The sequence below is a fragment of the Numenius arquata genome, chromosome 7, assembly GCF_964106895.1.
Source record: "Numenius arquata chromosome 7, bNumArq3.hap1.1, whole genome shotgun sequence".
In the NCBI taxonomy this organism is placed as follows: Eukaryota; Metazoa; Chordata; class Aves; order Charadriiformes; family Scolopacidae; genus Numenius; species Numenius arquata.
Window position 1 is genome coordinate 5508752 of NC_133582.1, and position 143719 is coordinate 5652470.

A 143719-nucleotide genomic window follows, 5' to 3' on the forward strand; every position below is an offset into this window, starting at 1 on the left:
GACCAGATGGTCCCTGACCCTGCTCAGGGGCTACCAGGTACCACCAGCTCCCAGGACCGTGCGTGCTCTGGGAGGCAGGAGCTGGGATGAGATTGTATAGAAACAAGGATGGCTTGGGAAGGGGTGCAGCAAGGGAAACAGCAGGAGAAAGGAAACACAGTGCCTACAGACAATGTTACGAATTAATGTTATAATGCGTATCCTCGTATCATGGGTAAGGGATGAGAAGGGGCACAAACTTAAGCCGCAGAGGAAACGTTCAGCCCAACATTCACAGACTTTCCAGCATGTAAATATACTTACTTAATAATGTTGGTTTAATACAGTTTTTGTATGTGGTTATTTATATTGTCTGAGTTGCTGAAGGCTCATAAGGAGCCCAGGAATGAAAAGCAAATAACTCCCCAGCAATGAGTTTTGACATGAAGTGATGGGCCTGCCTCATCTGAGGTAACTGCAGGCTTGTGTTCTGCAAGGAAGACTCTTTGTTTATGTTTTTCCCCATCTTCAATTATCACAGTGGTTTTCCAAGGGAAAAAAATGTTGGTCCTGCTGAGCGGTGAGCAGGCTGAAACAACCAAACTCCCCCGTGTGATCAGCGTACCCTTTGCCCTGATGGAAACCTGGTGCTTGGGTCTGATAAAGTGTGATGGGGTTCATTAAGGAAATGAAGAATTTATTTTTCAGACTATCCTTGTGGTGCAGAGAGCAGGTAGAGCTCAGAAAGGATCTCTCTGGGGCTATGTTGGTGTGCAGAGCCATTTGGGCAATCCAATTCCTACTGGATTAAAGATGCATATAGGCAGTGCTCAGCAGAGAATAAGGCAGGGACCATGCAGGATGGGGAGAAATGCTGAGGCCAAGAAACTTCAGGGGTCCCAGAGAAGTGAAGGACAAGTGGAAAAAAATGGCATTTCCACCAAGAAGCAGCAGGAGCTCTCTTGTGCATGAACCACATCAATAGGTGGTTTTGGAGGATGTGCAAATCCCACAGCATCTTCCAGTACCTCTGAGCATGCCTGTGGACTAGGGGGCACTTGCTGAGGAAAGCACGTGGATTGCAATTGCTCAAGGTCCATGTTCCACCAGGAGTGCAGAGAGGTAGAGAAAACCTCTTTGCTTTATCCTCTGGTCAAAGGGTCAGACATAATCAGGGTGCAAACTAATGAAATGGGGCATGCTCTAGTGCCCGGGATTGTTGGTTTGTGGTGGGGTGTTGTGTGTGGGGTTTAGTTGATGGATGCTGCTTGCTTTTTTTATTTTTTTTTTTTTTTTTTTTTTTTTTTTTTGGGGGGGTGTTGTTGTTTGTTTGGTTTTGTGTTGTGTTTTTTTGTTTGTTTGTGTGTTTTTGTGGTTTTTTTTTTTTTTTTTTTTTTTTTAATGTGGTTGGACTCGATGATCTCAAAGGTCCCTTCCAACCACTAAGATTCTGTGATTCTGTGATTCTATTCAGACCAACTTCAAAAGTTAGATGTTGTTATTCAGAGGAAATCAAGATCTGGCTTGACAGAGAAGATTCCGACCAACAATTTGTGAAGAAGGTTGGAGCTGAAGTTTTGGCTTTAGGCCTAAATGACCAAATCGGCATTTCCAACCTGAAGACTGAGGGTTGAACTTCCATCCAGCTCGTCCAGTCTATTCTTAATAAGCAGGCCTGATGTTTTCTCCAAGGCTATTGATCATTTGAAGTAGTTTCTGAAAAAGGGACTGTAGTTTGGGGGGTGGCTTCTGCTGTCTTCTGGTAGAATTTAAAACTCACATTTTGCTAACCCGGAGTCTACAACAATACAGATCTGCTTTCCTAGGGCCTATCTGCAAAGAACAGGGTTTTTTTCTGAAGTTTCTATTTTTGATTGCTCCTCATTCAGCTCGTTCAGAAGACAGCACTCCAATTTCTGAATAAGAGCTTATGTACACAGAGCCAAGCAGCTGACTGGCTTTAAATTCATAATTTCTCATTCAAATTCTTAATTCCTCATTAGCTTGCATGTGAAAACTCTCTCTCAGAGCCTAATCCAAGTCCCACTGGTGGCAGTGAGAATGGGTTTTACCTCTCAAATTTAGCCATCTAAAAATCAGGCATGTATTCTAGATGCGACTGTGGAGGAGCCACTTGTAGTCAGAAGAGAGAAAGATCAGCATTTCCAGGATGTGATTCACACCATCTGCCTTAAAGACTTGACTTGAGAGGGGACAAATGTATTTCTGGCAGCCACTACCTCATCCCCTTGCCTGTCGAGGGAGCCTGTACAACTAGCCTAGAGGACTCTTTACTCTTCAATAAGTGAAGCCAGGGGAAGGAATCTTTCCTTTTGTTTTAATGGAAAAGGATTCAGGCTTTCGATCTTCTACATCCTATATGCCAAGCTAAATTACAAACGAGAAAGCAAGGCCCAAGAGGGTATCCCAAGCTGCATCCCACAGACTGCTAACTCTGGCTTCAGTCAGCATTTGGGATATAGGGAAAAGACATAAGAATTCCTGAAACAAAATTAAACCTTTTTTTTTTTTAAAATTATTGTTTGTACATTGCGTCGTACTGGACTGCCTGACAGAGAGCACAATTTGATAGAAATCTCAAAGCAAAGGCAAAAGCTTTTGTCTGTCTCCTCTAAAGACACACACAGTGGGATATGTGAAATGTCAGGAATAATTAGACAAAACCATATAAGCTCCTAGCAACACTAATGTGCTGTGTAAAACTAAGCGTTTGCCATAAAGCTTTAAACACTGTTTGAAAGCTGCATGTTAAAGGCAACCTGAGTAATTTTAAAGTACTATTTCCAAGATATTAATACAGACATGGATATGTAAAAGCAGAATTGAAAACTATAAAATGCTGGCACGCCCTTGCTGAGATAGGCTGCTCTGTTTCTTTTTTCCAAAGGTGATATATAGAAGTAATTGATCCCTCTCATATAGCAATTAAAATGAAAAGGCAGGTTTCCTCAGCTCTTCGTCTGCTGCAGCCTATTTAACAAGCAGGAAAAGGACTAGCTCTCAGTATCAATAATTCACAGAGATCATAGAAATATTTGTTGGAAGCGACCTCCGGAGGTCCCTTAGTCCAACCTCCCGCTTTCAGTGAGATCTCCAAAACCAAATGAGAAACAACCAGTTCACATCAGCAGGAAATCTGGCCCATAGTGTCCCCCTAGGGAAGAAAGAGAAATGAACCATGAATGCAGAGAAAAAGGGGAAGAAAAGGAAGAAAGAGAGAAGGAAAACCAGACCATAAATTTTATTTGAGTTAGTAATTGAAGCATAGGACTTTTTGCCAAAAGGTGGGATTTTTCTAGGTTCACTAACAGATGTGTTTTTATCTTCTAGGAAAACAATGAACAGGAGGAAACCTGGAAGCTTTTTGCTGCTCTGTTGAATATGGGATTATAAAATAAAATTGCACCTGGAGCATCTCTGTCCCTCTTTCAAATGGGTGACTTCTGAACCCGGATCTATTCGTTACCTGAAGAAGCAACTTCTTCTTTCACTGTGCATCCTGGAGGGGAAAATGAATTTCACAAATTGCACCACTGAAGCCAACGTGGCTGCGAAGCCAAAAACAGTAACTGAAAAGATGCTCATTACCCTGACCTTGGCCACAATCACAACCTTGACTATGCTGCTGAATTCTGCCGTAATTGCGGCAATCTCCACAACCAAGAAGCTCCACCAGCCGGCAAATTATTTAATATGTTCACTGGCTGTGACAGATCTCCTTGTTGCTGTTCTTGTCATGCCCTTGAGCATCACTTACATAATGATAGGTAAATGGACTTTGGGGTACTTCATCTGTGAGATCTGGCTTAGCGTTGACATGACCTGTTGCACGTGTTCAATCCTTCATCTGTGTGTCATTGCCCTGGACAGGTACTGGGCAATCACAGATGCTATTGAATACGCCAGGAAAAGAACGGCAAAAAGGGCTGGGCTGATGATAGTCACCGTGTGGACTATCTCCATTTTCATATCAATGCCCCCTTTGTTTTGGAGAAATCACCACAGTGTCAATATTCCCAGCGAGTGTCGCATTCAGCACGATCATGTCATCTACACTATTTATTCCACATTCGGGGCATTTTACATCCCCTTGACTTTGATCCTGATCCTGTACTACAGAATCTACCACGCTGCAAAGAGCCTTTACCAAAAGCGGGGTTCGAGCCGCCACCTCAGCAACAGGAGCACCGACAGCCAAAACTCCTTTGCCAGCTGCAAGCTCACACAGACGTTCTGCGTCTCGGACTTCTCCACATCTGACCCCACCACGGAGTTCGATAAAATCAACGCCTCCGTGAGGATCCCTCCTTTCGAGAATGACCTGGACCTGGCTGGCGACAGGCAGCAGATCTCCACAACGAGGGAACGGAAGGCTGCTCGCATTCTGGGCCTGATTTTAGGTGCTTTCATTTTGTCCTGGTTGCCCTTTTTCATCAAGGAGCTGCTTGTGGGCCTCCATGTTTGCACTGTCTCTCCAGAAGTAGCAGATTTCTTGACCTGGCTGGGATATGTCAACTCCCTTGTCAACCCTTTGCTGTACACTAGCTTTAACGAAGATTTCAAGCTGGCCTTTAGAAAGCTCATCAGGTGTCGAGAACATACTTAAAAGTACTGGGAGATGATGATGATGATGATGATGACATAACTCCTGGCCTTAAGAACAAGCAAAATAATTTGACTCTTGTCACCATTTCCCTCGATAAAGGGGATTTTTGTGTTTGCCTATTTGCTTGACTTATCTTTAGCCTGTAATTCGTTCTGCCGTTTTTTACCTCTGGTGTTATTCATGGTAAAGAGTTTGAAATAAATTTATTCTACAAAGGAACAGATTTTTTAGCAATGAAACAACAAACAAGAAACTATTCGATACTCGTGTTTAAGACATTTTGTGTAATTAATGATTCAAGAAGCAAACAATGATGCTCACTTTTATACTTTTTTCCTTTAAGAATCAAATGTCTAAATTATCGTGCACTGTAGTAATATAAAGGCTTATAAACTGAACCCCGTAAGCACATATTCAAAAACTAATAAACTCTCCATGGCCATGACAGCTAAACAGCAAATCTTTACTGGGGCATTCTGAGAAAACTGTAACAGTCATTCAGAAGGAAAATAACCACCATTTCCAGCTTGGGCTAAGGCAGAATAAACCATTCCTTTCTTCAGGAATAAACTCCCAAAGCAAAGTTCAGTTTATTCCACCTAAAAATGGATCCTATTTTGTACTCCAAAGTAATGATTTAAATGGCTCTTTTTGTGTAAGATTCCTGACTTACGTTCAAAGTATTGGATAGACACCTGTGTAGTTTCTTTGGCAATCGAGAGGATGCAGCTGACAAGTGTCACACTTGTGGGACCAGCTGCACATCTGACCGGTCACGTTTTTAATACCATTAACCAAATTTCTTCAGGGCCCAGGCCTTGCGCCTTGGTCGATTCTGGGGTGGCGTTATTCATTTTTGCCACACTTCACCTGGACCTAAGGGTGCACGACCCTATGGATCGACTCATCTTACCCCACCGATTTAAACAAGTGGATATCTTCTCAGCAGGCCAGAAATATACAGAAATTCAGACACATGATCTAAACCCAAACTATTTTCTGTTTAAACAGTAGCAAAAAAAAATTAGGGAAGGATTTTTTTTTTTTAAACAGCAGTCCGCATGTCTGCCTTATTGTCATCTTACAATTCACAATGGCATTCTTAATCGTGCAGGATTTCTTGTTGTGGGAGTTCTTCATGGAGCTACTTCCCTTGTCTTGAGAGACAGACAGTGTGCCCTTCATACCCTGTCTTCTGTGCTTACGAATGTTAAAATGTCCTGGTTCAGATATTGTGGAAATCAGGCTGGGAAGGAGCAAAATCAAAGCTGAGAATCTGGTATTGTCCATTAGCAGCTCCTAATCACTGTTTAAATATTGATTTCTTCCCCTGCACCATAATTTTCTTCCCCGTCCATCTTTCTGGACAAATTCTTTTTGAATTATACCGATACACCATATAGAAAATATCACATACATCAACCTGACATGCAATAACCATGAACTACAGCATGGCAGCTCCAAATCCATCAAAACAAATATTAGAGGTAGCAAAAGTGTTGTAACAGCACTGGAAGGCATCTCTGAAAAATGTTTGGAAAATTTACAAGATGACAATAATTTTTCTTATCAAGAGTCAAGGAAGCGTAAGTAACGTGAGTAATAAACTCCAGATGGAGCCGAGAAATGACATCCTTATTTCTGAGAGAAAGCGTTGGGTTGGAAATATGCAGTGCCACAAGCCGAGTGTAAATCAAGTCTGAAGGTGACAAAAGTGTGACCTACCGCTTGCCCACATGCAGTGGGATTCTGCTTTAAGGACTCCCAGGTTTTCCACGCCTGAGTTTTGGAGGTTTATCTCCAGCTGCCCTTCTGAAGCTATTGTCACAACTACCTCCTCCAACTGCCTCTGGGCTCCCTACTAGCCAACATTAATACCTAAAAAGAGGGGGAAAAAAAATAATCTCAGCCGCTGAAAATGTCTTCTAGTGAGGAAGCCCAGAGATCCATTATGGTTTTTCCTTTTTTGCAGCTTGTTGGAGGTGGAAACCTTTGAATGAAGCTGGAGAAGAGTGGCCTGACCCTGCCTATTTATAAAACTTCCAAAGAAGCTCCCGAGGGTACATATGCTACTAGGAAAAAAAAAAAAATAGAAACAAAAAAAAAACCCACCCCAAAATCCAGGAATTAAAATAAAAAGTAGTATTTGTAACAACTGTAAGAACTGCTGCAGAATAATTTTATTTTTTCTTTCAGCAAGCTCAATAGAAATGATGAATAAAGAACAAGGGTTGTGCATAATTTCCCCAAACCAGGTGACTACTGCAGGGAAGACAGGACACACAGGCAGCTGTTGCCAGAAGAGAGTAGGTTTTGGTGTCCCTTGGGTCATTTGCCGCTCTGCTACAAGTGTGTGCAGCCACAGCAATGATCAGAAAGAGAAAAGTAAATGTGCAAGACTGCTGCAGCGGGCAGTTTGAGTCACCCCGAGGCATCCAGACAAGACGAAGTAGAACCTGCTCCCCAGCCAGGCAGGGGCTTGGGTTCAGGAGGGAAGGCCAAGGCCAGCCCAGATCAAGGCCAGGCTGGATGAGGCTTTGAGAAACCTGGTCTAGTGGGAGGCGTCCCTGCCCATGGAAGGGGGGGTTGGAACTCGATGATCTTTAAGGTCCCTTCCAACTCTAACCATTCTATGATTATATGATTGGTGTGGGCTGCACAGGGGTCTTTGCTAGGAGAAGGGAAGGGGTGGGAGTGACAACGCTAGTAAAAGGTTTTTCCAGAAGGAAAAACTCCCAATATGAGATGGGCTGCTGACAGCTCTGACTGCTGCTCCTAAGGGCACATCAGCACACAAAATCATTTAGGTTGGAAGGCATATCTGGAGGCCAACTGGTCCAACGACCACCACCACCAACCCTCAAAGTGGGGACAACCCCACAGCTAGACACTGCTGCCGGCACACGGCGTGCAGTCATGTTTCTTGTGCAAGAGTAATGGCTCAGTTTACTCTTTTGCCTATACCGATGCTTGTTTAGAACCAGAAATATGGCCAAAGGACCAGAAATTATGAACATGACCTCCACACCAGCTGTTGGTAGAGAAGTTTCAGAGACAGGTGTAAAAGCTGTAAAATACAGGAGCTGCATCATCTTCGTTTCTACTAATGTCCTCCTTTTAGAATCTGATCTCTACTATTACCACTCAATTTACCAATCAGGTTGAAGACTGTATTCAATTTTAATATTCAGAGGTAATTAACAGGAAAAAACAGATGGATGGCCAATTTTCATGCTTCCTTGTTAAATAAAGACTCACCATTCACTGCCAGCTGACTACTGCTTTTCTAATTATGTCATTAGCTAAACACAGAGCTATGTTTTCCAACAAATGCCACTAGACTGATGAAGATGTCCTGTACGTTTTCCCCATGCTCAGACTCAAAGTCAGAAACGATTTAAAGGACTGTTTACTTAAAACAGTTTAACTGGATCAGAAATTACCTGTTGTCTCATGGAAATAAAAACTTTTGCTAGTCTGGCACCATTGTTTGGCAACTTCATTTTTTCCCCCCTGTGTTTAGTATTTGATGATTTTACAAAGGGTTTGGAGACATTTTCTAGACTTTGACTTCTTGTCCATGGCAACTCCCCATTCATACTTATCCTGGATCGTGCCCAGCCACACCACTCTCGGCAATGCAAGCTCTTCCCAGCAAGCACTTAATGACCTTAATGACCAACACCTTCAGCCTACATCCATCTTCCTTAGCCTCTCTATAATACCTTTCCTCCTCAAAGTCTTATTTTCCCTAATGCTCCCCTTGCTTAATTGTCTTCCTACCTTTCTTCCTGTATTTCTTGAAAGATTTTTCCTCCCCTCTCCTCCCCTTTCTGCAGCAGGGTTCATACAGACCTGCCTATTCAGCCCCTCTGGTCACTTCTACATATTTTCTCTGCCAACTCACCATGCTGCCTTTGGGTTTCTGATTCTCTCTAATCCCTAAATTTATTGTGGTCCTACTGGAGCTAGTCCCCGCCTCCCTTCCCCCTGTCTCAGCCCCGATCTCAGAACTGTTATCAGGGTTCCCATGACTGTGGGTGTTCAAGCCTGTCAGGAGGAGATTCTTTACTGTGAGGGTGGTGAGGCACTGGAACAGGTTGCCCAGAGAAGCTGTGGCTGCCCCATCCCTGGAAGTGTTTAAGGCCAGGCTGGATGGGGCTTTGAGCAACCTGCTCTAGTGGAGGTGTCCCTGCCCATGGCAGGGGGGTTGGAACTGGATGATCTTTAAGGTCTCTTCCAACTCTAACCATTCTATGATTCTATGATTCTATGACTCTGCTCTCAGAAAATCAGGTTGCAGGCTCTGTTCCATGGCACTGCTCTGCACAGCCTCTGCTACTCTTTTATTGCAGTTTTACTACAAATCAGATTTCTGTGTCAAGATTCTTCCAAATGAAAGATGCCGCGTAATACAGTGCAACGTCTTCCTGTGTGTCACAATTTTTTAACATCTCTTTTTAATAATTCTCTCTCTTCTCCTCTCTCGTGGGGCTTCTATCAGTAGAAACCAAAGCCACAGCTGGTATGGTTCTCAGATGCAAAAAGCAGTGTTGGAAATGCACCCCTGCACTCCAACTCCCCTCCCCTTCCACCCCCATATTTCACCCTCTTCCAGTTGCTTGCACTGCGTTCTTAAAATACATTAGCATATAGATCAGCTCTCTGAAGTTTGCGTGGATTAATTTCCTGCATGACAAATTCTCACCCTCATTTCTATCTGGTGCAAGATCCCATGTCATTGGGGTACTCAAATCTTCTAAACCACTATGTCTCCAACACTCATTTCATACGCCACATGACTGCAAATGGACACATTTCTGTGAGGTGAGGCATAAAGCACTGTCTCCTTTCAACTATGCTTTATAAAAGGCACGTGTATTAAGAAACAAAATGTAACTTCTGGGAAGAGGGAGGACAGAATTCCTATTCCTTTGTAAACTGCTGCTTTGCACGTAGTTTGAAATGACTCACCCTCTGGCTATTAATTTTAAAGGAGCACTGAGAAGCAAAACACGAAATCACACGTGCATGCCTGAACTACCTGCAACGAGCAGAGTGACCTTCCAGTGGATTTTACAATAAAAAATTGTTTCTCTCCAAAGCTTTCTACGACAACCTTTTCAGGGGAATAGGAAGTTCCACACAAATGACTTCCAATTCTCTGATGCCACTAGAAATAATATCTCAGTCCTTTATAGGAGGAAAAGTCTGACAAGCTGCTAGAGTGCTGGGATAAGCCTCAACAAGCTTATTTCTCCAATAAATAAAAAATCAGGCTAACACCTCCAGCTTGAGAGGTTTTAATTTGGAGAAATTGACCGCTAAAATCAAGCCTAGCAGCTAGAGCTTTATTTTTATTAATATACATTCCAGTGCAATTCCTCATTCTTGTATGGCTACGTCTGAATGTGAGAAATAAAAAGAATCACTTTTTACATTTAGAGTAACAAGAAAGTACTCTACCTCTTATTTTTGCAGTTTCAGGAGAACATTTGTGTATTATAACTGGCTGGTCATTCTGAAGCAGGCAGAAAGGAAAAATTAATCCAATTAGGTCACAGAAGTTGATGTAGGATTGGAAAATTAAGCATGGTTGTCTTGGTCCAATGCTCACGTATACACACAAGTCACAGATCATAATCCTTAAATTTTTCACTACAGCAGTTTTGCTCCTTGCTGAAGAGCAGTTATCTGTAGTTTTAATTAAGATGGGTAGGAGGCTGTACCCCTTCCTACCATGCATGCAGGGTGAGCCTGCCCTAGCAGGGGGGTTGGACTAGGCTCACCTGGTTAACTGACATCCTCTCTCCTCCTTCCACATCCCTGTTTGCTCCTTTTCCTCTCTCTCTTTGAAAAATGAATCATGGATCCTGATGGAGCCAGCACAGTCACACCAAACCAAGGGTAATGACCAGCAGCACACAAAGGCTGGAGGTCCTCTGGGCCAATTGCACTTCCTTTGCAGATGAGAGTTATTTCTGTATTAAAAAAACAGTCTGTATCTTCTACAGGAGAATTGTTTTGAGAGGACAAAATTTTGAGAAGTTCTGGAGCATGGTGATCTGCTCATCGTGTTAATTTTTTATATATTGCACACCCATAAAATTTTGGAAACTGGATCCAGAGTCACATAAGTCAGTGGTAGACTTGGTACTGTCTTCAACTGCATTTAAATCAGTCTCTTGATGCACAAAATTTGGAGCTAAGTTTGAAGGTTTCTTGAAACCTTGACTTATAACCTACCTCTCAGAGTTACAATAACCAACAATGTCTGAATGCTGAGTATGTTAGATGAGAGCTCTCATCTTGATTCCATCTCTCTATTTCCTCCTTCTTCCACACATTACTCCCCTTTATCCTGTTGGACTACTATTTTACTGTGCACCATTACCTTAGAGTCAATAGGTCTGTTTGACTTCAGCAGCAGCCCATAGGTCAGCATGTGCATTCCTCAACCAGTTAACTGAAAGCCACAGCAAACATGAGCAGCAGGAGGTGAAACACCAGCAGAGTTAGAACACACCCAGGATGTGGGTTCACATTGGGGTGTTGGTGGACTGTCAGCTGAACATGAGCCAGCAGTATGCCCAGGTGGCCAAGAAGGCTAACAGCATCCTGGCCTGTATCAGGAATAGCGTGGTGAGTAGGACTCGGGAGGTGATCGTCCCCCTGTACTGGGCACTGATGAGGCCCCACCTCGAGTGCTGTGTCCAGTTTTGGGCCCCTTCCCACAAAAAAGACGTTGAGGTGCTGGAGCAGGTCCAGAGAAGGGCAACGGAGCTGGTGAGGGGTCTGGAGAATAAGTTTTATGAGGAGAGACTGAGGGAGCTGGGGGTGTTCAGCCTGGAGAAAAGGAGGCTGAGGGGAGACCTTCTCGCTCTTCACAACTCCCTGAAAGGAGGGTGTAGCCAGGGGAGGTCGGTCTCTTCTCCCAAGTCACAGGCGACAGGACAAGAGGAAATGGCCTCAAGTTGTGCCAGGGGAGGTTCAGATTGGATATTAGGAAAAATTTTTACACAGAAAGGGTTATTAAGCCTTGGAATGGGCTGCCCAGGGAAGTGGTTGAGGCACCATCCCTGGAGGTATTCAAAAGACGGGTTGACATAGTGCTTAGTGACATGGTTTAGTGATGGTTTTTTATCAGAGTTAGGTTGATGGTTGGACTAGATGATCTTAAAGGTCCCTTCCAACCTAGACAATTCTATGATTCTATTATTTACCTTCCTGATTTGCTCCCTACGTTTCTTCCCTGTATTTCTCAGCAATTCTGTATCTCTGCAAGAGCACTCTGCACTTTGTGGTACTCCGAGATCAACGCTTCTGTCATTGGAGTGACAAGGGAGAAGCCAAGCGAGCTGAAGAAGTGACAGGTGAAACGTATTATGCTTTTACATATATTTGTGCACCATTAGGGACAGAACTACCATCAGTAGCGCGAAAACCACAGGCTGCTGTCATCTGAGCTAAAAGGCATACTTTCCTAATAAGACATCTTGCTTCCTTGGCAAGCTGACTTAATTTCATGCCCCCGCACAGACCCCAAGCACAAGGAGACAAGGGGGGAGCTGCCAGCCCCAGCCCCGATATTAGGCTGTCACAGAGCAGACACTGTCACCCCCCACGACACTTGTCAGGGACGCTCCGCTCACCTTGAGCGCTCACACGGCTCAACTCTGCGTTTAATTCACAGTTGTGAACCAGGCTTTGAACATCATTTGCTAGACGTGTAATTTGCCGAAACACGATCAAAAATTAACAAGCACAAGCCTAAAAATCAAGCAAATACTATTTAAAATTTTCACTGAAAGCAGCAGGAAAACATTTTTTTAAGGGTAGAAGAAAACATCCAGGTGTGCTGTGGAGATGAATCTGTTCCTGTAAACCCTCATTTGTGTTAATGAACTGCCTCCGTGCCCTAAGCTTCCCAGTTACTTTACACTGAATATTTTCCAGTGATAGTTTTCTAACTTTTTGCCAACTTAGTACACATGTTGTTTTCACTGTGTATCAGGTGTACTAGGCAGACACTTCTTCACATCACTCTTCATTTTTCCTGGAAACCTGCAATTTCATGATCTTTCTAACGTATCCACCATTTAAGACAAGTGAGCATCTTGAGAAGACACGGTAATTGAAGAGCGAAAATCAAAAGCTTCCATGGCTACAGAATCTCTCATTGGCTCTAAAGCAGCTTTGCCACTTATTTTTCTAATAATTCCTGCTAATGTAATTGCTACATCATGCCTTACATGAAGCTCATTCTCTTGCTAGAACAGGAAATGTAGTACTTGGCTTTGTGGGGGATAGAAATTTCAAAGATTTTTGGTATCCAACTGACGAACACTTTGTTTTCTAGAGACAAAAACGAAAGTTCTGATTATCTCAGGTAATCCTCTGCTTAAAAAGGAGAGAGCGTAGAGCTCGGTTGCCCTTTGTCAGCAGATGCAAAACAAATTGAAATCCCAGTCAAGGCCACATCGTATGAAATCCCAAACAGTCAAGGCCCCCCATGGCAGGGGGGTTGAAACTTGATGTTCTCTATGGTCCCTTCCAACCCAAACCATTCTATGATTCTATGATTCTATATCCCTAGCCTAATATGGCTGAGATTGGGAGTATAAAAGGGACATAAAGAAGTGTCTGGAATGGGGACAGATAGGACAGGATCTGACTGCAGATGAAGACACTGAAATTTAGATGTTTACTGAGAGGTTCCTGCATGTGTGCTGGGTCTGCCTGCTCCCATTACAGCCAGGAGAAATCTGCCCGGTGCAGTCTTTGGAGTCAGGGGTTGCGATTCATTTCATCCTGGAAGAGACAACTGCAACCCAGGCATGACACAGGCCTCACAGATCTGTACCTTTGCAAAGGAACAACAGGACACTGCAGGGCATCTCAGGTGTCACCAGTCGCCTACCTGTGGGCAACTGAATTAAGCCCCAGATTCATGCCCCAGATGTGTTGACCATTACGGAGAAGTCACAAGCACCCTGTCGGGACTGGCCTATACTCCTGATCTGGGAGAGCGCTACGCCACTAATTTGAGGATGTGGATCTTTGTGGGCCTGGGCCCAGAGAAGCCATCAGCTTTGTAGTGGCAGCTCACCAACGTCGAGTCCTAAATGTCTGTACAGATACAGGTGATTGCTCTCTTCTGAAAGCTGATCACATCAGTTTCTTATCCCCTCTACCCCAAATCAGGAGCTCACCATCAGCAAGTTCATGGTGGCCATCTTCATGAAAGCCTACAAGCTGTCATCTGCTGCCTCTCCAGTTCATTCCCCTCTGTCCCAGCCCAGGCCTCACCACCCCCTCCTCTGAGCAGTGTGCCCGACTATTTTGGAGCCATTGACTGGACACCTACATCCCACCCAGTCTCCCTCAAGGCAAAGTAGTGGCTATTGCAGTCATGGGAGGGGCAATTTCTTCCTATACCGAGGCCTCACCAGTCACTGCCACAATTCACACACATCAACATCATTTGCAAATACGGAGTCCTGATTTTTCTCTGAGACACGTACCTATACTGACACCTAGGGCATAATGATGATGACACTTGCTGATTTTATCACCATTTCTACCACCATTCTGCTGTCCCAGCAATCATGGCAGTCACTGGGAGACTGACCATGTTGTCGTCTCCCACCTGATGCTGTCAAGCACAGATTTTGGTGGCCAGTTGGTACTAGCTGCAAAGGCAACCAGAGCCAAAGAGGCTGTCTAGATCACCATGACCAAACCATGCATTTCACATATCCTAGGAAGCAGATACTGAGCTGCTGAAAGCAGACTTGGACACTGCGAAGGGCCCTTGCCCAGCCAGCTGACCACCTCGGATGCAATTTTGGTCCACATGGACCCTATAAGGGACATATATTATGTCACCTGAGGCTCTGTTCAAAAGCCCAGTGGGAAAAGGAGGGCCAGGGAGCACAGGGAGGAGGCAGGGAAGGGGCACCATGCACAGGGCAGTGTCAGGAAGATGCTGTAATTCATACAGGTGTGTCTAACGTCACTCTTCAAGAAAAAAACAAACCAAAACACCCCCCCACACACCATAGTTATTTATAAAGTGCAGTGCTGTATTACCCAATTTGCAATATTAGAAGCAGCAAGTGTAACACTCAGACCTTTTAAAATAGGCTTCCTAAACAGAGTCTCCAATCCCTCACTTCATTTCAGGAAATTAACTCCAATCAAAAATGAAGCGTTAAGCTCACAGCTGTTAGGCTTAGTGTGTGTACTTGCAGGGGTCTAACAGCCTGACAAACACATTGCTGTGGTGTTGATGCCAACAGACTTGTCCGTGGTAGATAATCCATCTCCGACAGCCAGCAGATCATGCGGCTGGAAGGGTCTCATCCATTCCCCAGCCTCAAGGCAGGGTCACCTACAGCCATGTCACTTCTGACAAATGTTGGTTCAATCTGTTCCCAAAGTCCTCCAGTGATGGAGATGCCTCATCTTCCTCTGCCAGCCTATTTCCCCGCTTCATTTCTTTCAGCAACAGAAAGCTTTATTCGCTATCTAACCTGAATCTCCCTTCCTGCAATTGGAGCACGTTGCTTTTCATCCTGTCTACAACAGACAAAGAAGAATAAAAAAAGCACTATACTTTTCAGCAGCCTCCGAATGCTTATCACCCGACAGATCTTCCTTCCTATTCTGCTTGTCTTGCCCATAAACAGATTGAAGCTATTCAGACATTATGGTTGGAAAAGTTTCCCTCAAAACATCGTGTCTTTTTAAGGCTTCCAATCTGAAGATTGCTGCTTCTGCTGCTTTGCTGCCATTTCTCACAGATGCCCTGATGCCTCTTCTGCTCAGCTCAGCCGTGGAAGAAGACACTTACACTCCAGCCTCTGCTGTTGATGTTTGCCGAGAGCAAATTTCAAATTTGCTCAATATTAATATTTGCTGAGTAAACTTTGGCTGCACAAAAAGACATGGGAAGGAAGCCAAAAAGATTGGTTAAAACCAGACATTCGGTGTTTAGTACAAGAAACCACATAATGCAAAAGAAGGTATTTAACACCAGTTACCACCATCACCTCCCACCTGCACTCTCACCCAGGGTCTGCCTCCTGAGTGTTCTGTTCCTCTTGACCCATCAGCCTTCTCCTTGAGACACCACCATCCACCTCTTCTTCCTCGGTGTCCTCCTCTCTGCCTCAGGCCCCAGCAGCGCCACTACAGAGCCCAAACTAGCAAGCTGAGCATGGATGGACAGGGTGGATGCTGCTCTACCACCATGATGTACAATGGTGGCAGCACTTTGAGGTTCATCTCACCAGTTAGCGACTGGTGCTGTAGGAAACACTCAGGTGAGATTCGTTTCACCCATTTCTTGGCCATCCACAAATGCAGCACCTGAACTACTCATGTAGTCTTCTTCACTATGCAACAAGGACACAAATGACCCCTGTACAGGGACGCGTCTCTCTTTCCTGTTTATAGAGGTAGCCCTAGTATCTAGGTGATTTAACAAATTCCACTCCTATTGAAGAGAAATAGTTTCCAACATCAATGCCAAAGCCATTGGGTTTCATATGGTTTCCAACAAAACGGGAACAAAGAGCAGAGTTTGAACAAAATAACGACAATCTCACACCTAATAATGAAGAGTTCAAGGTCAGTCTCAAAGCCTCACTGCACAGACAATTACTTTTTCTTAAGGTGCTTGTTTTTCTGCAGATCTCGGCGCACGAGGAGCCTGAGACCCACAAGTTGTAAATGAAAAAGAAGACAATCAACTTCCCCTCAAGTCAACAGTAGAAGACAAGAAACCAGCCTACATTGAATAAGAGGTTCAGAATGACACACTTTCTTTTTGTTCCTCTCTAGTTGAGTGCCTATTACAAGAAGTACTTACAAGTATGAAATGCCCCATACAGTGTACATTTAAGTACCAGAATACTCTTCAGCAACTCTTATCTCAGGAGAGAAGTGTTCTAGGAAGCACACCGCTTAAACCAGCATGTGTTTACCAGAAAAACAAGAGTCCTTTAGCAGCAAGAGAAATCTCTTATGCATATCTTTGTGCTCCAGGCTTGACAGCCAATCGCTTTTCATATGCCTCACATATGCATGAAAAAGTTGCTTTTCAGAGAAGAACATAAGCCCTGTATGGAAAATAACCATTTATCCTCAGGTGGCATTCTCAAATATCCCTGGCAGGCACTGACTAGGGAAGGAGAGCACAAACGGTTCTCTGCTAAGCTAGCGGAGGGGATGGCAATCCAGGCATCTAGCAGGTCTAGGACCAACATGTACAATAGTAATGTTCCACTTCTCCTTGCTTCTGCATCCACCCCACCTCCTGCTTCAGAGACCAGCAGTAAATCCACTCTCAATCCCCCGTGTATTGAGCTTTCTGAACACAGACATTGACCACGCTCAGTTTGCCCAGCTGCCTTTGTACCTGCAAAGTTTTCTCCCTGATTTTTTTTATCTAAATCTTCCTGGTTGTACATTAAGCTGGTTTTTATTTTGTGTCCCATCCCACCACCCTTTCTATTGATGTCTGTGTAAGAATTTCCTGTCTGCTAGAAGACAGTAGTTCCCTCCAGTCCTCTCTTTCTGGGGCTACATACGCCCATATCCTCCAGCTTTCCTTCACAGCTCATGTGTCCTGCACCCCTGGTGACACGCAGTCTGCCCACAGACACCTTCTCCCCCAGAGCTGAGCAGAGACAAATAAATACCTTTTTCTTTCACAGACTCCTGTCCAGCTAATTCAGTACAAGGTGTCATTTAACCTTTTTTTTTTTTTCTTGAGTTAGCAATGCCAGTTTTACTCCGTGCAGCTTGAGACAAGAGGCTTCTATTCTGTTGCTGCAAGGCTTTTATATAGATAATTATTTTTAAATATGCGCTTTGCATGAGGCTTCCTATGTGTTGCACTTTCACTTGCCTTTTTTTTTTGTTCCATTTCCTTGATTTTGGAACATTTGCCCAATATATCAAAATTGATACGAATTTTTCTTCTCTAAGGGACATAAAAACACTGAACACTTCATGTCACCCACAAAGTTTGCAAGTATCCCATCCAGTTTATCATCCAAGTCATTAATAAAAAAAATTATTAGAGCTGCCCTCAGGTCTTGTCCCACAGGACTGCACTGGAAAAGTCAGTGAATCCTTGAAAATTATTTATGAGCATAGTTTTTCTGCTAGCTGTGCACTCATCTCGGAATGAAAATCTTCTCTAGACCTAGACATGATTTGAAAATAATATATCCAATAGCTGTAGCAGAAGTTTGACTTAAATGCAAGGTAAATTACATTTCTCACTTCCCCTCACAGAGTAGGCTGTTATCTTGTCAAAGAACGAAAATAGTTTTCTTTGACACAATTTATTTTCAACAAATCTATGCTGACTATTTCTTTTTACTTGAGGAGGTGTACACAGATCGATTGCTTAGAGCGTGTCCTACATCTTCTCAGGTGTCAGAGTTAGTCTGGGTGGGCCCTATAGAAGGTTTTTCTTTTTTAGGAATATTATCCAAGCCCTATTTGCACTTTTCTAAATGCAGGCACAATAAGCCTCCCCACCCTCCTTTAATTCCCTGTGATAGTTGTTAATTACACAGAGGTGGCTTTGACTAGTTCCTTCCATACTTGTTTAATTAGATGCGGTCAGCAAACTTACGTGTTCTTTAATCTGTTCTTTGAATTATTTTTAGTCATTTTTTAATCACCCTTTCCCCTTTCTGGCCTTGTTGTGGAGAGCAGAGGTGAAAGCGAAAAAGAAACGGGGCTGTTCCCACCTCCTGGACCTGTAGCTTCTCACATTTGATTAGTTTTGATGGCATCTGCTGGCAGACGCGGGATATGCCGCTGCGAGGTAGAGAGGAGCCAGCAGACGGACACAGACTCTCCACAGGAATATTTGCACCCCCAGTGACAGAAAACAAAGTGAGAAAGAAACGTAAGAAAAGGTCCTGGTGAAAATGGGGATGTTTTATAAGGAAATTATCTCCACCCAGCGTCCAAGCTTGTTCCCGTGCTGCTGGAAATGAGTTTAGCTACACTATGTGTAAATAGAGAGGAACCCGTCAACCAGCGCAACGCTCCCCAGATTCATAAATACTAGGAGATGCTCCAGGCAAAAGCTCTTCTGCAAGGCAGAAAACATGCTTGTGTGGCACTAGGATGGCACAGGTCTCAATGTGGCTGCACAATGTACCCATCAGCTTCTTCAGACGTGACAGCCACGGCCTCAGATTGTGCAGGACTGACAGAAAAGGGGGTGTACCCACACGAACTGAGGCTGGCTCTGCCAGGACAGGAGATCTGTGCTGCCTGCTGGTACCACCGCCATCCTGAGCGCCAACAGAACTCATGGCACTGACTACAGGGTACCAACTACAGGCAGCTACAAACACTCACAACAAAGGTACCTGTGCCTTCTGCTGTCAGGATTAACTCAGTGTAGAAGTCCCATTCCCTCTCTGCTTCCTGAATCAGTTTCCTCTATCCTGCTACCAGGAATCAGTGGCTAACCCCAAAAACGAAGGGAGATGCTGAAACCTCCCGGGCAGCCTGAAGAGGACAGTCAGCGCTGGGGAGCAGAGGCAGATGCTGGAAGGACCAGGCACCCTGGACCGCAAGCATCCTATTTAGGTGCCTTCCTCCAAGATGTGGGGGTACATGGAAGGCAAGGAAGCTTGAAAAGGTGGTACCACTAAAGGCTGTAAAGCCAGCAGGCAAATAAACTTACAATCTATTGCTGCTAATAATTTCATTACTTTTATGCTAGGCTCTCAATTTTCAAGGCTTGATCTGTGCTTGTGCTTATTTTTCAGCTCTTGGAGGACTGCTACGAATCCCAGTTTCTAGAAGCACTTTGTTCCTTGAGAGATGTGGCAGATAAAAGAGAGATGTGATTTGCCTCATCAAGAGAAGCGTATGCAGGATCTTCCTGAAAAAGGCACTGGGAATATGCCTGTCAAAGCAAAGGGTAAAGAAAAGTAACACCAACAGAACTGAGTGATACCTCTTTTCTGGGATTAGTGTTCGGAGACAGGCAGATTTGGAGTCTTAATCCCAAAATGTATGCCACTGCTGTTGCAAGAGCTTCCCTGAAAATTAGACCTGGGGAAGTCATTGGCACTGCTGATCCCACAGTCCCCATCCCATAGCAGTCCTCCCGAACATGCAAATTGTTTAAAACCTGAGATGAAATGGAAACAGAAGTAGGTACCACTTCATGCCTCACCACACCAGCTACGGATTGAGTCGCCATTAATGCCAATGCCAAACATAACCATAAGCACTGCCTGGGAGTCAGGATTTATTTCAGCAAGTACTATATTCTGCCCAGGACTTGTACACAAAAAGCACAGACCCTCAGTCATCGAAGAGTACAAGTCCTCGTTCCCTGCTCCTGAGGCCAGCTGGCGTGGTCTGCCCTTCTCCAAACTGGTCCTCCAAAACTGGGGCTATCCTGGAAAAATCCCCGGTGCTCACTCTCCAACCAGGTCTGGGATTCATGCTAGATGGCATAAACCAACACGGCGTTTGGTTTTTGGTCACCAATATGAATGACGAGGTCTAATAGTTGCCTGGGAGAAGGGAACAATTAGGTGGAATTTTTTTTTTATCAGAGTTAGGTTGATGGTTGGACTAGATGATCTTAAAGGTCCCTTCCAACCTAGACAATTCCATGATTCTATGAAACATCATGAATACCTGTACACCCCTGCACTCCAACCCTTGCAAGGCAATTGGTGAGGAAGGGTCCACACAGGGGCCTGAGGCTTCAGGACAAGGGCTGACCCTCCTTGTCAAATCGGTGGTCTTGCAGTGGGCAGCATAAATGGTCCCAGCTCAGGGTGCAAGCGGGCAATCTTGCTGGAGGGCAAGAAATCATAGTTTGACATGCGTCTCACTGAAAAGCAGAGGTGACTGGGCAGAAAGTATCTTAAATAGGAAAAATTGCCCCAAATGACACAAGCTTTATAAGACTGAAGGTCATAGTTTTGCAGAGATATAAAAAAGAAGATGCTCTTCTTTGTAAGAAGAAATAGTAAAATAAGAAAATGTTCCTATTTTAAAATTTTAAATTTTTTTTCCATTTTTCCATTTTTTTTTTCCATTCCGTTTCCATTTTTTTTTCATAATGTTTTTTTTTTTTCCATTTTCTGGCCACTTACCTCTTTGCTCATTCTATATTTTCGTGAGCGTAATTCGGATTTGACACTAGGAAGAAATTCCTCACTGTGAGGGTGGTGAGACATGGCCCAAGTTGCCCAGAGAAGCTGTGGCTGCCCCATCCCTGGAGGGGTTCAAGGCCAGGCTGGATGGGGCTTTGAGCAACCTGGTCTGGTGGGAGGTGTCCCTGCCCCATGGCAGGGGGGGTTGGAACTCGATGATCTTTAAGGTTTATTCCAACCTAAACCCTTGTATGATCATTAAGTGGCAGGGGCAGGGAAAAGCAGACACTGGGTGAGGAGAGAAAACAGTGAAAACCTGACTTTTCAAATTGTGGTTTAAGAACCAAGCAATGTTAACTCCTTGAAGAGCTGTGCTTATTCTGTATGTTTGTTGTTTGAGGTTTTTTTTTTTATCAAAATCAAACTTTTCCAAAAAAAGTATGTATTTTTAACCTCCAAACAAACCTGCTCTTTATTGGACAGGCTCAACCGACAGAGCTTGTTGTTACCTGTAGCCTACGGTTTTGTAATTGCATAGAATCAAATCTTTACTGAATGCACACCATAGAAAAGTCAGAAACTACTTTTACTTAAGTAACAATGTACTCTCAACAAGGCGTGTTTTGCAGTCTCTCCCTGTCGAGTTTCTGAAATACCCAGTGTTGATATTCCAAAGCCTTGCATGGAAATGGTTAATGCTGATGGAATCAGTCCCCCTCCACATGAGCTCACATTTTATCTCCCTTGATCTAGCAAATCCCAAAAGAAAATTCTGCCTAAAAAAAGAAAAAAAAACGTGATGAAGATTAAAAAGTCAGCCCTTGCAGTTGTTTAAAGCTTGAGCTTTAAAGCTAGACAAATTCAAACTATAAATAGGGTATATTTCTGTCTCACATTTTAAAGAACTGTGAAATACCAGATGGGTTTTCTGTTGCTGTGACCTGCCGTATAAAATACATTTTCATGGTTTCCGATTTCACTACAAATAGGCCACAAGAATGATATGCTGTTAATGTAAAAATAATTTTACGTGTCAATTTGCCGTGGCTGGAGGCAGTTTATCAGCAGGCTGGAAGATGCCCTGCCTTTCCACCACTGGATGGCATTCAAGGGCCATAAATACTCACACCGGGAACCGCAGCAAAAGAAAATGCTTCTCGGAAAATTAAAACACAAAGCGTCCAAAGCCTTTGGATTCTTGGTAATACTTCTGTAATATATTCATGCTTTCAAAGTTACAAGGAAATAAATCCGGAAAAATGAAAAAAGAGAAAGGAGCTCTCCTCCGAGATGCAGCTGAATATGCATGTAGGATGCGGGACAGGAGATCTGGAAGCAGCATTTCAATCAGGAGAATCCAACAGTCATAGCGAGGCGTCTCTGTCTACACCAACATTAATAAGGCTTGGCAGGAGACAATTGGATGGGACTTTTGTTTGTTTTTTCTTCCAGATATGGAACCAGCAGGGATAGGAAAAAGTGAGATGTATTAACGTGACCTTGGGTCTACACAGACACGACGCCCTGGTCGTGCAACACCTGCACACACAAAAAGCTCTTTAAAGCATTTCTGCCTTTGTCTTCCTGCTTTAAAGCTCAGACCCGTCCCAGCATCATTAAAAGCCACCCGATCTCACAGCTGAGCCAGCTGTGAGCAGGAGGTCAGGCTGGAGACCTCCTGGGGCCCATTCCCACCTGAACCGCCCTGCGCTTCCACAGCCTCATTAAGAATAAAGACAGATTGACATTTTTTTTTTATAGATAAGAAGAGCACCCCGCAGCGGTAACAGTATTTGTGGGGGTGTAGCCGTAAGGGTCTGGGAGTACGAGAAGGGTCAGGTTTGCAGAGAGCCAACTGCTTTTACACATCAGCTGATATATCCAGGAAAGAGGGGCGAGATCGGGAACAGGGGAGCATCTCCTCAGGTCTGAAAGAGGACAGCAAGCTTCAGACTAGCTGCAGGCAGGCAGTATTTGCTGTATTTCACCAATTAAAGGAATTTAAAGAAAAGGAGAGCTTGCACCTCTGCAGTACAAAGGAGGATTCAGAAGAGGAGAGGTGACAGGGCCCCAGCCACTGTGGTGTAAAGACAGGGTAGCAGCAGTGAAAGACTCACCAGGAAAAGCTGTGGTATTCTAGGAAATCAGTGTTCCTGCCCAGTCTGCAATTTTTGCTCTGAAGTCTAGCTATGAATTTTAGTTCCCTTTTTAATTTTTCGTAAGCCTGTCTTGGGGAAACCGCTGCTCTTACAACTTGCTGGGGGTGTGACTGGTGGTGGTGATGGTCCGGTCTCACTCACACAAAGGTGTTTGGGGAGCTGTGTTTCTCAGGGTGTACTGCCTGGGGTACTCGTCGCAGTGTTTCTAGTGATCCGCTGAGGACTCTTTGCTCTAATGCAATTTAGTTCCATTTGGGGTATGACGGCTACAGGGTGCGTTTGCTTCTGGAGAGGATTTTGCCATGGCTCAGGGAATAGATGCTTGAGGGTAAAAGAAAGGGATCTGAAAATACCTAAGTTAAAAGGTGATTTTCTTCAATTATTATATAGGCTACTTTGCAACAAAGAGAAATGCACAATAGAATTGGCTTCTTCATCTTCCTATTGTGTATGTGCTGTTCAGGTAGGTCATGTTATGTTTATATTCTTCCTCCTGGAGATGTGCCCTTTGTTCAGAGAAGATGCACAGGGTGCTCTCCTAAACAGGCTGGTGGTATCTTAAAGCCCAGCTACACACAGCTTTTAGGAGGCGTGTTTTGTTCATGGTTTTCTGGAGACGATCATGTTGGTCTTTGGGCCTTTGATATATGATAACTTGTAATTACCTCTCTGGTATAGGTTATGATGTCTAGAAAGAAGATGATGGAGTTAAAACAGTCCTGCACGCACAATCTGGTTCTCCCAGCCTTTGCACTATTCAGGGCTTCAGGGTGGGAAGAGGCCTCAGGGAGCGTCTTCTGGTCTTCTTTCACACCATCTGCTTAGAGGACTCCTTATCAGCTACAGACTGTGTCCAAACCCTCTTCCATGTAAGGCCCATTTTACGTTACTTGCAGAGGTGGAAGTCAGTGCTATGGTTTCTAGTCTTAAACTACTGTCTATCTACCATGCACAGGACTTTCTGCCCAGCCCATTGAAATGAGGTTTTAAAATAACAAAAGCAGAAAAACACACTTTTTTTTTTCCTGGAAGGAAACAGTAACAATTTTACTTGAGACTTTATACTACATTGTAATATAAAACAGAAGAAATAGGAAACATCAAGACCAGAGTTTTAACTCTAAGTATCAAAACAGTGACTGCAAACTGGGTTTTAGAAACTACAAAGCATAATTCAAATATATGATAATTTCTCAACAGACATTATGTATACAACAGGCATTATGTTTAAATACATTCCTCAATTAAGATTCCCAGCATTGTTGCCCCTTAGCCACCCTCTAATCAAACACACAAAAGAAAAAAGACCCGCACTACGTTCATGGCCACATGGACACCCAGAATCCCATCAGCTAATAAGAAATGTTGTTCCACAGTCATCAGCTGCTGCCTGAAGAGCCTGAACATCCAGCTCAACAGCCAGGAACCACAACTCCTTCCTGAGCTGATCCACAACACAACCACCGGACTGATCCATAGCCTAACCACCGGGCTGATCCATGACACCACCCCCCTTTCTCTTCCCAAGAACTTCACAGAAATCTATGGCATCCGTGGCACCAACAAAAAGCCGATGGGCTGATGCTGGCCAAGGAGTGCAGAAAGTCTAGTTGTTGGAATAAATAGCTTTACGCTGTCTCCATAGGCTCCACTGCTGTTTTTCAGTCTCCCCACTGCCTGGCAGCACGTCCAGAGCAAGATCATGGTTTTTTTTCCTCTTCTGCTTAGAACAGAAAATATTCAGTAATACTAAGAAACCAGAAAGAACCCTTATTAGGAACCCTGTCTCAGTAGGAACCTCTGTATCGTCGCCCCCAGCAACGGTTCATGCTTCACGCCCAAGGAGCACTTAGCAAACTCAAAATAAAGAAAATCTATCACAAACAAGTATTTGATCTGACCAAAACATAATGAAGAAAAACACTGTTCCCAATGCCTACAGGGCCAACTTCCTTCTTGAAGCGCTGGATTTGTGTCTGCTTGCCATTATCTTTGCATTCAGAGCTGCAAATGTTACTAATGGACATACAATTACCCACCTCTTTTAAACGTTCAACTAGAGCCCTCTCAGACTCTTAACCTCCAGCCCTGTGCCTGGAGGCCCCATCAGCTGGAGCTCCTTTCCCCAGGGATCCCAGGCAACTGCGCACCCTTACGCCTTTTCAAGAATACACAGCTCAGTGTTTCGCGCTTTAATTTATTTGGTGACTTTTCGGAATTGCTTTGCTGCTGTTCCCTCCTCTGGGAGTATATTTGTGTGAAAGGAACATTATGAACCGCTTAGTATAAAGACATAAAACAAGTGAAATGACAAACACATGTGAAAACATAGCTATTCTAAATCTAGCTAACTCAAAAACTTGCAGGGGAAGAAAAATAATTCTCCCTTCATGCCCTCATCTGGCCTTATCTTACTTGGCAAATTGATGAGTGTACACTCATGTAAAGGAGTAAGAACAAGGAATAACATCCTCTAGCACTCTCTGCTGAGGATGGAAGCTGATGGGCCTCTGAACTCACTCAAGTATTGCTATGGAGAAGATGGACAGAGAATGATGAGGGGGAAGGAAATGGAAAGAAAAAAAGAGAGAAAAGAGCATGTTGGCTCTCTTTAAACTGGTTAGCTTAGCTGTGACTGTGGTGGAAGTTATAGTGTTGATACAGGCTAGCAGTGACTTACTATAATAATTTCTGGAAGGAGAAGAAATAGGGACAGGACCTGTGGTCAAAGTGGTGGTTTTACTTCTGGACCAATACTTCTTGGGACTTTCTCCACGCAGAGGTGTGGAAAGCGGTGATGCAGCCAGGAAACTCAAGCTTTGCTTTCTCTGAGCCTAAGTATAGCTATGCTTGGTCCAAAAGAAAATATCCTTATGAAATTTTCAAGAAAGGAAAACCAACTCAGCTGTAAGGAGATCGATTCCAAACCCAGGGGCAGGGTAAAGACAATTTTAGCAGCCACCGGGCGGTTGTTCAATCTGTCAAGCAGCAGCTTGAGCTGGATACTAAGATTTGGAGTGTTTTACAATTATAACACCACAGAAAATGAGGACATGCCCAAATAATGCTGAAAGAGTGTTTTTAAAGAAACTTCAGTGGCCACAGGGTTGGAGGAAAGGTTTTCCTCATGAAGTAAAAGCTGGCTAAAGGATAGGAAACAAAGGGTAAGGCTTAATTGGGCATTTTACTTTCAAGGAAAAATAGTGGAACCAGTTTTATTCAACATATTCACCAGAGATATAGGGAAGGAAATTCACAGTGAAATTTCCAGATTCACAGATTGTTCCAAGCTTTTTCAGACCACCAAATCTTATGCTGATGGTGAAAAGCCCCAGAAAGGCCACACAAAATAAACGGACAAACAGGAGTCAGGTAAGCTTCAGAGCAGACAAATGTAAGGTAACACAACTAGGGAAAAATAAGCCAAACTGCACCTACATGATGCTGAACACAGAACGGACAGTGAGCATTGCCAGAAAAAAGGTCTTAGGAGTCATCATTGACAATTCTCTGGTCATCAGTAAAAGCCAAAACAGCATCATGAAAAAGGGTACTGAGAACATGACAGAGGACGTAATTTTGCTGCTACATATGACTTTGGTGTAACCACGCTTGAGTACAGTTCAAGGTCTGCTGTCTGCATCTCAGGAAGGATGCAGTAGGGTTAAAGCGGGTACAGAGGAAAACAAAATGATCAAGCAGCTGCCTGACAAGGGAAAACCTAAAAACGTCGGGCTCTTTGTGATGGGGGGGGAAAACACTAAGAAGAGGAACAGTTGAGTAGTACAAAATAATGAAGGAAATATCTAGGAAATTAGTTTAAAACAGATTAAAGTAAGTATTTTTTATACTTCTCTAACTTACTGTGACAGGAGTTTATGGAGGTAGATAATATCAGCGGGTTCAAACCAGGGTAGATAAATTCATAGAAAAGAAATGCATGGGTAGATACAAAAGGAACATGGCAGAGGAGTACCCTCTAACACCTCCCAGTAAACAAATGTGGATACTGGGGTCGGCACAAGGGGAACTGACTGCAAGAAGTGGCCAAACTCATGTGCTGTCCTAAACAGCATCTGATATTGCCAGAGTCAGAAACAGAGTATCTGGGCTAGAAGGATGATTGCTTTGACCAGAAAGGCATTTCTTATGCTTTTAGACCATCCAAACCATGAAGAGAGACAGATGTTTTTCAAAACAAATTATCACATAAATAAAAAACAAATTTTTAAGAAAATTACACTGAGATTAAATCCTCTCACAAAGCAAATTTGCTGGCTTTTTTGTTTCCCTCAACTGAAAGAGCACTGGTTTCTCTCACACCTCAACACCCAGAATGGTTTGGCAGGACAGTAACTGTTAGATTTGCTGCTTACACGTGTGCATATAAAGAGATGGCATCTTATTCCAACCTGACTGCGGGCCAAGTGCTGGGTTAACATATGCCAGGGACACGGGAAACGGCAGAGCAACAGGGAAACCCCTTAGATGGGGAAATCCTCTAGACTCTAATGAAGTGATTAATTGTTAGTTTTGTTCCATCACCAAACGTGTTTACGTGTTTCCTGACGTCATCTTCAAACCTCTCTTTTTTCATGGCAATCCTGCTTGACACGGCCAAACGGCCTTCCCTCTACCGCAAGAGGCTCTTGCTGTATATGAATATATTTACGTGGCTTCCAAGTTAGTAAAGAGCTTTTTAACCCAGCCGTAAAGATGAGACATATAGCCTGTACTTATCCAACACGAGTCCTGGGAATAATCTCTTCCCCCCGCGCTACTATTTAAAATCATTGTTTAGGCAGGGTGACAGGGAGACAAAAGGAAGGCCACTGCTCGCTTGCAGCTTCTGGGGTTTGCTCAGAGTAAGAATTCTTGTCTGAAATTTCAGTTCATTAAAATCCCTACAGCTCGAGAGCTTTATCTTTCTGCCGAGAAGACACCCTTCCTGCACTCGCCAGCTGTGGGCTGGAAATCGCAACACCTCTGAGTCATTGGAATGATTTTTAGCCCGGCATCTCGAAGCAGTGAGGCACTCGGGCTGTCTGTCTGTCCACACAGCTGTCTGACAGCCGCTCCTCAGCAACTGTTTAACCCTTTGGTTGGTTTTGAGCATTTTCAGGTGATGGGTAATGACCTCAGCCCTCGGAAGGTCTTACCAGTTTTGTGAAAATCAACACCTGCCAAGAGCGGGATATAAATATCAGGGTCTGATCGAAAAGAAGTCAGTAGCAGCCCTAAGAAAACTCGCTGGATGGACAAACAGTGGCTGATGGCTCTGCAGCAGCTTGGGAGGGGGCCTGATGGGGCTGCCCAGGGAGGAGGGAGAGGGGGTTGCTGAGGACATGGCAAAACAGGGCTTCGCTGGGGCAGAGCACAGATCGTCAGGAAACCAAGCTCCATTAGTCCCTCTGCTCACAGAATAAATTTGTTATTAGGACTATGGTGCTGTAGGTTTATATAGGTCACTGTGACAGTAAAAAACCACCATTTTTATCTTCAGCTTGCTTGATCTTCAGCATTTTTAATCCGCAGTATCAGCCTGACTGATTTATTACTACTTATAAACCACACTGACAAGGACTTCATTTAAACTCCACGCACAAATACCCTGCTCCTAAAATACAGAAGATGCACACTGGCTATCTCTGTAAACAAGAGATTAGACTCTCTTCTGATTTTGTGACATTGTCTTTCCATGTCCTCTCAAATACATATGACCGATCTAGCCTTTATTTCAGACATTTTCTAAAGGAAGAAAACTATACTGTACCTTTTTTTCTGTTTTCCATTCCTACTGGAAATCTGTTATTTAATCCTACAGATATAATTCTAGATTGTCTTCTAGTACACATTCCCATTCATATCCTATTTATTCTCTATTATGGTAAACAGTATTAGCTTCCTAACAACATGTAGCACTGTTTTTCCTAGCCCTGACTGTGTATGAGCTCACAGACCTACCACCACCACTCTCCTGACCACAGCCTTGGCTTTTACACTCACCTTCAAACATGAACAATTAAATTCAAAGTATTTGTATAACATATGTTAAGGATGTAAAGGTTGGCTGCTGACCCAGGGATCCCTCCTTGCTGCCCACTGCAGCCCAGCCAGGGACACACGGGGACTCAGGAGGTCTCTCCAGCCCAGTCCAAGGGACACTGTCCCTGCATGCAGGTTCAGGCAGCAGCAAAGCCGAGCATCTGTCCCAGAGAGGAGCACACACACACATACACGTACACACAGAGGGCACCAAGGCAGCCGGACACGCAGACCACCCAAGGGACCACTGCCTTTAGGTGCACTTGTATGAAAACCAACAACCCTCACTGAAACGTAAGTAAGCCCAGTCCCGTTCCTCCTCTCTGGCTGATCAGGATTGAAGTCCTCTATGAAAACATACGTACCCTCATTTTCTAGATTCACAAGCATAGCGACATTCACAGATCCTTGAATATCAGCCCAGTCTGTAAACCCCTCTAATACCCATGCCCGGGCTCCCTTGCCCAGCAAGCAGGTCTCCTACTCACCAGCCAGTTCAGCTTGAAGTTTTCTAGTAAGCAGAGGTGTGCCCTACACACTTGTCTCACAAGCACCCCCCCAGTCACAGATCACTTGAATATTAACACAGCTTCTCAGTCCACCCGTGCCCAGGCCCTGGGTCTCCTTACCCAGCACAGGCTCTGACCTTGAGTCCTTCCAGATGCAGGCTTCCTCCTGCTCACCAGCTAGTCCAGCTTGAAGTTTGCTAGCAAATTACACACACCTGCGCACAGGGGATTCAATTCACTGGGGGAAAAATAAACACACTTAGGCATTTACAGGTGCTGCTATTCAGACCCCTCCCACATAAACACACCCCCTGGTCACTCCAGTTGCTGACACCTAGACCTACAAGCCCTATGGCCCACGGTCCCTCCAGTCAGGGCCACCCACACCTGGTCTCTCTAGTTGCTGGCACCAAGACCTATAGGTCCCTTCTCCAGATGTTAGCACTTAGGCCTTGCAGCACTCACACAAAGTGAGATTCCACAGGAAAAAAAGAAAAAACAAACCCAAAAAGAGGTTAAGTAAAGGATATTAAATCCTTTACTATTAAATCCTTTACTTTTAAAAGAAGTTAGGACAGACTGCAGTGACCAAGCTGAGGGCTCAGTCAGACAAACATGTTGACTGGCAGCTTGCACACACGACTGGCCCCTTTAATACCCCTCTCCCCTGTTTTCCCACACTTGCTCCTCCCCAATCCACCTTGATCCCCACCACCGCCTTCCTCCACCTTTGGCCCTTCCTCTACACACCCCATAATACGTTTTGCAGATTCCCACAAGCCCCTTCTGACACTCTCTAAGAAGTTTCATACCGCTCCTCGGTCCCACCAGTTAGAGCTCTGTCTGCCGCCCCCTGCCAGCGCTAACGGCCCAGCCATCAGGGGCTGAAGAGGTTGGTCTGTCTTATTGTCTTGTCCTTGTTGCCTGTTGGTAGGTTTGTGTATCCGTGTGTTTAATTTATCACTTTCCTTGTGATGTGTCACTTCTTCTGAACCGAAGAGCTGGAGCCTGGTAACGAGGCGGATGGTGCCACATTCCACAGCCCCTCGAAATACACAGCTCCGGATGCTCGAGGTAGCCTTAGCAGGGGAGAGGGATCCGTGAGTTGAGAAGTTGATGACTAAGTGGCTTTGCACCAGCAAGAGGGAAAGGTCACTGGGAATGGAAAAGAGACCGGGCATCCTAGAATGACAGAGGGCTACAGCATCCCATGGCTTCTTTAAAGCATGGGTTTCACTCTAGTTGGTTACTGGTTTTCAATATTTCTATGGTTTTACAATGGAAGTTGATTTAGAAGATGCAAACAGAATTTTGTCATGTCACCAACCTGCTATCGTGGCCAGCACAGGCCTAGACAGACAAGCAAGGACTCTATATTGCCAGAGGAGCTCACTTGAGTAAGAGGTCATCCAAGAAGTTTGGCAGGGTGAAAAGGCACATCTGCCCTGCAAGTGAACTTCAGAGAACATGCTTCCCTGCTCTCCCTTTCAGACCTGTCAAAGTTATGAGAAAATGCAATACCATTCCCAAAGGTAATCAGCTTGCAGCTTCATATCACTCCTGTCTTGTTGCCCAGAAATCCCAGGCAGGACCTGGCTCTCCTGCAAAAGTACCCGCATCAATCATGTTTAATAAAATTGTACAACAGCTTGGAACTGTGAGTCAGCTATAGCGGCTGCTCGATGTGTATTCCCATAATGTCTTGAGTGATCATCTGGAATGAGAAATTAGGCTTCTCATTGTGAAAACCTGTGCTGCTGATGCTATTAAACTCATCCTAAAGACCACCCTACTGGACTACCTCCCCTTTCCCAGAATCACAGAATGGCAGGGATTGGAAGGGACCTCTGGAGATCATCTAGTCCAATGCCCCTGGCAAAGCAGGTTCACGCAGAGCAGGTTGCACAGGAACGTGTCCAGGTGGATTTTGAATATCTCCAGAGAAGGAGACTCCACCACCTCTCTGGGCAGCCTGTTCCAGGGCCCTGGCACCTTCAAAGTAAAGTTTTTCCTTATGTTCAAATCAGAATGGAATTTCCTGTGTTCCAGCTTGTGCCCATTGCCCCTTGTGTCCTGAGAAGAGCCCGACCCCATCCTCTTGACACCTGTCGTTTAGATATTGATAAGCATTGATGAGACGCCCCCCCCGCCTCAGTCTTCTCTTCTCCAGACTAAACAGACCCAGGTCTCTCAGCCTTTCCTCATCAGAGAGATGCTCCAGATGCTTTGACCAAAAGTAATGTCAAAGCAAATGAGACATAGATAAAATATTAGGGAAAGACTTGCCAGAAGATTGACATTTTCCACCTTAGTAAGTGAAGCAACAAGACCGGTTTCCTTGGAAGATTCTGGAATAACCACTGGAGTTTTTTTCCAGGAGCAAGTCAGGCAAAACATCTGACAGGAATGGCATGGTGCAGCTGATTCTGCACTAGGACGCAGGACTTGACCAGATCAGTGGTTCCCTAGGGTGAGGGACTGAATCAGGGTGTTGAGGCATGGAGATCAGGCTAATAAGGTTAACTGGACATATCCTGAATAATGCTTCTCTAAGATTCCCCTATCTATGAGAAGTCTTTTCTTCTACACAAAGCCTCGTGGTTGTATTCTTAGAAGACAGCACTGGATTTGCACTCCAATAGATAGAAAGGTGGATAAATAGTGGATTTAAAGCATCATTACACCCTGTCGATCTTGGGCTGCTCAAGTGGAGGCCTGTCCAAACTGCTTCAGTCATTTGGCACTGCAGCAGACATCAGCCATGGCCATGCCCCAGGACAGACCAGCCACCCTCACAGCCTGACCCCAGACAACCTTCCCTGTCCCTATTAAAAGCCCCATCGCTGCCTTCACAGGAACTGCTGCAGGGAAATCCCCCCAGATATACCTGAGGCTTTTTGAGACAGCACATTTAAACCCTTGCAGCCAGCGACCGTACATCTGGGCTGATGTTCTCACCCCAGATATTAGGGTGAAGTCCAGGGGAATTCATTCACTTCAGTTCCCATGGGGCGGGCTCCAGACCTGCAAGCAGTTCCTCCAGAGACCCTGGTCCAACCCACTACAACCGAACAAGGGATATGCCTAAATTCCCGGTTTATGATTTTAAGGTCATGTATTCTGAATACAGATTCTGTGGTCCTCTTTTCACCTATACATATTTCCCCCCTTTCCCATTTGTATATCTGAGCCCAGAACATACTAAAGCCCTATACCACGCTGCTCAGGCATACCTTAAACAGCTAATACTGTCGTACCACTCCTCTGTTACCTGAAACTGTACAATTCTTCATAATGTCTGATTGTGCACCCATTTATCTATCTATATGGGAGGAGATTGAGTTCAAAGAAAAATAAAAGATGACACAGAAAGACAGAGCACCACACATAAGTGATATGCTGTTAAACTGTCTGCTCACAAGGTAAAGAAAAAACAGAAGAGAAACAGGAGAAACAAAATCTTGAGTCTTCGCAAAAATCTAATCACTAAATGAATACAGGGAAATTATTGCTTCTTTTTCTGTCCATTTTTCCGTCCCTCCCTTCCTCCTTCCCTCCTTCTCCCACAAAAAAAAAGAAATCTAGCAATTAACTGCAGCAGAATCTTTTTTTTTTTTTTTTAAGCTATTAAATCATCATTTTTCCTCAAGAAACATTGATGATTTAACTGACAGTTTATTTTAAAAATAGATCAAGCTTTCGGTTGTCATGCAAGTGCTGTATTTTATCCCTAATGGAAATAATTAAACTTACTTAAATGCATGAAGAAGCAAAGAGGAAATAAAACAGCCATCCATCTTATTCAAAGGTTTACCCGATGTCTCGACCAGAAAACATAAGATTTCACACAGTGGTGCAACAAAAGCTGAAAAACAAATATTCCATTCACCGTTGTCCTTGATCAATAACAAAGGGACAGGCTTTAGGATTTATGATAGTAGCAGGTACTGCAGTGACAATCGGTGTGGTTCTCTATCTTCACATTGTCCTTAAGGGTAATCTTAAAAAAAAAACAAAAAACACACACATATCAAATGATTAGGATTAGCTACACAGTAAAACCAGCATTCTCAAGTCAAAGAGGTCTGAAGCCCTTTTCTTAACCACAAGGTGCACAGGCTCTTTGGGGTACGTGTACTAGAAGAGCCTCTGAACACCAGCCTGTGAAGCTGCATCATCAGTGGCTTTTGGAGCCAGAAAGAGAAGGTTTTCAATAGTAACATGCATAGTGACATAGTTTGGTGTCCTTAATTTGGCACTTCCTTAATGTCTAGTTTTCAAAAAGTGTTAAGTAACCAATCCATGAAAAATCAGGAAGTGTCCTTGAAATATTTCTCATGGGGATTACAAAAATGGAGACCACAAACACAATGAGTCATCTTTATTTTAAGTCTCCACCAAATTCTACTTGCTGCCTCGGGGCAAGTATAATGTTGGTGGTCTATAAAAAGGTCTATGCTCTACTTAGATGAAGAGCCAGGATGGGTTCAGCTGTAGGTGTCTATAGGTACATCAGGTATCTGGGCTCTCATCACAACCAGCGGAGACCCAGCGCTCTGTTCTGTGCACACAGAGTGCTTGATTGCCAGCTGAGATGTCAGAGGAGATCCCACCAAGCCTCCAGCTGCCACTCCAGAAGGTTTTTTATGTATCCTGTGTCTGCCAGCCATACGCAGATGCCTGGAGTCCCCCAGGGTATCTCAAATGGCACCAAATCTGTGAGTGGGTGACTAGTGGCCTCTAGTCAACACACTCAACAAGCCTGATTCAGATCACCACAGGACAGACACTTTAGCTTGTTTCAACTAGCTCACCATTTTTTACATCAAATTTAAGGTTTCTTCACCTGGAGCTGAATCACTCCCAAAATAATTAGCTTTAGCAGACTCTCTCCTTAAGAGAACCTTCCAGATGAGAGTACTAAATGCTCCAAGTAGTTGCACACGTTTACAGTTCCCTCTTGGTTATTCTATTAAAAGTAAACACAACCTCAATTAATCTAACGAGCACAGATGGTTTTGGTCCCTCATTCCCATATACATAATTGATAGTATTGACCAGCCACCTTCCCAGAGAACACCTGCCTATGCAAGAAAAATGCTAAGAAAACGAGTAATTAAAATCAAGTACACACTGCACAGCATTAATGGGGTGGGTGCACATCCAGGAGAGTTAGAAACAAGGGGACAAGTCCACCACCAGATCTTTGGTTGCCATGAGTCAAAGTAGTTTCACTGAAGTCAGTGACACTGCACCAATTTCCACATCCCAACTGAGTACCACACTCAGTACTGGTTGACACTTTAATTTCCTCTTTCAAAAAAAAATGAAAGAACCAAAGTGCAAAGGAGATAAATTCCAAGCACGTTTCCCTCAAATATCTTGCCAATATCCTCCAGCAAAAACATATTCTTTTATATTAACTGGTTCAGCTAAACATTGCATCCTAAAAGACAATTAAATGGGTCTCATTCACACCCTCACCTTGGTAAAAGCCTTTGCTACGCAGCATGTTGCTTCTGATGTAATGTTCTTTGGAACGAGCATGGTCTTCTTGGACCTCATCGGGGTGGGATAGGCCCGGGAGAAACAGCACCCAGTGCACTGGTAAATGGGTGCTCCCGGCTTGGAAAAGAATCTGTTCTCCCCTAGCTTGCACTCTGGACAACCTGCCACAAAAGTATAAGGAAGAGACTTTTACTTGGTCTCCAGATGTATTTTCATTTTCAAAAAGAAAGGGAAAGTGCGGGGGGTAAGGGGAAACACTGGTCACATTCTCCTGCTGGACATCTGCAGAACAGACAAGCGCAGACACCAAAGCTCCCCTCTTTAGGGTCCTTCAACTCTGCAACGCTCACCGGCTGTAAAACTAGTGTGTGGCTTTCTAGGTAAGGCACAAGCATTACTTTATCTTTTCTGGTTTTCTAACTTAATTTTGTCGACAGTTGTGGAGGGCTTTTTGGATGTCTACCACACTAGCTGTCCCTAGAAAACTTCCTGCTGGCAACGGATACTTAAATAGGACCAGGAGGATTTGTAGTGCTTCTTTGGGCATTGCCAGTTCTCAGGCAAGGCTCCGTTATCAAAAGTTCTGAGATTTTTGCAGCTCACATTTTTCTATATTCAGTTTGAGACAGAATAAAAAAAAAAAAAAACAACCTCCAAAAGACCCCTAAAATCTTCCTAACATGCCTCTTTCGAAGAATGCTACACCACCAACCTCCCATATTCTGGGATCTACAGAAGAACAAAAACATTCTGGATATAATGAAAAGAAGCTCTGGTTCTGCTGTTCCTGGAGTTATGTTGCCATTTAGATCTCAGGAGAACAAGAAATCAAAACATTTCTATTCGATAATGTTTCAAGGATTAAGATCATCCACGTCAACATGAGGGCACGGTCATCTGAGAGACTTTTGACCTGGAGAAATCTCAAGTTTAGAGAAGAAATAGGAAGTACGCTCATAGCTAAATTACCTTGATTTATTACACCTTCATGTCCCAGTGTCAATAAATGCAACTGAAGGATAAGATATATGTCCACATTTATAAAACGTGAAAGTTTAATACTCTTTATGGACAATTGCCCTATTTCTGAACGCTGAAAGTAGCTTACCCTGCATGAGAAACTCTCCATCTGGGAAAGCATGAAGAAGATGCAGAAATACAGACAAAATGGTCAAAGTGACGGCTGCATACTTCCTGTAGCAATCCATGATGTGTCTGAAAATACAAATACACGCATTTTTAAAGGACATTGGGTACAGTACCAGTGTCTAGGCTACACACTGATACAGCATTCAGTGCAAGCAACAGAGGCAATTTAGAACTGGGATGGGAAACTGAAAATGCAGTGTACTGATGTGCATTTTATAGGCTCAGAAAATTGACTTCATCACAATAACAAAAACGTGCCTTTCTTTCTGGCCTTAACAATTTATTTTTTTTCTGAATATTAACATAAACCACAGCACATAAACTTCAAATGTCGTGACTGCCTAGTATTTATGACGGACTGGATAAAGCCAACAAATACTTATGGAGAAGATGAAAGAATCTGCAGATCTGGGACACGGAAAGACTAATTTCAGGGAAAATAATTTCACATCGGGATATAATTCCCTGAATCGAGAGTCAGATTATTTGTCCACACACCGAAACGACCTCAAGTTGCGCCAGGGGAGGTTTAGGAAGGATATTAGGAAAAATTTCTTCATTGAAAGGATTATCAAACATTGGAATAGGCTGCTGAGGGAGTTATATTTAAAAGACTTGCTTAGGGATGTGATTTAGTGGCAGATTTGGCAGTGTTTGGTTTACGGTCGGACATGATGACCTTAAAGGTCTTTTCTAACATAAGTGATTCTATGATTCTATGACTTCTTTAATGTCAAAGTCCCCATAAACAGATTTCCACAGTCCTGTCCCTCAGTAGGAGAAAGCTCCTCTGATTGATATAATTAGAGAGGCACTACACACTATTCTCCAGACCACCCGAGGAGACACGGTGTCAAGAGAGAGCTCAGGAGAGCTTGAAACAGTCCCAGGGCCACCTGCATTGTGCAGGGAGTATTGGGTTTGCGTGTCAAGGTTTTGGTAGCAGAGGGGCTACAGAGGTAGAGCTTCTATGAGAAGCTTCTAGAAGCATGTCCAAAAGTGCCAATGCTAGCTGGCTCCAAGACAGACCCACTCGCTGGCCAAGGCCAAGACCATCAGCGACGGTGGTAGCGCCTCTGTGATAACATATTTAAGGAGGAGGAGAAAAAAAACCTGCACAATGGAGAAAGGAGCGAAAATATATGAGAAACAACTCTGCAGACATGAAGGTCAATGAAGAAGAAGGGGGAGAAGGTGCTCCAGGTGCCGGAGCAGAAATTCCCCTGCAGCCCATAGTGAAGACCATGGTGAGGCAGGCTGCCCCCTGCAGCCCATGGAGGTCCATGGAGGAGAAGATACCACCTGCAGCCCGTGGAAGACCCCACGCCAGAGCAGGCGGATGCCTGAAGGAGGCTGTGACCCCATGGGAAGCCCACACTGGAGCAGGCTCTGACAGGACCTGCGGACCCATGGAGAGAGAGAAGCCGACGCTGGAGCAGGTTTGTTGACAGGACCTGTGACCCCATGGAGGACCCATGCTACAGCAGTCTGTTCCTGAAGGACTGCACCCTGTGGGAAGGATCCACACTGGAACAGTTCATGAAGAACTGCAGCCTGTGGGAAGGACTCACATTGGAGAAGTTTGTGGCGGACTGTCTCCCATGGGAGGGACCCCACACTGAAGCAGGGCAAGAATGTGAGGAGTCCTCCTCCTGAGGAGGAAGGAACAGCAGAGACAACGTGTGATGAAATAAATTGAACTAATTTCCCCAAGTCAAGTCTGTTTTGCCCGTGTCAGTAATTGCCGAGTGATCTCCCTGTCCTTATCTCCACCCATGGGTCTTTTGTGATACTCCTCTCCCCTGTCCAACTGAGGCGGACAATGATGGAGGGGATTTGGTGGGCACCTGGCATCCAGCCAGGGCCAACAGTGTCAGGGAAACCCCACGGGAGTCCCAGGGAGTTCAGCATCGCTACAACCCTCTGGACCGAGATATCTTTTAGGCTCTGTTTCACTGAAGCAGCAACATGGCTTTTGGGTTGCGAGTAGCACAAAGCTGGTTTGGCAGAAACAAACCCTCGTGGGCTCAAACTTTTAAAAATCTTTTCAACAGACGAATTTTGTGCAAGAAGGCTACATGTGGCACTGCGCATCTGCCCTTCTACAGTGAGCACACAAGACGAAGCGGCCATAAATAGCATATCACATGGCTTCTGGGTTAATTCAACAGAAATGCGGTTGTGTGGTTATATTTGATCCAGATCAAATCTATACCACAGCGTAATGCACATCTCTGATATGAATAGCTGGGGAAACCATAACATTAAAGACGCAGATTATATGTTGCAGCTGTAGGAATATCATCCCAAATTCTCTGCTTGATTTTTAAAAAAAATAATAATTTACTTTTTTTCATTAATATTCACAGTAAGATTCCGGGGAGGAGGGGAGGGATGGATGGACACATGAAACTTAAGTTCTTTCCATATCCAAAGATCAGACGTACTAAGTAAGGGCTACTTGCGGATCAGCAGGATGCTTTTTGGTAAGTGCCAGAGAACCTTTAAAATTATTCTGAAGCATTTTGTACCAGCCTGGTCAGGTACAAAAAACTGGTCATAAACTTGTCATAAGAAACTGGTGTTTCTTTTGAGACAGAGAACTCCCACGTGCCTGTGGCATGGCCTGGGAGGACCTCCCTTGCTGGAAAGTCAGGCAGGATCCGAGTTAGGCTAAAGATGCCACAGACTTTTTCAGATCTTTTTCAGATCATCTGGTCAGCTAATGGTACTCTTAAAAATCTTGGATTCATCTGAGCTATGAACACATAAAACAAAATACTGAACCTCACTTCTGCTCCTGTCAGTATTAAAAAGCAGTATTTTAATCATGAAGTTTGTAACCTTCCTTCTCAAGCACTAAGCCTCCGTATTGAAGTGACAAGACTGTTTTGGCCCCGTCTCTCACTCAGAAAACACAATTTCCCCCTTAAAAATTATTTTCTTCCAGAGCATAGACCTGAGCCGTTCCTTTAGAAATGAACAGCAATTACTTATATCCCATGGTGAAGTAACTGGGTCCACGAAGAAAAGAGCCATATAAAGGATGCTGAAGTATTAAATTCCCAAACCGGGGCAGCCTGCGGAGGTGACAGGGACAGCAGTGCTCCTTCAGACAGCCTTGCCTTGGAGGATGGAGTTTCAGGGTCTTTTTATTTCAGCAGGGGGCTTTCCCTGCCCTTGCAGATGATCCTGTGAGGGATTCTGGGCTGAGCACGGCTCCAGAGAGGGTGTTTGGCAGTGGCTGGCTTCAGCCAAACGCCCTGGGGTGGCATCCCAAACCATCAGCTCCCAATCCCCAAACTATTTACCTGCCTTCTCAGGAAGTTTATCTGATCATGCAGACCTCTCCACCTCTGCAGTCACCCCCCCCAGGCCGTGCCCGGAGCTAACCCACTGCTTGTTTGGGCTGTGCCTGAGCTGCAGCGTTGATGGTGTCTTTGGCGTCTTGCAACTGGATCGTTCGAGCAGTTTCTCCTGTGCCTTCATAGAGGACCTGATCCCTTGACTTTAAAAGACTGAACACACAAGCATGATGTGCTAATGATTGATGTGTGGGATAAGGCCCCAAGCTGACAACACTGACATATACATTTTGAAGGGAGCCTACAGGAGAGCCGGAGAGGGACTCTTTGTCAGAAAGTGTAGTGACAGGACAAGGGGTGATGGTTTTAAATGGAAAGAGGGGAGATTTAGATTAGATATGAGGAAGAAATTCTTTCCTGTGAGGCTGGTGAAGCACTGGAACAGGTTGCCCAGGGAAGTTGTGGATGCCCCATCCCTGGAAGTGTTCAAGGCCAGGCTGGATGGGGCTTTGAGCAACCTGGTCTGGTGGAGGTGTCCCTGCCCATGGCAGGGGGTTGGAACTTGATGATCTTTAAGGACCCTTCTAACTCTAACCATTCTGTGATTCTATGATTTTAGATACTGAGAGCTACTGTGCTTAGCAAGCAAAGAAAAAAAAAAAAGAAAAAATAAAAAAGCATTCAATCTAACTACTTAAGAGCTTCTCCTCTTCCGTATACACCAGCCAATGCTGCTACCCTGTGATAAATATTCTCCAGGGACAGATCAAATTGTGGCCCCAAATATTTCTAAAAATGAGGTGGTGATGAGAAGGACAATAATGCCGGCAATGAAGAAGCTGATCTTGAGATTTGGTGTAGAGTTTATTTAAGCATGCTATACCAACCAGAGAAGGAAATGTCAGCCCTACCCAGGAAAGATGGTAGAAAATCAAGTATAATTAAACAAAGATAGCTTTCACATAATGGAAACTTACTTCTTTGCAGATTTTGCACCTACGCAGCAGAATCGCTGCAAGGACTACCACAATGATGCAAATCTTCAAATGATGCCTTCTCACATCTGGAGGGAGAGGCAAACCCGAGGTGGACCAAGGAGTGAAGCCACTTGCCTGGTATCATTATCTGAGAGGGAACATGGAGCACTGAGATGTATGCAAAGAGAGTATTGATTAGCAGAGGGATACTCCATTGCTGCAAAAATTCCCAGAGAAATATAGGGATACGAGGCTGCTACGCACAGGTCAGCAGCTCTTGGTTCGTTGCTCAAACAGATGTACAGCATGGTCATCAAAGGCAGCCGTTCAGATGGCAGCAGAGCACCAGCCCTACCAGGTAGCTTTGAAACCAGGAAACAAAACCAGAGAGAGCTCCATCCTTGCAGGAACCAGAAAAACCTCGTGCCCAGGCAGATGAAGCTGAGGCCAAAAGCAGGATGACAAGAACATGGCCCTTGCCTGACTGGGGTTAGCAAAGTGGAAAGAAACGAAGTTTATGAGCAAGACAGATGAGCAATGCTCACCAATGCAACGAATGAAGGCACGAGAGTGGAAATAAGCCTCTTTCTAATTAAGACAGCAAAAACTACAGCAGGTAAGAGACTGATCTTAAGCCCTGCTAAACTGAATGACTAACAGGTCAATGAGGTTGCAATTAACGGGTGGCAAGGATTGGGTGCCTGGAGTAACTTCTCCTCCTCCCTCCCACCTGCCCAGCGAGTCAGTCCATGCTGGCAGAAAACAGAGGATAAAAGAGTTAAAAGCAGCCGATAACAAACAGGAAGAAAAAAAATTGTCAGCAATTGTGGAAGCACTGGAAAGAAGCATTTGGAAGAGGTATCAAAAAGCCAGTTCAATGTATGTATGTAAGTATGTATGCATGCATGGCAGCCTGAATGCAACCTGTAGTTACACATCTCTGCTTGGGTTTTTACCAAAAAACCTATCCGAGTCCAAGAAATAGTCCAGAAGACTAGTTAGTCAACAGGTGGAAAAGGAAATGGGATGCTGTAAACACAGTGGCCCCATGGGAGCGTTGAATGTGGCTCTCAGGTTTCTGAGAAGCAGCTGCGCCCTGTTCCCTCCACAAGAGTAGCCTGTGGCTACAGGAGAAAGGTGTTCCTTCACACCATTTAGACCCACAGCTTCCTATGGTCCTGCCAAATGTTTTGAGAACTGAACTGAGCTCAGTCGCATCTATGGAGTTGCGTTGAATCCCTCCCTCCAGTAAATATGTTTTTTTTTTTTTAAGGTTATTTACTGCATAAGCTCTTTCCAGCCCCATAGAGGGGGTGACTGCTGGCAGACTCACCTGCACTGAGAAACAGTCCCACAGTTTAATGTCAAGCCCAGTTCCACCCAAGGGGACATTCCCCAGAGTGCGAGGAGCCAGCTGGAGGGGCTCATGAACCAGCAGGAGAAGCCAGACAGGCTTTTCCAAACGACCTCTTTCTGCATCATCCTGAGCCTTTTGATAGCCTAGATGTTCCAACAGCTCCAATAAGATGCTAGACTCAGGAATAACACCACAACCCTTGACTATTCTGTGATTTCATGCTCGTTGTTGAAGGCACGGTGGCATTTTCCATCCTAATCTAAGAATACATAATGCTACAATTTGGTACGTTATAAGGGTTTGAGGCAATCCCAGAGAGAAGTTGTTTAAATTACATTAACCAAAAGGGGAATTGAAATTGCAGTTTTGCACTTCTGTTGAGCCAGACTGTCAGGCTCATGCCAAAACCACCAAAGATACCTGTCAATAAAACCCAGATGTGATCTCCTCTACTCTTCCAACGCTCATTTCTTTCTGGGATGCTCGGCCATGAGGTACGGCTGGGTCACAGCAACGATGAACTACAACTGCCAGCGCTTCTCTTGCAGCCGGGTGTCACATAAACAGTGTTAGAAAACCACTGAAGACCGAGAAATCTTGACTCACATTTATTATTTTTTTTTCCCTTCCCTTAACATATTTAATCATGGGTGGCAATTTAAAGACTCTAAAACATGCGTTAGTACCACAAATTGTGCAATATTTGACATTTGGCGGCAATACCATTGACCAGGAGAAAAACACAATGTTACTGATAAAGCATTAATGGACTCAATCAGAAATAACAAAATATCACTATTTAGCTGCATTACAATTCTAGAACCTCATTTTCTCTTACTTACAAAGTTAGTTTAACTGATGCTTTAGTCTCAATGCAACCTTTTAAGAAAAAACTTTTGACAGAATGGAAGAAGAATAAGAAAACTTTTGGAAGGAAGGGAAAGAGAATGTCAAGAAAATATGTAATTGTTCCTCTATAACAGCAATAAAAATTTAAAAATATATTACCTCCCTTGTTCAACAAGAATAAATCAGACAGCCGAGAAACTGCAGGATGGCATTTAAGGGTGAGCTGTTCTTGATGCTCCGATGTATGTTCCCGAAACTGATGCATGAAAAAGTTGCATCTTTCTTTTATACCAGTAAAGCTAGATCATATTCCTCGCCCACATCTAAGCCATAGGATCAACTGTACGTTTTATCTAATGACTGAACATTACTTTATGTAATTACCAGCCCACCGTGCTGATCTTATCTTCAACTTGACTTTCATAAAGATTGGTTTTTTCCTTATATAATGAAAGAAAGGTCAGCTCGCGAGCACAAACTCAATGCTGTCTGAGTTTCCTGGGGAACTCAAACACTGAGCATCCAGTCATTTGCTGCAGTTTTCAGTGAACAGAATCTCATTTTTAAGAAAAGGAAGAGTTATTAAGGTTTCCTAATGCTTCTTATCAAACTGGAGAATAATATTTAAAAAAAAAAAACAAAACATAAACCACTTCTTTCAGCAATGGCATTGTTTTAGCAAAGAATAATAAAATAAAGAGCAGCAGAGATCTACATAAACATTTAAAAGAATAATCTCCATTTGAATTTAATGCCCAGAGAATGAATGCATGGATAAATATAGAAGGATTACCTTTTAAAGATAAAATTTCTGGCAAGATCTCATCTTGTTTCCAGAGTAAAGCTAATGCAATGGAGGCACTTCTGAGAACAGCACTAGGGTGCAGATTTTTAAGGCTTAGGGACTTGGAAGTCCTCATTTCCAAGTGACAGAGCCTGTGTCAATGCTGGCTAAATAAGACAGGTCCCACTCTGCCTTCTGGCACGGAGGCCAAGTGGTACAACCAGGCTCACATCCACTCAACCCTTCCCTTCCCAAAGGGGAGGTGCACATCCAAACAGCGACTGGGAACGTCCCCTGGCAAAGCAGACAGTCCCAGCTGGGTACTCAAGACCATTCCTGCAGCCCTGTTGTGTTTTCAAGTCCTGGAGACTTGAGGGAAATTCACTTCAGATGTCAGAAGTTCACTTCAGAAGTTAACTGCCTAAACCTGAGTTACTCACTCTAACTGCCTCGAGAGTCAAAGGAGAGAAATAACCCTAAACACCTATTTCTGTACAAGATTAAGTCACTTTTCCAGTGTGCCCATTTTTCACCATTGAGAGCCCAGTGAGCTTGGACTGCTCACTGTCCTACCCTTGGAGATTGACCAATTTTATAGCTTTAAGAAACTCCTAAATGTCCAAAGGCTTAAAATTACTTTTTACTCACCTACATTTTGTCAGTCACTGTTGGAGATGTGATATTGAAATGGACCCCTATAGCTTCCTTTCTTCCTATGAAAATGAGGCTTTGATTCGCAATTCAATCAATCTCTTCCAAAAGTTTTACTGTACAGTTAGGATTCGGTGAATCACACCTATCTGGATTTCTGCCATTCAGTTTTCTTGTCCCTTGACTTGACTCGACTCTCTTTTTAATAGCAGCAGCACCCCTGGATTCTGTTAGCTATTTCAGACACATTTATCACAACCTTATCACCTCTACCTTCACTAAGGTCTTCATCTGCTTCAAGGTGTCCGACACCTTTTTCTCTTCTATTTGTTCAGCTGATCGCCATAACGAAGTTTAAACAATTGTCCCCAGCCTACCCTTGGCTTGAAATTGGCTTCTGTTTCAAAACTGAAGATGGATTTCTGCACCTGGAAGCTTGTCTGGTTTTTATCCAACAATATGAGCTGGTGTAATAAAAGATAAATAAATAAAATAAAAAAAAAGTCTCTCTCCCTACAATCTTGCTTCATTTAATAACAAAAGTATAAAGTTGAAATTTGAAAGCTACTGGTAAACACAGTTTACTGAGAAATGTTCCTTTGGAAGACAGAAGCTTAATATTTCTTGTCATTCAAAGCAAAATTGATGAAACTTGCTGAAGTTTATAGAGTGCCTCTGTCTTGTCTCTGTCCCGCCCATTTCATGCTCACCCCAGCTTGCAGTCCTATGGGAAACCCAGGATGACTTGTGATGCTTCACAAAACCCAGAAAACTATCTTCATCATCAGGAAAGTAAGTAATGATTGTATTGTATATTCATATTTGGTACTTATTGGCCTAAATATTGTAGCATGTCATCATCTAGTAAAAAGGAAAGGCTATACAAAGTAGTTTTTCATTAGAAGGACTCGAGCACAGTGACAATGTTACCCCCCCAGCGTAAAACCAAAATAAAAATGCCCACAACCTGGAAGTCTTTTCCTATCAAAATGTATTAGGAATAAATCTTGTGAAGTCAATGGAATTACACTGGTATAAAAGATAGTTTAAAAAAAGCTCCTATTTTTATTAAGAGGATTTCTTACTTTAGCCGCTCCAAATCTCCAACTAAAAATACTTGGTCAAATCTGTCTTAATGTGTGACTGAATGAGAAATGAGAGAATGTGGCTCGCTGTTTTAGATGGGGGAAAAAAACCCCTCTAGTTTATTAAACAAGGTATAAGGTATTCTTAAATCACTTAGCAATACTCTCACAGTTTTTTGCTACACTCTATACAAGCATATGGATGAAAAGATAGGGAAATATATACACCAAACTGGACCATCGAATATGCTTCACCGAGATTAATATGTTTCTTATTTGTAGGAGCAGAAAAAGCTATTCTGAGGTGGGAAAAGGCAAGAAACTGCTAAAATTTTCAAATTTCTTTGAGGTCACTGTGTTCCTAAATTGGACTGGGACTCTATGAAAGGAGCATAAGCGAACCTAAATATAGCACTTGTTAAGACTGAAAAATCAGTGTGAGCTCAGCACCTAAATATTACGGAGTTTCAGAACTTTTGGCTCTTTTCTAGGAGCTGAGTTCCTACAGCTCCTTCTCTGGCTTTCTCTGGAAAGGAGAGTTCACGTCTCTTCCCTTGCTTTGCCAGACACTGTCTCAGGGTATCTGTCCTACTTCCCTACTTAAGCGATATCTGCTTATATACGGGCTGCTTCCTGATGCTGCCTCTTCCTCGCCAGAGGAAAGCTTTTCTACTTTGCCACTCAGCACCGACAGCGCTGGGCATCCCCCAGTGCTCTCAGTAAATAGTAGGAAAGGGCTCCCTTGTTTCGGAAAATAAACTTTTCTATTCAAAAATAACTCCACTCAATCAATAAACAGACACATACCCTGCAAGCGTGGTCACAGATTAGCACTATTAAATAGAATCTATCTACTTTTAATAAGGGCAATACAAGGTTTGCTATGCCTTACCCCAGCAGAAAAGACATACAGAGCAGACCTACTTTTTTTTTTTAAACACTGCTGTATTCATCAGAACCGTTCCTGCCTTTTTTGTGGGTTTTCCCATTCTTTGTAGATAAGGAAATGCGAAGAAACAACCTTTACAATGAAGTTCTGATAGCATTTTTGGCTTGGATGGGCAAGCAGGTTGAGTTCTGGAGGATTTATTTTTTTTAATAACAATAATAATTAAATCACATTTCACAACCTCCTCCACATGCAGCCGAAATCCACCCTTCATCATTTGTGCAAACTCAGAAAACAGCAGCCCCCAGCCTGAGAACGGAATTGGCTCACTGAATGCCAGAAACCCCTCTTTCCTTCTCTCTTGCAATCTGTGAGTATCTCCTTGGCCTCTTTGTTCAGCCCTGCCCTACAAGCCGACACAGCACCCACAAGTCCGAGACCCTGCACCAGACCCTGCACCAGAAGGCATCCTGAAGCCCTGGTACTATCTTTTGTGTTTTGGGTGGTTCCTTCCTTCATTTCTCCTGTTATCTTCCAAGCGTCCCAGGAGGAGAGAGGCTCCCGCGTATCAGGAGCTGCTCCGCACTGATGCAGGCAAATTATCAGAGTTGCTGAAGAGAGATAACAGCGAGAGGCCCCACCAGAATGAGTGGGAGCATAACCTGGAAAGAAAAATTTGCTGGGGATTCAAGGAAAAAAGAAGTAAAACTCGAGTGTTAAACAAAAAGATATGCAGGTATTTCGGTATTTCGCTGAGTCTCCCTACTCCTTCCCAGTTTGCTCATAAATTTTCCAGTTGCCATCCATCTGTTCCCAGAGACAGTAACAGCAGCTCTGTAGATAAACACTTAAACCAGGCTCCCCAAGGCAACAGAAAATACAGATATACACCCTTTTGAAGTCAAGAGCTCCCGTCTGCTGAAACACCTCATACCGCGTTATGCGGAGAGTGAAAGTCAAGTTTTCTGCTCTTTTACAGATGTTTTCAACTGATTATCTGAAATAATTATCTCTCAAAGCAATACTTTTTGGCCTCATCCTCCTTCGCTTAAAATCGATAGGAGTTCTGCCATTATTTCAAATGACACTGGATCAGGACTTTTAAGATTAGCTATTAGCGTTCTCAAGCTTCAGCCAAACATTGATTACTCTGAGATAATAAGGCTTTCAGTACTTATTGCACATAAATAATTGACTGCAAAGCCTCTCCTATTCTAAAACCATAGTGTAAAGAGGGTTCACTAATACATAGCCTTTTTTTGTTTTTAAAGGGATTAATATTACAGATGATGGCACTTCAGAAAGATGTGCAATAATCATTATTTCACCAAAGCTAAGTAAAACTTGTGCCTCTGAAGAAAAACACAAAGATTATAAGGAATACATATACTTTTCCCCCCTTTTTTACTGTAACTTGTCAAGGTCAAAATCTTTAATCATGGCATGTTATTAGGCAACTTATGGTACTAACAGGATGATGGCTTCTGTTTAGCTCTGGTTTCATGCTTCTTTTTGGAATAGGTTTATTTGAAATCCAATTCCTTCGAGCAAAATTAGAATAGATAATATTACAACTGTCACAGCACTGTGGAACAGCAAACAAAATGTCATTAACGTGTAGGTTTGACCTCAAGAGCTCTAGAGATTGTATTTCAATATTCTTTTTCTCTACTTTTAATTAATAAAAGTAACTACACCTCATATAATGACTAAACCAGCTCACAAGGTCAGGAAGGGCTATACCTCTTACATATAACATTGCCCAGTTGAAGTAACTGGGCTTGTTAGACTCTTGAAACATTAAGTGCTTATTATCAGACAGAGGTAAAACACTAGACTAGACACTACTGATCTGATGGATTATGTCAGTGAGTTCCTGCACTGTAAGGGTAGTCCATGAGAGATAGATAACGAAGCCTTACTTTAAACATATTTCAGTATTTAGCTTTTTTCATTAAAAAAATAATTAAAAAATTACCATATAGATGCATCATTGCATGTCAGGTTTAGATCTGATAAATAGCCGTGCAAGAGTGAAACGTATACTTCCAGTGCAGCTAAAACAAAGAAGCTTGATCAATAATGCAGGATGTCTCATTTATACAACTAGCAATTTCGGCAAGTCTCATTATCTAATAAAGAAATAATTGTTTAGACAATTAGCTATTATCTTTCTTTAGCTCCAAATCTGAACACTTTCATATGCTCGCCGTACCACCTCTTCTATTAGTACAGATCTCTATTATGGACTGCGTTCACATTTCATAGAAATGTACTTCTTGCTTTTTACAAATGAAAGCAGAAAAAACCGCTTAAGTTCCATCAAATTCCAATCAAATCGCGGCAAGCAAGAAGTAGCCTGCAGTGCTGATAATAATACAGAACGCAGTGACGCAGAAACGTAGCTGCAAAATGGAATCTGTAGAAAACAGCTTATTTCTAGCACATTACCGACAGCCTCGTGACCAGGTCGCTGTTGCCCTCTCTGCTGGCACCGCTCAGAGAAACCTGGCTGCCAGATCATTCAGCTCAATAACTCATTCGCCACACTTAGGATCCGTATTGCAGCAGCACCTAAGGAACCCATACCGAGACCAAGCAGTCGTGGTCCCGACGATCCAGAGTACCTCATTATGTTCCTGTGCACGAGAGCCATGAAGAGACGGTCACCTGTCCCGGAGAACTCACCGTCTTGTATTGGGTTTGGAGGAGGAAAGCAATTCCCCCAAATCCCTCCTGTTCCACCCAACTGGGCATTTTTCTGAAGACCTCAGATCTCAAACTGATGTTCTGGGCTTCACCAACATTTCCAGACGAGGTTCCAGGTCTCCATAGTGCAGCGGGTCAGTTCCCACACGCACAGAGGTCTCTTCTGACCTGCACATCTTAAGCAATCCCTTCACAAAGCCACCTGCCCCTCTGGAGGAACTGTGCATAGCACATGTTTCATATTTGCCAGAGACTTTCAGAGCAACAAATAAAGGGATTATACATGGTATTTGGTTATCCGTGTGACTCAGCACATGGAAAACAGGCTACTGCGTTATAATTAATGCCATATAAGAAAGTAAAGCAGGCCAATATTGCCCGCCTCCATATGGTTACCTTTCAGACATTAAAAGGACTTATATTTACATAATAACACTTCAACACAGATCTTACTGAGCTTTGAAAGCTGGATATTAAGAGTTGATTGCCCACGTCGTTGAAATTTAGCTACTCTCAAGAGGCAGAACAGTAGCCGTTTGCTGCCAGCAGCATTACAGGGTTGCGCTCAGAGGGCCAGCAATGAATCATAGTAACATCTCAAATTTAAGCTAAATGTCTATCTAAGTAGACTGTAAAGGTCTAAGCTGTAAATCTGGGGGGAGGGCGAGGGGAAGGAAGGGGGTCTGAAAACCAGTAAAAATTTAAAAGATGCTATTTTATATTGTTTTGTGGTCCAGACTATTTCTTAAACTGAGCTTAGATTACAAAATGAAAGAGCTGAGAAGGGACTAAATAAAATCTCTTAGTTCAAGCGGTATAGATGGTGCACGTGCCCTCTTTCTAGATAGAAGAAACGCGGTGGGAAATGCTTCAGGGCACTGCTGCCGGCTTCAACAATCAGGAATTATTTTGTTCATGCAAACTTCCATGTGCACTTCAACAAGAAGCTGTCAATACGTGCAGGTTGTTGATATTTTACCCTTGCAGAAGTGCACAGAAGGAGAAAAGACACCACAGCGGGATTCAATCCCCCCAACTTTAGACACCTGCAGAACAGATGCCGAATGTCCAAGCTGGTTGCTCTGGCCACCTCTATAGTACATGGGAAGAAATGGGCATTTTCAGGGCACAGTTCACCTCATTTGTATTAGCACCCTCCTTAGAATGAAATGAGTGATGCCCTACAATTGCTTGTTTCTCTCCACTGGCTACAGACGGAGCCAAGAAAACTTAGACCGTCATATCAAGTTTTCAGATGTCAGCACTTGACCAGGTGAATCCAGCCCAAAGCATCTTTCGTTTTGTGGCTAATAAGCAAGGAATAGGTATCATGCTTTTTTATCATGCCTTTTTTTTTTATCATCATGCTTTTTTTTAATACTATTTTTATCCATGACTAGGGCTCCTAGAGAGTATAACTATTACAGACCAACACTCAGCTTGCTTGAGACTAAGAAGGGAACGCACCACATCATTTTAAAGGACGGTGCTGCAAGTGCAGCTGCTCTGATGACAGTAAGCAGACTTTCAGAAGCATAATCACCTTCTCAGAGCTATTTCTAGGTAGGGATGAGCACGCAGAGACCTACAGCGGGATAGAGAAGCCCACAGCCTAACAGAAACCACATTAAACAGTACGTGTTTTGATTTCACAGAAATATAAATTGAGGTTCCTTCAGCTTTTCACTGGGGACTGGACTAGATGATCTCCAAAGGTCCCTTCCAACCCCTACAATTTTAGAGTCTGTGATTTTAGAGTCTTTAGTACAGGCAGATATCCAGAGACTGGTGAAAAACTATTCTGGTAAGTGCCACACAAGATCCTGCAAGCAAACCCTCAGCTCCAACTTCAGGATGTTGGTGTCTTTTTCAGCACTGCACTACACACTGCTCCAAGAAGGCAGCCTGAGCTTTTGGCTAGCAAGCCAATAAAACCACCTCAGCGCCACCATTAGTTAACTGACTGCATTTTTTTCCTGGGAAAACCCATTAGAGATTTTTTGGTAATTTTTAAACATTTCAAATGCCGTATCTAAATGTTAGGTAGGAAATTCAGAGATAGCACAGCTTTACCACTTCTATTGGCTAGTATCGAACCGTACTAAGTATCACTAGGTAACAAATGTTAATATTTGATATGCCTTATCAAGCTTAAACATGCATTTTTTATTTTCAACAGAGCTTCACTGCAGCACTGAAGCAGGCAGAGTGCACTGGCCAGTGAAACCAGATTTGCTGCCGTTTGATATGCTGCAGAACACGGCAGTACAACCGATTCATTACAGCAAATAAGGTCACGAGTTTGCCATTGATTTATTGGTTTAAAGGGTCGCGTGTGTGAAATCAGCTTGCTCTGACAGGGAAAAGTAAAGCTCAGTGCCAATGTCTTTGTGTTTTAACAGTTTCCTGGCTTGTCTGCTTTAGCTCTTCCACCAACGTTGCTTTAATGTGCAGTGAAACAGAGGAAGCAATGTCCTTGGGAACATTTTCAGGCCCCGATACCCATAGTAGTGCGCTTTAAAAAGCTGTAGTAAGCAAATAATGAATTAGGACTCACAGACATATGTCCTCAGAGCACAACTTACAGAACTGCTCTGTGCCAACGAGCTGGACGGGGAACGTAGTGAGCGATGGCTTCAGTTTCCTGGGGTGCACGAGAGAGTCCTCTGTGCCTGCCTTCAATTTATGTCTGAGAACCGCTGCTGGGTCACGAGACATCAGGATGGTGGCCTAGAAAATGTTTGCAAGAAGTTTAAATCCTATGCACGTGCTTCCCCTCCCACTCCACCAAATCCTACATATAAAGTTGCAATCGGTACCATCTACAAATGAGGCATGAGCAAGCACTAACCACGGAGAAAGTGATTCATCAGTCTAGCAAATTAAAGTCTAACAAAATAAAATTGAATGCAGATGAAAGAGTGGGGAAGAGAAATGAGAAAAAAGAGCAGGCATGGATATGAACCGATACTTTCCTTATTTACCATATGTGGTATTGTATCTTAAAGGGTATGGCTACACATGTTCTGCAAAATTTACTCGAATAAGCCTGAGAATTGTCTGACTGAAGACAGGTAACTGCAATGCCATATAGAGACCTGAGCTGACCGGCTAGATTGCCTCAGAATCAAAAGAAAAAAAGGCATTTTGGGACCTATTTTTTGACAACGATCTCAGGACAAGATAAACTGACCGCTCTCCTTGGTTATAAGGGGAACCTAGACGACATGCTCAGATGTAGGCACCTACAGCTCCACTACAGATTCTTACATTTGGCCAGATAAAGCTCACAGCAAGCCCCAAAAGACCAAAACCTCACTTTTTAGCAGCCTGCCTGAACTTACTCTATCTACTCCCTATTTCAACCACTACAGCTTCTCTCAGAGCATCACTACAGATACCGAGGTTGTGAAGGCAGATTAAAAAAGGCCAAGGAGGTTACCAACGCAGGATCTAGAGGCGTTCTGCAGGCACCGAACGGTGCTAGGACATCCACCAGCGCGGCGTGGCCCTATATGAACACACCAGCTCAGTCCCAACAGAAGCAGAGACACAGCAGCGCGATGCCACATCTGAATTACTCAGCTCAGCTGAAAAGCAAGACTTTGCAACCAGTCGCAGAGATATCCCAGTGCAAGCATATCGCTCCTATACCCAGGACCAGCACAGATTAGGTGCCTGCGGATGTGCTTCCCTGCTCGGCTTGGAGCTCACCCCATCAATCTGCCCGTGGCCAAAGACAAGACACGGTGCTTGAGGTGATGCTGGCACTGACCATGCTCGGCTCCGCTCTCCCTCCCCACCAACACGCTCTCTCCTATCCCGGTACGCAGAGGGAGAGAGAAATTTCAACAAGAAGATGACACTCAAATAACAATTTAGGGCAGAGGATCACACCGGGTCCCCGATCGAGCAGCCGGCGGTTGTTTGCAGAGCAGCCACTGGTGCAATGTCTCATTAACTTTGGTAATTTAGCAAGTCCCAGTGATTTCAGAAGCGTTTAATCATGTATTTACACGTTGGCTGAGCAGGGGTGTACATAAGCACACGTGCTTTGTTGATCACAACCATTTTTTTGACACTAAGCACACAGACCGCAGAACGGGATCGGGATTGTCAAGTACAAGCTCAGAGAGCCCAGCCCTTGATCCCATGCTACTTAAGAGACAAAAAAAAAAAAAAAAAAAAAAAGAAGTTAGTGGGCTGTGACAAAGCTCACCAGGAACGTTCTGAGAACTAGCACTGTTTGAATAGTCGATGATCATTTTCAAGAAATAACAGCAAGCAAGGAAGGCTCAAACCCTAAAAAAACATAAATGCAATTTTTAAAAGAGAGGATAGAGGACTCGAAGCATTTCGTACCCATCAACCTAACTTTTATCCCTTGAAACCGAACAAATTATTAAATAAAGAATTTGTAAATACCTGGAAGATTATGATAATTATTAAAAAACAGTTGAAATGGGTTTGTCATGAAAAGAATTGTATCAATTGACGCTAATCTCCTTCTCTGACAGGGTAATTGCTCCAGCAAATAAGTGCAAATAGCAGATATGATGCATCTTGACAATGACGAGCTTTTGACACTGTCCCACACATTATTTTCCTCAGTGAGCCACGACAGTAATTTGCAAGCCAGTAGGTGCACAACATTTGAAAAATTGTTCTCAAAGTGCAGTAATTGATGGTTTGCTGTCAAATCTGGGAAGGTTTCTCTGGAGGAGAGCCACAGGACTTTGTGCTGGGACCAGTTTAATTCCCCATATGCATTAATAGCCCGGGCGATGGCACATGGGTGCTGACACAGTTTGGTGGTGCCATCAAGTTGGGGAAAGTGGCAAAGTGCTTTGAAGGATGGAAACAGCACTAAAAACGAGCCTCAAAAACTGAAGCAGCAGCCTAAAATCAAGCAAAATACAAACGCTCTGGGAAGAGAAACCTAATGAAGGAAGAAAGTTAAATATAGAATAGGAAGCGTCTGCGTAGGCAGAAAACAATGTGGGAGATCACAAACCGAAGAGTCAACAACGTAAGAGATGACACAAAGAGTGATTATTCCACTTTACTCAGCTCTGGCAAAGCCCCAGCAAGCGTAGTACTGGGTTTGGCACTGGTCACTGTACTCCGAGAAAGATAATGGCAATCCACCGGGAGGGATGTCCGACAGCGAGGAGAGTTTAGGAAATATTAACTGTGAGGAAAGCTGAAGGAACGGAGTTTACGTGGCTTAGAAATGCAGTGGTACATTGAGAAATGAAGAGATCAAGGTGGACCATTAGAAATGCAGCGGTACATTGAGAAATGAAGAGATCAAGGTGGACCATCATAGCAGCACTCCAAAATGTAGAGAGCCGCCATAAAAGATTTGGTGGCCATAGTTCCACCACGACAACTAGAGGAAGGACAAAGATCAGATGAATTTGCAGGAGAGGTTTACGCCGGGTATTATGAATCCATTCAGTTAGGATTGCGATGCATTGATACAGGCTATTTCAGAGGCTGTTGAAATCTTTCCCCCAGAAGTCCCGATCCTAATTCTTTTGAAATAGCACATAGCAACTTTGCGTAATTAATCAGAATGCTAAAGGCGTACGTGGCCATCAGTGAGTGTGAAAGGGCTGTTTGGTCTCTGTAAGCCAAAAGTTACTCAACTCCTAATAATTCCACACCCCTGCAGCTCCGCATCCCAACGATTCAAGATTTCTGTCAGCACGGGCTTGAATGGCAACAGGATCAGACCTACATTTTTCCTGACACAATGCTGTGCCAGGAACGCGCGTCTCAGGTCTTTTAATGTAACATAATTTAATGCAGTTTTTGTATTTGAATAGTATGCATAAATCACGGCAAAAGGAAAAAAAAAAAAAAAAAGAACTGTTATCTCACTGTAAGAAGAGAGCTACTAAACTGTGTGTCCTAGACAAAGGAAATATTTTTCAAGTGGTTTGCCTCAGGGGGGATTTAACAGAGGAAGTTAATGCATTCCAGCAAGAATCTCCATCACTATAATACCAGTGGATTAATTGTAAGTAAAGCTAAAGCTGTGAGTGAGGAAAATTTGCAGCATAGGGAATGTTGATGAGAAGTGTGGGATGGCTGTTGAAGATAAATACATAATGTGAAATGAATTTTATTCTTAAATGGCTATATTTTTTTCTAGCATTTTGATATTCCCATGACAAACTCTCAGCCATAAGAATGGGGTTTTTCATTTTATTCCAAGAAATCATTTTTGAATCAAGAAGTCACTACATTTCCATCTTTTCATTTTCACTGCAGTGGTTTCTTTCTCCGTGCAATGATTTTATCATCTGATTGCAATCAATATTGCTGTAACAGGCAGTACATGTAGTTCATCATCAGGCAGAGAATGGTAAGGGATTACAGAGCATTTATACTACCCGTGCCTAAAATCCATCCCTCTACCTCCTCCTCCTGCCCTTTGCAGGCTGTACCCTTTTTTCCTTCTCTTGACAATGGGATCCATATTACACCAAAGGTTTTCAGTATTAATTAACTGAAAAATTAAATGAAACGCTATTTTATAAAATAAATACGTTGCTGTAAAACATACTCTTGAAAAGTATTTTATGATTTATCGCAGCAAAGGGCTGTGTGCTGCTGCTGAGTAATAAACTGATTATAAAATAGATAAATCACAAAGAGTCAGGAATGCAGATCAACATGAAAAACCAAAATCTTCTTTTAACTGACCTCACATCTACCAGCAAATTCTTCCTTTACCTCTTAGCAGAATATTCACAGTGGTTATTTTAAATAAACTCTCTCCTCACCCTCCCTGAGTAGTTCCCAAGAACTGCCCTATCCTGACACCCAATCACTTTTTTTCTGTGCTCATGAAAAAGATCCAGTTCTTAGACGCAAAATTAATAACCAACAAAAAGTGTTTCCGTGGAATGCTCCTAATTTAAATGCCTATGAATGAAGAAAAGAGTGCAATGATGTGAAAACATATCCATCTCCAGGACACCTTTTCTTTCTTCTAATAACTTTTTTAAGCACAGCTAGAACACTGTCAGATTCTCTCGATGAGAGTAAAACTATTGAGGATTCAGACAACGTGCACTGGGAAGTGAACTAAGAAAAATGATAAACAGAAAAGACAATTGGAGAGGTAGAAAGGTACCATTAATTACAGGTAATAGTATTGTGGTTTGTATTAAATTATGTACAATGAGAACACAACCGCTCCCTTGCTTTTAAGATAGCTCTGAAACTATTTTGTAAGATTCCCTTCTGAGAAAACAGCTCAAGGCTGTATTTTCAAATGTGCTGTCCTCCCTCATCATTCATTTGTCCCCTCTGGAAGAGAAAGATTCTCTGTGCAATCTGAAAATGGATGTTCCAAAAACTTTCTCCTTTCCTCCTCCCAGCTCACGCAGAAGACAACCTACAGACCGCACTCTGCACAGCTGGCTTTTTTTCCTCTTGCTGACAGACATTTAGACCACTTTGATTACTGAGAAATATACAGATCTACATCAGTGATTTTGAACACAGGTGAAAATAGCCCCAGACTTGATGGAAGCCAGCAGTATGGTTAAGAAAGATGTGACTCCATGAGATTAATTTTCTTCCCCCTTTTTGGAGTTCACGTTTCATTTGCAATCAGTTTTCACGATCGGATCCCCTTGCACAAATCTACCATTTTACTGTTTTCACGAAGTTTCCTTTGTAATGTTGTGGAGGAACACCTACGTGCCTTAGAAATAGCCCTATTTATTGTCTAACGCGATCGCTATGTCTGTCTCGACATACGCAGCAATCGGTTATCACCAGTTTTTCTTCACACAGTACCATCCTTTAGCTTGAAAAGCTTTTGCCCTCACTGATGCTTACTTCTAGCGTTTCTAGACTGAAATTATACTTCTTTTCATCTTTTGTTTCACAAAGCCAAATGAACCATTTTTATTCTCCTCTCATAAAACAGAGTCTCCATTTTACTGATCATCCTTTGAGTCCTTCTCTGGACCTCCCGCAGCGCGCTCTCGTCTTTTCCGAATAACGGTGACCGGATTCACACAAATTGTTTCAGATGAGATGAGACCAATGTTTTTATCCACAGTATCTAATGGAAATAGCTGACCTGGCATGTCGTGTGATTTTAGTAATTTTTTTTTGGGGGGGGGGGCTGGATCACATCCATGACTTGGCCATTGTCAACTAATACAATGAGCACTTCCTACCCGCTGTCCCTTCCAACTAATGAGGTTCCCCCCAGCAGAAAGCACTGCCATCGGTCTCCTTGCATGTTGTGTTATTAAAATTAATCCATTCTATCATTTAAGTTCTCAAGGTCATCCAGTCTCGATCCCTCTCATATTGAAAGTGTCTCCCTATTTTGTGTCATCAGCACATTTCATTATTACAGCTCATATTTTTCTACCTACATCATTAATGGAAATTTTTGGCTGAATAAAGATCTTCTGATGTTTCAGATGGGTACGCGATAGGTTTTTTTGCTTTCATCTCAAATGTGGAAACATTCATTTTCATATCTTCTTTCTCATTAGCCCTGCTTTAATTTCCTTTGTAAGGAAACTCAGCTGGGCTTCTGACAATTCTCACTTTATTCTTACCCTTCTTAATATTTTTCAAGCAATCATTTTGTTCCATCCCTTTCAAGCTTCTGATTGTTCCCAATAACCCTTTTGAAGTGGCTATTTATCCAGCTGGGACTGACTGTCCCTCTTGTTTGAGATACAAATTCCAGATACTCTTTTTTTGCAAAGAGACTTGACAGATACCAAGCCTTCTCCATGTGCAAGTCCTCAACCACCTTCCCACAGTTGTCATCACTAACTCACTCCCTTAATTTCTCAAAATTTGACCTTTGAAATTAAGAACCTTAGTTATCAACCTGCTTTTGCTCCAAGGGGTGTTTTTCCGAACAATCTCACAAAAACTATTTCTCTCCAGACTTGAACCCAAACATCTCCTGCACATCTTCATGCTCTCTAAGAGAAGCTCTTTGCCTCAACACTGACTCTAACAAAGCTCTACTTTATCTTCCCTGTCATTGTTCATTTCTTTCATATCTACCACACTGCAAATTCTAATCCTCCATCAATCCCCTTTGCCTCCCAAACACCACAAGCATTTTAATATTTGTGTGTTCCTGTCCTAATTTCTATTCTGTCATACCTTCTGTTATTCCTAAAAGATCTAGTTCTGTTGCCAGGGCTGCGATGACACACAAACATCACAGTTGCTTCTTCTTAATGTGACATTCTCCCTGGAAGAGTTAATAGTCCACCTCCCAACTACCAGTGTAAGCAACACTCTCACCATTATTCCACCTCTTTCTGTTTGCTGTCTGTCATCCAAACCTCTGGCACTCCTCTTGCTATTCGCTTGATTTTCTTCTTCCAGCATCTTAAAGCCAGCAGTGGGACATCACATAACTTGTTTCTTTCTTTAAACCTATTTCAAACAACCGATAGGCAAATAACTCCCCAACAGGTGAGCTTAGATTGTGAAGACTCCTTTATTCTGTTGTGCATTTCTAGCCAGACCCAGCATCCCAAAATATGCAACCAGATTATCTGAAGAGCCATAGGATATGCCTCCTCTTAATGACAGGTTTATTTGAGACCTGAGAATTGAAGTGTGGAGCTAGGAAAACACCACATTGTGGAAATACCAAGTCAGTCAAGGAAGCGACAAGAGGGCAGGGAAGAGTGTATCTGAATCCCAAAGGAATTTTTGATGATGAGGAATCTTTACTGCCACAAGCCTTTATCTTAAATCTTTATTTCTAGCACACCCTAGTAATAAGGCTGTCAATTCCTCTTAACAAGAAATTCCATCTTTGTACTGGTGTAAAACTCAGGTCCTCCCCCTTCCAGTCACCCATCCTTTTTTCTGTTTTTTCTCAGTCTCCCCCCTCTTTTTATTCCTTGGACTGTTTTGGGTGGGTTGGTTTTCCCCCTTCATGGGATCCACTGTCCTTCCTCATACACATATTTTCCTCATCTGCTTCTTTCTTCTCTGTATTTTCCAGTACAGTAAATGCCTTCCTTGATTATATTTCCCCTACAACAGTCAGCCTCCTCTCTCTTATACTCACATTCTTTCACTGTTGGAGAGTCTGCCCCACAAGTCCATGGAGAAAACAGGTATCTGAAAAGCCTGTCTTCTCTGTGCCAATCTCTTTCTCTCCTGTAACTGTCAGGCAGCAGTTCTTCTCTTCCATGAGCTCTATCTACCACGGTGCAGTTTCTGTCAGGATTCAAAGAGAGGATGAGTATCACAGCTTTGTGGTCATGCCCAGCATTTTTTTCCTTGTCCTCAGGCCACCGCTGTGCTTGCCTCAGTAGCTGTCATCATATTCTCACTGTGGTCAAACCAGAAAAAAAATAACCCCTCCCTTATTCACCGCTGTTTGTGGTTGTTCCTTCTACTTACTAACACCTTCCTTAGGTGTAAGCTTGGCAATTAGCTGCCTGTGAATTGTGATTAAAGACAGGAATCCTCCCTTGCACAATGCCCCTGGAGGCTTACGTGCATGTCCTCTTCAGGGTAGGACAGCTGAAGGACAGGCTCCTTTCTGCTTGATCTTGATGAGAACAAAACAAACAACCTTTACTCTACCATCCCCAAGTGCTAACCTTTTGCACAAGCAAGAAACTCACGCTCCACGCTTCTCCTTCCTTCCTGGCCTGGGCTCAATTCAGAAAACCCTCTGGGCAAGGAGGAAACAAGAGAGCAAGCTGAAACGAGCTCAGACTATGAATATGAGTTTGCCTATTGTGGTTTACCCTTAAGTGAAAATAATTACAAACAGCACAATATAGGACTGAAAGAGTTATCCAGAGAAGCTATTTCAGCTCCTGCAGATAAATTAAGTGATTGAGAAAGAGTAAATAGGTCTTTGTGCAGTTGTTTCTGGTATTTGCATCACTCATTAGTATTGGTGTTATAGGCAACTTGGTAGTGAGGAATACATGCAAACCAGTGAGATTTTTCTGGTACTACATTAAGCCTTAATTGGGAAAGCTGAAAAATTTTCTCTTCTTCTGCTTGGAACAGAACGGGTTTTATGTGCAGTAAAAATCAGAAACTTAAAAGGTTTCAGACTTACAGTGGCAAACAAGATATTTACTTGGTTACTTGTATGGGAAATTTGAAACATACCACTTTGAGTTTACTGCTATGACCCGAATGTGGTCATTTCTGGACCAGATCCCCAGGTCTGTCTCCAAAATGCTGCCTATTCAATAATGTCACTGTGAATGTCTACAGCTGCAGACTAACATTTCTGCAATCTCGGAAAAAGCTCTTTTCTTTCCAGCTCCAATTTAGTGTTCATTCCATCATACACCTCAGCTTTCAACAGTCCACAAGAAATAGGTAGTGCCACTTTTCCTTTGTGACAAGGAAATAGAATATAATCATCAAATCAGTCCAATGGTCAAACAAGCTAAGCTAGCGTGCGTTGGATGCCACACTAAACTTGGGTACGAGCAAGGCTGACTGACATACTGAGGAGCCTGCAGCTTCAGTCTCTTCCAGCCAAAAAAACCACGTTACACCTGATTTAACTAAGTGCCAAATACCTCGTTTTCCAAATGATGTGAAATGCTTAACACAGTGCACCTTGTCTTACTGCTGTCTAAGACAAATCATCCAGTCCCGACGGACAGTGCTCTTGCTGCGTTAACATGTTTCCTCCTCACTTCCTCGACGAACATTGGCAACACAAAGAGCGTGAAGCCATCAACCTGTGTCAACTGACACAGCCTGGAAGACTGCAAAAGACCCATCCATGCCAATTCAGTGCCCACCAGGTTCATTTTTTCCTCCTCATCAGATTCAATGCCTCAGGCCAATCTCCAATACTTGTGACAGGTGAAAGAGTCTCCACGGCTTCTTGGGCAGAGGCAGGGGAGCTCAATGCCCATCACTGGAGCTGAGGACACCACCAGTGTGCAAGAGGGAATTCAGCCCAGCACCAAGACTGCGTGGGCAGCGAAGCCCTCCAGATCTCAATTGCTTCACTTGAAGAGCAGAGCCATACTCCTCACTTCCCATTATGAAAAAAAATGGATGATGCAGGCATGAAGACGATGACAACTGAGGGGCATCCTTGAGCTAACTCACCCCGCTGCTTCCTGCGGAGGAGGAAAGAGCAGGGAACAACATCCAACAAAACCCCAGCGGTGCTGACCACTGCTGACCCTGCAGGGGTCGGTGCCACAGGGCACCCTCAGGTGGGAGCAGGGAAGATGCAACCAGTTCAGGCCCCCGGGGAAGGGCCGCAGCCCCGCTCCACACCACGACGGCCAGCGAGGAAGCCACGGCTCCGCCACAACCAGGCCCTACACGAGCTGCTGCTGCTGCTGCTGCCACCTTCAGAGCTCGAAGGACAGCAGCGAGGGCCGCCCCGCCGATACCCTTTGGGGGCAGCCCGGAGAAGGCCGAGCCGCCACCGCCCGCTTAGGCCGCCGCCGCCATTTGCCGCCAAAAACCCGTCGGCGGGAGGGCGGGGAAGGCCCGTCACGTGGCCGCCGGGCGCGTGGCGTGGCGTCACGTGACGCGCGGAGGCAACGCCCACCACCCTCCCACTCCCCCGCCCCTTCCCCCCCCCCCCCGCCGGCCCAGTCCTGCGCCGCGGGGGGACGGAGAGCGCGCGCGCACCCCCTCCTGGCCCCCCCCCGCCCCCCCCCACGCCTTCCCCGGCACGTGACCCCTCCCCGGAACGTGGCATTGTGTAATCACGTGACCTGGAAACGGAGCGGGGGGGGCCGGGACGCGGAGCCCTGGGGGGGGGGCGCGGGGGGGGCTGCGTACGCGACGGAGCGGGGTGCGAAGATGGCGGACGAGGAGGCCGAGCAGGAGAGCGGTAGCCTCGGCGGCGACCTGCTGGAGCTGCGGCGCCTGCGGGAGCGGCTGGTGGAGCTGGAGACGGGGCTGCGGGAGAGCCCCGAGCCGGCGGTGCAGGCGGCCACCGAGTACTGCAAGCAGCTCTGCCAGGTCAGGCCGCCTCTTCCCTTCCCCTGCCCCCGCCCGCGCTCTCCCCTCCCCCGCGGGGTGTGTGTGTGTGTGTGTGTGTGTGTGTGTGTGCCTGCGCCCGGCTGAGGAGACAGAAGAGAGCCGGGGGGCCGGGCGGGAGCAGCGCCGCCCCCGCCGGGGCGCCCCGGGGTGTATGTGTGGGGGGAACCGGAGCCAAGGGGCCCGGTGCGGCGGTTGGCCCGGGGCGGGCGGGCGGGCGGGCGCGGGAAGGCGCGGGGGGGGGGGGAAGCTGGGAGTTTGTGCTGCGGGCCGGGCGGGCGATGGACGCCGCCACCGCCACTCATTGTGGGTTGAGATGAGGCGGCTCGTCCTCCCCCCCCCCCCCTTACTCCGCCGCTCCGGCCGGGCCTGTAATCCCCTTCCCCCGCCTCCCCTTCTTCCCCCCCCTCCTCTCCCCGGCGGCCGCCCCGGTTCTCGCGGTCTCTAGGCCCCTTTGTTGTGCTCTGCGGCTCGGCTTATCGAAGGGCCCTTTGTTCCTGGCGGTGGCGGACCGAGGGCCCCCCCCCCTCCCCTCCTCCTCGCTCCCCGTCCCCTTCCCTCCGGCACCCCCCTTCTTCCCGGGAGGCGGCGGTCCGGGAGGGGGGGGGGGGGGTGTCTCCGCTTCTCCGCTGAGGGGCCGGGGAGGAGCTGAAAGTCTCTTCTGTGAGGGGGGGGTCCTGCTCTGTGCCCGAGTAACCCCCTCTCCCTTCCCTGTCTCGCACCCTGGAGGGATAGCGGAGTTCTCTGCCCCCCCTGGGAAGGAGAAGGAAGCGAAGCGGTGGGGGGGACTATAAGTGGCCGGTGATGGTGGCAGGTCCCTGGGTCTGCGGTGCCCCTCGCCGTCTTCTCTCCCCTGTCAAGAGAGCTCAATCCCACATCGGGAGAGAGGGCTCCGGAGCTGGCACTGCCTTTGGAGCACCATTGTGTGGGGTTATTCCGGCTGTGGCCGCCGTCGGGGAAGGGCCTGCTTCCCTAGGGCTTGGGCTGGTCCTGCAGCAGGGATGTTTGCAGGTGTTTCTTCTGAAACCCAGTGACCCTGCTGAGTATCCCTTTCTGAACAAACTTTGTTGGTGCTGGCTCGACAGTTAAAACAAACTGCTCCATTTTAGTCACCTACGTGTCTATACGTTGCCCTGATTTCTCTTAGATGTCCTTTCCCAGCTGGCATTAGGTGCGACACAACGAGTATAAAACGAGTTCTTAAATATTTTAGGCCACAGAAATGCACAGAAACCGCAAAGTCTGTAGCGTTACTATGGGTTTAATGGTCTGTCTGATAAAAGCACTAATGTTTGTTTACACGTTACTGTCACCCATTCACAGAACATAGGCAAATTTTTAAAAGGTGGAACGGCTAACGAGGAATTCACATGGTGGGTTTGAATTGTGTTTTATTTGTGATTTTGTATCTCTTTTCTTCATGAGTTGATTCCTGGTGGTAGCCATTGTAGCGTGCTCATTTACATGTCTCTCACTTCTGGATTGAACCGGGCTCTACTTTTTGCTAACCAGGGAGATTCACTACTAAATATTTTAAGCATCTTCCTTTCTTGCATTTTATTTCATATATACAGGAGCTGTATTTCAGGTTCTTTTTCTTCAGTCAAAATGTTTCATGTTATATTTTGGTAGAGCATCCCTGTAGATGCACACAGACAAGATTGGTTTATATTGGTTCAGGTCACTGTGTTCTCAAGTCTATTTAATCTTTGTGCCTGCTTTCTTAAATTCCTACAGCGGGAGGTGGAAATCTGGCTTTTCTGGCTCCGGCTCGACTTCTAACTTGTGAATGAGCTGTTCATTGAACCGAAGTAGTTGGGTAGGTGGGAATGAAGACACCATCGTTGACATGTACAGAGTAGATTGCTGGTGTCTAAAGCAGGTTTATCACTGAAATTACGGTTGTGTGTGCTTAGTGAGTGGCTTCAGTAGTTGATTGATTGATTTAAAGTTTAACAAAAAATTATATTCTTATTATTTTAATGGCAGTTGCAAAAGCCCATTGTAAGGCTTAAGTTTACTAATTTTCTTAAACATATACCTTCTAAATGTGAGTCTCACTGGACAAAACAGTTGTGTAGAAACTGACTTAGATAAAAATCCATGCTGTTTTAAAATGAGTTACTGTCCCTTCTATACCAACATTTATAGGAAGGCTGTATCTGTTCCGGCAGGCTGAAGACTGATGTGTAACACAGAGAGCTGAGACACGCCGCATTCAATATTGAAAGAGTCTGCTTTTCAGATTTTAAACCGAGGTCTAAACAGATGCTTAATATATTAAAATAGTGATGGTGTTGGGTGGTTATTTTTTATACTGGTTCAAAAGGGATTTTTTAAAAATCCGTTCACCTGTGCTGGTGGTGCCAAAACACTTATTCAGCCTCTTCTACAGTTTTAATCCTTTATTGGGGCTAACACAAAATAGTATTCATGATTCAGATAGTAGGCTTAACTACTTGGCTTGCGCTGCGTGACAGAGGTTATAGAAAATTCATGTAATAGTAAAAGCCATCTCAGAAATCTCTTTTGAATAACAGTTTAAAGGCATCTGCCATGATTTCTAGAATAAAGTCTTTGAAGGTATATGTATGAAAGAATAGTTTGACCGGTCATATATACAAAACTTAAGAGTCTTATTCATATCTTAAGTCTGGAAGCGCAGCACTGAAGAAATATTTTAGCATTTATCTCAGTAGGGTTATTGAATCGATGGGGCAACGTTAATGGTATGAGCTTCAACAAGGCCGAGTGCCAGGTCCTGCACTTGGGCCACAACAACCCCGTGCATGGCTGCAGGCTTGGGGAGGTGTGGTTGGAAAGCTGCCTGGCAGAAAGGGACCTGGGGGTTCTAATTGACAAGCGGCTGAATATGAGCCAGCAGTGTGCCCAGGTGGCCAAGAAAGCCAATGGCATCCTGGCTTGTATTAGAAATAGCGTGACCGGCAGAAGTAGGGAGGTGATTGTCCCCCTGTACTCAGCACTGGTGAGGCCACACCTCGAGTATCGTGTCCAGTTTTGGGCACCTCAATACAAGAGAGATATCGAGGTGCTGGAGCGAGTGCAGAGGAGGGCAACAAAGCTGGTGAAGGGCCTGGAGAATAAATCTGATGAAGAGTGACTGAGGGAGCTGGGACTGTTTGAGGAAGAGGAGACTGAGCGGAGACCTCTTCACCCTCTACAACTACTTGAAAGGATGTTGTAGAGACCTTGGTGCTGGTCTCTTCTCACAGAGAATTAGCGATAGAACGAGAGGGAATGGCTTCAAGCTGCAACAGGGTAGGTTGAGACTGGACATTAGGAAGCAATTCTTTATGGAAAGAGTGGTCAGACACTGGAATAGGCTGCCCAGGGAGGTGGTTGAGTCACCATCCCTGAATGTGTTTAAGAGACGTTTAGATGCGGTGTTGGGGGATATGGTGTAGGGGAGAACTTTCTAGGGTAGGATTGATGGTTGGACTTGATGATCCCAAGGGTCTTTTCCAACCTCAATGATTCTATGATTTCACCTGCTTTTCCCCCCCCCCCCCCCCTACTTAGTTTCTAGGCATGAAATAACTACACAGAACTTGAAGAGTCTTGTGTCCCTATTTTATTTTGCCAGGTAGTGACTCTGGAGCCCAGCAACCACATAGCTTGTTGCTGTACATCAACTTTTTAATTTATTTTTTTTTAATGAAGTGGGTACCATAATGTTTGGGAAATAAGCATATTTCTATACTGAGGGAAGCTAGAGCAGTAGAGCATTAAGAGATCCTTAGGCTCGATGGCATATAAGGGATTTAAGTATTCTACTCTTATTAAATCAAGTGGGAGTTGTATGGCCAGATGCCTTACCTGTTTTTAAAAAAAGTCTCAATTTGAACTATTTCAATGTTTGTTGAACAACTGTTACAAACACAGAAAAACAAGACGTCTTATACCTTGACAGAAAATAATATAAAACTGTTGCCTTGTAAGAATAAAGTTTACTTTGATGTATTTTATATGCAGCTTTTCATTAGCTATAAATATTTTTGTGTTTTGCTGCTGATTGCACTGTGAAGTGGTGCAATTGTTCTTAAATTTTAAGGGGATTATAGACTGGACCTTAATCCTGTACAGTAGCTGTGGGAATGTAGTTATATTCTCCATTATCAGCATGCAATAGAGAGCATTATTTTTAATTGTTATCAAATAAAATTCACATCCGTACGGATATACATAAAATGACTTTTTAATTGTGATTCATGCTCTTTCTGTTGCAATTAGGTAATTAGCAAACCCGTGACAAACGGTTATGTTGTCACAAACAATATGTGTGCAGACTGGGCCAGACAAAACAAGTCTCTTCAGCTGTAGTGACTAAAAACCCAAAGTGTGAATTTTGCGAGAATTCAGAATGGTCCTAAGAAAGACTGCTGTTCTTGTCACCACGCGGTGGCCGATGAGAGTCTTTTCAAACTTTGCTCTTAAAGGTGGTCTGTTGATTGTGTTCAGTTAGAGAAGACCAGAATGTTAGGGTTTGGGTTTTTTTTCCCCTGAGAGCTGGGTGAGTGTGATGCTGATGGGTATATCAGAGCTTTTCACTATGGGCTATGTTCCCTTTCCATTGGTCATTACCCGATGTAACCTTTGTTTTCTTAAATACTAAATTGCAGGCTGGTAAGAAATTTTGTCACTTGTTAGTTGTGAAATCTTTGTGGTACCTTTACTGACCCTGTTTTCTGTTGTTGACATGTTTCATCTTTGAGCTTATTAATGTCTTCATTGTTATTTTTTGACTTTTCATCTCTTTTCTAAATCTGTTTCTGAGGTTTTGTTTGTTTGGTGGTTGGTTTTTTTTCTTTCCTGCTGTACTTTGTGCTACAAATTCTCCAAAACTGTTAGGTGGTCAGGTTTGTTCTACTAATGTAGATGCTGTCAACATATAGTGACTTATATCAAAAACACAAGAAAATATTTGGACTGTTGTGCAGTCCTTCCTCAAGAACTTTTTTTTTTCTTACCTGTAGGTTGTCTTGTCATTTCTGCCTGTTAGGAGAGAAATCCTGTGTTAGAATGTTAACAAGTGTGCTTAGCCGTTAGACACATTAGTATCTACATTCTAGTGTAGACACTTAATAGTGACCTAGGACATTACTTAACATGCCAGCAAAGGTGTGATACTGATAGATAAGTGGGGGAGAGGATGCGAAGCCTTTTAGCTACTTCAAAAAAAAACCTCCAAAACTTCTTTTTAAAAAAAGCTTGCTTTTAACTGATGTGACTGTATAGACTTTGTTCCTGCTGTTTTTAACTGATTTTTATTGTGTGTCGAGGTACTAGTGAAGCATTAGGACCTTAAGGTCCTACTCTGTATTTTTTTTCCTGTGTGCTGACACACTAGAGTAGGTCTTGGTAGTGTCGGGGAATATATACTGTACTAATCTGAATGTAAGATGTCCCTCCTAAAAGCAAATGTACGTAGCTCTACGTAAAAAGCTTTTTTTATTACATACCCGTAGTCAATATACAATAAAGTTACAAAGTTTTGACTAATGATTTGTTTCTATTGGAGTTTAGTCTTAATTTCTTCTCTTACACCTCACTACAATTGGCTTTCAGTTTTTACACCTCACACACTTCACAACTTTCTGGTGCTGTCACCCTCTTCACTGTTGTCACCTTCCTCCCTTTTAGTCTTTATTCTCAGCTTCCTCTTCAGACTCAAGATGACAGAAATAATCTTCAGTTCTGTCCATAGAATTTGAAATAAAGCCTTTCTTAAACCTTTTAGCTTCAACTTCTGGATTTATCCAAGCCGAGTCTGTCTTAATCCAATGACAAAGGAGTGTTTCAGTAGGCTTCTTTATTTTTTCCTGTAGGAGTTAGAGTATGATCCCTTGCCAAGAGTCATTCTCTATATAAAGACCTCAACAGTCTTTGAAGGGCTTATTTGCCATTTCATCAAGCACCTGCAGTTGTGATGTCCTTCCTTCTGATGTGACCGTAAGATTGGTATTCACTGACAGTGAAAAATGCCATCAGCAAAACGTCAGGTGCCCTTTTAATACAAAGGGAAGACATTTCCTCTTTTTCTTAATGTCACGCCTGGTCTCTTACTCCAGACAATATTCATCGAACCCTTCGTTGAGTGTGTAGGTAGACATCCACCCTTGATTTTGTTTGGCTCATCAGCTAATAGTGATCTTTAAGTAATCAAGTCACAACGTGAATGTTGGTAAGACTGCTATTTTTTGAGCTTGCAGTTTAATGATTTTCTGGGTAACCGGGTCTCTGTCTCTTGAGTACACACAAATTCTACAACGTCTTTAAGTAAAAAGTGTTCTCTTTTGAGTCCAGTGAGTGGTTTCTACACTGAGCTAACCCTTAAAAGCTTCTGTTTTGATGTTTCTGTCTGCATGTTTGTCTCTACCACATGGTGTTTCTTTCCAGTCTCACAGTTGCTAGTGTTTTCTACATACATTACCACGAGTGTAAGATTTCCATCATAATTTCTAATACTTTTCCATTTTGCTTTCATACCGGTGACCTCCAGATGATCTGCTATTCAGGGAGAAATGTACAGCTGCCAGAAATCACAAGAAATCTGCTCAACTCTAGTACACCACACAGGTTCCCAAGCAAATTCCAAAAAGCTTCCCATGAAGCAAAACAACTGTCATCACTGTGTCATCTCAAGTAAACTTTGAGCTGCTGCGGGCATTTTTGGGCTACTTCATCACTTTAAGACCTGCCACACCAAACAGTCGTATTATCTTATCAACCTGGGGGGAGGTGGAAATGGCACCCCTTGATTTTTTAAGTTAAATTACGGAGAGTCAGGGAAACCGTCTTGCTTTCAAATAAATATGGTATGTGTGCATAGCTGGATATAATGTGTATGTGTTTAGAAAAAAAAAAACAAACAGTCGTTGTTTAGGATAAATCTAAGCAGTGAGATAATTGTTGTAGACCTTGTCCTCAATAAAGGCACCGAGACTCAGCATCACACCAGATTGGAGCTGGTCATCATTAGAACTTCTGAGCTCTGTATGATAAGGGTTTTTTTTAATACAAATTTTCCTGTGTCAAAGTGAGTGGATGTGACTGAAATAGTTAATTTTTTTCTACCTGTGTATGTCTCTGAAAATCAGGATCTCATTGATTTACTTTTCTAATCATGCTGATGTCTAAGCTTTCTGCTGTGCTGTCAGTCTTTTTTGGTCATGGTAATTTTAGTCAAATATGTTTGAACATAAAGAGTACCAAGGTGTAATACACATGGATGTTTTGTGGTTTGGGTTGTTTTGGGGTTTTTTTGATAAATAGCTAACCTGTTTAGGCAGCAAGTTTAGTTCAGTGTGTGTTTAGCTCATGTCTTACCAAGTGTAATGATCTTATAAAATGTAGCTTTTATAGTTTCTTTGAATTGTTTCCCAGTTATGTATTGGGTTACTTGGACAATCACAACTGGTGCAGTTAGTTTTAGATGTGTATTTTCTTTATAATCTGCTTATGAAAAAAGCCAAATCTTTTCTAACAGCCTTTAATATTATTATTGGGCAGATGAGGGGAATCTTAAACTAATTTTGGTGACAGTTTTGAGTTAAAGGTCTGCTGTAATACAAATCGAGTCTTTTCATTTTTGTAAATTGCCATCCATGTAAAAAGGAATAATTTGTATCCTTGATTTTTGAATAAATTGTTTCTTCCGCATTGAAAACTCCTTAAGTATAGGTAGATGGTTAGGAAAGAACAGTCATAACAACATCGTGTTTTAGTTTTGAAAACTTCCCTTTTGAACTAGCTGGGTTTGGCAGCATTTTCCCCATATGGAACCTGTATCTGGAAGAGCTCTCAGTCAGCTAGACCGTGATTCCAAAGCGGGATTAATTATTGGTAAGCCATGGCTACAAATGCTTGTTTAACCTGTTCTCAAAAATTTTCAGTGAGAAAGATTCCAAGAATACTCCCTGGATAATGTATTTTAGTTCAGTTCTCTTTGCTCTCAAACATTTGGGCTTTTTTCCCCCATTACAGTCTAATTTGATCTCTAATCTCTTGTTGCAATTTAAGATCGCTGTGATTTATACCATCCCATATAGGCATGGCAAGTAGCATATTCCTTTTGTGTTGGAAGGATTTTTCTCTCTCTTAGATTTTCAAGGCTATTTTCAGTCTTTTTCCAGTTTTCACTTTCGTGAACAGTTTTTGCAGTCCTCGATTTTAAATTTTTTCCTTTTTTTTCCCCTTTCCTTTTTGCTTTGTTACTGTATCATTGGAATCTTACCTGCAGGGTAAGATTTTCTTTTTGCTTTGTTACTGTATCATTGGAGTCTTACCTGCAGGGAAGGTAACAATCCTGTAAGAATTCAGTGAGAAGGTAACAACCCATCTAAGATTTAGGATTGAAGGACTTTCCCTGTAAAACATCCTATTTATCCTTCTGAATGCAAGTACTCCAGTGAAGAGCGGTATTTCTCTAAAGCGTAACAAATCAAGATAGTTAAGAAGGTGACAACGTGTAGATGGAGGGATTAAAATTAATGAAACTTTAGAATCTGTGCAAAAGCTCGCCTTTCTGTGTAAGGTGCTGCACGATACTAAAATCAAGCATTTAGCTTAGTTACGGTGGGGAAAAAAAAACTTTCAGTTCAGCAAATAGATACTTGGTTTCACAGTTACCCTGATGCTCAATTTTTGCTGGGTTAAAGTTACTTGATGCTTTTGCTGAAGTTTTTCAGAAAAACCCTCCTGTAAGCAAACTACCATTTCTCTAAGGAATCTTTTAGCCAAAAGGTACTACTTTGAGGGTATAAAGTGTGATTACAGCTAGTTTTCCTCCATAACATCCTTGATTATTATATTCAATATTCAAAGACTGAGAGTCAATCTGCTTTACCCAGTCCTTCAAAGAAATCTGAAGACCTTACTGTAGGCTTCAGTTTACCCATAAAAGTTGGCTGTAAACAATAGCTGCACGTCTATTCCAGCATAACTAAACATATTAGGTACTTTCTCTACCTCACATATATTCCTGTCTTTTGCCTTTTCCCACAAATCCAAAATTTTTTCCCCGCTTTTGAATAATGTATATCAATAATGTCTAGGTTGCTTTCTAAAACTACAATTACTGAAGATTCACTGTTGAAAAAAACATGAAATATTGACTATGGAAATCATCTTCCTTATTGCACAGGACTGTACAAAGAATATATATTTTTGTTAATGTTCAGTAAGGCATCTCATTTCATCAAAACATCCACATCATCTGTCTCAGTTTCTTGATAAGGAGGTTATTTCTGTTTGAATGTTCTATCTCTCTCACTTTTTTAAAATTATTTTGTTAGAGAATGAGTATCTCATAAACCACAGATCTTGAGGGAAGGCAGCAAAAGAAGAAGGTGCACTTCTGTGCCCTTCTGGAGAATCTTTGCTTCCATTGTGACTAAGAAGCAGGGAATTTCATCTGGCCTTTTCCATTTCCTCTGCCATTTAAATGTCATAGTATTTTTTTTACTCTAGGCTTTATGCAGACACACTATATATTGGAGGTGGTTTCTACATAAGGCTTCCCTAAATTAAGGATCAAACCGGAACCCTTAGGGAGACATCAACATATTGTTTCTTCAGTGTGATGTATTACCTAAACTGACACGCAAGTCAGAGAAACTATTTAAATTCATGTGAAACTATTTAAATTCATGTATGTATGGAGCATATCTTCAAGAAATAGTGCTCCAGGCATTGATTTATATCTATCAAAAAAGTTTTTGTAAGTGTGGTTTTTCAAGGCCTCCATATAAATCCTTGAGTAATTACATTACGGTGTGTATAAAGCTTTAGTTTTCATGAGGGAAATGAGCATGACATTCTTACGCCATCAGCTTCTCTAAAATTATAATGTACAACGACTTGCAAATTTAAGTTTAAATAACAGGTAAACAATATGACTTGAAACTATCTTTTGAAATAGTATTCCCCATTTTATTAGGTCTGTGCTTTTGCATATGTTAAGAACTTGATGTCTCCTATTTTAAGAAGTGTGCAGGTGTGTTTTTTGAGGTGTGGAATAATTACTTTTTTTTTTTATTTGTCTTTCCAAATATGGATTAAAGACAACTCCGTGGTATTATTTCTGGGATCTTTCACTTCTAAGGATGAACTGCACTGCTTTCATTTGGGAAAAGTTAATCTAATAACACCTAGTACTTGGCAGAACAAAGACATTCAGAAATAAGGTATATGTAACATCAAAAAGGCAATGGAGCTTTATAAAATTATTCTCTGAAAATAGGCCTGATCCAATAGGAAATTGGACTGAACTTGCAAATACGCGTGCCTGTAGTTTTTGGTAAGAATAGTTTGATCAAATTTCTTCTCCATTTTGCCTTCTGTAACTCTTGTACAATCTGCTGGTATGTAATGGTTTTGGCTGTATGATTCCCTGTATGAAGCTACGGTAAATTCATCTTTCCTCACGGAATCAGGAAAATCCTATGCTAACTGATGTAGTTCTCACTTGATTATTTTCTTAATTATTCTGAGCTAATCACACAGTTCCTTGTCCTTACGGGATTCGTGTAACATGGACAACTGCCAAAGCTCCATCCAGCTTCAGATACTGATTCCTAGTGTTCGTTCTCTCCGAACTGCTGGACTGATGCATTTGTTGCTTTGAGAAACTTAACTCTTTGGAGTAAAATTCTTTAGTATTTCTTTAGGATAAAGACCAGCCTTTATTTTGTAACTCTCTCTCTTGTCTTTTGGGTTGAATATAGCAGTTATCTTACGGGTTTTCATTTGAGCTGATAGTGAACATGGTGTTGCTTTCTCAGTCTCCCGTATATCATAAAGAACAGAATTTGGTAGCACTCCTTTTGTCTGCTGTTACTCAAAATGATGGAGAGAATTGGTTCTGGTGAATATAGATAATGTTTGATATTTATGTATCTAATACACTGAATACTGTTTTGATGAATCAGTTAAGTACATTCAGTGATCAGGCATTAAATTGAATTATGAGGAAGGAGTTTCTCAGTCTTGTGATTCCTACTTGTCTGAGGAGCTTGTTGAGAATACACTGTTTTATAACAGAGTGAACACAAGGAATGGAAAAGAGGAGATTAAATGTTCAGAATCACAAAAGGCATAATCTGAACTTCATTTTTTTACTTTAAACATTGGAGCGTAGCTCTTACGAAGAGAATAGCTGGGATAAAAAGTAACCTCTGATTACGAATCCATAGTAGCAAAGATAATAAAATTTGAATATCCCAGTTCTACAGACTGGGAATTTGCATAACATTCTAGTTGAAACCGGCACAGCAATTGAACCCTGCTTTTAGATACTCGGATAGACATCATGAACTGCATCGGTGTGATGGCAGGAGCTCAGAGTCCTGCCCAGGAACATATTCAGGAGGAAGTATAATCTTGGCTCCTTTCCTTCCTCACACGTGGACACTGTGGCGGTACCTTGACACTGGTATAAGGACATCGCTGGTTGTGAGACTCGGTGTGAATGAGGTAGACATTGCCTTGTTCTTTCACAGGAAATGTAGATCAGATAGAAGCACCCTTTGGGAGGCCGATTTGTGCTGAATAGACAAGCTTAAAATGGCAATTAAGTAACCTTTCTACTGAGGCAGGAGATTTTCAATTTAAGTTCTCATCAGAATTAAAAAGGTTTGATGTAGCAGTGGGAGAAGTTACGTTCGGCTGATAAAGACAGCTAATACAAAAATGTAATACAGATGAACTACAGAAATATTTGTAATGTCTCATTTCACTTGACTGAGAGGGCCGGTCCAAGTCACCTATATTGCAGGAAATGCACATGTTTTCAGATTAGACACAGTTATTTCTGGCTGTCTTCCTATTTTGAATCTCCCCATATGCCAGTCTGATAATTAAAAGAATAGGTAAATCAGATTTCCTGGCAGTGGATAAAAGTTTACTGTAATGAACATCCCACCACATTCCTGAAATGCCTGTTTAATAACCAACTGCTGAATATTGTTTTTAACTAAACAGACTAAAATATGGAGGTTGGGATGACAACATTAAATTGTCACCTGAATGAAAACCTGAATAGAGAGAAGTGTAGCCCGGAACTATGACAAGTTCACTTGTTATATGAAGATGCAAGAGAGAAATCAGATACTACTGGTAAGATCAGAAACAGCGTATGGAATGCAAAATGTTGAAAGATTAAAGACAAACCTAAAGAAGGATAATTTCTACTACTGTATATGACGAAGTAGGAGGCTCAATGAAATTATTTCCCGGTATTTTAAATAATTTACTTGTTTTAAAACAGTTTATGCGTGTAAGCAGAGACTGTCCATTCATCTTCTAGGTTTTTGTAGTTCTTTTTCTAAAACTAGCTGAGTTTTGAATTTTAAGCAAAATAGTGACTAAAGAATATTGGGAGGAATGGCACCAAGGTCATTTCTCTTTTGTTTTGCCTCTTTCCATTTAATAATTAGGAACCTGAGCTCATGCAGTATGTCCAGCATGCCCAGGTGAACAACATACTAATTGCTTGCGCCTTTTGACTTACGTTTGGGGAGAGAAACATCTCTCAGTTAACAGGGGGTTCTGTCTTTGGTAATTAACTTTCCGGAGTCAGTTGTCTCACTGCTTTTTTTGTGATATTTCCTCGGTGAGGGTAGATGACATAATTACTACTCTGACAGTTGTAGCAAAGCCCCACAAGCTTTTCTTCTATTCCTACTTTATATCTGCTGAGGTGCCTTTTTTTTTTTTTCCCCCAAACCTTCCTCCAATGTAGACTCTGCCTTAGAAATGGAAGTGTATTTTTTGTCAGCATATTTACGTCTGTCATGGTTTTGTATCTATAAATTGGGGGCAGTGGTACTTCCCTGCTATTCAAAGTTACATGCATTAGAAGACAACCCTGGCTTTTTCTTGTTGTTTTTGTTTATTTACCTGCCCAGTAAAGCAGAAATAGTTGGCTAAAAGGAAATGGTTAACCTTTTTATGTGTTTGTGCTAAAGACTCAGGGGGCTAATATCCTTACGAATTGAATTGTAACAATAGTTAAAAAATCTTCAAAAAGTTAATCTTAAGGGTGAGCTTCTTTATGTTGTCAATCATCATTACATGGATTCTTCCCGCAATTAGTCTTAATTGTCTTTACCGGAGATGCGCAACCATGAGAATGTGAGTTACAGTCAAGTAGTTGTAAAGAACCATCAAGGTCATTAACGCCTTACGTGTTGTAAATAAATGTAGGGAAAGGAGAGAGGAGTTCAAATAATCAATGCACTCTTACATTTTTCAGAAGCATTGAATATTCATGGTACCTAGAGCCTCAGTGAGATTTATTTGCAAAAAAAAAAAACCCAAAAATCCATGAGGGAGACCTAAGTAGATGTGGTTATTTGGGGAGAATCTTTTTAGGTAAGAGTCAAAAAGTAGGTAATGATAATTCTTACTAACTTTTTATCTTTCCTCGAATTTTGTGTTTTGTAATTTTCATGGAATGATATTCAAGAAACTTATTTTGCATAATAAACTACTGTATATAGTATATATAGGTGCCCTATAGAAACTACTATGTAGATGTATGAATGTGTAGAGATTGCACAAACTGAGAAAATGAATCATTCATTGCAGGGTAGTTGATCACCTTTACTGGATTTCAAATGTATCCTAATCCTTTACATTAAATCAAAATTAATTAGAAGTTAGTATCAGATCTTTAACAATTACCTTGTCTGTGGGTGTGTGTATTTCTCTGAACTTATTTACTGTTGTCTCTGAAAATCTCCAGGAGGGTACCTCTCCTTCAGGATGAATATACACGAGTTACTGCAAGATAAATGTGTAAGACTTGATTTCTTGCTGGTTTTGCGCATCTCCTTTTCCCTTTCTGGTGAGGCTTGAGCATAAAACTTAGATCTGTATCTTTATATTTTTGCAGTTTTGCCGCAAGAGAATTGTGCAGTTGTAATTCAGCTTCTTATTTGTGTTCTGGTTTGATAGACAACATTTCAGATCCACATGGTTGTTCTGAAAGCTGAGATTGAATGAAAAAATGAAGACGATGGTGAGAGTGTTTATTTGAAGAAAAATGAGGCTTGTAGATGGGTAGAATTTTGCAACACTTGTTTTGCAGATTACCTTTAAAACTGTTCAGGAAACTAGTACTTGAAAGTATTTGAGCTAGTGGTTGGGTTTTTTTTTTTTCTTTAAATAACATATAAACACATTCATTCTTAAAAAGAGATGGTTATCTATACCAGAGAGTGTGTACCTATGGATGTGGGTACTGAAGATAACAATAATAAAAGTCAGTGCCATCATATAGGTGGTACTTCCCTCCGAGTACTGAACAGAGCATGGGGTCTTCTTTCCCATAGAAGGAGAAATATTGTAATAGAGACAAGAGTATAAAACCAGACATGCTCATATTTCTCTGAATATTTCTCTTCGGTAGATAAAGAAGAAAGCAAATTGTTGAAAGAACAGTTTCCAGATCCATAGGAGATGTGTGAACCAAAATAGTGGGTGCCTGTACATTAACACTCTGGGTCAGGCAAGAAGTTCACTTTGAAAGTGATCTTCTGATCATTCTTGCTTACCATGCTTTCATTTACATTCTGGAGGGCCTTTGCAGCGTGGAAATTGAATGCATTTTGGGTGAAACTAAATCACAGGCTGTGTTTCGGCCACTAACAGGTCTCCAGTTAATGGAACCAGCTGAAGGCAAGTCCAAAATAAGATCTTCTGTGGTGGATTCACTGGGAACTTGGGTTCTCAGCACCAGTTTTCCTGCTGTGTGGTTCCGCTCCTTATGCTGTGCGTTGCACTGAAGTGCTGTAGTCATTGTGAGCTTTTTGTGGACCAGCACTCAATTGCGAACTTAACTTTTGGTTTTGAATTTCATCTCTGAATGAGTCTGTCCTGACTTTGAGTATTTCTTGGACTCACTGATTCATTACTCACTACTAATCTTGACTTGACTTTCCTTTGCTTTCGACTGCAGGATAGAGAAGCCGTTGATGGTAGGATGGGGGTGTAAACTGTAAAAACAGCTGGAGTTTTCTGTTTGAAGGAAAAAGAAAAAAACAGGGTAGAAGATTGGAACTGCAGCCTATCAGTGGAGAAGTAGTAATGGGGGGAAAAAAAAATTGGATAGCTCTGCACCATGCCTGCAGAAATCGAGAATGAAAACAATTGCTTAAATACGATCTTGTAGTAAGCGATGGAATTAAGAGTCTGGCTTCAATCATCCCTTCTGGGCACAAGTCAATATCTCTATTAGAATTAAAGCAACATCAGCTGACTCTGCAGCCAAAGGCATCTTGGCTTCCTAGAGCTGTACTTTGCTTAACAACTTCATTGTGAAACAATTCAGAAGGCGTATTCAAAGTAAAACCAGCACATCAACAACTTCAAATTTTGAAAGGTTTTGAAAATTAAAATCGATTAAAAATTGGGATTGGTGTTCTTTGATTAATTTAAATAGTACTTGTGCACTAGAAAAGATAATCGTATTTATTATGTCATCCTTAGCTTTGTAAATGCAATCTCATATTCTGTACCTGCTGAAGTTTTGCTGTTGGATTCTGGATTCTGTTGTATTATAGTAACAGACATGTAAGAGTTAATAAACAGCACTTTTCTAGCTACAAAATCAAGGTAACAGTACTAACTGAATCAGTTAACTAGTAGCAGTTTTAATTTGCCTAATTAAACTGCTTTGGAAATTAATTAGAAGCACAATGCTGTGTTGAGTTGTTGTAAAATGACCTCTCAGGGCACAGTCCTAAATAAATAGACACTGATTTTGTGGACTTCTGATGATAAGACCTGGTTCTTTGGCATATCTGTGAGGGCAGCGGTATTTCAGACGGTGCTGTTTGTAGTGGACAGATTTGAAATATCGATGCTTTTCTATGTCGGTTTTGTACTAGTCTAAAAACCAGTTTGCCTGTAGAGCATCCCAACTGAAAAAAAACCAAAATGGAAACAGGTCATTTATGTTTGAAGGTCTTTGTTAGAGGCAAAGGTGAAAGGGAAATAAAGATGGATTATGATAACGGTGATAGGGCAAAATGTCTTGATCATAGGGGTGTCATACCACAGAGAAATGAATAGATACTTTCCTTACCACCACCACCCCCCACCCACCCCACCCCCCCGTGCTTTTTAAAATGGGCAGGAGGTATGATGGGGTACATACTGTGTATAAACATTTAGCTTACTCTTTTAAATGCTTTAAAAATCATCTGTCGTAGTATTTGTTTCTAAAGCCTTGAATATTGAAGTCTCATGGGAAATCTGAGGTAGACTTGGTTTAAATTAGACATTGTATTAGTGGGTTTTTTTACCATGCAGAACTAGTTAAAGAACTATTCACGTTTTCACTTGACTATTCTATTCGGTTGACATCTTAGTTGGGTAGTCTGTCCTCATACGATGTGGAATAAATGCTGGTTGCATCCCAGCTACTCCTTAGCTGCCTCTGGCCTCCTCCAATTAAAGTGCCTTTCACGGGGACCTTAACCTAACAACTTTAAAAAAAAAAAAAAAAAAAAAAAAAAGTTGCAGCACTTATCAAAAGACTCCTGGTTTTTATGTGATGAGAGGCTCGTTCTCCATCTTCTGGTAAGACTCTGAACAACAAGGAGGAGAGAAATCAAATCACAAAAAAGGAGGTGGTCTTGAGCTCTAGGAGCTGTAGATCATTGGGGCTGAGAATGATGGTATTTCTACACCTGTAAAAGTTGTTTGGGTGTCCCTTTAGAATGTAACTTTGCTGTGACTCTTCACAAAGAGATCTTCTGGTACTGATGCATTGGTACCAAAGCCTTTTGACTCCAGAGGTGTCTAAACTGGGATATCTAATATGTTTTTAGTATCCCAGTTACTTCATTAAAAAGAAAACATAAGTCTATTCTCAACCAATCAGTCCATTTTCCTCGTCGTACAGAAGAGGGGCATCACAGACAATGTTGCTGCGTTAACTTAATCAAGTTCTGATGGGCTGGAGATGCTTCTTGAACCAACTCCTTTTTAGATGCTGTGGGGCTTTGAGGACATGACTGCCCAGTGCGTCTTCTTTGCTCAGCAGCTGTGCCTGCTATCATTTTCTAATTTGCAGTGGGTTCTTGGGGCGGGGATGATTTCGGTGTTGCAAACCAGGACTAATGCTCAACTTTGAAAGGAGGGATCTGTTCTCTTACTTACAGGTTTGTTTTTATTTTACCATTTCAGTTCCATGGACTGAATTTTCATTTGATTCTGTAATGATACTGGCACAAGGCTGGAGTTGCACAGAAGAGTTGAGGCCAGAACTCCGGCTTAGTTTGTAAACTATCATAAATTGCATCTTAAAAGTAGACTCTTATCAGCTTTCCAGGAATTTGAACAATGCTATTTTCATCAAATGCTCAGTTCTTTAATGGGTGCAGCAGCCAGTGAGATTATGCTTCAGGCTCACAGAGTTTTACTCTGAAAAACACAGCCCTCAAAAATGAACTTTGAATGAAATGAATGTCTAGCTCCAGCCCAAGAATCAGCATTATTAGCTGTGTTTCCCAGAAAAAATACATCTTTTCATTCTTCTGTTGTTAAGTCAGAAGACATCAACATCGTGACTGTATACCTAAGTCTTTGATCAAGGATACAGATCAGGTCATCACGTTCCTCGTGTTTCATCTCTTGGGATTCAAGGGCTTTGCCGTGAACTAAGCTGTCCTGCTATTTGTAGCACTTGATTACTCTCCAGTACCCGTACTCTGTTGGTGTTTAAGGGCTCATCACCTCTGCATTCAAGCTGAGAAATTCCTTCTTCCCTATCCTAAAAAGAATAGAGAACGTTTAAAAATAATAGAGGAAGTTTCATCCTGTTATCTTTATTCCTGAAAAGCAGCGTCTTGTACAGTGGACATTCAAAGTGTTTGGGCTCCTTTGATAAAGATGATTTATTTCTCACCATGTTGTTCTGTCCCTGATCTGAGGAAATGGTTTATGTATAATAGCTTTATTTTCATATCACAGTTTGAAATAGTCTAACCCACTGATCTGTGAAATACTTTTTGTTTATATGTATCTTCTGTAGATATTTCACTAGTGAATCTATGAGTATAAAAAAGCACCAATTACTCATTTTTTGAAGAAGTGTGTTCATCTCGGATATCTCAAAGCAACTGTATAAACCTGTATGTTCATGAGATTTTGAAGCTTCTGTACCTGGTGGCTGTACCTTACAGGCTGCAGTGTCTGGCTTTGCCACGTTCACCTGGCTCATCATGGCATGCTTTAGTAGCGTGGACATTGACAAGCAGGAGGTATCTGAGATGATTATTGTGCATTACATTCTTAAAATCATAGAATGATAGAATCATAGAATGGTTAGAGTTGGAAGGGACCTTAAAGATCATCCAGTTCCAACCCCCCTGCCATGGGCAGGGACACCTCCACTAGAGCATATACAGCTGTGTGTATTTGAAAGGTAGTTCTTCCTCAATTTTCTTCTGTAATACCTCAGATGAGCGAGTGTGCCACACTGAGTTCAACATTGAAAGTACACAGGGTAGTCATGTTGTAACTTTGACATCTTTCAGAACCATGAATTTTACACTCACAATGAGCAAACCAAAAATAAATAAAGCCCCTCCTTTATTATGGAAAGCAGTTTCCATACTGCTTTGGTGAATCGAAATGCAAATCATCAAGCAGGTAGTAACATAGAGCTTTTAAAGGTCAGAGTATTAACGTTATGGCTCTCTTTTCACACTGTTCATTAGCTGACCACAGGCAATGTATTTCATGACCTGAAGGAAGTAAATACGTACAGCCTCGTACTTCCCCAATTTGCACGGAGAAAGAAAACTACACAGATAATCATAGAATCATAGAATGGTTAGAGTTGGAAGGGACCTTAAAGATCATCCAGTTCCAGCCCCCCTGCCATGGGCAGGGACACCTCCCACCACACCAGGTTGCTCAAAGCCCCATCCAGCCTGGCCTTGAACCCCTCCAGGGATGGGCCATCCACAGCTTCTCTGGGCAACCTGTTCCAGTGCTTCACCAGCCTCACAGTAAAGGATTTCTTCCTCATATCTAATCTAAATCTCCCCTCTTCCAATTTAAAACCATCACCCCTCGTCCTGTCACTACATCTCCTGACAAAGAGTCCCTCTCCGGCTCTCCTGTAGGCTCCCTTCAGATATTGGAAGGCTGCTATGAGGTCTCCCCGGAGCCTTCTCTTCTCCAGGCTGAACAACCCCAGCTCTCTCAGCCTGTCTTCATAGGGGAGGTGCTCCATCCCTCTGATCATCTTCGTGGCCCTCCGCTGGACCCGTTCCAACAGGTCCATGTCCTTCCTGTGTTGAGGAATAATAACTAGCACTTGAGCAGTACTGGTGTGGAGGAAACAGTTCATGATACTATGAATTCTATTCCATTTTACTTTTGTTGTGTGGGTTTTTTTTAAAAAGCAATGTCTGGCAATGGATCTAAGTTTATAACAAGATCTAATCTAGAAGACAGCTGTTTCCAGAGAACATCTATTTAAATCCTATCAATTTGCATATCTCACTCTCTTTGTCTTATATAATAATATCGCCACAGTAAGGTGATTTCTCCCTTAAAATAAAAAATATCCCTGTCTTTCAGGATAGTGACTGGCCATTTACTGATTTCTGAGGCGTGTCTCTCTGTCATTACAAGCTGAATTAAGACATTTGTCTGCTTTTCTCAGTGTCTGAAAAGTTACATAGGATTTTGACAAGAAACATCTTTTCATGCACTTTTTGGAAAAGGGAATATATTTGCTAGTTAGTGTTTTTGAACTAACTTTTTGGCAAGAATAATCATTTGAGATTTTTCCCATAGCAGTCTAGCGTACTCCCAAGTCTTAGACAAACTTTAGACGTTCAAATATAGAAGGAAATCATGGAGATGCCAGAGTTGCTCAGGAGAAGGTGCAGCGTCTGCAAGGGAACAAGCAACTGTGACTTGTCTTCAGCTGAGCTGGTTAGTAACATACTGAGGTGGCCAAAGAATAGTGAAGTGAATTAGAAAATTAACTCAGAAGACTCTTAAGAAAGAAAAGAGGAGAATTTTAACTTTATGACTGGTTAAATTCTTGGTAGTTTGAATTACTAGTCATATTCAATTAATAAATCATGAATTGAACGTGTATGAAACAGCTGTGGCCAGTTCTTAATTTTCATACTGTTTTAGAGGAAATTCCAGTTGGTCGTTTCAAAAAGTGCATTAAGCAAAGTGGATCTGAGTTGCATATTTTACAAGTATTAGCATATAGGAGATAAAATTAGGAACAGAAGCACTGCACACGTCCTGCAAGGTTATCATGAAAATCACTGCTTGTATTAGTGCTGTTCAAAGAAGAAGCTGTCACCCCTGAACTTGGCTATTCGCGTGAAGCTCGGTCATCGTGTAGTTGATGGTGATCATCATCAACTCTGCTGCTGTGGCAGCTCCTAAAGGCTCATCTCCAGATAAATGGATTCTATCAAGCTTGTGGCTTGGACTCTTCTCCTGTTTGGATGTGCTTGAGGAAAGTCACTGCGATAGAGGGTTTGCTGGTTACTGGCGTGGCTTGAGAGGTGCAGCTTACCTGTGGGACCACTGCCTGACCCTTTCTCTGCCTCTTAGACCCTTGGGCTGAGCAGGGAATGGAAATGGCCGTCCCAGGCACATTCTGATGTATTTAAGCAAGCTTGCCCTTATCCAGGTACCTACGGAGGTGAGAATCTGATCTTAAGCCTGAAGAAACATGTAGATGTGGGCTGTACATGTGAAACTCTGGTTAATAGTAAATAATGCCTTCTTTTAGCATGAAACATATTTTAACACAGCTTTGGTATTGTAGGGCCAGTTTTAGTGAAGAAGGTTGCTCAGGATAAGTTCTGAAAGTAGAAAAGCATCCTCTGGCAGGTGCGTTGCTACTGCAGCATTCACGTAAGGCTTCTGGTAACGATTGAAAAGGATAAAACATATTGTCCAAATATTACCCGTGGCTAAATATTTTCCACAGTTTAAATCACAGTTATAATGCTTGTTGATTTTTATTGTAAAAATTGAGATGATTCCATTTTTTGGAGCATTCTTGACTGTATAAGCTGCTGCTGAAATAAAATGCTGTTTCAGTCTCACAGAGGAACAAAACTTTGCCGCTGTACTCTGAATACAGTACTTGGCTTGATTAACAAGCATGTCCTGACTAGGGAGATAAATAACTTAATGAGGCCCAGGGCTGGGGGTAAAATTCTTTCTTTTTATGGTTGTAAGCGGAGCACAACAATGATTCATTAAGGAAAGCAGAATGAATTTGATTTTCTTTGTACAGTGGCAGTGCTGTATCGTCTGGGAACATCCAGACAAGGATATCTGTCATCCTGAGGAATACTTCTGCAGGGTGTGGTGGGCGCAAATGCTTAATATAGTTCATGTAATGGCTTGGAAATGGCTGATCTATATATATGAGATAAAAATAGCGCTATTTAATGTTGAAATTAGTGCCACTATGTTACAGTGCAAACTTCTCAGCTTGCTTTTTATAGTGTGATTGCATCTGTACACCCTGCTGTTAAAGGACAGTATTGGTAGTAAGTGTTCACCAACATACCAAGTATTTTTTGTCAGGTGGTGGATTCTGAGAATTTCCCAATGTGTTGATTATATCTACTTTTATTTTGGTTTTGGTTAACCACTACAAAACCTCATATTCTCCAAATTAAATTTGATTTGCTTCAATTTGTCCTTAATAATCTGGACCTGGATTGGAGCAGTGTTGGTTGGGCTTTCAAAAGTTCTGCAAGTGCTTTTGTAGTTCTTTACCAATCCAGTTTTCTGGTATTAATGACTACATAGTATTTCTTTAAAGTTCCTAATTATCCAGAAGAATTCCAGCTAGGTTCCGTCATAATAGTTTTGCAGTCTTCAGTATCCTCCCTTGTGCAAATTGGATGGAGGTATCTGCCTTGCTGGAGATTTTTTAGCGTGCTGACTACCTATAAGGGCTCTCTTTCCTGCTCCACTAAACTTGAGATCTTCTGATCTGATTGTTGCAGGTCTCCATGGTCCCTTGTCATGGCTTGCTTTATGAATCAGTGTCTCTCTACTGAGGCCATTGGTTTCTTCTTTAGATTCTAGGTGTTGCTGTCTTTGCAACAGCTGGTGAGAATCCTCTTTGTAATTTTTCAGCCATGCTTCTCAGATGACCAATTGCTTAGTTACACCTCCACGCTTACTTCTCCTTCCTCAGTCCTTCCTTCCCTCTTCTGCTAAACTTTGAGGCTTTGAGGATACGTTGTCCTGGCTTGGGAGCTGACTTTGAAGTGTCTGTCACTTGCCAAAGCTTGCATTAATCTCATTGCTTGCTGTGGTCTTATGAAGAGGACCCTAGTAAAGGTAGATGGGCCACTCAAAATGAGATCTACATCAAGTCTTTGACAGGTAAACCTAGTGTTTCTAGTACTGAACAGGATTCATGACTTCATATATCAACATCCTATATATAAACTTATCTTACTGGCAGAAGCTATGTGGCAGATTTATGAAGGCCAAGCCAGCTCTACCAATCAGCTGGATAAAACTGAATGGTATTTTATGCAACCTGTTACTCCTTGGTCTGGTGAGTTACCTACCACTTGGGGTTTTTTTGTTTGTTTAGGCTGTTTTTTCTTCACCTTTGCTGGTTTACCACTAGGATCCTTACACGTGTCACCTATGACAAGTCAGTAACCGAAATCCTAGTACACCTGGTTTTGTATTTGGGCGGAAGGAGACTTTTTACCGGCGTTTCTTTCAACATTCTTAGAAGTCAGCTCCTTTTTTCTGATCTGATTATTCCAGTGCATTGATCAAAATTCCCAAACGGTACCGAAATAGATATTTGCTAACATTCTTGGCTTGTTTATCCAGTCCTCCTTTGTTGCTTCTTTCATGCTGCTGCTGTATTTCACTCTTCCTTGATTTCTCCGCCGTGATCTGCGGTGCTTTTTTGCTGCTGTTGGGAGAGCATCACATTGGGTATTACAGGAAAACAGATAATATTTCAGTCCAGTTCAAGGTTCCAGTAGGGACCACTAGATGCTGGCGGCGAATAACCACATTCAACTGTTTTCTGATTCAATTTAATGTAGTTACCTTTGGTTTTTTTTCTATTGAGAAGGTTTATTTTGGACACTGCTAAATATGAAATTTTTAAGTATATTCTTAATAGTACCGCTAGCTAACTCAGCACAGATATCTAACATAAACAGGGCAATGCTGAATTTGACTCACGTTAAACTTAGAGTTGAAGGCAGGATTAAACCTACTTTTGTTTTATCTTGTCTTTTATTGTAATTGACTCGCCTTCCCTGAAGAATTAATGTTCAGTTTTCTTTCTAATTCTTCTTTCTAATACATAAAGCGAGACAACTTGAAGTCCGATCTTACTGTTTGAGTTGCATTATATCCCGGACATAGCACATTCATTAAGTTTGTTACCTTTGCATATTAAAAATTAAACAAAAATGTAGTGTTTGCATGTTAAAATGAGTTGAGAAACACTTTGTTCTGGTTTTTGTTCAGGTATGTGGGGAATTCTGTAGCAGAAGAGCTTTGTTGTCCAGTGGGCTCTGTTTTTTCTTACTGGAACAAACCTTGTCAGAATCAAACCAATATTGTCAAAAATTGTTTTAATTACCGGTGATGTTAATAATAAAGGGAACCATGACTTTTGCTAGATGGCCTTGACAGTATGAGCTATGTAAAATCCTTTCACACTGACAAATCTGATTTCCTTCTGCGGTGAAATAGCTGGTTCAGCAGATGTTTTTTTCCTGACACCAGCAAGGCCTTGGACTTCATCTCCCGTAGTATCCTTGTAAATAAATCCATTAAGTAGTCCGCTTATCCAGGCACTATAACAAGGTGGCTGAACCGTGGGTCTCAAAGACTTGTGCTTAGTAGTACAAAGTCCAGAGGGCACCAGGTAGCTTGTGGCATCCTGTCAAGGCTTGACGCTGGAGCAGATGCTCTGTAACTTCTGGATGAGGGGACAGAGTGGTCCTCAGCACCTTGGCAGGTGATTGCCGAATGATGGGAGCAATCAGGTGGGGCATCAGGGAGACTATTCATAGGGACCTTAACGGCCCAGGGGCATGGGCTTGACCCTAAGTTCAGCTAAGGAGAGCACAAAGCCCTGCCTGTCCCTGCCCCATGCACCAGTAGAGGCTGGGGAGCAGCGCTGGGGACACCAGTCCCACTGTCCATGACAGCCATCGGTGTGCCCTTGTGGCAGGGAGCCAGAGACACCTTCAGCTGTGCTCGCAGGAGTGTGGCCACCAGGTTCAGGGAGATTAATCCCTTTATTGAGAATCCGTGGGACTGCATCTAGGTACTGGTGGGGGAACATCCCAATAAATGGTAGTCAGACTCAGAAACAGGTTGCCCACAGAGTCTCTGTCCTTCAGGATACTCACAGTTCCATCGGACATTACTCCAAACAACTTACTCTAGTGGCCCTGCTTTGAAAAATGTGTAGTTCATATTCCTTTCAGGACCATGTAAAAAGCAATATCCTGAAGACACCATGTATCATCAAGGTGGCAAGAGAGAGGAAATGTGAAACAGTTCTTGAAAGCAGACGAGTTAAAATAAAGGCTTATACTTTCAATTTACTTGCTTTATAGCCTGAACTCTAGAGCTGAATGTCTAAAAAATGAGTTTTCAATCCTTAATTATGAATTTCTGGGAAAAAAAAAAAAAAAGTTAAGTATGTGCGTTCCCAGATCTTCAGGCTTCTGTATTTGGGAAATAGGAATGTAAAATGAATCGTATGGTGATACCGTAGCAGGAGAATGTCAGCCATAACATTTTTATATGATCAGAGAATGATTATGTGTGGAGTTTTAAGTTGCAGTTAAGGAAACAAATTTTAAGGAAAAAAGGCATGTTTTGAGAACATGTAATTCATATTGAGATAGGTGTAATGATGATTTAGAAGGATAGTCTGCTGTTGAGGAATACGAAACTAAAAACTTGCATTTGTTCATGAATTTTGGGATTGTTTTTTTCCTCTTCCTAAACAGACTTTGCTGGAATACGCAGAAAAGTGGAAAACGTCGGAAGACCCTCTGCCCCTGTTAGAGGTGTATACGGTGGCGATCCGAAGTTACGTTAAAGCACGACCTTATCTTACCTCTGAGTGTGAAAATGTAGCCTTTGTGCTTGAACGTTTAGCACTGTGAGTATGTTTTTCAGTTACTAAAACCGGGATTAACTTTTCAGTGTCTAAATGCTTTCCCAATCCAGTTCACAATCTATAGAAATCTAAGTGGATTGGGAAGCACCTTCCTTTCTCCTGGCGAATGCTGTATGTGGGGGAGAATATCTTTGGTTGTTGGAGATGGGGCGGTCGTGTGAAGGACTCCTGACCTGGAACAAGCCAACATCCCTGGCTTGAAACACTCTGCTGCTGTTGATCTGCACGTAATCTGAAAGTGCATCAGTTTACACAGGCTGTTGCAGAGCTTGACTTCACTGATAAATCCAAATTGTTTTTTATAATCAATGTCTTTTAGACAGTTTGCTTTTATAGTTTCTGCAAGAGTGTCCATGACCCTCTTTTCTTCATATGTTCAAATAAAATAAACTGTTTTGGGACTTTGGCGTTTCTAACAAGTAACTAATTGGATACTAGAGTAAAGAATTGTTGATTATGTATCTTAAAAGCCAAAATTTCCTCGAATAATATTCCCGTTTGACTTCCAGAAGCTGTATTGAACTTCTACTGTGTCTGCCTCTTGATTTACCTGACAATAAGTGGGAAGAATTCCAGGCTTTTGTACAGGTGAGTTTGCTTCATGAAATGAAGATGTAATAGCTTTTAAAAATGGTTTGGAAACCTGGGGATAATAAGGATGTAAGTATGTATATATCTGAAGACTTGTTTCCTGCTGGCTGATAAAGATCAAGCCCTTCAGCTGGAAATCCTACGTGCTCTGCAATAATTGCTGTCAGTCATAGCATTTGTCTGTCGTAGTTCATGTAGCAGCTGTGGACAAAACCAAAATTATCAGATACTTGAAAGCTCATATTTTAAAAGGTATTTGTCTATTAACACTGTTAGAAATGAAGTAATATCATATAAGTCATTCTTACACTATTTATGGTTATACATTTGAGACTTACTGTGAGTGAAAGATCTGTTGATACTGCTGGATTGTTAGATTTCCCACAGGGCACTCGCAGGTTAAAGATTAGAGCTCTGCTATAAAGGAGGGTGTTGAAACAAGTTCTGCTGCTCGGGGTTTATCAGAAATATGTAGTGGGAGGTCCTGCCCTACAGTCTAAAAAAAAAAAAATAGGGGTTAGGGAGAAGGAAGGAAAAATAGTGAAAAAGACCAGATACTGTTCCCTCGGAATTCTCAGCCTAAATAATAGGAAGGTGCAAGGGTGATTTTTTTAGAGTGATTTTTGACTAGCAGCTGCCTGATGTAAATCAATTCTGAAGAGGTGTGTTTGGTGCCAGGAGGTTCCACAGCCTTTAGAGCAGGTGGAAAAGTAAAAGAAAAGTGAAGAGACAGGGATGAGCCCGTTCCTTTTGGTTTTTTTAAGTACCGGTGTTAGTTGTGCATTGCTACTTAAGCCACAGGTTTTTGCAGGTGTTTATTTTGCTCCCAAACACACATCTGCTTCCAGAGTCAATCCTAGTATCTTTGCAGTAAAAACTATTTTAATTGATTTTTATGAATCCAGCCTGCCTTCATCATATTTGCATAGAACCATGCGGTGAGGTTTTACAGCTTAAATCTTTCACCTTTACAAAAATATTTATTTTCAGTGTCTCCAGTGCATAAAAGTGGAGCTGCTGAAGAGTCTGAAAAGAATAAACGTTTAGGCAGCTGATGCGAGACCAGTAGGTGGTCCAGAGAATTTGCTCATCCACTTTTAAAAGGGAGGTCTATTTCAAAATTTAGTTTCAGAAATTTAAGAAGTAGCTCTGTTAATAAATCTGAAGGTGAGTTTGGGGCACTCAGTCATTTTGGTTTCTCAGCCTTAGGCTACAGAGGTAGAAGTAAAACCTATATAGGCTAAATGTTAAGATTGTTTTGTTATACATTTAACTTTATCTGGTAAGGGTTTTTTTTAACATAAGGTATAAATGTGTATAAAAACACATATTCGTAATTTTATTTTTTTTTACAAAACTTTGTTTTGTAAAATATATTTTTCAGGTGGCTCATAAAAACTTGATGGAAAATGGCAGCCGGGAACTGCATATTTTAACTACACTTACACAAGAGAAGGGAGTGTGGAAGAACCCAGTGTTGTGTGGTATTCTTTCCCAGGAACAGTTGGATCCAGATAAAGGTAAAATTTAAAACGATGATTGGGATAAAATATGCCTCATTTTTATAATACATTGAAATATTATTATGATGTATGGAAATCCTTTGTTGAATATAGTTTATGTGATAATTTATAAGCTATATAAATAAATATACTTGTAGGATTGTCTGAATTATTAAGACAGTATGTTCCTAGGAATATACAAATAATTTAATGTTGGTATTTTGCATAAAACATAATCATAGCTGGAGATCTCTTACCATTTTCTTTATAAGCCGTGTGAAGGGAGATTACGTACAGGCTATTTTACAATAGGGTAAGTTCAGTACTGATACACAAAAATTACTTGACATAAAACGAAAAATAAGTTGGGTTTTGTTGGGTTTTTTTTAATGAGAATGGCATTTACTCAATTATGAAATCAAAAGAGAGTGATTCATTTAGACCAGAGCCCTGAGAATGGCTAACAGCAGTTGCATAGGGAAGGGTATATGATAAGCAGAAGCGTGCAATGATATTCTCCTGATGTATTATTTCCACTGCTAATGATTTGTAATTTGGAAGTGGTATGCTTTGGTTAATAAGCCTTGGCTGTTTTTTTCTTTGCCTAATTGCTTTTAGAATCTGGACGAAGTGTCACATCTAAGCATCTGTGGCAGAGTTACACAGTTCTCGCATCAAGTAAAGTAGTTCCTCTTACTGTCTGCCTCCTTTTAGCCTGATGCCTGCTTATTTCGTGTGATATTCTCTATTTATTACAAAGTAAATTATTCTTGTGTCTTTTAATGAAGGATCTTTTCAGGACGATATGATTTGTTAAAGTACTGTCATATCCCATCTTCTCTCTTCTGTAGCAGCTTTATTCCGTACTATCTTCTAGCTTTATTGTCCCATTCCTCACGTTGGGGACTGAAGGTTTATTCAGCAATCAACGTGTAGATGGACTGATTTTCCACTTCATTCTGCGTTCCTTTTGTAATATTTCCTAACATTAGCCTTACTTCTTGACTGAATATTGAACCGATGTTTTCTTAAAACTTTCTGGTTCGTTCCCAGTTTCTTTCTTCAGGAGTAGTACCTGTTTCAGCGTTAGGATTTTCCCCTGACACACAGCCTGTTTTCTGTATGTACAGTTAGGATTGCAATTTTTCCCCGTCAAAATCACTTTGAGGTTTTTAATCAACATTTTAATTTTGTCTGTTATGCCATGTCACAGAGTGCAATCCTCTTCAGTCTTTTACAGTTGCTGTGTTTTTACTACCTTGCTTTTATCAGCATGTTTTGTCACCTTGTTCTCTACCCTCCTTTTCCAAATATTTATAAAAATGCTGGGCACCAGAGGTCATGGTACAGATCCTCGGGGAACCCACTGAGAGTTTGTTTTCTTTTTTCTTTTAACTGATAACTTGGATCTTCTTTTTACTACCAAGACAGGTTGATATCTTTAGGGGTTTTGAGGGACTTCTTTTAATGCCTTTAGAAAATAAATGAGATCTCCCTTATTCATATTACCATAACTCCCTCAGATAAGTCCAGTAAATGTATAATGTGATTTTATTTTATTTTTTTATTTCATGCTTACTTTTCCACAAGATTTGCATTTTGCCACCTCTTTTAATAATTTATTATGCTTAAATTACAAATTTTGGGTTGGTGTGCAGTTCTCAGAGTCCCCCAGAGTATTCTTTTACTAGCTTCATATCAACCACATTCTAGTCCTCTTAGCAGCAAGGTACTTCTAAGAGAGAGGTTTAATTAATATTTTACTTGCCTTATATTCAAGGTTTTTTAAGAACTCCCTCATGAATCTGGTTTTGATGACTAGTCATTTTATCAGTGTTTTCCTGCAAAGTTTTTTAAGGACATTTTAGGCTTCCTTTTACTCCCAAATGTTATTTGCTCAGGGATGCTCTGCCTTGGACTGACTTCTGTTACAGTTATTACTTGTCTTGATGGTAGAAAATGCTGGTTAACTACGTAGCACGAGATTACATGTCGTGATAAAATGTCATCAAAAGTAAGAGCTACCCCTTTTCCGAAGTAGGGAAGGCGAACACCGGTGTGGGTGATGCTCAGGAGGATTAGAATTCAAAGGCCACCCATCAGCTTTTTGCTCTGAGTTCTGTTCGCTGGAAAATGGGTCACAAAGCCATTAATGTCAAGGTGCTTGGTGCTTAGGTGTTTGCCTGACTTTTTTGTATTCAAAAGCCACATTCGCCTCTCCATCCAGGTAACTATGGCAATGTGCAAATTGTTTCTGACATCTGTACCAGTAATTTTTGAGGTTTTGAGACTCGGTGATCCTGGATATAAGTTTAACTCACTTTCAAGGAATTAGCTTCCTTGTTAATGTCACTGGGACCAGTGTTGACCCCAAGCTGTAGTTACCCAGGGTACTCATGTGGAAGACCAGAAGATGCTGGGACACTGAAGAATTTTCTTTTTCTCAAAAAATGATTAAATCTTGCAGTTTTACTTTTCTAAGAGAGGGCCACATGAAGGAACCTTCATCTTTTTGAGTGAAGATGAGGAATCTTTTGAACAAAAGAGGAGTTGTCAGTGGTTTCAAGGTATTTTGTTGTTGTAACCTCATTCTGTTCAGCGTCAGGGTCCAGGTTGGTAGTTTAGGTGATGTTTCCAGCCTGGAGATTGTCAGTCAGCCTTTCATCATTTTTGGTTTTATACCATGTTCTCATCCTTTTGGCCAACATAAACCATCTGGTTGGAGGTGGAGTGCCATCCTGTGGATATGTTTGGAGGGTTTTTTCTCCCCCTTTTATCGGTGGCAAGATTGTCACACTACATGCTCCTATTTTTATTGCTCAGTTGATGAGCTGTTTTATAGTTATTGTCATCCTCTGTAGTACTGCATTGTTTTGTGTCATCATCTTGCTACTTTGAAGGATATTTTAGTAATGCCAAAGCTCCTTTGCCCAGAGAGCTGGCCTTCTTGTCTGTAATCCAGCACTCCCACTGGCTACCACTTACCCTCTTTCAGTGGACATCTGCCTCTCAGCAGTCTTCAACCTTGACTCCGGTATAACAGACTTTGGAATATCTGTAACCTTTGCTTACGATTTCTGGTTCCATTCTTAATGTTGCCTTTGCCATTTGCTGTTTCAGAAGTTCCCAAGTATTTAAGTAGCTGGCTTGTTACACCGGGATGTTGGCATTGGCAGATTTGATCAATTTGGTCTTTGAGTAATCGTTAGTGTAAACATTTATCTTTTGGAGATGAAACTACTATTTGAGACTGGCGGTGTTTTTCCTGCTATCATCCTCTTAAGCTTTCGTTGCCTGTATTTTTCTCAGTTGTTTCTTCATGTTTGTTTTATTTTATTTCAGTCTTGATAGTCTCAATTATGACCTGTTCAGAATAATTATAACTTATTCCGAATCCTTGACATAACGGGGTATCTGCTGAATTTTAGGTCAGTGATTATGTCTTCTTGAAGGCCTCTTTTGTTGACTCGTGAAGGAGTTTGCTTCTTTGCATCTCCTGTAGGAAGCACAACTAGGTGTCTGTTTCATTTCTGAGCCAGATCCTTTTGAATTCCTCTCTTTTCAAATTGTATAAACTCAGGACATGATGTAAGACACAAGTTCATTTTCTCTGACCACACAGCACAGCTGGTTTGTTCTGATCGCAGTCAAGCAAATGCAGGTTTGTCTGAACTGGACTATTCTCTTGCTCTCCTAGTTTTGGGAATGGATTGTTGCATGGTTTCCACCCAGATATGAGCAGGAAGGACTCATTTCCTGAGATGTTAGGGAGGCTGTTCTCTGAGTGCCATATCATTAAGTAATTGCCTTACCCCTGACTGCCTTGGGCACAGCTCAGTTTTCTGATGAATTTCTGTCTGTGTGGATTCATGCATGAAGGAGCTGAAAAAAAGCAGAGGATGGATACCCGGTTGTTTGAAGCACTGCCGGGAACAGCATGGGCTGTCACTCATTTCTTTGATGTTGACGGGTGTTACTGCATTACTACAGGACATTCATACAGTATTATGATATAAAATAGTAAAATCTGTCTTGAACTGTGCTGCAGGAACTACATACATGCGGTAGATAAGGATTTGTGTGTGTGTGTGTGTGTGGACATATAAAATCTTTTCACACTGGAAATATTTTCCGGCCACTTGAATTGTCACCTGCTTGGGTGACAAATGTTGGCGTTGCCCTGGATTTTTAGCCCATCTCTAACCACAAATGTTGGGAAACCTACCTTAAGTTACCAGATTCTGTGCAATAGATGTTACCAAAGAAAACAGAATCTCCTCTTGGGAACTATTGTCGTGTTAATACCCCACTCGGGTTGTTTCTGAAGAAAATTTATCTCTCTCCCCCTGCAAGTGGAACATCAGTATTGCCATTTGGGGCTGTGCTTGTTCCCACGCTAGTCTGTTTTGTATGGAGGACCAGCCTGGAAATGGGAATTTGGATTAGTAAGGAGCTGAGGAATACATTTTTTTTCTTATTCTTGACTGGTGACTCCAAAGAGAATTTATTTGCAGAAACTGAATTGTCAGCAGGGTCGTTGGATGTCATTTGTGGGCCCCTTAAATGGACATCTGGAGTTGATAGCGCTACTCCTGGCTGCCACCTGAGAGATTTCCTATAAGAAACTCCTTTTGAGTTTCCTGAATCTGTTTGGTATTGGGTCATGAATCAATCTATGCTCATTTGAAGAGTATCCAGGCAATCTTCTACTCCATCAGCTCAGTGCCAAAAAGAGAGATCCTTCACTCAGTTCTGTTTCTTGCTTCTGTCTCTGGCCTATGTCTTTACCCAACAGGACTCATAAGAATCAGCGACTGGGCCTGCAACTTCTTGATTCAAATTCTGGTTCCTCAACAGTATTATCTCTTAAAAGTGTGCTCAAGAGTTGTAAACTACTTTGTCCATGTGAATTTTCTTCTTTTTCCACCTAAACCTGTCTCTTGTGTCTTTAAATAATGCCTTACCAAATTTTGAGTTTTGTCTAGGTAGCATCATGGACATTTTAGGCTCAAGAGCTCACCCAAAGTCACACGATCCAGTTGGGCCATGAGAATAGCAAAGAACCGATCTTCTCAAATGTCATTTCAGGGATCCCTTATGAGCACGTTGGTAACATCCTTTGCTGTGGAGCACCACCCTACCAGTTTCCATCAACCTCAAATAGTGGGGGTCAGTCTGTCTCAATACCAAAGCAGAAAGAAACGTGAAAAAATATACTAGATGTGAAAATAAAATACCTTATCCTCATCATTAACTTCACGCTGGCAGCGTTAGCTGTGATCGCGGACTAGTCTGATAGTAAGCGGTTCGTCTGCTTTAGGACTCGGCAGCTGTTTCCATGTTGCTGTCAGATACTGCATTAGATTTGCATGTGGACTGGACCTGCTGCTACGCCAGGTTTCAACTGCGTGGCTACTTTTTTTCTTGAGATTGCATAGGATGAACAAGAAACGCTCGTATTTGGAGAGAGGAATTTTGCTTTTTTTCTCCGCTTCATTGATTGGGTAGGGAAGGAAACCTTAAGTAAGTCTTAATTCTTCACATGCAAGTGGATCTTTTGTCTTTTAGGCCTCCTCCAGAAGTACTAGACAGCTTAATTTGAGATCAGTACTGATTTTAATCTTGATTTATATTCACAACAACCGATGTTTCTTGAAGCTTTGAGTCCAGCAAAGGGCAACGAGGATGATTCAAGGATTGGAGCATCTCCCTTATGAAGAAAGGCTGAGAGAGCTGGGACTCTTTAGCCTGGAGAAGAGAAGGCTGAGGGGAGAATGTCCCGGTTTGAAGTAAAACCGAACCAATTTTCTGTTCTGTAACTTTACATCCTAGCTAGGCCTCCTCTAACTCTCTGAAATTAACGGCATAAGGGCGACCTTATCAATGCTTATAAGTATCTAAAGGGTGGGTTGAAGGAAGAGGGAGCCAGACTCTTTTCAGTGGTTGCCAGTGAGAGGACGAGGGGCAACGGGCACAAGCTGGAACATGGGAGGTTCCACTCAAATATGAGAAAAAACTTCTTCACAGTGAGGGTGCCAGAGCCCTGGAACAGGCTGCCCAGGGAACTTGTGGCGTCCCCTTCTTTGGAGATTTTTCAAGACCCGCCTGGATGCAGTCCTGAGTAACATGCTCTGACATGCTCTGGGCAATCCTGCTTCGGCAGGGGAGTTGGACTGGATGATCTTTATGGTCCTTTCCAACTCTAAAAATTCAGTGAAATTCAGTGAAGCTGTGTGGCTTATCTGATTGGCCTTATTGCTCAGTGTACCAAAGTACTCTACTACGGCACTTCCATCTTCAGTTTCTGTCGGCATGGCTTGTGCTCATCAGCATGAACCTGGCTTTCCATCCTCGAGGTTTTCATTTTCTTGCAGTGACAGTGAAATCCTTCAAAGCTGTCACTAGCGTCCCCTCAGCTGTCACTGAGGGTGAGTGGAGGAACTGTCTAGAGGAAAAAGATCTGAGATAACCCTACAAAAAAGCCAGGCTGCTGCATCCTTTTTTTTTTATCTGATTCAGATTATCCGTAGAGATTTAGACCTTGATGTCAAAAATTAAGTTCTTGACTTTTTCGTAAGTTTAAATGTAGTAGGCAAGCTTCTGAAGTGTGTCCCGCCGAAAAGAGGTTCAAGAGGTCGAGTCGCTATTCAAAGATTGTCAAGGTGGATAACAGGCAGGTTAGAATTTAAACAGCCAGCATGGAACGATTTTCAGCAATCACAGCATCCGCCGCCAGAAGTCAAATGATACCAGCAGCCTCACTTGAAAAAAAAAAAACCAGCAAAAAAGTGTTTGCATCCTGAGTATATTCAAAGCAGCCACCTGGAACTTCTTTTACCCTTTCACCAGACAATATGCCATCGTAGAAGCATCCAGGATTGGTGCTGCATTCAGCAGAATTGTGCTGAGATGTTTGCATGAAGGATTCTGAGACCCAGCTCCAGGTAAATATGAAAGTATCGAGTACAGTTCAGAGTCACCCACAGCGTGAAGGCACATGTGGACTAACACTTGAAGATGACTAAAGAGGTTACTGACGAGTAACTGAAGTTCTTTGAGATGGATGGTCCACATGTACATTCACCTCCTGTCTTCATCCTCCTTGGCCAGAGAAAAGTTGAGAAGAAATAAAGGTCTGTGGTAGCTTAATCTATACCTACCCAAGAATTGGCAAAGGGAAGAGTTAGTAGGATTATGAGTGCTTTGAGTAAGGCAAAAATTCTTTGCGTGCTGCTCTATGAGTCCTCCAGTCAGCCCAAACGTGACATACATGTGGACTGTCCACCATAGAGAACTTACTACTACAGAGCTGTGCTCACAGCTTATTCATGCTCGTATGTGCTACTAATCTATGGATTATCTTTTCTCTTTTTTTTTTTTTTTTTTTTTTTTTTTAATTCGTGTGTGGTATAAGCATTACCTACAGTAAAAGTTTGTAGTAGTTCTTGCGGAGCTGACGTGGAATCACTTGCTCGTATGACCTGAGGCCCCAGCTATGGGATTCAAGGGAATAATGGGGAAAGTGTGTCTAAAAGCTTGGATACCAGCATCTCCGCATTTCTTTGCCAGAGTTAGATCATGGTACCATCTGTCATCTGCTTGTCTTTTTTTTTTCTCTCCTGTTAGTTCTGTAAATTTGACGTGAATTCTGCGCATGCTTTGCACAAATGTAGGTTTGTGAATTTTAATGATGGGTCGAGCATTGCACAAAAATGACCTTTAATAATTCTTCCAAGAATCATGCTATTGATTAACTGTATCATTCCCATGAAATACTTCAGGTTTTGTGCTCATAGAGGTTTACTGACTTGTGCTGAAAAAGCATTTTTATGAAGTTATCTTTCTTAGGATAAACTAACCATTTGTTTACAATAACTTTTGAAATAGACATCGTGCTATAAAATATATTTATAAAATGTTTAAAAAACCCCCAAAATCTTACCCTTAAGACTCTTCTCCACCCTAGACTTGCTCTTGCAACCTCGGCACCGGTTTTTTGTCTTAAAATGTCACGCATAGTTCAGTTACGAAATACGTATAATTAAAAATTGTGTTTTGAATGAGCTTTCAAATGTTAACTGTACTGATTAGAATCGCTTGGATTAGAATGAAGGCTTAAGAGCTAATATGTAGCTTTAACCCCGAGGTATTCCTATATTTTGTTGAGAAGATAACAGAAAATGTTCCGATGCTTATGCAAGGTAGGCTGGCTGAAGCAGTAAACACTGAAGGAAGGGGATTACTGAGAACTAGCAGATAGAAAACAGTCTCTAAGGTATTAAATGCAGTAATCATGATGATAAATCAGAACGAAACGTCTTGGGTTACCAATATAGCTTAAAATCTAAGGTCTTCCTGTATCTTATTGCAGAAATAAGGTAAAATGTTCCGAGCTGGGAGTAAGCACTGTGGGTGAAGGGATTACTGGTACCTGGTAGGAGGAAGAGCAAGGCTAAAACTCTTGAATGTAATCAATCACTGGGTCATTTGTGGGTTGACAAGAGTATAAACGTTTTTTATAAGGCAATAGTAATGACATTAAAGGAACATTTATTCTGCTGCTTAAAAGGCCCTCTACTAAACACACAAAATGGTTGCCATCTACTGATTGTCTGTTAGAGTTCTCTAGTTTTCCTTTGTTCCTACACAAAAAAAAATCAGGTTGTATCTTCATTGACGTGGAAAGAGGAAGAAAGAACTCCTGTTTAACTGAATATTCTGACACGTCAGTGAGCCATGGATGATCATTTGTATTAGCGTGCAAGGATTCTGAACAAATAACTAACAATTTGGGTGAAGTGATAATTCAGCCATAAATCGGAAAATGCATGAAAGATAATGATGGGGTCTAACAGGCATGATTTCTGCAAAAGGCAGTATTTTCTGCCCTAAAATTCTGTGCGCTAAAGTGATAAAAAAGAAAACAGTTGACCTAATTTCAGTTGCAAGATGGGCTTTTAGTAATATCCTGCATAAGTAGCTAAAAGAAGGGGAAATCATGAGATAAAATGAAAGACGTGAATCAAAAAACTAACTAGGACAGGAGGAGGCAAAGAATAAAATGAGATGATCTTTTTTCTTTCGGTAAACCTCGTGTTCCATATACTGAAACTCCAAATACTAGAGAGGTAATTAATTTTGTGGATGCTGAAATTACTTAATTATTTTATCATGACTGAACAGGACTTTGACAGTCGAGAAAATATAAATTAGGTGAATGGGCAACGTGATTCAAGTGAAATTCAAGGCGAGTGAGTAAATTAAGAGGACTCTAATGAATGTTTCTACCAAGATGTGCCAGAAAGTGAGCACCGCAAATGCCCAGAAGGTTGCAGGAAGGGATGATGAAAATACTCAAAGACTGAAAAAAATCTTAATTAGAAAAGATCAAGATTTTACCCTAACACTTTAAGAATGTCATGAATCTGCTGTTTTTCCTGAAAGGAAACAAAAAACAGTAGAAAATTCTGTTGTTTTTAAAAGATGGGAGAATTTGTCATGAAATTGGGATGTGGATAACTGAAAAGCTAAAAGATTTTTCCTGCAGTGTGTAACTCGCTTGTGGAAGCTGTTGTCACAAGGAAGGGTTGGTGTCAAAAAAGGATTAAACAATATCCATTGTCTCTGTGTCTATCTAGTATTAATAACTAAATATTTTGGAGGTAATACTAAATCTCTTTGCTTCAAAGCTGAAGCGGTTTTGATCTTGAAGATCTAGGCGAGACCCAAGATGTAGATGGATGAGTAGGAACGTTACCCTGCGTTCCCATTTTTTGTAGGATTCTTACGCCTTCCACGGAAGAACCTGGAGTTGGGTTGTTAGCGCAGGCGGGAGAGTTTCAACTCCGGTAGCAGCACATCTACAAAATACAGCTGAATAAAATACAACCATTCCTGTATCTTTTGAGTTTTAAACTACTCACTGTCAAGTGTATACAAGATGAGCCTCTTTTGGGGGGAAACTTGGCTGAAAAACTTTTAAAGGAGTTTGACTGCATTGTATGGATGCGCATTATGAAGTGTTTAACACCAGTAGAAAGGACTTCAGATACTTCCACGCTTGTCACGTTTATCCTTTCAGAGCAAGGTCTTTGAAAGGCAATTATTAGCAGAGACGAAGGATGTGAGAGTAGTGGCTTTGTATTATTTGTCTTTCTGTAGAACTATAATCAAACGGTATCTAAATACTTTAATATTTATATGCTTCCTAAATCTGGTTTGTGTGCAGCTATTTTGCCAAGAAATTAGAATGAATTAAAACCTCCAAGTAGATAAAATAAACAAGTACAGTTCTCAAAGATGCTTTTTCTCGTCTCTGCCTCATGCCTTTCGTGCCTTCTTTGATTTGTATAAATTTTAGGGGTTAAGCATGAATGAGTAAATGCCATCTGTGATCTCTGTTAACCTGCTGTGAAACGTGTATGTAATACTTTGGCTTGTTTTTCTTTGAAGTGAATGAATTTTTAGTGTTTGAAGGCCCCGTCCTGCTGGATATGCGTATTAAGCACCTAATGAAAACAAAGCAATTAACGCAAGCTACTGCCCTGGCAAAACTGTGCTCTGACCATCCAGAAATCAGTGCAAAAGGCAATTTCAAGCAAACCTACCTGGTCTGTCTTTGTTCAGGATCGCCAAATGAAAAGCTAATGGAAGAAGTAAGTAAAAAATGAAGAACTTTTTTTAGACTTATTTCTTTAATGAGATTTTTCTTTTAAAAGATGATCTAAAATATTTTTTGTATTTTGTTTTTTCTTTTCCTTTAAGTTACTTTTAAACCGGCTAGTAATGACTTGATTAAAACACTTGTGGAAGTGTAATATTAGGTCACCAATAGGCATTTTCTGGCTCTGCCACAACTTCGTGTTTAATTTTACTTGAAGTATTTTAAAATTCTGCCTCAGATCTTGTTATTAAGGGGAAGATGATGGTTTTCTCACTCGTACTATTTTAACTATAGCTTTTTCTGTAGTACCTAGTACTTAGAATAGGGGCCTTTAGATGCTACTTTCAGTTCAGAGAATAAGTGTAACCTTTTTTGACCCAAATGTCCAGGGGGAAATTGAAGGTGAAATCAGATATTTGATCTGGTTTGAAATATAAAATCCATCTTATTTAAATGCAAATGTCAAAGAAGAGGTGACAGCTTTGCTCATCTGCATTCTTTCAGGTGACATCCTCCATTTCTCACCCCACACCAAAGTTATCTGAGCTTTTTTCCTTCTTAAAGAAAAACTAACTGCAGTTGTCAGTTGTCTTGACCGTCTGCATCTCTCTGATGTCTTTTTTCTCTATTTATGTTAATAATAAGTATTAAGCGTGTTGAAATTGATCTTAAAGGGATGAAAACTATGCAGTGGCTAGAGTTGGAGAAGTTTCTTTCTCTAGGTATAGATGAAAGATGATGGCTTCTCACTGGGCACGTTCTTCCGAGGGGCTAGTCTTGTTTCTTAGGGTGCCGTAACATACAGCTAAGTTCCAACTGGGTTAACACTGGGAACCTAATTCAGATGTTTCCAAACCTTGGATTGTTTGGGGTTTCTCAGCTTTGCAGCTTCAGCTGCAGCACCGTTTGTGGTATTACTAACCATTCTGGCAAGTTGGTATATTACCAAGAGAAGGCAGATACACTATTAACATGTCCAGATGGATTTCTGAACTGAGAAGGATAGACGTTTCATAGTCTGAGAACTGGAAGAAAATGTACTGTAAAGTAGTACATCCCAGTTTTTAGTGGCATGAAAATTTTGATACCCATTTGGAATAGGCAGAAAAGTAGCATCTGAGCTCATTTTCGGCTTGGATTAGTCTAATAGTTTGCTTCAATAATGTGAAGAATTCAAATCTGCAGTACGTGAAATGCTACTTACAGATTTAATGGCTGGACCCGTACAGACCTTTGCTGGAAGCTGGGTCCCTTAGGAACTCTGAGAGGCTGGAAAAAACATTTTAGAAAAAAAATGTCCTTGATTCTAAGTTGTTTCCCATATTCTTCCCTAAGCTTTTAACTGATGGTCCCTGTCTGAGATGGGGCACTGAGCAAAGCAGACCTTCAGTCTAAATTGGTGTTACAGTTACATTAATCCATCCTCTCTGAGGTCTTGAGAAATGGAGGGGTTTTTTAGAAGGTGACTGAGGTTATTAAACCTCAAATGTTGTTCAATGAGGGGTTAGTAGTATATTTACAAAGTGTCGGTTTAGAGGAAAAAATGAGTTGCTGTACTCTTCAAACCTGTAGTTTGATTGCCGGACCAATAGCTGGGTTGGTCCACCTTATCGCTGGGCGTTTGGGTGGGCGCTTCTGTTTCTTGCTTTGGGTGGCCTTGTCCTTTCTCAAGAGAGACTTTCAAGAGTGCCGTTGCAATGGTCAAGTTATTCTTCAACTGCCAGCATCAAGGAATAAACACCAGCATATCCTGCCAGATACGCTAATTAATGTAATCAAATCGGTCTGCTGGGAATTAAATTAGGCAGTAGTTGTTTTAACAAGTGCACTGATTCAGTAATACTACCGGGTGACTCTGGTTTCTCCTTTGTTTTGCTACAAAACTAAGTGCTTCCATCGTTCTTTGAACAAATAAGATGCATTCCAGAGACTGTAGTGGTGTTGTAGAAGAGCACCCAGTTGACCTGCTTCTTACTGTACAGCTTCCCTTTTCTTTTTATCTTTGATTCTTTAAAAAATACTGGAACATTCACGTTAAACTCTGGGTTCGTTAATCTCCCCGTTACTGTATATAAGCCATAGTAACGTCAGGGACTAGTAAACTGGGTTAGAATTTCAGGTAATAATCTTTTTGTGTTAGGCTGCAATTTAACATTATAAATCTGCTTATTACAATTATCATATGTACATAATATATAGGAATAATTACTGTTGTACGTTAGAATTTTTTTGTGACTGGGGCAGTAGATAGAAATGTTATGTCTGAGAAACAAGTTTATATTCACTTTAATAACACAATTTTTCTGGCGGCGTAATCAGTTTTGACACTATCTAGAAATGCACTGATTTGCTTTCAAGCTTATCTCTGTCTGATAGAGTTAAATATTCACTAAGTTCTAAATTACTGTCTTTTTGCAAAGGATGTATGACTGTATGTCTGAAATTGAAACCACTTTCTTAGCCTTGGTCTTGTTTTCTTTCTTCCCTTCTAGATTGCAGAAGTAGATTGCAAAGATGCTCTAGAAATGATTTGTAACCTAGAATCGGATGGAGATGAAAAAAGTGCTCTAATTTTATGTGCAGCATTTTTATCTCGCCAGCTGCAGCAAGGAGAGATGTACTGTGCCTGGTGAGTTCGAATATTGTTTTCTCTCTAGTGGAACAAAAATCAGTTTGGGGAAGATGGAGCTGGTACATGAGCCATAAGTTAACTTTCTTTAGCTGATAAAAATCTATGAGCTAAACGGGAAGGAAACTAAGGCTCTTGGAAAACTAAAAAAGAAAAGGGGGAAAAAAACGAGTATTTGACAAGATTATCTCCCATTATGGGAATTTGAAGGCTGGATGTATGTATTAACCGGTAGCTGGTTAATAATTTTTCTTGACCATAATCTTAATGCTGTAGAAATAAGGAAATTAATATCTGCAGGCAGCTAGTCAGCATAATGGCAACACTTAATGCATAAATATTGTTCCTATCTGTCCTTTTTTTCATAACACAGTGTTTCTTTCTCTAACAGACTTCTAGAAAAGAAGGAGCTCTTTACTACTATAACCAAAATAATAAGCTCGATGAAGATACTTATTCTTTAGAGTTTGCTTTCATTAATGTGGGAACAAATAACTGATCCTTCTTAGCAGATATTTGAGCTGTTTGGGTCTGAATTTCCAACTGCTCACAGTTTGGTTGTACTTCCAAACCTGTACAATTCCCGAAGAATTTGCTTTGTTTGTGCACTTCCTTTTTGTGTGCGGCAGCAGGAGAACATCTGCTAATGCAGGATTTTGCTTTAACAGATTCCGCTAAAGTTTTGGGGGTTACACCATTCCACGAGGTACTAAATATAAATACTCTTGGCTATTTGGAGGAATGAACTAGTGAGTTAATGTAGCTACAGTGATACTGTTTGGCTTAGGGGGCTAATTTCTCATTAAATCACAGTTAGATTCAGCTGTTAAAGGAGAAGAGCTCAAGGAAAATGTATCTACCCCAGAGAAAAGCCATGCTCCTATAGCTGTTAGTAATTACTAAGAAGTCAGAAGATTAAAATGCTGGTCTGTGAAGTGTAAACTACTTTGCAAAACTTGATTTTCAAGGCCACATCATGAGTATGTAAATTATGTAGCATAAATTGTGGTAATACTGGGTTCATTCTGATCTATCCTTCTGGAATTGAGTCATTGCGATAATTTTGAAAATTACATACTAATAGTGTGGGTGTATTAATAAAACCTTCTCTCGGTAAGATAAGGTGTGAATAAATTCAGATTTTTTTTATTTTTTTTTTTTCCTTTCCCAAAGACAAAATAGAAACTGTTCTCAACCTTGCGTTTCTTGTGATCAGATCAGTGGTTGCATTGCTGGCCCTGAAATATTGTTCTCTTGTTCTAGGGAACTGACTCTTTTCTGGAGTAAACTGCAGCAAAGGGTAGAGCCTTCTATCCAAGTGTATCTAGAGAGATGTCGTCAACTTTCTGTGTTAACTAAGACTGTTTATCACATTTTCTTCCTGATTAAAGTAATAAATTCAGAGGTAAGGATACTCCTGAAAGAATATTTTTGGCACTTTTAATGAAACTGTAATCAGGAAAACTTACGAAAGCTGCTTAGACATCCCGTCTCTTTATCTAGCATCAACTTTGGGGCAATCCTCCTTGGTTTTAGCAAAGGCTGTAGAGACTTCCTTCTGCAGGAAGGACGTTACTATATCAACTATAAGTTGATTCATTTTGAATCATTAAAACTTCTTTGTTTCGAAAAAATAATATTGGGGGATAAAAAGAAGAGCTGAATGCCACAACTGAGATGAAGGAAAAACTAAAGGTGAGGTTATAGCATCTGCTGTTGTCCCTGTCCTCTAAATGAGATATTTTCTGTTAGGTTCTGACGTTCCTCTTCATTATTTTCCATATTTCAAATAATACAGAAAATGGAGAGGAAATGAAAGCTATATATTAATATATAAGAAAACTACAGAAAGGGTTTTTTTAAAAAAAAAAAAAACCAAACAACACCCTTTTGAATTGTCATTTAAGAATGCAGTTTATTTTGATAAATCAAATACTGGCCTTTTGTGGATTTAGATCCAGTGTTGTATGAAAAATTCTATTCTTCTGTCTCAGCTAACCTTGTCATCTAATTTTCCTAGTTTCCTCTCATTAGTAGTTGCACTATTTAATGTTTAGAGCTGAATAAATTGAGCTCTTCTGAAAGCTTTTAGTTGGGAGATTTCTGTAATTCGGTATATTAATTCTGAGAATAAAAACTCATTTTTTCCTTTTGCAGTGTTCTGGTATGGCTGGTGTGGGCTTCTAATCTTAAAGATTATTTTTTCCGAAGATCTGGACTAAATTGGAGTTAGAAAGGGGGAGGAAAATAACTGTGACAGAGGCTCGTGATATTAAGAGCTCTGTCTGCTCCGTGCCATACTGGTTTTTCTCTAGTGAGCTGTGGGTCATTTCACTGAAGGCAGAAATTGGAGACCGTGTGGGTAGTAGACTTGTGCATTCATAAATTCGCTGGACTTTATTCTCAGCCTCTCTGTGCATCCTTGGCAGCGTAAAGGGACTGTAAAGTGGACATAAATGTAATTTACGTTGCCTGAGGGTATAAATGAGAAAAGACCACATGGCCTTTGGAACACTTAAATGATGGAACATTTAACTATACTCATTACTTTCAGTTGGAATGAAGCCATGTGTTCAGTTGAGGTCAGTTGACTTTGAAGTGGCATAATCTTTAAAAATAAAAATAAACCTTTATATCTTAAAGTGATTTCCAAATTATAGATCTTTTTGAAGATCACAGGCTTCTCTTACTGTAGCGCTTTTTACCTTTTGAATTCTACCTGGTGTTAATTTAGTGCTCCACAGAAGCTCATCTCAAGTCACTGTGGCAACTGTCAGGCTTTATTTCACGGAAAAAGCTGAATATTGCTCTAGTGTAAATTAAACACCTCTAACATACAGTTAGAGTATATATACAGTCCTAAAGTCCTGTATATATACAGTCCTAAAGTCCTCAAACTAGACAGGACATACAAATTTATTTGTGTTTCAGTTGTATCCTGAAACTTTCACGTTTTTTTAGTACCATGAAGACAAATTATGCAACTTAAGGAATAGCATCTAAAGAAAATCCACTATGTTTCTTAAAGTAAGAAGTATAATTATAAACTCCAGGTGCATTTTTTCTGATACTTAGGGTTGAATAATAGTATCTTTTATTTATAAATATAGAAAGGGTTGTGAGAAGCTTACTAAAATTAGTCTCGCTTTACAGATCGATGGTGCTGGACTTGCCACCTGCATTGAACTGTGTGTGAAAGCATTGCGCTTGGAATCCAGTGAAAATACAGATGTCAAGATATCTATTTGCAAGACTATCTCCTGCCTGCTTCCAGATGATTTGGAGGTGAAACGCGCTTGTCAGCTGAGTGAATTTCTTCTCGAACCCACTGTGGATGCATATTACGCTGTTGAAATGCTGTATAATCAGCCTGACCAGAAGTATGATGAAGAGAATCTTCCGATACCAAATTCTTTGCGCTGTGAGCTCTTACTTGTACTGAAAACTCAGTGGCCTTTTGATCCAGAATTCTGGGACTGGAAAACTCTCAAGCGTCAGTGTCTGGCACTTATGGGAGAGGAGGCGTCCATCGTGTCATCAATAGACGAACTAAACGATAGTGAAGTTTATGAGAAGGTCGAGGGGGGCCAAGAAGAGACTAAAGAAACTTCCGTGAACGGGCTTGCTGGCACCTTTGATGAAGCTACAAGCCTCCTTAAGGGTATCAGAGATGAAAAGCAGAAAAAGAGAGAAATTAAAAAACTGAGAGAGAGGGGGTTCATATCAGCAAGGTTTAGGAACTGGCAAGCTTATATGCAGTATTGTGTGTTATGTGACAAAGAATTCCTAGGTCATAGAATAGTTAGGCATGCACAAAAACATTATAAAGACGGAATTTACAGTTGCCCTATTTGTGCCCAAAATTTTAATTCTAAAGAAAACTTTGTTCCCCATGTAACTTTGCATGTTAAAAACTCCAGCAAAGAGAGATTGGCTGCTATGAAACCACTGAGGAGACTGGGAAGACCTCCTAAAATAGCGACTGCCAACGAGAATCAGAAAACTGATTCTGTATCCAAACAGGAGCAGCGACCCATTAAGAAGAACAGTCTCTATTCAACAGACTTCATTGTGTTTAATGATAACGATGGCTCGGACGATGAAAATGATGACAAAGATAAACCTTACATACCAGAGATAGTGCCAGTTCAGAAGCCGCTCCCCGTTAATGAATTCACCTGCCCCGTAACATTTTGTAAAAAAGGCTTTAAATATTTTAAAAATTTAATAGCACACGCAAAGGGGCATAAAGATAATGAAGAAGCTAAACGTTTTCTCGAAATGCAAAGCAAAAAAGTGATTTGCCAGTACTGTAGGCGACACTTTGTAAGTGTTACTCACCTGAACGATCATTTACAAATGCACTGTGGCAGCAAGCCTTATATCTGCATCCAGATGAAATGTAAGGCTGGTTTTAATAGTTATGCTGAGCTGCTGACACATAGGAAAGAGCATCAGGTCTTCAGAGCAAAGTGTATGTTTCCGAAGTGTGGCAGGGTGTTCTCTGAAGCCTATTTGCTCTATGATCACGAAGCACAACACTATAATACCTACACCTGCAAAGTCACAGGCTGCGGAAAGGTGTACCGCTCTCAGAACGAACTGGAAAAGCACGTTGAGGATCACAACAAGCAGCCTGAAGAAGTGCAACAGTCCGAAAGCCAGACTGATCAGCCTGATCTTAGTCAGGCTTCTCAAGCTACTGAAAATACCGATGGAGTCGCTGTTAAAGAGGAATTGACGTCTCCTCCGGCTGACAACCAAAGTAGTTTTACGGAAGGAGAAAGCGTCGTCTGGAATCAAATCAAAGCAGAACCAGTAAGGAATGAAAGTGTAAACGCGTCAGCAAATATACTACAGCCAAGCGACTCCTTGCCTGATGCTGGTTCGGAGCTGTCTCCTACGGGTTCAGTGAAGACAGAAGTGGCAGTTCCAGCAAGCAGCGTTAAGATGCCCGCTGTTAACCAAAAGATCCGAGAAAACTTTGTAAAAAGAGGTAAATTGGCTGCTGCTACTTCCAGCAAAGTAGATACCGCTAAACCTGGAGCCCAGCAGTTGTGCTCGTCGATTGACTCTTGTCTTCCAGTTTTCCAAGAAAGAAAGGAAGAAGACTGTCCCGGTCAGACTCAGAATGTTCAAAGTATTTCCGTGACCTCAGATACACTAAAACCAGAAGCCCTCGAATCAAAAAGCTTAGAAAGACAAGTGAGCATTGTCAATCCCTTCAGCGTGCAGAATCAGGCAGGCTATCAAAACAGCGTACCCGTTTCCAAACTTGAAATTGAAGACAGTATTAAGGCTGCAGCTAATCTATATAACCTGCCTTTAAAAACCTTAGAAAGTATTACGTTTATTCCTTCGCAGCCTAACATCAATAGCTCTTTAGTTTCGGCTGTGTCACCAGCAGCCCCAGTTCAGAAATTTAATTGCCAGGTTGAAGGGTGCACTCGAACGTACAACTCGTCGCAGAGCATTGGCAAACATATGAAGGCGGCACACCCTGACCAATACGCTGCTTTTAAAATGCAGCATAAAAATAAGAAGCCACGAAAATCCAACAATCTGCAAAACGTGCCGAACGATGGGAAGATTGTATATCTTATGCCCTCGCAAGTGGGCAATCCCGGTGGTGCTGCTTTTACTACACAGAACAAACCGAATTTGAACCCCACCTGTTCCAGCCAAGTGCAACACGTCTCCGGTACGCTTTTCCCAACCCGCCTAGAAAATTTGGCCAATCCCGCGTTGCCTATAGTGGAAAGTGTCATAAACCCAAGTTTGTCTACTCGTATTAAAAGTGAGCCTGAGAGTGTTTTGTGTTCACAAATGGAAAATCTGTCTGGTGCAACCTTACCTTCCCAGTTGGACGATCTGGCAAAGACAGTTATGCCTCTCAATATCGACGGTGGTTCAGATCCTTTTCTTCCTTTGCCTGCAGAAAACGGTCCAATGTCTCTCTTTCCTTCGTCAGCGGAGAATCCTCCAAATTCAGTCTTCTCACAACTGGAAAATAACACAAATAGCTTTTCGTCGCAACTGGAAGGACACACTAGTTCTGCTTTCCCAAAAGAGGAAACTGTTGATCAAATATTTCCCTCGCGATTGAGTAGTGAAAATAACTTCAATGAAACTAGTTCTCAACATCCAGCTTCGGAAAAGGTGAAAAAAGATCGTGGCAGGGGCCCGAACGGGAAAGAAAGGAAACCAAAACATAACAAGCGAGCAAAGTGGCCAGCAATAATTAGGGACGGCAAATTTATCTGTAGTAGGTGTTTCAGAGTTTTCACTAATCCTAGATCACTTGGCGGCCACTTATCTAAGAGGTCTTACTGTAAGCCTCTTGAAGGATCAGAAATTTCTCCAGAAGCTCTGCAGGCTAATGGGCAGTCTTTGCTTGCCAGTATGATTCTTTCCTCAAATTCATTAAACTTGCAGCCACCCCAGGAGCCTGCCTTCAATCCGGAGACGTGTTTTAAAGATCCCTCTTTCCTCCAGTTACTTGCAGCTGAAAATCGTTCCACGGCCTTGCTGCAGACTGTGTTTCCACGGGTCAATGTGACTAACTTTAATACCGGCGGGAACGAGGAAGGAAATCAAATTATAAAGCAAGCCTTGGAAACCGCGGGCATCCCGAGTACCTTTGATAACGCAGAAGTACTTCCACGCGTAGTTACCACAAGCGGCGTCACTGGTACGACTCAGATCAACGCGGCTGTTGTCCCCAACGCGGCTGTTGTCCCCAGCGTGGCCGCGTCCCCTCTGCTGCAGCCCGTCTGCAACCCCAGCACCCTGCTAACAGACCAAAACAGGATCCTCAATGCCAAAATCCCTCCCGTAAACGAATGCAAGAGTTTGCCTGTTTTTGCAACAGAGGACTTGATGCTAAAGACTATTGAGAACGGCTTATGTCCCAGCTCCTTTTCGAACGCTGTTGCAGCAGCGCAAAACTTTGTAGGGAACAGTTCACGAGTGTCAGTTATAAGTAGTCCCAAGAATTCGGGATCAAGCAACTTGAATAAAAAGGGAACCAGCGCTTCAAAGAGGAAGAGAAAAGCAACTACGCCCTTGCTCACGCCCAATACGTCGCAGAAAGTAGAATTAAATAATACAACAGTGGGACTTCTAACCAAAAGCACTGAAGGAAAAGTGCAAATACAGGGAGAAGGTTTTCAGTCCAACTTGCTGGCAAATTGTGGCTCTCAAGCAGTGGTGGAAAACCTCACGCAGAAACTCAATAACGTCGACAATCAGTTATTCATGGCCAGTATCAAAGAGAACTTCAAAACAAATCTTGAGGCTCATACGTTACCCCCTTTAACGGTAAAAACTGAAAACGGGGATTCCCAAATGATGGGTGTAAATTCTTGCGTGCAGGCAAATTTGCAGGAACAGATGTCAGAAGACAATGTTATGCAGAACTTTGAAAAAACCCTGGAAATAATTAAAACTGCTATGAATTCCCAGGTACTTGAGGTGAAAACTGAAATTCAAGATACCGTTGCTGCTTCAGGACAGAATTCGCAAGTAAATAATGTGCAGGCTTCTTCGGGAAATTCTGCACATAACGTAAAAGTACCCGCTCCTGCACAGTTTGCCGTGCACGCGGGGAACGTCGCCACCGCAAAGGGTAGCTCCGCTCAGTCTGAGACATCTCCAAAGGACGATACTCAAATGTTGGAAATTTTGGAGCGCTTGCAAAAACTGAAACTAGAAGACGATTCACCCGTTCAGGTCTCTGAGCCCGTTTCCCAGTGTCCTCCAGCAGATACGCCAGCACCAGCACTTCCTGTGGTAGCAGCTGAAAGTAAACCCCTCATCCAGATATCTCCAGAGGCGAGTAACATTCAGTTCAGTGACAAAGTCAATAAACCTTTTGTGTGTCAGGATCCAGGCTGCAGTTACAGCGCTATGACAAAAGACGCGTTATTTAAACATTATGGCAAGGTTCATCAATACAGCGCCGAAATGATCCTAGAAATTAAGAAGCACCAACTGAAATACGCTCCCTTCAAATGCGTTGTAGCTACTTGTCCAAAAACATTCACAAGGAACTCTAATCTCCGGGCACACTGTCAGCTTGTACATCATTTTACGACAGAGGAGATGGTAAAATTAAAAATTAAAAGGCCTTATGGCAGAAGATCTCAAAATGAAACTGTAAACGCAGCCCCACAACCTGTTGAAGTAAAAACTTTGCAGACACTAATAATAGAAAACAAAACTGAAGCTCCATCGGTCAAAGAAGCTCAGATAAAGGAAGTTGTAGAGCCCGTAGAAGTCTTGGAAAAACTTCTGCCAGAAAATAATATTCCTGAAAGACTGGAAGAACCTCCCCAAGTGGTTTCTGTTCCGCTGGAGCAGGATAATGCAGAGACTGTCGGCAGTGCAGAGACAGAGCCCAAAGCACGCAAGGTCAGGAGGTACGGGAAGGAAAAAGAGGAGAGAAAACGTAGGAAGCCCGTGACAAAGTCTCTGGAGTTTCCCACTCGGTACAGCCCTTACAGACCGTACCGGTGCGTCCATCAGGGCTGCTTTGCGGCTTTTACGATACAACAAAACCTAATCCTTCATTACCAAGCTGTGCACAAATCCGACCTCCCTGCCTTCTCTGCCGAAGTGGAGGAGGAGAATGAGGCAGGCAAAGAGGAACGCGATGAGGGGGAAACCAAACCCGCCGTCAGGGAGTTCAGGTGCGAGGTGAGCGACTGTTCTCGCATCTTCCAGGAGGTCACCAGCTTGATACAACATTACGTGAAGCTTCACGACATGACCCCAGAGCAAATTGGAAGCATGAAATCGGCTCCGGAGGCGGGAAGGTTTTCTTGCGATCAGTCTCAGTGTAAGACTTCGTTTACGGCGTATCTTAATTACGTTGTACATCTGGAGGCAGATCACGGTATTAAGATAAAGCCAAACAAAGTAGAAGACGACGGCGTGTTCAAGTGTGACTGTGAAGGCTGCGACCGTATTTATGCGACTAGGTCTAACCTCTTGAGGCATATTTTTAACAAACATAATGACAAGCATAAAGATCATCTAATAAGACCCAGGAGACTGACGCCAGGTCAGGAAAACATCTCAAGCAAAGCAAATCAGGAGAAACCACTGAAGTCCAAACAGAGAGGACTGAAAAACAGATCGGGAAAAGAAGGTAACAGGCTGTCGGTGAAAACAAAACGGAAGAAAAACGTCAACTTGGAAAACAAAAACGCAAAAGGAATACAAGTTCAGGAAAATAAGGCTTATTCGCTGAAACGTGGCAAGCACGTGTATGCGATAAAGGCTAGAAACGATGCCTTATCGGAATGCACGAGCAGGTTCATAACTCAGTATCCGTGTATGATAAAGGGATGTTCGTCGGTAGTTACAAGTGAAAGTAACATAATAAGGCATTATAAATGTCATAAGCTGTCCAAAGCCTTTACTTCCCAACACAGAAATCTTCTTATTGTATCTAAAACGCACTCTGTGCCACAAGTAAAAGAAGCTCCTTGTGAGCAAGAGGAGACTGATAAAAAAAGTGACGTGAAAGAGCCTGAACCGAGTTTGACAGTGAGCAATAACGATTCGAGCACATCTACCTTACCCCAAAAGGAAACTGAAAAAGGTGAGAAGGATGAAGTGGATGAACTGACAGAACTATTCATTACTAAACTGATTAACGAGGATTGTTCGAGTGCTGAAAATCCAGCAAAAATCTCTTCCAGCGTAAATAGTGACTTGCAGGAGACCAGCTCCTGCCCTTCAGAAAAGCAAAAATCAAACAACTTAAAAAGAGCAAACAAAGAAAAAAATGTATCTCAGAATAAGAGGAGGAGAGCCGAAAAAGCGGAGGAGGCGGTGCCCCTTGAGGCGAGCGGCACACAAAGGGAGGAAGAGACTGCTGTCGCCATTCAAACGGCCGAAGAGCAACCCGCGGCTTTCGACTGGAGCTCGTTTAAACCCATGGGTTTTGAAGTCTCATTCCTCAAGTTCCTGGAAGAGTCCGCCGTGAAGCAAAAGAAAAACACGGAAAGAGACTACCACAGCAGCGGAACCAAAAAAGGGTCCCATTCGAACTCGCGGAAATCCAATGAGAAGAGCTCCGTAGCGAGTCACAGCGTCACTTGGTCAGGTTCTGAAACGGAAACCCTCGTACCCTTTGCCAACCCCTCACGGCTTCCCTGCGGCGATAACGTAAAGATCGTTCTAGACAAGACTCTCAAAGACTGCGCTGAGCGCGTGTTGAAGCAACTGCAGGAAATGAAACCTGTCGTCAGTTTGAGAAAGCTGGAAGGGCGTTGGGAGGATAATCCCGAGGTTACGGCCGCAAAAGTCACTGTCGTGGGGCCCGAGGAAGGGGAGTCGAAATACTGAAAACCTAATGTGTTTTAACTATGAGCTGTAATAAAATTTGTTTTGAATTGGAAGCCATCGAGCATGCTAGTAACCGTGGAGCTCTTTTATTTTGAAGTGATTTAATCTAGCAAAAAACATGACCTGAGTCATGTAAATCTCTTATTTGTTTTTATCCCTATGGGACTTGAAGAACAGAGTCATTGCTTCGGTTTTGTAAATACTTGATCAAAACCTCAACTTTCTATCCCATCCTCCTTTCCATGAACTAAATCTTTGTGAGTCGTCTGTGATTGGTATCTTTCACCAGGTCACTGCTCATGTATAACAGTCCTCTTTATTTGTAGATACATCTTTTTTTTTTTTTTCTTTTTTTTTTTTTGTATATATTTATTATTGTAAATCATTTGCTGCCACCAGCAGTCTGTAAGTCTAAACTATTAAATGACACATTTATATTCGGAATTTTAATTTGTAACTAAGTGAGCGAGTTTTTAAAACTGTCCTCTAGTCATTTTAAATTAAGAACTTTTGAACTAAAAGTAGCTCCGTCTGCCATATCCAGTTTATTTTGCATAAAGCATTTCTTTCCAGGAGAGGGGCTGGATGAGATCACATTTCATAGGTTATAAACGTACTGACACGCTCTCATTTTTGTAAATTTTAACATCCAGTATCTATGGATGATATTCATATGTAGGTAACTCATAAATATAATAGTTTTCTTATAGCTACATTTTTCATTGCTTTTAATTGGATACAAAGCATTTATGATTCCATAATAAAAATGGAAATGTGAATAAAAATAGTTTGCTACGTTGGAGATTTAAAACAATATTTGGTATTAAAGAATCCGTTGTGAATGTGATAGAAAATTAGTAGTGTGGAGCAGTGTATATATTTGAGGTGGTGATTTGTGAAGTAGCCCAGTATTGCCTTAAATAAAATCACATTTCATTTCTTGTTTTATACATGTGATCTTATAAAGGTTATTTTTGTTTCTGTAACTTAGATTGGTGTATAGTTTAATTTTTGTTAAAAAAACAAAACAAAAAAACTTCAGAAACCGTTTTTGTAAATAGTGGGTTTATAAAACAGATTGTTTATTTTGATAATACCAGTTTGGTATCTATCTATAAAAATACGTGAGTCCTTATGCCATACCATTAAAAAAAAAAACAAACAAAAAAAAAACAAACAAAAAAAAAAAACAAACTGAATAAACGAGGCACTTTCTGAAAGGGAAGTGAGATTGTGATCTTGCGGATAATCCCGGTGGTTGTGCTCTGTTGATGGCCCGGGCTCCCTCCGCGCTCTCCGGCCTCTTGCTGACTGTACCTGGCCGCGCTCTCGCCCACCTCTCTCTTGTCCACACTGGAACGAGCCTCAGAAGCGGGGCCCGCTCGTAGCGCCCGGGATCGGAGCGATTTCTCTCCCTGCTGCTATCCGAAACGACAGGTTATCCGGTTGGTTGAGTAACCAAAAGCGTGAACGCGTTGGTGGGAGCTGTCAGTACCCAGGAACCTTCGGTGTTTGTTGGTGTTCATGCCTGAATTGTTCTTAACTCGGATGGGACGAGCCAGCTGGGTTGTGCGGTACCAAAAATTTTTCTTGGATTATTCTCATTACTGGATGTGACCTACCTTCAGTAATATAAAATAGTCTTTATCTTGGGAGAGATTGGCTTGATTTTTTTTATATATATATATATATATTTTTTTTTTTTTTTACTATAAACTTGTCTTGCCATGTAAAGCTTTGCATTAAATGCTACACTTGATCGCTCTTAAGCTATTCACCTGGAATCTTTTGACAGTTTACTTGAATATCAATTGCAGAGGGCACAACAGTTCCTACAACCAAACGAAGCGACTTCTTGTGAGAGTGAGGATTGCGTGTGAAAAAGCGGGAAGGCGACGACAGCGTTTTCAACTCGGGCGTAGCCCTTGGTTTGCGATCTGGTGCTAACTCGCGTACCTTCTCCGAGAGCCCGTGCTTCCATTTGAACGGAGCCCCGTTGGCTCCTCTCGCTTTCCATCCCTCCCGAGCGACTCCACTGTGAGAATTCTGCCGAGTCAGTAAATCAAAGGCGCGGTCTGAGAACGATAAAAACCAAATCAAATCCTTGCGGTTTAACTCCGTGAGAGATCGTTGTAATCGTGTTAAGCGCGTGATGCCACCTTGTACCTACCAGAGGCCGCAGGGTCTCCTTGGATGGAGTTGCTGTTGGATGCGGCCGCGGTGATTGTAGAGGGGGATCTTCCGCAGGGGAGAAGAGGGCAGAGAACCTTCTCGGGACAGGATCCACAAACGTGGACGTTTTCAGACGTACCGAACCAGTGCGGTCGCTGTGGACAGACCTCACAACTGTTCCTTTTTAGAAGAATTCTGTGTTGTGTAAGTTAAATAGTTTCAACGTTGACGTTCCCGGTGGTAGATACCGCGTCATTTGCAGTTTTTAAACTGAGAATAGCTTACGACTATTTAGCTACACAGTGCTATACTAGAGTGCTATTTTTAACTAAATAAATAAATACATAAATAAAAGATAAAAAATCCAACGTTATAAATATTCAGGAAATAATTTCTGGTTTGGATCTGAATGTAGGGTCTGAATTTCTGAGAATGACATTTTTAATATTGCCTCGTTCTTAGCCCAGTTAATGCAATTAAAGTGGGTGCTGTACCAATACAGTCAGTGCCTTCCACGGCACACCCCCTCTTAGGTGGGTACTGACAGCCTGTCCAACAGGTAATCTAGTATGGTTTTTTTAATTTTTTTCCTTTTTAGAAAAGTATTTTAAACCTGAAGGGGGGGACGGAAGGCAGGGTCTGATTTAAGATGACATGGACTGCAAAGGGCGCTGTGGTTTGGGAAAGCCACCTACAAAAGTTCCTGAGGAAATAAATTTGGCGTTTGCATTTAGATGTTTTACCGCGAGTGGTGTATAAAGCCTCCTGCTGTAGCTGTGGCAGCGTGTCTTTGCTCCGGAACCTGGAGTTGTGTCCCAGGAATGATGGAGCTCCAGGGCGGCTGAGCCCAGCTCGCTCCCTCTCTGTCTTCTCCTTTCTCTCTTTCTCCTTCCTCCTCCGTGTCTCTGTCTTCCAAAAGCGTCACCCGTGAACCGTGGTCCATTTAAGCAAAGATCCTTTCCTTTAAACCCCTTGTCACCATCGGGAGCATCCTGACTAAACCAGCAGTTGTTGCTGATGGGGAAGCAACGAGATCAAGGAGCCTGGATGCAGAGCACAGTGTGTTTTGAGATGGAAGGACATCTTTAAAGCGGCAGTCGGCCTCTCTTGTGGTTAACCCCGGTTACAAAGAAATCTTATATTGTCTGGGCCCTAATTCGGTGTAAATAAGAGCAGTGGGTTTCTCCTCACGTGTTTTGGGATGGTCATTCTCAGCTGGATGGGGGACTGTTGGTCCCGCTGGGATGTCCTGTCTGTGGCCGCTGGATAGCGAGGGAGCGAGGCTTGTAAAAGTAACATCGAAAACGGTCATCGGTTGAGGTGAGGAAAAGCTACGTCCTTGCAGTTGGGTTCTGTGCCAAGGAATTTGTCGCCTGGGGCTCCCACCTGCGCGGGCAGGGACAGGATACCCCGAGGTTTGGGACCCCCGGGCTAGAGGAGCTTCTGCCGGTGTCCTGCTCCCCCCGGGCTGGAGCCTCGGTACGGGGAAGATGAAGAGGTGGGAAGTAGGACCAGGGGCACCGGAGGTGGGGGTAGAGGGAAGAAACTATCAGCAAATTGGGAAATATTTTGTTCTGTGGCTTTTTTGGGGTTGGTTTGTTTTTTTCCCAACCTCATCTGTCACAAGGCAAGATTAATTGGGTTTTAAAGAAAACGAGGATCTGTGTGAGACCTGGGATCTTTTAATATTTGCAGAGAGGTTTTGAAATAGGAGTGAGGTAAATATTTTTGTATGAACGTGCACAGAGCGATCGTGTTATTTCTCCGTGACAGCACGGGCTCGGATCAGGTTCCTGCCGATCGCCGGGTGCTTGAGGAGACTCTACTTTTACGCTGTAAAAAGAAAAAAGCGTAACACTTAAATCGAAATGTTCTGAGTTTTGTCTCTTCGAGTGACTTGGAAGTTGAAGACACAAAAAAAAAGCCCTTAAACCTTTAGTTTAGGGACCGAGCCTACAAATTCATTTGAACCAAAAAATGTAAGAGCAAAACGACTTCAGGGATGGACGGACGAAACTTTAAACTGGAGAACAAAGGACTAGAAAGGTGGGAAGGGGCTGTGGGAAGAGGAGGCGTCAGCAAAAGACCGGATGGTGGCCGAGAGCGAGGGCTCGGAAAGAAGATGAGTTTGTTTCTGTTGTCTCAGGTTCGGTAAAATCCGACAGAGCTGCCTGGGGTGATGCTCGTTTCCTTCTCCTTAGTGGCTCTGTCACATACACTGATTTTACAGCGCATACGCGGGCAGTTTGCTGCCAGCGAGGCGGGGATTACGCGGAGTTGGTCCAGAATAAATTTTTTAGAATATTTCTCCTGTAAGGTACCGGCTTTGTCAAAACTGAAGTATCCTCCGAGACTTGAAACCTGTTGATTGTGGAATTTATTTATCTGTCATTTCACGGCTGTCGAAGATAGAATTAGAAATAAAACCTTGACTATACATTCCAAAGAGTTAAAAGTTCTTGTTTCACAGGAAAATTTTTGGTCTAAGCGGGAAGCTCTGACCAGCCACGGGGTTTTAGGGGATGTTCTAAAACCCTTCAAGCCCTGACTTAATATACTTTTTTATTAAAGAGCAGCTAATGCACAAATTTAATCAGAAACCTGTGTTGGCTAAACTGTGTTTGCTTCTCTTCGTTTTCTCTCAAATAAACATTGCTTTAAAAAAAAAAAAAAAAAAAAGAATAAATACTTTTTCATTAATGTGCCGTCTTAAAATCTGTCCTCAACAATTAAAGAATAGTCATTTTGGAAGCATTTTTTCTTTTGATAGTGTTTGCCTTTGTCTTAAAAAATGATGCATTAGGGTACGAAAGGGCCAAGATAATTTGGGGGTTTGTTCTCGGTCACATTTACAGGGGACCGACGGACGGTGGCTTTGCTTCGCGCATTCCTTGCCGGGTTTTGTCCAGAAGCTGAAAAAAGGGGTTTTTTTTTTTTACTTCTTTTCTGTCGTGAGCCGCATCCTGCACACCTAGAGATTTAACAGAAAATGTTCCGAGTTGTTTAAAGCCTCGATAGACGCACTGATTCAGCATCGCTCGAGATGTAAAACTGCAACTGGCCACAAGCTGGCAAGCGAGCGTTTGAGGGCCGGCTGTCGCTGTTAAGTTCAGCAGCAGCAAATGTATTTTCACCTTTTTTTAAAAGTAGGTTTATTTTAGCCAAAAAAATAAAAAAATAAAAAACAAAAAAAAATAAAAAAAACCCCAAACTTGAAAATCACAGTCAAAAGCACATCGTTTATTCATCAGTTCCTAAAGTTAATTCTTTAAGTGCTACCCCAGCGCTCGTAAAAGTAATGCTTTGTAACCAAAGCTGCGTTTTGTTTGAGTGAAAAACCACTTAATGGGCTTTTACTGCAGTTTCCTCCTCTTTCTCCTGGCACAAACAATAAAATTGGTTCAACGTTCAGGCAGCAATAATAGTTAACAGGTTTTTGCTACTGTTTCCTCCTCTTTATCCCGGCGCCAACGATAAAAGCAGTTCCACGTTCAGGCAGCTCCGCTGGGTGTATTCTGATGGGGCTCAGCACTGATGGATGTCCGAAGGTCTTTCATCCCAGCCTTGGGAAGAGAACGCCGCCCTGAAATAAGTCTATTAGGCCTTTTATTTCTATCGTCTCGGAAGTCCGGGTTCAAGGGAAGACAGGTCTCGGCCGATTTCCGTCCCTTTCTTGTTAGCCCCAGCAACACACACAACAAAGAGCAGAGGTGTGCGGTGGTGAAGAGAGATTCTGAAATTTGTTGGGCAGGAACAGGTGATTCTTTTTGTTTCTACTGGAGGCTTTTCTTATTTTGGGATTTCACAAGTTCTTCCGTGGCAGAGAAGTCTACCGAAGGAGCGAGTAGCAGGATTTTCAGCCATACTAAAGGGACCAAATTCCAGGCTACTGAATACTAGGAGCTCTGGCTACTGTTTTGCCATGTTGTGCAGTCTATGTTTCTCTACTCACATCCCAGGGAATTGGGAATGATCTTTTCCCTTAAAGGCCACAGCCACAGAGCAGAAGAAAAGGCTAATGACTCGGGAGCCGCTCGGGGCAGGCGACCGGGAGTTAATTAACTCTGTACTCTGGTATGTGCTGCCCGCACAAGTTTGAGCAAATACCTTTTCTTACAGGATGCGTTCTGATGATAAATACCCTAAAAACCGTAAAGGGCTCGAACACTTCCAGAAGGAGGTGCTCCGCAAATAGCTACGTAACCAGGTCTGTCTTTATCACCGGGGGCTATCACCAGAGATCGCCATGGGCGTCTACCTCTTATTTTTTTCTTTTTTTTTGAGATGTTTTACAGCCGTCCAGCGGAATGGGCTTGCGACCACCCAGCTCACGTCACGCCACCAGCAGGCACCGTATGCCAGCGCCTTCCCATCGCTATTTCCAGAGTTATCAGATCCACCCGCCTGACAACGGCTGTACATCCCCTTACAGCACCTTAATCAATCCCAGGTTCTTCCAACTCTGCATAGAAAAAGCCTCTTTTTGCTTGTACCAAAGCAATTCTGTGTAATATTCAAAACGCAACAATTGTTTCAGTATGATTTATCATAAGCATCTGTGTTTATATTAAAACTTCATGGAATTTCCAGACTCCTACACCTCTTGTTTCAACATGAAAAGATCAAGATGGTTCTATGTACGACATACGTAACGTGACTGAATTTACCCGCTCAACTAAGGGGGAACTAATAGAGAAAAACTATTTCCTGCATAAATATCAGTCCTGATTGGAAAAGCAATTTGTCAAATACAGCTTGTGTAACGGGAAGGTGGTCTCTTGCCTTCTTTCAAGCCAACGGGGAACTTTCTTCACGTTCGTCTTGTATATTCAGAGCCAAAGACGGGGACCTGTTGTGGAACCGTCCTATGGCTGTTGGGGTGTCGTGACCAACGATTTCTGATTTGTGGCAACCACTTTTTGAGCCTTGGCGTTTCTTGACGTACCTCTTCAGATAACATTTTATGGAGTATTTGAAAATGAGATAACTCAGTTCACTTAGATTTAATACAATGCACAGGCTTGAAGTCGCCACCAGAAGATAGAGGAAAATCATCTTCTCCGTAGGTTTGGAAACGTAGCAGTCTACGGTATTGGGACACGGTTTTATGTCACATTTCACAAGACGTGGTACTTTGAATCCATCGTACAATTTATAAAACAGAAAAAGAAAAACTATTTCAAATCCCGTTTTTAAAATCAGGCTGATGAGGTAAGTGCACAGCAACCCACCATCTATCTGTCCTGGACTTTTATAAAGTTTCTGGTTGTGGCGTTTCTCTCGGTTCTCTCGGTAAACAACGTGAAAAACAACCAAGAGTGAAGGGGTGGAGACCATGATTAATTGCAAAGCCCAAAGTCTGATGTGGGAGATGGGGAAAAAATGGTCAAAGCAGACATTTTCACAACCAGGCTGCTTGATATTGCATTCAAATTCATCGTGTTCATATTTCCAGATGTTTTCTGCGACCGCAATGTAAACCAGTAAGCGGAATATGAACACAACTGCTACCCAGATTCTTCCAATTCCTGTTGAATATTTATTCACTCCACTCAGCAGATCACGTAGGAATCCCCAGCTCATTTTTCTCCTCAAGGAAAGAAGGAAATGCTGTATCAAAGAAACACAAGATCAGACAGATGCTTCCTCTTGGGTGAAAAAAATGAGACGTTCATTCAAGGTGAAATATAACCAGTAGCTGAAGCAATTTAAATTTATTGAGCATTTAAAAAGGAAGACAACAGCAAAATGCTCTTATTTCTGATAATTTGTACTTTCGGTGGCTATTACACAAAATGTATTTGCTGTTAAAATAGATTTTGTCAATTAGGCTGAAGGCTAATCGTTCTGTTAAACTGGCCTCTGCATGTAAACGTACCTGTTCTTCCGGAGGGTCCCCTGAGCGTCAGGAAGAGCTTTCCCTGGCAAGCTCAGGCGAGCACTCGACCACTGAGGTACACTCCGCTTGGCCCTGGCAGTTATGCAAATACGAAGCACAGTCAAATCAAATTTCACTTTCAAATTTATGTATAGGAGCCAAGTGTCCCATAATAAGTTGACTACCAAAATGCAAATTGTTTTCTTTTTGTCTATGGTCTAACTTCTCAGTAGATTGTAAACTTACACATGTAAATCACACTGCTACTGCCGTAGCTGCAATTAGTAATGACTTATGAGCACATTCATCAACTGGAAAGTTCGAGTATGAGTAATAATGAGGCCACAGCATCACAAAGCTCAACACAGAGGGAAAGCTCAGTAGTTCTTTTGCTGTCCCTTGGTCCTTCAGCCCATCATGAGCTCTGCCTATCTATGGCCAGATTTCTGCTGGGAAACGAAGTTATTTGCCTATTTGGGTATTCCTACATTGCTGCCATTAGAGCTGGTGAGGGACAGCTGCAGAAATGAACGTATTGCTGATTTATTCTGGGAAGGATGTTGAAAAAAGGTGTTCTCAAGAAGAATGGTTGTCAAGCTACTCCTTTATGCTGCAGGTAAAAAAGAATAACAGGGGGATGTCAGTTGGCTTATATCCCATCAGACATATGCTTTTAAATATGTTTGGCAGGGCAGTGACTTTGTCATTAAAGAGCTATTTCTGTCCTCCTTGTCTGCAATTAGAGCTCCAGCAGAAGTTTAAATCAAGCTCTCAAGACATCAGTATGAGGGGCTTTAATGCTTTCTAGGTAAGTAATACACAGTCGGTACATCAGTCCTAAAGGAGCTGAACAGCAAAGCATGAAAATACTACCATGTAATAAAGCACAGGCAAGGAAGCAAAACACTCACATGAGCAAGTGCGAATATTAACACATATGGACACATCTTGTGGAGGAGCTGTCCTCTGGAGGAGATTTGAAGGAAAACCTCAAAAGGCCTCTCCTAGGATTTTAAGATGTGCACAAGCGCTATAGAAGGGAAGACTGAATTTTGTTATTCCGTGGAAAACGAGTACAGCTGTGAGTGGGCTTTTGCTGACGGCCATAAGAACTGCACCATCCCTTTCTAATGTAAAAAGCCTAATGCCACCTATCAATCCGTGACTGGAGTTACACCAGTTCTGAGCCTTCAGCTGAACAAGTCGGGACAGAAGGGAATGATGCACTGGGTCACCAGCAAGGCACAAAAATCAATGGGAACCAACACTGGTGGAAATCAGGCCATGGAGATACTTAAATACAGATTGAGAAACTTACGTTGAGGTAAATACCTTCTCAAAGCTGAGCTGCTACTTCCTTACCTGAGCAGCAAGAGGGTTTAGAAAAGAACAATGATATACCTTCTTTTGCCAATCCCACATTGAGGAGAAGGTTGTGAAGGGGAAAAGAAATTCCTGCCCAAAGGAAATGAGGATCAAGGATTTGACTAGAATTTCCAGCAGATGCTGAGCAATGGGCAAATTCTAGCCAGCCAGAAGATCAGACGGATGAAATTCCTGCAAAGCTATTTTTGAAAGACAGCAATGCATTCCGGTACCCAGATGCCTGGTAGTGAGGCAGCGGGGATTTCACAGAACCAAAGATGGTTCCTGGTCTCTGTGCTCTGTTGAAGAGAAACTGAAAGGTATTAAAGGATGTGGTGTTGGGGGATATGATATAGGGGAGAACTTTGTAGTGTAGGGTAGATGGTTGGACTCGATGATCCCAAGGGTCTCTTCCAACCTGGATGATTCTATGATTCTATGACTGCAGGGCAGGTCTTGTGGCCAGCAGTGCTTCTGCAACCAGAAGCCTGCAGAGCTTTGGTTATATTTTTCCACTTGCAGCCTTCACTTGATGTTGAGAAATGGTTGTAGAGGACAACCTTTGGCTACAAATCTAAAGGGCCACAGAACCTGATCTGTGGTGTTGTTTGGGCTGTAACCGGCACAGCTCCTCTGTTCAAAGGAGCTGCAAATATGCCTTTAAAAGGTTATGTTTGCTTTATGCCCCACTGTTGCTATAAAAGATTGGGGACGTTAACTGATGCTTTTGTATCCTTTGAAAATATAATTAATTCACTGAAGCGTTGCAAAGAACATATGGAATGGAAAAAAGATAAAATGGACCTCAAAGATAAGGAGTTACTCAACAGGGGAACATGGGAAAATTGACTTTATGGGACGGCAAGGGCACAGACTGATGAGAGGCTATGTTAGCTGCGGGTAGAGAAAACGAAGACATTATATGGGCTGTATGAAATTCGGAGCAAGGTGAGGAATCAGGCAACAGAAAAAGAGGAATCTTCAAGTAAGCACACAACGGAGCAGTAGGAAAAAGATTACAGGGGTATGCGGTTTCGTTACACTTCTAGAAGTGGTAATACACATGGAAGCAGATGCCAAGAGTTGTGTCAGTGTTATAAAGCTTAACCAAAATTATATTCTGACTAATGTAAGGACAAGAGAGGAAAAAATGTGATCCAAATCCTTGTAGCCAAAGGGAGGTTTCAACTTTGGCATTCAGAGGAGCTTCATTTTGTGCAGAATGAATCAAAGGGAGTCCAGAAGAGAAGCTGGCTAAAGAAATCGAGTAGATTGTGGAAAATGCGGATGACATCAATTTGCATCAAGGTAATGTCCAATGTTGAGGCTAACAATGAAATGATTCAGTTTAAAAAAAGCAACAAGAGGGTCAAAGGGGGATCTATTTGGCACTGTGGACATAAAGACCACAAAAAGACTTGGCCTCTATTGGAAATGACAAAGGAGGCACTAGAGAGTCTTAAACAGTAAAAGAAAGATTATTTCCTCCAAGCGCTCAATAAGTAGTTGAATGGAGCAAGAAGTGAAGAGCAGGGATTTGAGGTTAGATTCACTTCAGCCCCCTGCTCCAGACACATAAACACGCACACACCCCAACTTGGAGAAAAGCTGAAGATTAGAGACACACTGATTCGTGGTACTCATTTCTAGCTGAAGTACTCCAGAGGAAAGTGAAAACAAGTGCCTGGGCTTCTTCTACTACCGGCCAGGAAATGGAGCAGGTACTCTCTCTTCCTCTTCACATACATCGTTCATTTCCTAGATGCAACTTAAACACCCCCCACACCAACACACGCACACTTTGTCCTGCTCACTAAAGACACAACTGACCAGAAGAGCCTCCGCACCCCCCTTTTCCCTCAGACATATCAGGGAGCTGGTTCCCTCCCACCCTTAAGGCTACACACGTGCTCTGCTGAGCAAACAGAGCAACCCGAACGCACCATTAACTTCTGAGTGTGCTGAATGTAATTTATTGGGTAAAGTGTTTGAACAATGCTATTGTTGTTGAATATATTCAGCAAATAATCATTTCTGTCATTCAGTGAGGTCTACGGAAGGTTGGCTAATGTGCGTTGAGTAACATATCCATTGAAAAGCATAGCGCTCAGAGAATTAGTTCACCTAGATTTCAATCAGCTCTGCTAATTTAATTACTTCAAAAGCAGAAAAAGGTATCTTTGTGCAGAGGAAAATGGGAAAAAAAAAAAAAACCTAAGAAAATGCAAGAACAAACTGACTAAGCAGAGAAGAAGTAGGGAAAGCATCTGAAGTGTTAGGGCCACAAAGAGAGCAGGCAGCTCGGAGCTGGGCGAGCAGGTAAATTACAGGAAGAAGGCGCAGTATTATGGGAAATGGAGATGGAACACTGAGAAATAACTGAACAAACACGAGCCTGGGAATGTTGGATCTATAAATTCTGTACAAGCAAGCTGAATTATCCTCATAGGCCGAGAGACGGAAAACCACTTTCTTTTTCTGATATAAACATTGCTAATGGGAGTATTTTTCTGCACCTACAACTTACCTTTTTTCTTTTTTTTTTTTTTTTTTTGACAGGAAGAAAGGAAACCGTAAATAGTAGCAAAAATGATAAAGTAGAGAACAGAAATAGAGAATCACAGAGGAGCATATAGGATCATAAAAAAGCAGAGCTGGTAATAATCTTGATAGGTCATCCATTCAGTTTTCTCACAATTTAATCAAAACATTGTTGCAGGGCCTTTTTTTTTAAAAAAAACACCGAGGATCATCTCAGTGTCGTGAGGAAAAGAAAAAAAAAGTATTGGCACAAAGGTTTCCATAAATGAATAAATAAATAACTTCAGATGTTCAATTAGTAACTGCATTTTCCCCTTATTTGTCTTGTTTGCTGATATAAGGAAGTGTGCATCCGTTTTATGGTTGCTGAGTCTTTGTATTTGTTTCATGGACTACCCACGACTTCCTTACTCACCACCAGAGATGTAGGGTCCACAGGCTGAGGAACACTGGTTTGCTTCATTCTCTGGCCCTAAGAAGACTTCGTCGTGCTTCCTGACAGATGTTTGTTCAGTCTGCTCTTACACTGGTGAAAGCTCCACTAGCCCCTCACCCCAGTGCATCTATCCCAGTGCTCCGCTCCAGAAGATGGAGCAGGAAACCTCCTGGGAACACCAAGGTACAGTACAAAGAGTCACCCTACTAAGGTGTGAAAGGCAGATGTGAAGGTACTGGCAATAGCTTGCTCTTCTCTCACAGATTGTCGAAAGGTAATCTATAGATTGAAACACTTTGGGTTGAACTTCACTGGTATAAATTCTTCATCAAGAGTTTGAACAGCTCTTGCACATCTGTGACAGGAGCCGAACAACTATTGTTACAAGTCACTAACCTGGGAATGCCTTTGTTTCTTGTTCAACGGTGAGAGTGCCAACGTAAGGTGATTTCCAGGTCCTTAAAAAAGAGCCAATGAAAGAAAACAGCGAGGTTATAAAAACTAACCTTGCCTTGTTCAGGCAAACTTTCTCATCAAAAAATGAATAAAGCTGTAACATTAACATAGTATTGATACTCATTGCTTTTTAAGGTTCTTCAGAAATCATAGTATCATAGAATCATAGAATTGTCAAGGTTGGAAGAGACTCTTCAGATCATCGAATCCAACCATCAACCTAACACTGACAAAACCATCACTAAACTATGTCCCTCAGCACCACGTCTACCCATCTTTTAAATACCTCCAGGGGCGGCAATGCCACCACTTCCCTGGGCAGCCTGTTCCAATGCTTAATAGCCTTTTCATAGTAAAAATTTTTGTTCACTTCTGCCACCACCACTGCTAGTGGTCGTGCAGCAGAATCCGTGGTTCCCAGGCTGACTGAGCCAAAGGTTTCCCACCTATTTCATCCTTCAGACGCTTCCAGGGGAAGTGGAGGCCCCTGAATGGCAGATGTGAAGGTACTGGCAATAGCTTGCTCTTCTCTCACAGATTGTCGAAAGGTAATCTATAGATTGAAACACTTTGGGTTGAACTTCACTGGTATAAATTATTCATTAACGTGTAAGAAGAAATTGAGTCCTCTCCTCTAAACATCAACCATCTAGACAGAGAAAGCACGTGCTGTGGAGGAGGACATGCCCACCAGAGAGGGGATGCAGTTTATCCAGCATGTCTTAGCACATCAGAGGCAGAGCTAAGAAAAGAGCCATAGTTTCTCACAGCTCAGGTCCTTACTTTCACCTTCCTTAGCTTACTGCTTCTAACCTCTCTCTTTCCATGCCTACTATTAACTTTTAACTCCTCAGAGGAAAAAATAAGCCCTTTGGAACATTGGGAGATAAACCTCTGGGTACTATGATATTAAAATAGAATTCCACAAAAAATTAAATAGTGCTTAAAATATACATGTAAAAACATCAGCCTGGGTATTTATTCTCCAGCTGACTACAGGAAAGAAAAGACTAGATGGAAGAGGGCTCAGCTGGTCATTTAGCACTAGACTGGAGCTGGTTGGTTTGGCTTTTACACCTGGCTTTCACCTAGACTTCTGCAGTGGCTTGGAACAAATCTCCTTCCTCTCTGGGCTTCAGGACCTTAGCTGCCCAGCATTCACTTCTCTGGAAATGTCACTTCTAAACTACATCTTCAGTAGGCTTCATAACCTTAAACACGCTTGGTGTTCTTTTCTATAGCCAGTGGTGGCAAAATCCCGTCTTGTTTTGTATTTAGGAAAACCGCAGACACCACTTAATAACCCAGCAGCTGCTGAGTGTGATGCTTTGCCAGCTGCTAATTGCCTGTGGTCTTTCCTCCATAGCAATGAATGGGTTTTGAAAGAAGGCAGACACAGTTCACTGTTTTCTTTGTTACTTTGGTAAACTGTGTAATTAAAAAAAAAAATTAAACTCAGAAGTAGGCAAAATGACTTAATTGTCTTTTGAAGTCACAATGTTTATATTTTGCCTGCACAACTACTACCACCACATTTCTCATCACCTTTGTGACAAACAGATAACCCATCTCTCCCATGCTCCCCCGCTGTAAACAAAAACTCCCTCTGCACCAAATGATCTTCAACATTAATAAGCATCACTGCTCCATTCAGGCTACTGTTTTAACGCTTTGGTCAACTCTTAAAAAAAAATGAATTGACAAAGTCAAAAGATTTCCACTTGACCAAGTGATTGTCAATGGCCACGTTACAGTTTGTAACTCCTGAGTAGTTACAAAGTACTGCAATAGTGCAATAAAAAGAGGATTATATCTGTGGCTTATGGTGGCTCATGGGACACTTTCATGAGGCTATTAAAGCCCATTTGGCATTAGAAAAACAACTTCTCATTCAGTAAAACTATATTTTATAACAAGAAACTCTAACTCACCTGCGTCTCAGTGAATTATTACAGCTGGACCCCAGCTTTCTAGTGGCATTAACAATCAACAATTCATTCCCGAGAGAGGGAGTTCCTGCTTTAAGCCTTGAAAATGGAGATTGCTCGTCTCCTAGGGAATATAAACAAAACGAGTGAAACCTGATCATCTCTCCTGGCACACTGTTCAAACCAGAACCATAATGTGTCTTGTATCATCAGAAAGACACGAGGAAATTACGGTATTTGTTCAAAGTCGTGGGCTTTATCTCCATCTTTTGAGCGCTCATCGGCAACAGCTCTCATGCTGCACGCTTTGTGCTTTCCCACGAGCGACGGCACAACCTGAAGACACACGCGCTTGGGCATCCAAAGCAGTGGGCAACAATCACTGACCCTCCACGAGATACGTGTAGCCTGGGCGCTTGCCAGCCAAGAAGTCACTTGACCACGTCAATCTTGCATGAGACACGGGCAGAAGACTCCTCACGAAGATCATTACTAGCTTTCATCTCATCCAACTTATGCTCTGTCTTCAATATTAACTTTACTGCAATATCAAAATAGCAAGAAAGACCTTCATTCAACGCTTTTTGACTCTTAGCACCCCTCCGTAGTATGGCTTCTGCATTTTTTTCAGAAGAACCCTGTCCACGTGAAACACTTGAAACCTCTGTATGGAATTACAGCAACCTTCTGAAATCATACAACTGACCTAAGAGCCTGAGCTCCCACCCTGTTTGCTCTTTGGCATTTTACAGCAGATTTGTATTTTGGGTTCTCTTGGGCAAGTAAATTGTCCACTAAAGACAAATCCTCTTTTAAGCACACATTCCTCCTAACAATACATTACTCAAGTGTTCAGACAGGTCTTTCTATTAAAATTTTAAAATACAGTGGTTTTCCAAGTAACTGAAGCCTGGGTTTTGTTATTAAAATGTATTTTGTTTACTGTACATGCTTATCAATTCCCACATTAGTCTAGGCAGCTGAGCCACTCCCCACTAGAAATCCCATACATTTTTAATAACTAAGCAATGGAATAAGCGTTTATGTCCTGCCTTATGCATCTTATGAAGGATCAACGCTTTGGCAGTCATTTTTACCTGGGATATGGCTATACCACTGAGTAACATTAAAAAAAAAAAAAAAAAGAAGAGAGACCAAACTCCTTGCCTCTTAAATTAATTCTTCACGATATAATTTATTCACAGTATAATTTAGGTAGCTTAAACTTACTGTGGCTTTTATCTGGGAATTATATGTGAATGTTCAGTAGTTTGATGGAGAGGAGGATATCACGTAGCATAAAACATGTGCCTGAATCAGGACCTTGGTCCTGCCTCCAGAGGGCAACTGAAGGAGCCAGAGCTTGGAGCTGGACCACAGGTAATGGAGAGCTTCCCACCTAAAGACAACTGGACACTAAAAGACAACTGTAAGGTGCAGAATATCTGAAGAGGTCAAGATTACAGAGTGTCAGAGTCCCATACTGCAGAGTGTGCTCTGTTAAACCTGTGAAATTTCTACCCTCCTGAGTCTTCATTGAAGCTGTGTTCCCTGCAGAAGATCTGAAAGGTGCCTAGATTAGAGAGGGCACCAGTTTAAGGATTGTAATTTATCACAGCTTAAGCTGATTGGGAACCCCAGTGCTGCAGGCAGAGTTTAGTCCTGGTCTGAGCCCGCATTTCCAATTGCCTTCCCGATTTCATGGCCCTGCTCACATCAGGCTGTCTCACCCATCCAATGGAAAAATAAACTTTGTTCTCCTTTTTTTATTTTCTGGCAACATTAGTTTTCAGCTGGACGAGGGAGTAAAATTCACATACTCCAAGGTTGAGCAATCCTGAGTCCTCACACAAGGAAGGCCATAGCAACCACAAGTGGAAACAGGTCTCCCCTTAACCCCTCTGTTTTGGAGGTGCAGTCTTAGATTAGCTCAAGTTTGTCTTTAAACCCCACTCTAGGATATCTGGCTGTGTATCGTTGTAGTGAGCAAATTCAGTGCTGCACTTGTTTTTCTGCTCTTCCTTTTCAGTAGAAACTTGCCTTTTCTATCCAGAGGGGATGCTTTGGGTTTTTATATTACTCTGTTCCCAGTCAGAAACAATTTGCCTGCTCGTTAATGAAAGCAGAACTAAACAAAGTGCCTTTCCCTTTCCGTATTGAATTCAGTTAAAAAGATTTATAAGCTTGATCAGTGTATGAAAAATAACAATTGCTTTAATCTTTGCTGGAAAGCACGGCTGGGTGCTCTGTTTGTCTCCCAGAGACGCAGCTGGCTAACAAGTGTTAGAGAAGACGTACACATAATGTTATGAAACACAGAAGATTCACTCCCAACAGATTTTTGTTTTAAAATGCATATTGCCTTAAAAGCATTTTGGATTGTCAGTGGTAGGGTCCCAACCACTGCATGCTGCTGTTGAAAACGCTGCTTTTCTTCAGTGGGAAGGTTACAAACTAGCAGTAGCAGTGGAAAAGCAGCATAAGGGCTCTTGAGAGTGACATGAGCTGAAAGCAAGTTCTCAATGCCACCTCTGTCCAGCTGGAGATCTCTGTTTCTTCTTCTGCGTTTATGTCCTTAATATGACACTACTGTTTCCCATGCCTCAGTGCAATAACTGCTCCCCTCACCATTAGCTGCGAGTAAGGTGGAGGAAGTACTTGTCATTCCTAATTTTTGCTTTCCCTTCTCCCCCAGACAGACTTGTTCAGGACAAAGAAAGTCCCAATTGTCAAGTCTAATTAAAATGTTGTGAAACTCACAGTGTATAAAACATTGTAAAAATCAGGCAAAACAGGAATGCAAATACGCACTGGACATTAACATATGAAAACCCTAACAAACACATGATGGAAGTCGCCCCTGTCACTACAAGTCATACCAGTGTTCAAGTCCCAATGTTGATGCAAAAAAGAATTTTTTCTGTCCACAGCAGCTGTGTAACTGTGTCTCTAAAGCAGGAATAAACTTATCGGTAGCTCAAGGCATCCTATCTTTATTTTGAAGACAACGCGAAGCTCTGTTCTTGTGTGGTACTCGAAATAAGCAGGAGCTGCGAGGTGAATCAGCAAAGGCAAGGAGGGACGCTGCTGCTCCCCGGACTGCATAAGCTGGGTATCACACGCTAATGACATCCGTGGGACACAGTATCAGGTTTTCTCTGTTCCCTACAGAGGCTCTTCTGCAGCTCAAACGATAAAGGGATGCGAGTCTCAAGCAAAGCAGAAGCTGCTGTTAAGTTCTGAATGGCCACAGCACACAGCACAATACTGAACGCGAAGTCCCAAAGGAATTTATTTAAAAGGAATATAAATCTCAGTAACAGCCTTCAGTTTGGAAAAGGAAGGTTTTTCTGCATGGTTACTTTTCAGGAGTGATACTCAGATATTAAGAGGATGGGTGACTCAGAAATACCACAGATGTTTACAGTTCTACCCTTTATAGAGTCTCTTCTATAAAAAGATGCCAGACAACTTTACAAGCTTTGACGGATTGAGCATTTCAACATCCTGTCGGGTCAGATGATAGCAATATAATATTCACATTAAAGATAAAATAAGGTGCTTTCCCACGGTCATAAAGCAAAACTCGAAACAGTAAGCGGTCCAAGGTTTTTTTTACTGCAGAATTAATGTGGATAGTCGGCACCTGCTCAATGTATGCTGAGTACCAGCACTCGCTCAGCCCCATTTCTAAGTCCCTCTCTGCATCTTCTCTTTCTATGCATAAGCCTTATCCCACAACTCTTCACCTCCAGTTAATGGTGTTCTTTGTATCACGCATGATTTCTTCCCCCATGAATGATGCCTGGGTCCTTTATAGGAAAGATAGGAACTACTAGAGAACTGTCAGCAATCTAACAATCCTAACCACCATTATCAGGCAAATGTCTTCTGGGATAAACCCATCTACCACCTGGAAAATATCATTATGATCTGGCCAGAAGTTTTATCTGTGTGGATGGGGTCAGTTAATGACAGGAACTGCTGGGAAGAGGTGCATGTGCTGATAAGCAAGTGCGCTTGTCAGTGTGGTGATGGAAATGCTTTGCATTCCTGTATACAATATGTCAATTATTTGGGAGCTGTACGCAGAATGCCTCCTACAGTGCTGTAAAAACTCTCCCTTCCCTCAAGAAAACCAAGCTACCTTCCCAAAAACCAAGGCTCACGCAAAACCCTTGTATCGGCTTCTTTCAATTCCAAAAACAAGAAAACAAACGAGAGCAGCAACCTTCACTCAGATGTGACTTTCTACTCAATGGTTTCCAAACAACATCTGTGTGGCATATGCTGCCAAAACAATAGCTACCAGATTAGCAGATGGCATGTTGTGAATTAAATGTTGACACAAAACCCAGACGTACCACTCAATCCTCTCTTGACAGCAAAACTTATTTCCCTGCTATTTTTCTCACCTCATGATATTTACACACAGAAAAAAAAAAAAAAATTCTTTAGGTACTCCATCTGGATTTCGAAGGCACGCGTTAACCTGCAATATCCTATTACTCTGCCTTTACTGCAAGATAAAACATGGAGCAAGTGGTTCTGAGAGCCTGGACACCTCTACGTTTGTATTTGACCCCCTCTCTGCCTCCATGGCTGCAATAACCAGATGCCCCATCAATGTCCTCTCAGACACCCTTCAGATATGGAGAAGGCCGATGGCATCCTGGGGGGCATCAGGAAGAGTGTGACCAGCAGGTCGAGGGACTCATCCTGACGCTCTGCTCTGCCCTGGTGAGGCCCCATCTGGAGCCCTGTGTCCAGTTCTGGGCTCCCCAGTTCAAGAAGGACAGGGAACTACTGGAGAGGGTACAGCAGAGGGCTACAAAGATGATGAGGGGCCTGGAGCGTTTTTCTAATGAGGAAAGGCTGAGGGACTTGTGTCTTTTTAGTCTGGAGAAGAGAAGACTGAGGGGGGATCTGATCAACGCCTACTAATACTTAAAGGGTGGGTGTCAGGAGGATGGGGCCAGTCTTTTTTCAGTGGTGCCCAGGGACAGGACAAGAGGAAATGGGCAAAAACTCGAACATAAGAAGTTCCATCTAAACATGAGGAGGACCTTCTTCCCTTGAGGGTGGCAGAGCCCTGGAACAGGCTGTCCAGAGAGGTGGTGGAGTCTCCATCACTGGAGACATTCCAAACCCGCCTGGACATGTTCCTGTGCAACCTGCTCTAGGAGGACCTGCTGTGACAGGGGGTTGGACTAGATGATCTCCAGAGGTCCCTTCCAACCCCATAGCATTCTGTGATTCTGTGAAGCGTGAGCTGGGTTGGTGAGTCCAGAGCTACATTTGTACTAATCCTCCAGCTGGCTGCAACTAAATCTCTGTAATATTATCTGTCATATCTCAGTTCTGCCTGCCTGTTACCTAGGGGAGCACTAATCCAGGTCTCTCCCTACCCCCCAGGTATTGGTTTTCCCCAAAATTTAAATTTCTGCCCTTATTTCTAACATGGCTCAAACTGCCTGGTGGCATCGAAGTCAGTAGAGGGGAGGCATGAGCAGGAAGATGCGATTGCATGGGCTTTGTGTCCTCTGGGCTCTGGGTAATCTTATTAATTTTACTGTTTACAAATAACAGAAAACAAAACACCACCACAAAGCAGCATTTATATAACCAGGAGTTTCCAGATGCCTGAAATCTTGAGTTCAGGTCTAAATACCAGAAACCGGATGCTTAAATCGCATCTTATTTTTCTGCTCAAAGAACCTCACTTCCAGAGACACATCTCCACACGAAACACCCCTTCCCAATCCCAGCACTTGGGATCAATGGACGGGGGAATCTCACGCTTCTCCTTTTCCATTTCCCACGTTTAAAAAATAATTGCTGCTATCTCGAGTACCAAGGTTTGCACTAACTGGGCGAATCTTGTACACCTCTCGGGGGGGGGTTGCAGGGGATTACCAGGGACTGGCCCTTACCGGAGGCCAACACTCCATGCCCACCAGGCTGGGGCGTCACAGGGGATGGAGCCTGCCCAGGCTCTGAGGGGTGGCTCGGCGGTGAAGAGCTCCTCTTCCATCCGAGCCACCTTCTTCCCCCACCTCACGCTTGATATCTGGAGCTGTGCTTGGTGAAGAGGACCCACAAGCCCGGGCAAGGAGTCAGCAGGTCGAGGGAGGTGATTCTGTCCCTCTACTCTGCTCTGGTGAGACCCCACCTGCAGTACTGTGTCCAGCTCTGGAGTCCTCAGCCCAAGAAGGACACGGACCTGTTGGAGCAGGTAGAGGAAGCCACGAAGATGCTCAGAGGGCTGGAGCACCTCTGCTGTGAGGACAGACTGAGAGAGTTGGGGTTGCTCAGCCTGGAGAAGGTTCCAGACTTTATAGCAGCCTTCCAGTACCCGAAGGGGATTACAGGAGAGATGGGGAGGGACATTTTACAAGGGCACATAATGACAGGACAAGGGGTAATGGCTTCACACTGAAAGAGGAGAGATTTAGATTAGATATGAGGAAGAAATTCTTTCCTGTGAGGGTGGTGAGACACTGGAACAGGTTGCCCAGAGAAGCTGTGGATGCCCCATCCCTGGAGGTGTTCAAGGCCAGGCTGGATGGGGCTTTGAGCAACCTGGTCTGGTGGGAAGTGTCCCTGCCCATGGCAGAGGGGTTGGAACGAGATGACCTTTACGGTCCCTTCCAACCCAAACCATTTTATGACTCTATAAGAACCCTCTCACCTACCCCGGCTCCGCCGGCCGCCTGAGGGGATGGGCGGGGAGGGGCCTGGCCACTCTCCCGCCCGCGCCGGCGGCCTCCGCTCAGGAGGGGGCGCCAGCGCGCAGGCGCGGGCCGGCCCCGCCCCGTCCCCTGCGCGGGGGAAGCCCCGTCGGCGGCGCGCGGGGTGAGTAGCGGCGGGGGAGGGGGAGAGAGAGAGGGCGCGCGGGACGGCGGCCGTTGGTCGCGAGGCGTTAACCGTTACCCGTCGCCTTCTGAGGCGCCGTTGGGGTGCGGCAGCGGTGGCGGCGGCCTGGCCTTGGTCGTTATGTCCCGGGCGTTGCCGCTGGTGTTTTTCTGTGGGGCAATAGCTCCCTTCGTCCCCGGCCTAAAGCCGGTAGCGGCGTGCGGAGCCCCCTCACAGCCTCGGGGGACGTTTCTGCGCTTTCGGTCGCCGCCCTCAGGGTTTGTGCTGCTGGGGGCAGGTGTGGGGGAGTCAGGCTGAGCTGCCGGGCGGTTGCTCCTCAGGTATGGACTGGCGTTGTGCCACCCTGGGCCTGGCAGGGCCTTGTGCCCGTGTGGTCGCCTTTAGCCGACCTTCACGCTGCCTTCACCTCCCTGCTGTGTTTAGGGAGGCGGCCCGCGGCGACTGCTGGGTTGGGTTTGTGACTCCTGGCCCTGGGCCCCTGGCTGTGCCTCACTCGTACAGGGTGAGGGCAGGGGTGTGCTTAGCACTGTGTCTCCTCTAACCCCAGTAAGCAGAGTTAACCAAGGGGATGATGTATTCACCGTTGCTCAGGTGGCATCTTGCATGGGACCTGTCCCTTGTATGAGAAAATGAGTCTTAAGGGTGCTGGGGTGAGTGGACGGAGTGACCACAGTACAAGGTGCAGGCTGTGCTGTCACACGTAAGAATATTTAAAAAAAAATAAAAAAAATTGTGTGCTTTGTCTTTTTAGCCTGAAGACTGCCGCTAGGTCCACCGGTAGCTAAAGCATTAGCCAAAAGCAAAAAAAAAAAAGCCTGTTTTCAGGAGGCTTACACTTGCTATATATAAAGATGTGAATCTCCAGAAATTAATTTTGCGATGCACAAAATTGACAAGATTGAAAATCAGTGTGTTTAAGCTGGGAGTGTTAGGTAACACCAAAGGCAATCTTTTATATATACATAAACGAAAATTCATGCTGTAGAAAACGAGCTGAGTGTGAACTTGCGTTCAGTGACTGTTGTTTTTTCATTCTTGCATTAAAATGACATTTATTTTTCATTTTGTTTTTAGGAAGTATTCAACATTAATTAAAATGTCTTCCACCAAACCTCCAAATGAAAATGAAATACCCAAAGAGAGGAAACCAGGATTGAGGAGTGTTCAAACAACTATGCTCTTCAGAGCTGTGAACCCAGAGCTTTTCATTAAACCTGTAAGGGGCTCATTCTGAGAGGAACTAAATATGCTTGGAGAGACATGGTTGCTTTAAAATAAGCATTGCAATTCTGTGTGCGTTATATAACCATCTCTTGTTATGCAAACCACCCAGTAATGTATCTAAAAATATTTTTACTTTTTTTTCCACCCTGATTATTAAGAGCCCAGAACATTACATTGTTTATTCCAGCTTTTATTTCACTGTTATTTTGTCTGATTCTTTTGTACCTAGCCAAGTTGCTTTCAGGACTGTTTACAGGCACATTAGCCATGTAATTTGATAGGTGAAGTAATAAGAGTTCTCGTCAATACTTAAAAAGGAAAAAATAATAAAGTGTGAGCTTTTTGATATCAAAGGAGGGGATTTTTAGTAGCTTTTCAATATTTTGTTTTTTTCTTGTGTTTTATAATTAATTATATAATTATAATTAAGTTGATGATACTCAGGTTTTATTTACACTAGCAGAACCCAGCAAAACTGGATGAAATTTCGCACACATAATAAGTGTAGATGTTGTGGTGATAATACACGATCTGGTTTAGAGGAGTGTGATTCAAGGTTGCTTGGCAGGAGTAGCATGCATTGTCCTAGTAGTATATCCAGATGGATTCTGGTAGAAGTTTGTGATAATAAGCTTCAGTAATTGGTTTTAGCCTGCTCATTCATGCTCAAGCAGCATTTGTGAGCAGCAAAAGTCAGAGCACTGGGCAACGCGATCAGAGTCGTCTTTTTCATAGGGAATTCCTTTTGTTATCAGAAAATCAGGTGTCCCTTCTTGCTGCTTATTAAAGTTATTTAGATCAGTTGACAATTGTGGATGTCATGATACTTCACTGTTAACTTTCTGAGGTAAGATTGAAGAATGTAATGTTTGTGATGAATGAAAAATGTTTTGACTAAAAATGTGTACTTTTTCTTTTTTTTTTGGTCAGAACAAACCTGTGATGGCATTTGGACTCATAGCAATTAGCCTCTGCGTGGCCTACCTTGGTTATTTGCATGCAACAGTAGAGAATAAAAAGGACCTCTATGAAGCAATCGACAGTGACGGGTCCAGGTATATGAGGAGGAAAACTTCCAAGTGGGACTGAGAACATAAGGAAGGAAATCAGCAAATTACTGCCAGAACTTTTCAAGGCAACTGCTATTTTTTCTCTGTCCATTGAAATAATGAATAAATGTCCCTCTTTCTATTTAATCCAATTTAAGTTCCTTTATAAAATGCTATGCCTGTACACATAAATTGCAATTAAGATACATGGAAACATAAAAGTGATTTTAAGAATTGTTATCTGCGGTCTCCACAGCGTGTCAGAAGACATGCAGTTAACTCTGATGTGCAGTCAAGACTGGTAAATGCCTTAGAAATTTACCTGATAGTTCAGCTCACTTCTCTCTTTGCTTTGATTAAGTGAAAGCAGGGGTTTGTCTTTTATTTTTGTCTTTTATTTTTTAAACAGAAGGCATAATGTATTGCGTGTGATAAGAAAAAGCTGATCTCTTGATCTGTCGAAAGTTGATAATTAACAGCGGTGTAAGTAAAGCAATTTGAAGGCAAGAAAGATCTGATAAAGCAGTTGTTGAAAGATTTTATTTAATAAATTATAAATTTGTACAATACTAAAATAGTAAATTTGTACAAAATAATCCTTGGATGCTAATGTACTCTTCCTTGCAAATGAATAAAAGAATCAGTAGCTAGATAGAGGAGAAAAAGTGAAACGAGTGCTTCTGCCAAGAGAAAGGCAGGAAGAACTCGGCCATTACCTTTCCTGTTTGGCATCATCCAGCAGGTCAGTGAACAAACCTGTATCAGCTCGCCAATTGGTACGTGTAACTCCAGGTTAGCCAGAGCTTGTGGTGTGTTCCTGACTAGTCAGCAGGACTAGTTTAAGCTGCATTCAAAAACTAAATTTCTCTATATTGCAAAGCACTTTATATGACAATTTGTTATAGGTTACTGACCTCAGGCTAAGGAATGGAGAGTCTAAAATCAACAAGTTTTTACAGACACAGAGAAAAGAACGTATCAACCTGAACTAGCCCAGTCTTGCTGAACGGCCCCGCCTGTGGGTTGGAGGTGACCCTTGGCAGTTTGCTGGTTGGTGCCGCTGTGAGTGTGGCTGGAGGGCGGGTGGGCATCGTGGCGTTTCGGTAGCACATGAGGTGGTCCCCTGTGTGCCTTTACCTTGAGCAAAACTTACTGATGGGGGCTTTTCTGCATTGAGGCCTTCTTCTATGGGCTTCTCCACCTACTTCTTTGTGCCTGACATTTCCTGGATGGTATTGCATTAACCAAACTCCAGAACGTGTGGTGGGAAAGCACATACCAGGCCGTGCCCTGTTTCTACCACAGGACTGAATTAGTGTTCTGGTTGCATTTTTCCATTCAGCTCATATTTACAGCCCCATCAAGGGCTCCCAAGAAGCTGAGATACCTCTTTATTAACCTGCTTTGGCCAAGTTGGCTTCTGTCAGGCCAAAAAAGAAAGAATATTCAGGGACATCTGCTTTGCCACTCTGGAAATTGCTTTGGGTTTTGTTACTGAAAGATTTTGTTATTGAAGATAAAAAAGGTGACTGACTGCTGAAGGACAGCAGTTGCTCTGTGGGTTTTCTCTCTATCTCCCTCTAAATCCTTCGCATTGAACCTGCGATTTTCCTTCTGTTTGTGTTTTACAGTTACCTGTATCCTAAATTCAGCTGGGCCGTGCTTTAGCTACCTCCTTTCTGAGAAGGGAAGTGAGCTCTACCTTTGATAAAGCTGTAAAAGAAAATAGCGTTTTTACAGCCTTTAAAAGCATATTCCCTTCTGTGAGCCTAACTGCCTCACAACGGCAGGGTCTTGGGCAAATCTGAAAGCTCGTAGGTGAGGAAAACTACTTGCCTTTTGAGGAGTGAAGGAATTGCCAGGTGAATGGATGAAATACTCAGAACTGTCACATGCTGTGCATATCCTGTAGAATATGTTTTGTTTGATAGGATGTGATGGACCTTTAGAATTAATCTGTTCTTTTAAAAATGGTCACACAGGATTTGAGCTCTCTTCAATTCATTAAAATGTACGAGTCTCGTATGTTGGCATGAATTTAACCAAATTGTTCCAAAAACAGTGCTACAGTAAGCATTTTAGCCTGTTTTTCTGCAGGCTTTTAAAATACACACTTTGATGCTTATACCTGCAGATGAGTTGAAGTGAAAAAGCCCAGTCTTTCATTTTGATGTATTTGGGATTGATGCAGGATTTGGGTTCTCAAAATTTTGAATTACATTTTGTGAAGCGCATATGGATCTGGAAGTTACTGAGGGAAAACAAGGAAGGGGTGTGAAAGAGAAGGGTGTGGGACTGACCTGGGCAGGGTGTGGGCCATGTGCATGTCAATGGCACTTCATGGAAAAGCTGTCTGAGGTGGGGCCTCTGATCTATTGCGTGGAGTAAAGTCCTGTTAACCAGGTTAATTTAGAACTGCCTGGGATGAAGGAATATTTAGACTTGTCCTTATTATTAAGGAGCTTTTCCGTACTTATTTGTGGCAGCTGCTGTGCAGGTAACTCTTTTAATGCTACAAACATTATATATAAAAAGGAGATAAAGCTGCGCAAATACAGAGAAGAATGTAGTAAATTAATGGGTGTTATAATATTGGCAATACTGGCATTTGCTGTTTTAAGTACCTGATTTATATACATAAAAAAATATGTGCGTATAGGGATTAAAGGGGGAAAAAACCCGACTCGGTCACAGCTACATCAGTAACAGAATCTGTTCGCTTGGCTCTGAAAGCAGGGCTCCCCTTATGCATCTGGAGGATAAGGCAACAGCACCAATACAATTTCTTTTGTTCTTCTTTTCTCAATTTCATCTTCAATATAGTAATAATTATCTAGAGCAGATGATAGCTGGCTTGACAGGAACTGTGACTCAAAATGATTTCCCAGGCAGAGGCTCGCTCAGGGTTTTGCTAGTTCCTTATTGTCTGTGCTGGCTTTCACATCCTTACCAAGAACAGCGACAAAATGCTATGATTCACATATCTGAAACGGTAGCTATCGTACTGCTCCTGAAATCTCCTTAGACTACGTGGTTTGAATAGGAATTGTTGACATTCAACAACAAAAGAATGCATTAAAAAGCCAAAGCCTACCCTGACGCTGCTTAACTATTAGGAGGGAAAGTTAGTTCTTTGTGAGGAAAGCCAGCCCTGCCCAGTAACAGTTGCTACGTAGGGAGCTGTATTAGGGCTGGAAGGGGTCACTTCATACAACCCTCCCTCATCATCTGCCTACAGCATGTTACTAGTTGTCAGCATGTGTGAATCCTAATCTGAAGGCAAACGTTTCAGCTAACTGGTAAAAAGTAATGGCCAATGATTTTTTCTCTCTTCATCAGCTTGCATGTTTTCTGTAGCAACAATAAACGTTTATGCTGCAAGCAAGAGATCTGCCAGGAATGGGGTTCTGACATTTTAGTAACTGTATTACAGAATAATACTAGAATACCACGATGATTAGAAGTCCTGATCTGGACTCCTTCGTTTGCTGTGCTGTATGTTCTAAAGTAGTACCACCACCGCCTTCCAATGCTACTTTTGATCGGATTCGGGAGTATAAGCCTTTCAGAACACGGTATTACACTCATCGTGATATACTGGGTAAGTTTGCTTTTGAAGTCCTTTCCTCACAATATGAGATTCAGGAAAACTCCCAAGAGCTGTTGTTCTTGCCTGTTCTTGACAGTCATGACAGGATTCACATCTTGGTAAGAAAGAACTGTACTTACCTTCTGACTTAATAAATCCAGCTTATTCAGAGGGGGGGCAAGGTCAACTGTCCTGTGGTGCATGAGGGCATTCAGATTTGAGCGTAATAAAGTGCAAAAGAGAATTAGTTGTAAGATCATTAGCAAATGTTTTCTAAGGGAAAGTTTCTTGGGAGGAACTGTGCTTGACTTAATATTTGCAAAGATCACCCCCTCACCCTTCAGCAGGGGACAGCTGGGGTGTTTTATCCCGAATCCTACCTTCTTATACCTGATTCTGGCTGCTGACCTTGGATTGAGGCTTTGTAGAGCTTCTTGAGGTTTGATTATTTTTTTTCTGGCATACCACAATCATAACCTCAACGATGAAGGAAAGCATGTGGTGCCATTCATATGTTTGAGGACCTGGCAAGAATCTGAAGTATCTTTATATTCTATGCCCAATTGTCATAGAGGCTTCTGATCAGCTGTGTAAAGTTCTGTAGAAATCATGTTGTGCATTTTAATTGATCTGCATTGTGAAGAGGAGTGTGCTTGGTTTCTATTTTAAGCATTATCGACTGATTATCGGTGTATTGAGAGCCCCAGCATCAGGGTGGGTGCCGTGCATATCTCAGAACATGAGGATTCAGCTCTGTGTTAACACATAAAGCATAAAACACGTCCAGAAGGCCAGATACAGTCTCTTTTTAAATTATTTTCTCTTTGCTACTTAGTATAATGGACTGGGGAAAAGCTATGCGGTTGGAGCACAACATGCTTGTTGCTAAGATTTATGCACTCTTGGACTTCGGTTTTGTTGATTTAAACCAGTTGACCTCTTTATCCCATCCTGCTGCTGTTTTCCATGTGTCAGCTCCATGAGAGGACTCTGCCCACTCATGTGGAGTGGGGAAGAAGACTGAAAGAGGGAGCCCTGATCCTCCAGTGGCTGTGTGAAGACTAGACCTCCTGTGGCTCCATTCTGTTTTCATTTTCCTATAACCCAGGAAGAGGTTATAGAGAGTTCTCTGCCAAGCAGAGAGAACGGGATCCAAAGCAATGCCCAGGCTTGGCACTGAGTAGGAAAGGCAGAGGGGGAGGATCTGAAATCCCACTGTTGAGGAGGAGGAAGGTTTGGGATGCAGAAAGGCATCTGTGAGGGTGGTGAGACACTGGAACAGGTTGCCCAGGGAAGTTGTGGATGGCCCATCCCTGGAGGGGTTCAAGGCCAGGCTGGATGGGGCTTTGAGGAACCTGCTCTAGTGGGAGGTGTCCCTGCCCAGGGCAGGGGGGTTGGAACTGGATGATCTTTAAGGTCCCTTCCAACTTGAACCATTCTATGATCTTTATCCACCTCCTTCTGCATTGGCTTGTCTTCTGGGCAGTCCTTGGTGCTGAAGAGCAGCCTTTCAGATGAGTTGGCAGTACTACCTGTTTTGTTTCACAGCATGTCTGCAGGAGAAGACAGTGACGCTAACATTTTACTTGGACCCCGTCCATGCTGCTAAAGGGAACGACCTTGGCCTGGGCCCTGTGAAGCGCTGTGGCTCCTTTCTGGAAGGGATTAGTTGTGCTCCTGCAGCACTGGGCTGGGCCTTCCTTGAGAGTTGGGTTCAGCACCTTCTTGTTGCATTTATGGAACTGCAAAAGCAGTAAAAATTGTGTTTTCCTATATGTGAAATAGGTGTTTTTAGCCTTTTGGTTTTTTTTATTTAGCTGAGGAGCCAAGCAAAGGGGTCAGGAGAGAGACACAGGTTTCTGCACTATGGTTGTTTGCTGTGTATGAACCGCTTGTGTTGATTGTACAGAGATTGGAGCAGACATTCAACAAGAACACCATAAAAAGAAGGAGGCAGAGATACAAGAGCGCATTGAAAAAATGAAAGCTGAACTTTGGTCTCAGGTAAATTAAATTACGGTCCTGTCATTTAAATGATGATGATTCTTTGGAATAATTGCTATAGCGTAAAGGCAGTTAAAGAACTTTGAGGTCACTGCTATAGAGCTGTCATTAATTTCAGCTTGTCACAGATTGCATGCACCTATTTCTCCAGTTTCTGAGCACAACAAAGCATACTTTGAATTAATAACAAATTTTACATCTGGTGTGAAAATGGTCTCTAAAGCACACAGAAGTTACCGCTTGTTACAGCTGTTCCCCATGGCGCTATGTAAGATTCTGAAACTGCCCTTTATGTTAAATATATGTATAGTGGTTACAACTGTGGCAGCTCAATGCTATAGTGTGGCTACATTTTAACAGGAATCACTGCAATAAAATTGCCAAATGGGCCAAAAGAAAATACAGAACTATTGATCATGTAACCTCTGCTTCATCTTAACAGGATGTTAATAGAATGTGAGCACCTATACTTAAATAATAACTTGTTTTAAAGGCTGAAATGCTCAAGGAAGAGGCAGTGGATAAAGCTCTCAAAGAGGCATCCGCTAACCACAGTGCGTTTGTACAAGACCTCAAACAAAAACTTGGAGAGGAATTAAAGGTATGAACCAGTTTGCTTTCATTACCGTGGAAATAGCTAGCATGACAGAACTGTGTTTGACAAATGAGAATATCATTCTATGTTAAACAAAAAAAAAAAAGAAAAAGGGTTTTATTAATGCTTGCCATAACCAGGACCTTCATTCATCTGAGATTTGAACTCCAGTGCCAGGAGAAGTACTTGGCCTAAGGATATCTGGCTTTGTCTTTGTGCTAGATGAGACATGAGCTTGAACTAGCTGGATTTTTAATTCACTTTCAGCATGTTTTACTTGTTTTTTTTATTGAATTAAGTTTGTGGACTTTGTTGAAAATTCTTTGTCCGGCCTTAAGTCAGCCAGCCACTGAATCTGATTAGGTGCATTTCTTAAGAGCAGTTAAATACAGGCATAACTTTAAATCTGTCCTGGAGTTTCATGTCACAGCATCACAGAATGGTTAGAGTTGGATGTCCATCAAAGCTAGAAAGTTATTTAACTGATTTACTGAACCTGGACCCGAAGTGGAGTGGAGGAGAAGGAAAACTGCCAGCATATGTGTATTCCTAAATGAAGCGCACCAATTGTAGCTTTGAATTTCTATATCTGCTTAGCACATGCTTCATGTGGCTGTTTAATATCCGAGAAAAGACTCAGAGATTATACAGAGAGAAAGGAGGGCAACTGCCTTCTGGATCTGATCCTTCCTGCTTTCTGCACCACTTCACAGGGCTTTTTACTACTGGAGCATCCAAGCACTCCTCAGTCAGGCACTGCGCAGTCCGTCTAACACCTCTCATCCTTAGTCTTGCAGGCTCCCACCGACAGATGAAGGGCGCACAGAGAATTGCTGGAGCGTTTTGCTTTGGAATTTTATTTTATACAAGTTTCTAAATAGCTA

The 143719-nt window shown here is 42.4% G+C and overlaps 6 protein-coding genes across 6 annotated transcripts in view; 4 read left to right on the forward strand and 2 right to left on the reverse strand.

Moving 5' to 3' along the window:
* The first annotated feature begins 3442 nt into the window (after window positions 1–3442).
* Window positions 3443–4606, forward strand: HTR1E (5-hydroxytryptamine receptor 1E). The gene has a single exon (XM_074150737.1). The coding sequence runs from the start codon at window positions 3512–3514 to the stop codon at window positions 4604–4606; it is 1095 nt and encodes a 364-aa protein (XP_074006838.1). The 5' UTR covers window positions 3443–3511.
* Window positions 4607–33136: 28530 nt separating this feature from the next.
* CGA (glycoprotein hormones, alpha polypeptide) lies at window positions 33137–36196 on the reverse strand. The gene is made up of 3 exons (XM_074151099.1): window positions 36096–36196; window positions 34964–35148; window positions 33137–33479 (listed from the first exon to the last, which is right to left on the reverse strand). Exons 1-3 carry the CDS (start codon window positions 36193–36195, stop codon window positions 33402–33404), a joined length of 363 nt encoding a protein of 120 aa, XP_074007200.1. The 5' UTR covers window position 36196; the 3' UTR covers window positions 33137–33401.
* A 25380-nt stretch (window positions 36197–61576) lies between these two features.
* ZNF292 (zinc finger protein 292) lies at window positions 61577–112722 on the forward strand. The gene is made up of 8 exons (XM_074151100.1): window positions 61577–61738; window positions 86809–86963; window positions 87491–87569; window positions 88957–89092; window positions 99527–99729; window positions 102230–102366; window positions 103630–103771; window positions 105520–112722. The coding sequence occupies exons 1-8, from the start codon at window positions 61577–61579 to the stop codon at window positions 112720–112722; spliced, it is 8217 nt and encodes a 2738-aa protein (XP_074007201.1).
* Window positions 112723–119682: 6960 nt separating this feature from the next.
* On the reverse strand, window positions 119683–120477 carry GJB7 (gap junction protein beta 7). Its single transcript, XM_074150805.1, has one exon. It carries the CDS (start codon window positions 120475–120477, stop codon window positions 119683–119685), a length of 795 nt encoding a protein of 264 aa, XP_074006906.1.
* Window positions 120478–134299: 13822 nt separating this feature from the next.
* On the forward strand, window positions 134300–137307 carry SMIM8 (small integral membrane protein 8). The gene is made up of 3 exons (XM_074150517.1): window positions 134300–134353; window positions 135449–135590; window positions 136529–137307. Exons 2-3 carry the CDS (start codon window positions 135471–135473, stop codon window positions 136685–136687), a joined length of 279 nt encoding a protein of 92 aa, XP_074006618.1. The 5' UTR covers window positions 134300–134353; window positions 135449–135470; the 3' UTR covers window positions 136688–137307.
* Window positions 137308–140080: 2773 nt separating this feature from the next.
* The window catches only part of C7H6orf163 (chromosome 7 C6orf163 homolog), a 7324-nt gene continuing 3685 nt past the window's right edge, over window positions 140081–143719 (forward strand). Inside the window, exons 1-3 of the mRNA XM_074150518.1 lie at window positions 140081–140248; window positions 142146–142240; window positions 142734–142841. Of these exons, the coding sequence (XP_074006619.1) occupies window positions 140101–140248; window positions 142146–142240; window positions 142734–142841 (351 nt within the window). The 5' untranslated portion in view covers window positions 140081–140100. The remainder of the gene's footprint in view (window positions 140249–142145; window positions 142241–142733; window positions 142842–143719) is intronic.

What these genes read in the sequence shown, in the direction of transcription:
- HTR1E (XM_074150737.1), top strand. Translation starts at nt 3,512, where the DNA reads ATGAATTTCACAAATTGCACCACTGAAGCCAACGTGGCTGCGAAGCCA.
- CGA (XM_074151099.1), bottom strand. Translation starts at nt 36,195, where the DNA reads ATGGATTGCTACAGGAAGTATGCAGCCGTCACTTTGACCATTTTGTCT. An exon ending in TGGAGAGTTTCTCATGCAGG is followed by an intron (nt 35,149 to 36,095) that starts GTAAGCTACTTT and finishes CTTTTGTGGCAG; the next exon opens with GTTGTCCAGAGTGCAAGCTA. An exon ending in TAGCAAAGGCTTTTACCAAG is followed by an intron (nt 33,480 to 34,963) that starts GTGAGGGTGTGA and finishes TTTTTTTTTAAG; the next exon opens with ATTACCCTTAAGGACAATGT.
- ZNF292 (XM_074151100.1), top strand. Translation starts at nt 61,577, where the DNA reads ATGGCGGACGAGGAGGCCGAGCAGGAGAGCGGTAGCCTCGGCGGCGAC. An exon ending in AATTCCAGGCTTTTGTACAG is followed by an intron (nt 87,570 to 88,956) that starts GTGAGTTTGCTT and finishes TATATTTTTCAG; the next exon opens with GTGGCTCATAAAAACTTGAT. An exon ending in GGAGAGATGTACTGTGCCTG is followed by an intron (nt 102,367 to 103,629) that starts GTGAGTTCGAAT and finishes CTCTTGTTCTAG; the next exon opens with GGAACTGACTCTTTTCTGGA.
- GJB7 (XM_074150805.1), bottom strand. Translation starts at nt 120,477, where the DNA reads ATGAGCTGGGGATTCCTACGTGATCTGCTGAGTGGAGTGAATAAATAT.
- SMIM8 (XM_074150517.1), top strand. Translation starts at nt 135,471, where the DNA reads ATGTCTTCCACCAAACCTCCAAATGAAAATGAAATACCCAAAGAGAGG. An exon ending in CAGAGCTTTTCATTAAACCT is followed by an intron (nt 135,591 to 136,528) that starts GTAAGGGGCTCA and finishes TTTTTTGGTCAG; the next exon opens with AACAAACCTGTGATGGCATT.